Source organism: Pelmatolapia mariae, linkage group LG18 (genome assembly GCF_036321145.2).
Source record: "Pelmatolapia mariae isolate MD_Pm_ZW linkage group LG18, Pm_UMD_F_2, whole genome shotgun sequence".
Classification (NCBI taxonomy): Eukaryota; Metazoa; Chordata; class Actinopteri; order Cichliformes; family Cichlidae; genus Pelmatolapia; species Pelmatolapia mariae.
Window position 1 is genome coordinate 27,379,596 of NC_086243.1, and position 125,158 is coordinate 27,504,753.

The 125,158-nt window shown below is 40.3% G+C and overlaps 5 protein-coding genes and 1 pseudogene across 11 annotated transcripts; all 6 read left to right on the forward strand.

Annotated features, from left to right (window-relative positions):
* Positions 1–10,769: 10,769 nt before the first annotated feature.
* On the forward strand, positions 10,770–25,128 carry LOC134616795 (junctional cadherin 5-associated protein). Its single transcript, XM_063461803.1, has 4 exons — positions 10,770–10,871; positions 17,329–17,761; positions 19,781–23,667; positions 23,881–25,128. Exons 2-4 carry the CDS (start codon positions 17,436–17,438, stop codon positions 23,889–23,891), a joined length of 4,224 nt encoding a protein of 1,407 aa, XP_063317873.1. The 5' UTR covers positions 10,770–10,871; positions 17,329–17,435; the 3' UTR covers positions 23,892–25,128.
* Positions 25,129–39,727: 14,599 nt separating this feature from the next.
* Positions 39,728–86,436, forward strand: LOC134617529 (supervillin-like). Of its 6 annotated transcripts, none has more exons than XM_063462803.1 (38): positions 39,728–40,068; positions 42,339–42,402; positions 43,451–43,542; positions 43,645–43,702; positions 43,795–43,943; positions 46,512–47,343; positions 52,429–52,599; positions 52,784–52,821; positions 52,938–52,999; positions 53,162–53,298; positions 53,513–53,608; positions 55,281–55,572; positions 56,508–56,573; positions 58,026–58,737; positions 61,506–62,022; positions 65,308–65,440; positions 66,790–66,846; positions 69,212–69,356; positions 69,650–69,745; positions 70,431–70,511; positions 70,682–70,859; positions 70,948–71,126; positions 71,431–71,586; positions 72,719–72,855; positions 73,859–74,006; positions 74,100–74,245; positions 75,902–76,077; positions 76,239–76,386; positions 76,701–76,980; positions 77,199–77,350; positions 77,624–77,729; positions 78,191–78,398; positions 78,482–78,615; positions 79,770–79,925; positions 81,035–81,178; positions 81,315–81,436; positions 81,815–81,970; positions 85,623–86,436. In XM_063462803.1, exons 1-38 carry the CDS (start codon positions 40,008–40,010, stop codon positions 85,707–85,709), a joined length of 6,672 nt encoding a protein of 2,223 aa, XP_063318873.1. In that variant the 5' UTR covers positions 39,728–40,007; the 3' UTR covers positions 85,710–86,436. The 6 variants fall into 6 exon arrangements, with proteins under 6 accessions (XP_063318873.1, XP_063318872.1, XP_063318874.1 ...); XM_063462802.1 differs by having other exon boundaries at positions 39,729–40,068; positions 69,209–69,356; XM_063462804.1 differs by lacking the exon at positions 66,790–66,846 and having other exon boundaries at positions 39,729–40,068; positions 69,209–69,356.
* LOC135932201 (GATA zinc finger domain-containing protein 10-like) lies at positions 48,329–52,104 on the forward strand. Its single transcript, XM_065469568.1, has 2 exons — positions 48,329–48,429; positions 50,711–52,104. Exons 1-2 carry the CDS (start codon positions 48,329–48,331, stop codon positions 52,005–52,007), a joined length of 1,398 nt encoding a protein of 465 aa, XP_065325640.1. The 3' UTR covers positions 52,008–52,104.
* Positions 86,437–87,798: 1,362 nt separating the features above from the next.
* LOC134616823 (acyl-coenzyme A thioesterase 1-like) lies at positions 87,799–93,942 on the forward strand. Of its 2 annotated transcripts, none has more exons than XM_063461837.1 (4): positions 87,799–87,902; positions 90,253–90,714; positions 91,570–91,754; positions 92,138–93,942. In XM_063461837.1, the coding sequence occupies exons 2-4, from the start codon at positions 90,258–90,260 to the stop codon at positions 92,744–92,746; spliced, it is 1,251 nt and encodes a 416-aa protein (XP_063317907.1). In that variant the 5' UTR covers positions 87,799–87,902; positions 90,253–90,257; the 3' UTR covers positions 92,747–93,942. The 2 variants fall into 2 exon arrangements, with proteins under 2 accessions (XP_063317907.1, XP_063317908.1); XM_063461838.1 differs by having other exon boundaries at positions 87,800–87,902; positions 90,238–90,714.
* Positions 93,943–94,828: 886 nt separating this feature from the next.
* Positions 94,829–98,010, forward strand: LOC134616173 (peroxisomal succinyl-coenzyme A thioesterase-like). The gene is made up of 3 exons (XM_065469525.1): positions 94,829–94,912; positions 96,275–96,394; positions 97,756–98,010. Exons 1-3 carry the CDS (start codon positions 94,829–94,831, stop codon positions 98,008–98,010), a joined length of 459 nt encoding a protein of 152 aa, XP_065325597.1.
* A 5,480-nt stretch (positions 98,011–103,490) lies between these two features.
* LOC134616174 (acyl-coenzyme A thioesterase 2, mitochondrial-like) lies at positions 103,491–115,753 on the forward strand (annotated as a pseudogene).
* Positions 115,754–125,158: the final 9,405 nt, after the last annotated feature.

Genomic DNA, 125,158 nt, shown 5'->3' on the forward strand with positions numbered 1-125,158 from the left:
TAAGATGCTATGTTTTCCTGCTCGAAAAGCCTTTAGAGGTTGGATACACTGTGGTCATAAAGGAACAGACATGCTCAGCAAAAACAGTCAGGTAGGCCGTGGCATTTACTCCCGTACACCATTACACCACCAGAAGCCTGAACTGTGACACAAGGCAGGATCAATCCATGCTTTCATGTTCTCTACATCAAATTCTGACCCTACCATCTGAATGTCACAGCAGAAACTCATCCGACCAGGCAACATTTTTCCAGTCTTCTGTTATCCAATTTTATTTTGGTGATCCGGTGTCAACTGAAGCCTCAGTTACCTGTTCTAAGCTGACAGGACTTGTACTGTTGCTTTCTTAAGCAGTCTTTCTATTCTCCTCCAACCTCTCGCATCAACGAGACATTTTAACCCAGAGAACTGCCGCCAACTGGATATTTTCTCTTTCCTGACCTTTCTCTGTAAACCCTAGAGATAGTTGTGTGGGAAAATACCAGTAGATCAGCAGTTTTTGAAACACTCGGAACAGCCTGTCTGACACTAACAACCATGCCATGTTAAAAGTCATTTAAAGCACCTTTCTTCCCCATTCTGATGCTCAGTTTGAACTTCAGCAGGCCATTTTGACCAGGTCTACATGTCTAAATGCACTAAGCTGCTGCCATGTGATTGGCTGTCTATTACCTAATTTCCTTTACCAAGAAATCAAAGATTAAAAAACCTAATATAATTACACCTAAAAGTTGGTCTTCTGGATCCTTGTCAGATTTGTTTTGTTATTTTGGGAGTGAGAGAACCACAATAGGCAAGGTGCAGTTGTAATAGCATTTACCTTGGGTGGAAATCACAGAGTAAGTCAAAATACAATACTATCAAGACGCATTCTCCATGATAACAATGGTTTCACAATACGGTAAGTCTGTAATGCTAAGTACATTAAAACACAATCGCCTACCGTAGGATATCTGTGTTCATGAAAAACGTGTCTGAGAAGCCAAAAAAGAGCATTATGTATTTAATAATTGTACTGTTGTGCTAGTGTGAGTTATTCTTTAACTTTAATTAACAGTTATCCCTGATTTTCTTTTCTATCCATTGTCCACCGTCTCTCCCTTTTTAAGGCTGTTATTCTTCTCTGTAAATAAGTTAACTTTAGTTTACCATCCGTCACCACTCGGGGTCAGAGAGTCGTGAGTCGTGACTCTGGTCAAACAGGTAGGGAATACATTTAGAGTTCCTTTATGTGAAACATCTGAGCTTTTATTTTTTAATTTTTATGAGTATGACTAAAAGGCAGTCAATGTTGGCCTGCTTTTAACTTTTTCTATTAAAAACAAACATAAAAAATGGCCTGAAATCATCTGAATCTATAAACATCATGTCCCTGACTAAAACGTTTAGAGACATACAGACCCTGTGACCAAATTAAAAAATAAAATTGCAGGTAATTTAGATAATTAATTTAGATAATGCCTTAAAACAATCCCCTGAATAAGTGCTCAGATTACATTCAAGTAGTGCGACCTACTTCTAAAAAAAACCTAATTTTTGTTCTCATTATGTACATTCAGCTGCTGATTAGCTTCTAATTAACTAATGGTCCATATTAAACTTCATCAGTGTCTCCAGTAGCAGACTCACTGTACTGTACATCTCATTAGAAATTCAAGGGGTGGCTGTCAGCAGCCAGAGAAGTCAGCATATTGGGTTACTAGGCAGAATCTAGGCTTTAAGAAAAAAGACATGCCTTCTCTGTTTTGGCTGCTAGATGGCGGTAAAGATCCCCACACATGCTCCTCCCGCCAGTCACACAGCCCTGTTGGCATATAATGAGATGGGGTCCCCATTTCAGCTGTCTCCTAGGCAACCAGGGCTGGGGACAAGGAGAGGGCAGGGTGTGCATCTGCGTGTGTGTTTATACATACATAGATGTGAGTGTGTGTTGTTGTCATTTTGAAGGGGACCCTCAGAAGTGAGAGTTTATGAAGAAAGTCAATGTCAGAGCTGATGTGACATTTGCAGTTTAATATTTGTGTAAGAACAGATGATGATGATGATGATGCTCAGCAATGACCTTCAGCTGCAAAGAACAAATGCCCTTGACTGTGAACACTAAGACATGCAGGATATTGACTGATTTCTGTGTTGTTTTTATATGTCACAATAAAATCATACAAATATCACACAGAAATACAGGTTTTGTCATCTAAATGTGTCATTTTGAAACAGAAAGAGCCTGAACCATCAAACTCAACAAAGAAACAGCAAACTTACAGATAAGAGCCAGCTTTTACTTTCACCTCACGTTCTGTGACATATCAAAGCTGGGATCAGACACGATTTGCTTTTTGAATAAAAGGCTAAGTGCAAGTTTAATAGTTTCTAGTGATTTTGAGTTCGCCCCTCAGCCGAACCCCAAGTGCACATGTTTCCGAGTTCTAATTATGATTTTAATGAGAGGCTGTTTTGCATGATCCCTGCTGAGCTGAAATCAATGTTTTTCTTGATGGAAGGAAGTCATGACGGTCTTGTTTCAGTCTAAGCATTCAGAGGAAGCAGGTGAGGAACATTTAGAAAATTAGTAGATATAAAATATCCGTTATACATTCCACCAGTTTCTGCAAGTCAAATAAAAAACTTTTTCTAAAAACTTTTTGGAGTCCTTGAAACTCCACACTGACCAGAGGCAAAACTACTCAGCTTATTGAATCTGATCTTAAGGCATTGTGTGTGTGGTCTACAACTACTATAGCAGCAGTTTTCACACATTTCGTGCAAAAAAGGAAAAGTCAAAATTACAAAGCATACCTGATTTATATTTGTGCTAAAATACACAGATAATCTATGTCATGGGTGTCAAACTCATTTTACTTCTTGTGCAACATACAGCCCAACTGGATCTCAAGAGGGCCACACCAGTGAAAAACATTTCTTTTCTATAATAAGATACCAACCTCTGTATATTTTATATATCTTATTTTATTGTTTACTTTATTTCATTTGTAAAACATGTATATACATACTATATACACACTCAAACACACACACGTAGAAAAACATATTTAGTATACACATTCAGTAATGTATATACCTTTACATATTGTACATATATTTATTACTTTTTAGATTAGCCATTTTTATATTTTGCTTGTTTTACATTATTGTATTTTGCACAACTCTGTTGCTTGTGAAGCTCGCACACAAGAATTTCACTCACATGTACTGTACCAGTGTACCTGCACATGTGATGTGACAATAAAAGTGATTTGATTTGATTTGATTTGATAAGTGTAAAGGAACAGGAGCATATTCTGAAATAGTTCACATTTTAATGAGACTCGCATTTACAGAATGGCTGAGATGTCTTAAGAAAAACAAATGCATTTACAAGAAAATGTCTGAATGTTGTATGTTAATGCCACACAACATTGAGTGAGTCTACTGTCACTGAACAGAGATCACAAATAAAAAATACAACATTATTTTATGTGAATTTTACCATTAAATTTGTCTAGCTCTAAAAATATGTTTAATTGTCCATGTATTTCACTTCTGTGTAACATATGGGGATACAAAAAACACATGATTAAAAAAAGTATAAGTAATGGCTTTGCTTTAGGTGCCATCATGTGGGATAATTTGGACCCTCTGGCAGGTCACTTCTGGCCTCATGTTTGATATTCTGGCTCTGCCTTTTTTGCACGACAGCAGTTCTTCTTTTGATTGTATACTCAGGTGACAGCACCTGGGCATGACGCCTGCAATACTTTTTGTTTCTGTGCAATAACCTTAATTTAACTTTTTTTCCCATTAGACAGTATCATTTTGCTGCCTCTGGCTCTGGTTCGGCACTCTTTTGAAGGCTTACTTTATTTTCCAAGTGCCTCTTCACATTGCTTGGCTCAGTGTTAGAATAATTGAGGTTTTCCCAGCAGATTGTGGACTGAGGGCTTCTGACCAGTTGAAGCACTGGTGGTTTCTTTTAAGAAATTTCATTCCCCCACCTCCCAAATTGTATGTCCTTCTCACTGATAATTAGCCTTTGATGCATCACAGTGTAATATGCCATTCATCCTGCAAGTGTCCGAACAGATTTGGATTCTCATTAACACAAGTTTTTTTCCAACAATATAGGGCATAAATTTAACTTTGTAGTTTTAAAGCAAAATTAAAATGTATCCTTTACTTTATGCATCCATGTACATAACAATATAAAGTGCACATGGCACATCATCTGGGAACCTGTGTCCTAGAATTGACAGTTTCAGAATTACTCATAACCAATTGTAAGCCATCACTGTACTGTGACTTTACAGTCTACAGTGTGTAAATGTTGGAGCATCTACAAGTGATATATTTAACAAAAGAGCATGTTAGTGTTTTATAAGAGTCTCCTAATGTGGTAGCACTTAAAAATGCCAGATCAAAATGATTAGTGAGACCCGTTTCATATTCAGGTATGGAAATGATCTCCTTCCATACTAGCAAAAATAATTTGAAGTTCATATTACTGCACTGATTGTTTTTCCCACTTCTTCCAATTCTCCATATTCTGTTTTCATACTGCATGAACCACAAGGTTCCACTGTAACACTCTGAAGTCACTAACCTTCATCAAGCCATAAAAAAACCTCAGTCAGATCCTTCTTCCTGCTGTTCTGCTGATGAGAAAAACAGGCAGCAACACCTCTTGTATGTGTAATGACTTCAATCTAAAGTGAGATCACATCCTGGTAACAGCTGCTCTCAGAATACGGGAAATTAAAGCACAACATTTAGGCAATGTATGGAATTAAGTGAAGCCTAAAATATCCAACTTTATGTCCCATAGCTCCAAACAAAAGTACATCTAAAAAAAAAAAAAAATCAGAATTCACCTTCTGATACCAAAAGAAGATGCCTCATTTCCAGAGTGGTCTCCTCACTTCCATAGTGGATGTATCTCTGAGACCTCTAGTTGATTACCTTAAAAGCATTAAATTAGATGTAAAAGCAAAGGCTTGCACCCAGTTAAAGCAAACCTGCCATGTGAAGTAGAGCAGCGCTGATACAAGAGTTAGACCACCCACTGTAGCATACAGCAGGCTCTGAGGCAGGCTATGGAAATGGCAAAGTCATTTTCCATCTGCTAAATGACATGATTTCACATCACTTACACAGTACAGACTGTTTTCACATAAATCTCCCGACCATATCCAGACAAGTCTGGATATAAAGGAGGTCTAAAAGTAATCAAAATCAAGATGCATGATTAACTGCAAAGCATGCAATTAAAATCAAGCTCTTGACAAAAAGAGCCATTCAAACAGAAATGCAAATAAGAGCATCTAGGGATGATCATGTGCTGGTGAAAGCTATAATATGCGGGGCTTAAAAGAACTACTAAAAGAATCTCGAGGTGTGTTTGTTTTGTTAACTACCAATTCCAAGTTCAAGATGTAATTTGCAGCACAAATTAGATATGCATTTGTACTACAACAGGGGTTAATTTGAGTTAATTTTAGTGACAACTGAACATATGAATGTGTACAATCTGTAGTCAAGAAGTCAGATGTTTGTTTTATGGTATTCTTGTTGTTTGAATGCTTGTGACCAATCAGGTTGCATGCAGGTGAAATGTCTGTGTCGAGACTGCTGAAATGCAACTGATTGATTTAGTTTTTATAAGCATTTTAAAAAATGTGTCTGGATTTCTAAGCAAAGACTGAAATCATGGTCCCCCAATATCTGGCTGGCTCTACCTGAAGTCCCAATAAATTGGCTGCTTACCCCAGAGGCTGATTTATTTTACTATAACACTGTAGAAAACGACTGCACAGGAGTCCCATCGTGTAAAAACCCAGCATTTTTTCAATAGGAAAGGCAGAAAAATATGCCATGTACAGAAACCGTCCAGATCTAAACTGCATTTAATAACTTTAGGAATAATATTTTTTTTAAATGAATTCAATATCTCTAAAATATTTTGCCACTAGTTCAGATTAGTGCTAAACCTTTACTTCACTTTGGCAATCGTTTTAAAAAGAGAAACATGTACGACTACTATAAGGCACATGCTTCTGCCAAATGGCATATGTTACCATAAAGCTAACAGCCTTGACAGTGTGACAGGGAGCAGCAAAAGAGCTGATGCAGGGGTCTGTGTTCAGCTGGTGTTCCAGCATTTTTAAAGGAGACCTATTGTGCTCATTTCCAGCACCATATGTTTATTCTTACACTCTCCTAGAGCAGGTTTTCCTAATTGACTTTTCAAAATAATCCTTGGTGCAGCAGCTGAGTTCATCATCTGTCTGATTCAGGACATTTTAAGACATCCTCCCCCTTTAAGGTCATCATCTCTTTAAGCCATCTTTCTTCTGATTGGCTGCCTCTCCCACCTGTGGATGGGGGTCATTGTGCTCTGGGTCAGAGTTAGAGTTAGTTAGTCAGAGCCTGAGATGAGAATATTAGGGATATTTGAATTCACTGATATCATGCAGAGCTGAAAAATGACGAAAACACAGAAAACTGCTGAATTTCTTGATCAGCTGTGGATTTTCTAAAGTTCTGAATTGCAAACATTGTCATTATTTGAGGTGTATATTCTAAACGTTGTGACATGAATGCATAAAATCATGTTGTGATATTATATCTGCAATTGTACAGTGTAGGAATAAAACATAATAACCACTTAGGTTTTAAATATGAAGTAAAAAAAGAAATTATTTCAACATATATTTTGTTACATGAAGTATTTTGATATAAGTGAATGAGAAGCATGTACACTGTCTATGATTTGCTTTTGGACATATGGATGAATTTTAGCCAGCATGCAAAGGATGAACATAGCTTTTAGTTTTGAAAAGTGGAAGTCTTAATCCTGTGAAGACCTTAAAAAATATTTAAAAGAAACCTAAGTAAACCTATGTACTAAGCACTTTGTCCACATGAGATTAAGTGTATCTAAGTGATGCAGACTGGGCTAAAAGATGAACTTCCCAGTGCTCTAGTGAGAATTTGCAGACAGAGAGCTGTTGGAATACTCTCAACACGAGGCGAACTAACTAGATTTTCATTAGCTTGCAATAGTATTCAAGTTTATTATCAAAATTTAGCTAAAAATGCTATAAACAAATAGAAACAGCAACTCCTAACTACTATCCCAAGTTCACGGATGTGAAGAACATGATTATTATTCATTTTTAAACTACAGAAGAGCACTTTCAGGCTGAAAATTGTTAGCTTCAGGCTATGGATGATATTACACTCATTATCAAGGATTTCCAAGTTGCCAAAATGCGTTACAATTTCTGCAGTGTGTTATTTTATACACACACAACTACAATGTGTATGTTCACAGGTGCATTGTTCAGTAACATATTTATGTCTTAGTCGTATTACAGATCTATCACTCATTGCTTGGACAACCTAAAAATAAAGAGGGCTCTGCACTCACACAAAGAACGTAGCTAACTGAGAGTTTGCTGCTTGAATGCAGTGTGAAATATCTTCCAGCACAGTGTCTGGTTTTTAGCAGGGTGTTGGCACTTGGGGAACAAATATAAACTGGCACAGGACCATGTATGGCTTCTATAGTCAACTGTATCTTTAACATGTGGCCTTGGATAAGTATGGGATAGAAATCGGTTTTAGTTAGTAGCATTAAGTTTAGCTTTGAGCCAGTGTCAGCTAGGTGCATCATTTATCATCAGCCTGACATCCGAGTGTCCTAGAACACGGCCTGCATTGGGTCAAGGCATTTTGGCCATTTGGGATCATTTAAACTGCACTGCCACCCTCCATTTTGAACAGATTTTATTTATATTATGAACCAGGGCAGAAACAAGTGAATATGCTGCCATCATTTCCCAATAACGGTATGAATTGTCAATAAATAGTCAAATTTTCAGGTTTTTTTGTGTGTGAATGTTTTATATTTCATCTCACAGATGTAGACTAAATTTTATAATAGTAAATTAGTTATGAATCCATCTTTAAATTATATATTAACATGTTGTACATAAATATAGCAGAAAACAATCATTTGCTTTGTGAAGACATGGCGTTAATAGAGATTAGACACCCATTCTGTATTTGTTGTAATCTAAGCTTTAGTGTTGCATGTTTTAGGTTTTAGTGTACCAAAAGACAGTCATGTGTTTACCATGAAAGTACATGGCAGCGCCTTCTCTTGAGACTGCCGGCACTCCTCACATTCATGATGTGAATAAATCAATTTTATTTTCACTGCACTGCAGCTCTGAAAGTTTGCAGACATTATCAGACATTCACGGCGCAGAGCTATATGTAAGAACGCAAATGTCCAATTTAGATGGATGGAACATTAAATGGACCTTACTCTGCATAGGCAGGATAGAATAGAAAGCACAAGTTGCTACAAGAAGACTAACTAGTAGAAATCTTATAAGAGGATGGGGCTGGGCATGGAGGACCGATGGGGTAGTGGGTAGTCAGTTTGGGAAGGCTGGGGAGGGATTCTGGGTGGAAGTTAAAGCGGCACCTCCCTTTGGCAGTGGAGCAGCACTCTTACTAGTCCATGCAACCCTGAGGGTGAGGATGTACACAATGCTTTTGTCGGACAAGAAAGCAATTTCACTTCATGCCGCCACTCCTCACATCCATGAAGTGAATAAATCAATTTTATTTTCACTGCACTGCAGCTCTGAAAGTTTGCAGACATTATCAAACATTCACGGGGCAGATCACAAATATCCAATTTAGATCTATGTCCATCTACCATTAAATGGATGTTACTCTGCATGGTCACTTTTACAGTGTCTGTGCAGTGTCTGATTTATCTCATGTGACAAAAATAGTAGAATCCTATGTTTAGTGTTTAGTCTACCCATCGCATAAACCAAACTGGAGTATTTCCACTGGTGAGAAAGTGTTTCACAATGACAATCTCCAGGTATTCAAATTGGATTTGCCAAATTTTGGGTGAGGTTCATGAGAGAAAACAACTAAATAGTGACACCCCGTGAAGCCAAAACAAAAATAAGAGCAGTCAAAATTAGTGCGTTTTTTCAGAGATGAAGCTGCAACACTCTCAGACAGAAATAGTACAAAAAAAATAAAATTTTAAAACATACAGTTACAAAGGGTTTCACAATCTGGATAAAATACACACATCTAGTGCACACACACACAAAAGCATTTATTCTTACATGCATGCCTAAATGCAAACAAACGTGCAGGGCTAAAACACAAAACCCAGAGGTGCTAAAATCTCCAAATTGTGTGCTCGATTTAAAATAAGTGCATGAAACACTTCAAAGGTGAATCAACAAGGCCGACTGCTGTAATATTTAAGCAGGGGCCAGCACACGCAATGCTCTGAATGTGATTAATGCAATTTGTAGACAGTTTATTGTAGACTTTAATGTACAATATCAATATACTGGCTGTGCTCAGAAATTAGGTCAAATATTAACTGTACTCTTAGTTATTAACTGTTTATTTAAGTTAAAGAAAATACATTTAATACATTTGGAACAGTCTCATTCTGAGACTTTCTTGTATGTCATAGGCAGGCTGGTGCAGAGGTTAAAACTGTTGCCTGCCATTGAAGTTTTGAAACATCTGGGGTGTGGTTTTCTCCCACAGCGTAAAGACTCATATTTTAGGTTAAGTGGCGATTAGAAATTATCCAATACATGCAGATGTGAGACAGATGAAGCTTTGACTGGTCAGTATGACTAGAAAAGTGCAATACAAATGCTACTCCGTCTCCAAAATGTATGAACGAATAATAATAAAACAATATTTTAAAAAGTTATTGACTATCCCTGTACCCAAGGGTTACATCTTACACCTTTTATTGAAAGGACACTATTTGTACAGTTCCATTGAGTTATAAAAATATCACCAGTGTTACCACAGACCACAAGGGTGAGCCCATCAATGCTACAATGTCAGTATATTGTCACAGACGTGACACGATGATGTACTGCTAAACCTTTGCTGTTTTGGTTTTTGAGATGCTGGTGCTCTAGTGTAGTGTCCAGCAGTTATAAATTTTGTATATAGTACGTTTCATTTGTTCCAGTGCTCAGTAACTGGGAACCACTGGGCACCCAGTGCTGGTTCTGCTGCTGTAAATGAGTACAAACAAAACTGTGAATGGCTTTGAGCAGGTTACAACACCTCCTCATCAGTGAGTGGATCTCTGGGATGGCACGATGTCCCGTCACTCCTCCGAATGAGGGATCCCTCAGAGTGCAGCATGCCACAGTTGGCACAGGAAGGCCTGAGCCCAGCACATTTAATTAGCCAAGCTGTCTTGGCATTGGATGGGAGGGGGACACACACACAGTGACGAGTCATCAACATCACCAAGGGTGCGGTACTGCTCGCTGCCATACTGCACATCCAAAACTTAATGGCAAAGGGACGCATGGGTATCAATACAAACAAAAGATAGAGCGGTAATTGCAAATTGGTTTAGCAATGCAGCAAACTTCAGCACAAGCAGTGTCTGACCTTTCCTGCAGAAACATAAAAGGTGTGGCTCCTTCAACATTTAGTGCATTAAACACTTGTGGCAGTGGGAGACCTCACACTCCTTATGTCTGTACTTATCATTCAAGCCTATAAGCAGCACTGAATGAAAAAAAAAGAGTGTTGCTATGAAAAAAAAGGAAAGTTAGGAGAAACAGTTTGGAAGAAACCATTCTGACATCCCTTTTCTCTAGCTCCCTGCATGTGAGGAGCCCACCCCACCTCAGCTGTAGTGAGGAGAGCCCAGTCCAGGCAGCCAGCAACCAGCGCGTCTCTGCCTACCAATAGGCATGCTCGGCTCAGGCTCTGTGCAGTGCTCTCAGTCTCAGCAGCTGAAGCTGGGCGCAGGGGAACTGCAACGGCGGCGCCAAGCATCTTCCCAGGTATGCGTCTCTCTGTTGCTACGCCCTTATTCTGTTTTTGCAATGTTATGGCATCCTTGCAGCACGCTGGTTCCCGCTTTGCCGACACTGGTAGATTTCTAGGGAGGGGTTGCTTATCCTTTTTTTTTTCTTTTCCTATTTTTTGTGTGTGTGGCTCACGTAGCCTTCGTGGTAGCGCAGGGCAGCGGGTTTTGGTAAACACTCGCATCTGCAAAACCTCCTCGTTAACCGCGCGTCAACTTGCACACACCTCAAAATGTTCGCCCTTCGACAGAACAGCGCCGAGCCGCCGCTGCTGCTGGCAGCGAGGCGGGGATGTGCGCTCACTGCTTTACTGCGTGCATTTCTCGGGGAAATTTTTGCAATGGGGTTATAATTTGGCCAAGCGGCTTTTGTCAAAACATGACCGCTGACTATATATTGAACTCAAGGTGCGTGCAGGTGGAGGATTTTTACCCCCCCCCCCCCCCCCCCCCTCCCTCTTCCTCTCTCTGGAAGGCGCTGGACTTGCGGCACTGGGTGAAGCAGGTAGCCTACTGGGAGCTGATTTGAAAAATCATTTCATAGCAGTCAATTTTATGTAGGCTGTGCCATATAACGCTGCAGTAGGCTATAGCAAGGCTATAATAGGTCATGCTGTATGCATAATGCACAATGCATCCGTCTATCTATCACAACCTTGATATTTTATTGATAACTGTGTGTTATGATAAAACGGCTCTATTTTAATCATGATTCATTCATACAGTGAGTTATCCAGGGAGAATGATGGTGAGGGAGATGTTTTTTTTTCCCGGAGAATCTGATGGATATAGTTATCACAGGGTCCTCTTAATTGCAAACGTGCTGAACTTGTGTTTTGAATGAGTTTGCATAGGCTAAGCAGTTTTTTTTAATGATTAGGCTGATCTGTGGCGCTGTGTTTTCCCTGTCACTAGGTAAGATGTAGGTACACTCCCTTAGCAGTTAGGGTGGTGCTGCCTGCTAGTGCTGATGTGTTACAGTAACCACTACCTGTGCATGCAGTCTTCCAGGCCTGGCTGCACACCGAGGGGTGGTGGTGGCGGATGGAGGGGTGTTCCTGGAGGATTCTTAGGTGGGAGGGTGGTCAGTGAGATTGGATTTAGTAAGTTAGAAGTGAATTCATGCACCAGCCTCCAAGTTAAAGTTGTATTTTTCAGGCTGGGCAGTGAAGTTATCAACAGACAGTCCTCACATAAAAATTGTTCAATGTTTCCAAAAGCAGAAAAAGGACTTCTCTTGTTATCAGCTAACGAATGACCCTCAGCAGCAACTTTTACATTAGCTGACCTTACTTTTTCATCTTCCTGGCACAAACCTCTCACACCCATTGGTGTATCAGTGATGTTTATGTTAAAAAATATATCTTTGTTGCGATTATTAATCATAGTTTTGTTGTTGCTATGCAAAAAAAGTCTGGCGTGCCATATTTCCACTGCAATCATTTGGAGCTGTGACCTTGTCAAAAAAGAGCCACCATGTGTCTAGCTCGTTCTGGTTCTCTCTGATAAAACTCTGTGTTAAAGGAACCTACTTTTCTATATGAGTCCGTCCTCACGGATCTGGATTTGGCTGATTCAAGAAGCTCTCGAGTTGATTTTTGCTGCATTAACCAGACTACCTATTCGCTCCACTTGAAGAGCCAGTAATAGTTGGAGGACTTTTACATCAGAATAGATTTCAGCATGCTGATTTTGAATGTTATTTTGGGCTCTGTTTAGCCTTGTTTAGTCAGTGAAGTTTCAATGACATTAATAAATTGGCTAATCAATTTTCACTCGTGTTGTCCTTGAAAATATGGTCCCATACAGTGTGGTTTTAAAGTGGGGATTTCCTGCTGGGCTCTTTGCATCTGGACAGCATTAATTATCCCCAGGATTTGGGCTGATATGAAGCATTACACTGAATAGTACAGTATATAATAAGCTCCCACACCAGAGGTAACTCCTAACTGCAAAGTGGACAAAGTTATGGAGGGAAAATGTTAAGGTCACATTAAGGTCAAGAGGAAAAAAGAGGAAAAGAAGAATTTTCCAAATGATTTGAATGCAGTGATTCTTTATGGAATGCGTGCTGGGTGTCCTACAGTAACATTGAACTAATAAAGTAATTACAATTCAAAATATTGTTAGAGCGTACTTGTTTATGTAACCATAGTCTAGTTTGGAGCTAAACAAATTATTTTATCATTTAAATTAATGAAAGAAAAAGTAATAGAATAAATACAGGGCTGATACTGACACAATTTCAAAAAACAAAAAAACAATTTGGCATCGTAAACAAGATTTTGTTGTAATAAATGAAACTTACTTTTAGCTGTCACTGACGCTATTTTTTAATATTTAATATAAAATGAATGTTACACAACAGATAATACATCAAGTTGACCTTGTTAAATGCCATCTTACTTGTCAGCAAACCAAAACCAATATTAAGCTGATATATCAATCAAGTATATTTAGAATGAATGAAGTAATTTTAATGAAAAAAGGCAGAGATTTGCAGGTTTTAACTTCCCAGATGGATTTTCTGATAGTCTTGGAACAACATGTTTTGGTATTGATAGATGGGGGGGGGGGGGGGGGGGGTCAATGAAATAATCAAACTGATTACTTGAGAATGAAATAATATGATACAATTTTCTCTGTTAAACTGTCTTTAACACCCTTTGATGTAAAAAAAAAAAAACCCTGTACAAAGCTGTAGTGTTTATATGTGGACTTAAATTGATTATCAGCTGATATTAGCTATTTCATGATTTATCAATATCAGCCAATAAATTTAAATTTAAAAAGTAAAGAGGAGATGAGAGAAGCTACCTTCAACCATGTTAAAAGGGTTGTTCAGCAGAGGGCACTCTAAAGCTTCCCTGTGGCAAAAAATATTTCAAACACCAAAAACACAACAGCCAGCTGACCCAAGCAAAGTGTAAACAAGTGAATAAACAACTACAAATAAGAAATATTAGGGAAATCTCTGTAGGTTTTGTGTGTCTGAAGAAAAAAAAATGCATCAGCTGATTGGAATATACGATTTTTTAATTGCAAAAAATATTGGTGCCAGTATTGGTCTTAAAAAGCCTTTGTTGACTGAGCTCTAATATTTATTGAGAATACTGAGTTGCTTCCAAAAAACAAGAAAGAAAAAAATCTTGGATTGTAACATTAAAACATATGTGATGCCCTTTTATGACATAGTCATAATGTTTTGGATAGAAGAAAAGCAGCAATTGTCCATTTTCTGAGATGAGCCAAGATGCATCACTAATATAAAGAAGTTTATTTTCATCTTATTTAAATATATCGTTTTATTAAAAGTTATAAAAAAAAGTGCATTTTTCTCTCGCACACCGCACAATTTTCTGATAATGTCCACAGAGACCCTGTAAATGCAGTGTTTGTTACTCTGTCTGCACATCTTTGATTTAGATTAATTCTTTTTTTTTTTTTTACTTTGTCACATGACCTCCACTCTTAATCTATGTTAATATAAACATTAATGGAGCTGCAATTCAGCAGTTTCCAGCACAGAAATAAGTAAAAGTGTTTGGCTATGATCAATTCCTAGATGAGTTGTGTATATAAGTCTATTTTAGCACCAACATCTTTGATCCAACAGCGCACTTGTCCTTTAACTGACACCTTCATAATGGAAAGTGAGCCACTATTCAAGTCTATGATTTGCCAAAATGCTACTGTGTGCAAAGCCTTTGATCACTCTGTTAATGTTTTATAAGCCATCCGCTGTCATCTGCAGGCAGGACTGTGGAAGCCCGTTTCCACCACTAAAAAAAAAAAAAGGATCCATAACTCGAAATTTCGACTTATTTTCTCAAAATTTCGACTTATTAACTCAAAATTTTGACTTATTAACTCAAAATTTTGAGAAAAGTAACTCGAAATTTCGAGTTAGCACTGCCAATCAGTAATATACGTGAATGACGTCATTTCCTTGTTACCCGGAGCTGAAGCCCTCAGGTACAAATGCTACAGCTAAGCTACTGGTATTAAATCCAGTCATGAATGCACAGATTGCTGAGTATTTTCAGCGTGGCTTCAAAAATGATAAAATCCTTGTGTTATTAGCTGAATCACATGGCGTTACTATCAGCAAACGTACTTGCGAAAGCACCAATTTGTTGCAATCCGGTTTTGAGTGCACGTTACTTTGCGCCATATGCTTCCGGGTAACAAGAAAGTGACCTCATTCACGTAGATTACTGATTGGCAGAGCTAACTCGAAATTTCGAGTTATTAACTCGAAATTTTGAGAAAAGTAACTCCAAATTTCGAGTTATTAACTCGAAATTTTGAGAAAAGTAACTCCAAATTTCGAGTTATATTTCTCCAAATTTTGAGTTAATAAGTCGAAATTTCAAGAAAATAACTCGAAATTTCGAGTTATGGATACCTGTTTTTTTTTTTTTTTTAGTGGCGGAAATGGGCTTCCATACAGGACAGACTGTTATAGCCACTAATTAATATATCAGACAGGCAGGCGTGGTTGTGCATTCACATGTACACACAAACAAATGAACAAACTAACAGACAGTGAAATTTACACTGCATTCAAGCACCAATACAAAAGCAGTCTTATTTTTTCCTACTTGCTGCTGTTTGTTTTGAGCTAAAAATAAATAACTGGTTTTGTACTGAAGTACTGTCATGTTAGAATAAGTTTTTAAGACATTTTTAAGACTAAACTCCCCAGTTTCTGCTTTTTTTTCTCTTTTGTTTATTAGTCTCGAGTTTTCTAACAGAACAAGCAAGTCAAAGACTCACCTTTGTGATTTAGTGAGTGATAATCTAAACACGCCGTGTGAAAAATAGTGTCTATATAGTAAAAATCATTTATATGTCATACTTATCATTACACAGAATATCATGGGAATTTAAATGTTATTCAGACTCTATACTACGACACCAGGCTTGAGCCTAACGGGCATTTCTGGCCATTTTCTGACATTTTTCACACGTAAATTGTTGATTTACTTAGATGGTAATCATCATTTTACTTGTTAATGAAAATAATCGCCTTTTTATGCTTTATAAAACACATCAAAGTATTCTGCTTTATAGAAAATAATTAATTAACCACCACAACATTATGAGAGAGTTTTGGAAAACCGAGAAATGGTTTGTTTGCTTTTTTTGCTGATTTGTGACGATGGCTATACCTCTGCATGGTGACCTAGAAAGTTTGGGGCTTGGATGATTTTTAAGCCAGCAACATCTTTGTGAGAGAATATATATGAAAAAAGACAACATGATGTGCCCATTGGGGCCTTTTTCTAGGGAAGAGAAATCTAAGAGAAATTAAAGAACATACATGATAATAAGAGAGTGGAATCAGAGCAGTATAAGTTAAAACGTTAAAATACTGTTAGTATTTTAACAATTTTTTTATTTAATTTTTTTTTAACTTTCACATCTTTATTTAAAGTTCACATAATTTTTTATTGTTGACGCTGCAACTCAGACTTCATCTTTGAACTATAGTTTAAGAGTCAAGACCTAAATCAATTTAATCAAACGTCATTAATGCATCAAATTTTTTTCTGATGCCATTAGGATGTAAGAAATTTGGCAACCTTCACACTGTGTGTGCTCACACACAGCACAGGCATGCGGGAAAGTATATATTGTGTAGATTATTTTATACTGGGTATATAATACCCAGTATTTTCCTTTTTCTGATGGCATATGGGAGTGGTGTGCAGCACTAATAAGTTAGCAAGAAGGCAGATATATGATGCAACAACACTGGTAGTGATTACTTAAGCATATTTGAAACTGACTGATTGTATGGTGAGGTATTTAATCTCTTATAACTTAATATATAAAAATATGTTGCAGTTTCTTTTAAGATAACTGCTCGCTCTGAGTCTCTGGAGAACAATAAGTGCTTGTCATGACTGATGACGAATATTCCACCTAAAACCTGCTTGCTTTGCGGTTATCAAATTTTCCACTGCACTGCTGTCTGACAAAGGGTAGAGAAATCATTATGTAAACAGTGGTTTAATAGGATGAGAACAATTCTCAATTTGGCAATTGTTACATTAGATAATGGTTTCAGGCACTTTGGGAAAGTTGATAAAATGTCATTGGAAAGAACAAAGGGTGTGGCTCATAACACACACTTTCTGGTTTATAGACTTTTTCAGTGTTCAGATAGTGAGCTTTAAATTCACCTTTAAAACTGTGGCTGTACATCCGGGGTTGCCGACAGAAACAAGATTATGTCTGGGGGAAAAATTCATGTTTAGCTCATGTTAGTGTTTAATTTTAAGAAAAGACTTGTGGAGCTGTCAATATAGCATGTGCTGAAGTAGTTTAAACACATTTTGACAAGGAATGCCACCCTTTTTCTCCTCTCAGATATAGTTGCATGCAGAAATAATCCTCTTCTACCTCTTCCCTTGTTCTCTCTTTAGTGATGGCCTCTGCTGAGCAGCCGTGCTCCAGCTTCCACCAGCAGCACTGCGCATAAGGCAACACACCCACCTTTGCCCTCCTGCCCAGAAGTGAGAGAGACACCACCATGTACAGCGTGGAGGACCTTCTCATTTCGCACGGATATAAATTGCCGAAGAGCGACCCTCCGTCTGCCACGCCTTATGACAAGCGCCCTGCTGATTGCCAGCGTGAACTTGTGGACAACAGGGCTGGCCGGGGAACGCTGAACGGGTATGAGGCAGACCGGGGGGCATCTATCACTGGCATCTATGGCAGCAGGCAGGCATTGGTGAAGGGCTACCCCAGCATAGACATTGAGATTGGGGATAGGAACCAAAGGAGAAAAGAAATCGGCATCGGTATCCTAGGTGACACTCAGCCCTTGGGTGATTCTCTTGCTACAGATAGTGGGTGAGTGTTTTTTCCCTCTCTTTTGCAATCCCCCACGCCCTGCACCTTCCCTTTCCCTCTCTTTCCTCCCCCCACTTCTCACTGGGGCCTGTCAGTATTGCATGCAAAACTGAGTCTGCACTGCGCAGGGTTTTTTTTTCTCCTCCTCTTCTCTTCCCTTCCTTCCAGAGCTGCAGAACACTGTGGCTGCAGCAGCAATACTGACATATCTTATGCTGGGATATGAGGAATTATGAAAGGTGCCTTTGCAGTCGTTTGAGCTGTGTACATGCCTGCACAGAGACATGGCTTGCATCTCTGTGGAGCCCACCCAGGCATTGGAATCATCTACACAGCCTCCACCAGGCAGGCAGATGTAAACAGCAGCACTAGACAGAGAGCAAACTGAGGAGGACTGAACATGCCTCAAGACAGGCGCGTAATCACTCCACTGTAAACACTGGCACACTGAATCACGCCCAGCACGTGCTCTGTGATGTAAGCATGTTGCTGGGCAAGTGTGCACAGCGCAGCTCCCCTCAGCCATACAGTAGCATATGCTGCTGAGGATGATCCATTGACTTTGCTGCTTAAATGAATGAGTACTATGACTAACAGGGATTTAGTGCACTGCAGATACTGGACGGAGGCTAATTGTTCATTCAGTCTTCTTTTTGTGATGTTACGTTTTAAAAACTATTACACATATTTATAATCAAGCATACATATATATATGTGTGTATATTAAATTTATATTTTATCATCTGCATTAGCGGCAGATGATTCTTTCCATGAAACAGTTTTATAATTACACTGGGAAAATGTAGTTAATATGTTTTTCTGAAAGAACTGATGGTTACAATTGAATTTCAACAAGCATTTAAGCCTGCAGTCCCTCCCTCATTATGATCAGCTGTCATCAGGGCGTCTAAGAACGTGCATGGATGTGAGTGATGACCTAGGGAATATTTATTGATGACAATTAATTAAAAAAAATCATAAAATTCAGTGTAATGGAAAATCCCTCAGTGTACATAGACTTTTTTTTTAGATGTGTTGTCATTAAATATATATATTTTTAGTAATATATTTTATCTAAAATTATTGTTTTAGCAGTGCAAGCATGCACTACGGCCTTATTCCAAACCCAAGAGGTGATTATGGGACCAGAACTAAATTTATCTCCAGGCAGCAGTGCTTTATCACACTGTACTGGAACCACTGTTGTGAACCTGCCAACAGTAACTCGTCACACAGTTGCCATTTCATATTAGTTTCATCAAGCGTTTTTAAAATTATACAAATGATTTTGGTTGGATGATTGTTGCTCATGCATACTTACATGAGAAACAATTAAAAAAGGCTCTTCTTCTAGTTTACTCCTTCACTTTGGGTGTAACACAGTAATGCAGGTTTAAAGTTTATTGTATTTTTGGTTTAAAGGTTTTTATATGTACTGTAGGCCAAAATGGTTCCTAAAGTATGTGATAAAATAATGAGAGGGACAGAGCCACTTTCTCTTTTGCGTCAGATTTTTTTTTTTAAAGAGTGGTATTTGCCGTCCAGATGACCAGTTTCCAAGATAAGGTCAGCACAATTTAATATGCAGATCATATTGCAGTAGCATTGCAATTTTGTGGTGTCTTCAGGGGACTTTGGAGCTGCTGACTTAAGCATTTCTGGCTCATATGTGCTGGCTCTCTTTGATTAGGTTGTTTTGGAACACCTATACTGGCAAAGCAAAAGCACATGTCTGGGACTGGCATGGGCATGCCTCTTTTAATATTTACCAGTTATCACATTTCAAGTGGATGAAATTGTTTTAATCTATTATCAAATAGACTGAGATAATACAATATTGTGAAATATGTTTTAGGTATTAATTCTTTTCATTCTAGATCATTTTTTGTTTGTCTGTATGTCCCAGCCTGATGGTTCTGATGCTGTTTAGCCGCAACTCATTTAATAACCTCTGTAATGAAAGAAACACTGTTAAAAGATTTGATTGCTTTATTAACACTGAGATTTTTTCTTTTATAGGTTCTACGATGTTCCCAGTTTGACTTATTCAGAGCCACTGAGCCATGACGAGAGGGATGTTTCCTACTGGCGGAGGCGAGGTCAGGACTTCAGCATCCTTCTGGACTATGCTGATGGCAGGGAGCTGAGGGCCTCTGCTGGAGCGTGGAGGCCACAGGCCCTGATCACAGCAGAGGAATACAGGGCAGAGAGGCAAGCGCAGCAGCTATGGGAGGACATTTCCTGGCTAAGGGACCCAGATGCAGGCCCTGGTCAGTTGAGAGTGACTGGGGAGAGGAAGTGCCAGAGCCTTGGAACAGAGGAATGGAGGCCTGCTGTGGGCCTGGGAAGGCAGCTGTCAGATGGGGATGGGGAACGGTGGGCTCAGGACCACTACCGACTGAGGACACCGGAGGGTTTTTTTCACCCTAGAACTAAAGCAAAGTCTCAGTCTCTTCCCAGAGTTTTGTCACCTGATAGAAGTGACAGCAGAGAGCTCATTCCATCAAGGCCTAGTCTACCTGACAGACAGAGGATAAGCAGCACTGTCTTCTCTGGGCCATACAGTAGGTACATCTATGGCGGCGGCCGGGACCGGTGGGGTAGGAGTATTGGGCCAAGCAGCCATGTTGCACTTTTACCAAAGCCCAGGTTCAGCAGGCCTTTAAAGCCTCCATCATACGAGATTCACCAGCAGACTAGGGGTAGCGCAGAAATGCTTGCTATTGACCAGGGTGTCAAACAAAAAGACAGGCCTATCTATTATCCAAGGGGTGGGGACCTAAGACAAGACTATTTCGCACAACACTCTGCCATCACTGGAATGGAGCCTCCTGGCTACATCCCACCCCCATCTTATAGAAGAGCCCTACCCCCAAGAGCAGTTTCAGTTAACCGCAATGAAATGGCAAACTTAAGATGGAGGGCAGAAGCTTTGCAGATGCCGAGCTCAGATCCCGGAAGGTGGTTTTACAGACAGGCAAGTAGTTCCTGGCTGGAACCTTATGGAGAACGTAGTGCGTCCTATCGAAAACAGGTACTTTCTTCTGGACATGAAGAACAACCAGGTCATGCCCGACAGTTACCCACTGAAGACCCAAGAGCAAAACAAATCTCAGGAGGGCCTGGCGGAAATTCTCTAACAGATATAGACAAGATGCGCAACATCAACAAAGAGATTCCGTCCGCTAAGATTTTAGGACAATCTACACATGATAGTGCCTTTCCTCCCCAACAGGGGCCAGCTCTCAATACCGAAACCCGAAAAACAGCTCCCGGTGACAGCGACAGCAGTAATCGATGGCCGAACAGGGGAATAAAAAAAAGTGATAGTGTAGCTTCTGAGCAAACCCGTACTCCATTTTTACCTTCATCTATTCTGGGTAAACCACCGCCACCTCCGTGTAAGCCGGCTGACCAGGGTGTATCTGAAACTGTGACAGAAGTAAAAAAGGCAGAGCAACCTGAACCACCGGAGAAAGACAAAACCAAGAATCTTAAAAAGAGGCTTAGTGAAACCATTTTTTGTTTGGTGTCTGTCCCTGTTACTCCGCAGCTCACTGGGACAATTCGTGATCAGAATAATAACAACGAGAAGTCGCCAGACCCAGCTGACAGTCCCAGTGGCAACAAAACTGGCCATTTAACAAACCAAAGTCTCCAAAGCACATCTTCAGCTGAAGCTGAGCTGCAAGCACTAACTGGTAGCATAGCGAGCAGCAAAACGAGCAGTAGAGCAAGCAGCAAAATGTTTAAAAAACTACCCTGTAGACCCCCTAAAATAAATCATTACAAGGAGCTGAAGCTGTCAGGATCCTGGCCTGCAAACCAGTATCGAGACCAGGAGACACAAACTAGCCCAGAGGCCCGAAAAGCTGCCCCTGAAAACAAGGAAGCACAACAAGATCCTGTTCCTCCTGGCACCGAAGTAACCCCCGATAGCAGCGGAGTAGTGGGCACTGCCTTCAGTTTTCCCATAAAGGGAGTGAAGAGCCTAAAACTTTCAAGCAACAGCGCCTTCTCCCTGACCTCCACCTTCTCCAACCAGCTGAACAAGAGCACAGCTCAGCAGCCAGCAGTACCACCCTCAGGAAATGTGGAGGAGATCAAACCAGCAGCAAACAAAGGACAGGAGAAATTTGAACCGTTCCTTTTGAAACCGGCCACCCAGCGACCATGGGATGCAGTCAAAGAGCTGGAGACCATTAAAAAAGAAGTCCAGGATCAGCAGCAGCAACAGAGCAGCAAACAGCCCAGTGTTGACAAGTGCATTGAGGACCTTAACGAGGCCTACAAAGACATCTTGGAGCTAGGTACTGCCAGCAATAAAGTCCCAAACGGTTCCGTCCAGATCCCTGAGCGTATCAAAATCCGACTGACATCAGAACCTCTCAACAAGCCCAGCAGCCTTAGGCGCAGTGCAGTAAGCTGGTCTGTTGACCCAGAATACAGGGAAGTGAAGAGCGCCTTCTCTAGGCCTGCAACAAAGTCGGTAACCTTCAGCAAGCAGCTTAGGGAGGAGCTCCCGGTGCCACCTCGGGAGACGGGCTTCAGAGAATACAGGGTTGTTGCGCATCTTTCACGCAGAAGGAGCAACGATGGCAGGACAGTAAAATTAGACCTGCCAGATGAACCTATCGAAACACCTCTTTGTGACTTTAGTCCAACAACGCACACCACAGCAGCTGAGGTGCCATGGGCAGACAGACAGCCCATGCAGGATGCCTCTACACTCACTAGTCCTCCAGATTATGAAGACATATGCCAGACTTTGCGTCAGTCTAGAGACCCATCGGATGCCAGTAAAGCATCCGCAGGCCATTCCAGACCTAATGACACAGAGACTCTTCAAGATCTCAGTGCTGAATCAGAGGAGGAGTGTCCTATTTGTAAAAGAGAGCTTGAGAATCAGATGAGACAGGGTCCATTGCCTCCACTTCACGAGGAGAACAGCTCAGACAGCTCGGCCAATCAAAATGGCAGTCCGCCACAATGCACTGCATTAGAAAGTCCAGCAGAAGATACAAAAATAGAGGAGCCAAATGCATCATGTTCAAATCAGTCAGGGTCTGAAGTGTGTGCTGAAAAAACAGAGCAGCATTCACTGACACAGGAGAATGTGGGAGAGGGTGAAAAAACAGACAACGCTCAGGCAGAAAACTTGGACAGTTTATGCATAGTTAATCCTGCTGAGAGCATACCAGTGGATGGAGCTACAGAGGATCTCTCCTCTGCAGCCACAGTATTAGCAGCTGATCAGCCTACAGACCCCCAAGTCACAGAGGAACAGAGTGTTAATGAAACAGCAACTGAGGAAGAAAAATCAGAAGATAAAGAAGCCACTGCAGGAGAAACACCTGAAGGCAGTGCAGGCAAACGGACAGCTGAAGTGAAAACTGAGGAACAAGACAATGCAACCCCAGTTGACAAGCAGGAGCAAGAGAAGAAGCCATTTGCTCTCCCAGAGCATAGACTTGGTCTACGGACTCATCTGGGGCGAGACCTCCCTGGGTTACCAGAGTTTCCGCCTGATAGACTGCCACTTTCCGTTCCCCCGAACCTAGACCGCAGATTATCTCTTAGCTTGGAGGGTGAGCGGAGGAGCAAGGGCCCCTCACAGCGAATTGAAGCATTGCAGAACAAACTGGCTATTTCTCCAGGTCGGGTGGCAGTTGAGCGACTCGCCCGGATGAGAGATGTGGATGTTATGTATCGTGTGAGGCGCTTAAGCATCAGGAGTACTGACTCTGGGGAAGGGGAGACAGAGGCAGAAGGGGAGGGCAAGGAAGAACAAGCAGAGGAGTTCGACCCTGCTCCTCATATGGACAAAGACAACGAGCAAGAGGTCACCAACTCACAGGAGAGCCCCGAGACAGTGTTGCAAGATGAACAGGAGTCACCTCTCTCAGGTAATTATTGCCTATAATGGCATAGAAGTGAAGCCTGGTGGATGTAAAGATGATAAGAGAGTTTACTTTTTTTTATGGGGTTTTGTAATTTTTCCTGATTTTGGACCTTGAAAACCTTTGCCCAATTACACAATTTTGATTCATAAGATAATGGATATTTGCTAAAAAAAAATACTCCTTTGTGAATAAATATCTTTCTTCCTCATGTCCCAGAACCCCAATGATCCCAGCCGAGGGGAGACAGTGTAGAAAGACTGCGTCCACCATCTCCATCTGAGGTTTTTAGCTCCAACACTGTGACCTGGCTGCCTACTAGAATGCCTTCATCTCATCTTGACACTGAAATTGCCTTCTTGTCCGACAAGAGCATTGTGTACACCCTCACCCTCGGCGCTGCGTTGACTACTAAGAGTGCTGTTCCACTGCCAAAGGGAGGTGCCTCTTTAACTTGTGGGGCAACTTCCACCCAGAATCCCACCCCAGCCTTCCCAAACTGACTACCCACTACCCCATCTGTCCTCCATCCCCAACCCCATCCTCTTATAGGGTTTCTACTAGTTAGTCTTGTAGCGGCTTGTCCTTTCTATTCTATCCTCCCTATGCTTTTCTCATTGGCAGACATTATGCAATTCTGTCGTGCATACTAGAATTTCTGAAAATGTCCGCAGCGAAAACATTTTTCGCATACCTGAACGTTTCTGTTTGTTTACGGGCGAGTTGTTGAGGATTATGAATGTAAGTGTTTATGTTTAACCTAATGTAGACATAGAGGGGTTTATTGTCACAAACATGTTCTGTTGCATTTAAACTACACCAAAATAACCTGCGTATTTGATTGTGGTAAGGCGACAGCTGTTTTAGAACTGGACATCACTGTCTTTGGCTAAAGAACTGTTTTGATTTTCAGATGAGATAAATCAGCCTTTCTTTTTAAAAAAAACAAAAAACAACTGAATGACATTGTGCCCTTTCTCATTGCTTTTGTACACACTGCAACCATAACCCACGGAGCTCTTCAGTGAAGAGTGACTCTATACCACATGGCATGACAGATCAGTAAACTATAAGATAACATTGGCCCTACTTTAGAGGGGGAGAGTTGCCTTTCTTAACTAGATGTGCGATTCCTGGTTGGATAAGGTGAAGTCTCTGATTAGTCCCCTGATCAAGTTCAATCTATAGCTCCCATTTCCAGGTAATTTCAGGAAGCAATAAGGGCACAGATTGAGTTTAAATGATGGTTTAAGCAACCTTGATAAACATTAAAGATCGATATAGGGTTTAGAACAACAACAAGAAAAAAAAGATATGTAGAGCAATATTGTAAAAACAGCTCAGTGGTGTAGTGGAGCTACCTGTAGGAACCATTGTCAGGAGTCTTAAGTGTGAACGTGTCATTGAGATCGTATTACAGGGAAATGGATTCGTGTCAGGGTATAGGGGCGCTTAACAGGGGGTGGGTGCTTTACTTCATGATACATATATAGATATAGATATATCTATATATATATCTATGTTCATACATCTGTTTCGCAAAGAGGCGACATTTCACGGAATATTTATTTTTGTTATCATCAAATTGTTAATCAGTTTGCATAATGTACAAAATAAAGTATATTTTAAATATTTTAAGAGAAATTTTGTATTTAACCATGACATTTTATTTCTCCACACCTATAACAAGCTGAAAGTATCATACAAGTGTATAGTATCATATTGAGAGTATACATAATTTTCTAGTGCTTTAAAATCTTAACAGAGCGGTATAAGGAGGGATGGCCCTGTGGTGTGCCTTGATCACACGATTTTGGTTTGAGTGAGCAAAAGGGTTCATCACTGCAGGAGTTAAACCTGATGGAAACTTTTTGATTGTGCCATGATTTCCTGTTTGATAGTGCTCTTTCACATGCTAACAGAGTCAGTGTTGGATGCTCCTTGTGATATTTGACACATCAATCCATCTCAGCTGTACGTTGGTGGTCAGACATGACCTGTGTCTTATTTCTGTCTTTGTATGTCTTCCAGTTTGAATCATGTATCGTTCTGTTGTTGGTTCCACAAAAAAAAAAAAAAACATGTTTAGAAATAAAATTGGGAATTTTTTTCTTTTCCTTCCTTCCTCCCACCCTTCCTTCGTTTCCTCTTCCTTCTAACTGCCTCCTTTCTTCCTCCGTTTCTTTCATCTCACGGCGTGTTCATTTTGTGTAAATTGTTGTGCTGTCACTAACGCTTATTGCACTAAAAGATGCAATGTAGGATGCAATTTTAGGCTAAAAACCACATATCTGCATAATGTTTCTTTAAAATAAATTTTAAATTATGAGTCTAAAGCTAAACGATGATTGAAAAAATTGCCTTTTGGATTAAAACAAGTTTGCAGGTACGTGGGGTTTTTTTTTTTTCATAAAAGGACTGTTTCACTGGTGTAACATATTTAAGAGATCTGTAGGAATCCATCACTGTTTAACCATCAACTTACTGTTATGTAGCATTTTGCAGTTGTAGCATTTTTATCAACTCAGACCTTTGTCTTGGTATTTCAAACATTTCATGTAAATCCGAAATAATCATGTCGCCTTATGATGTGTGCATTACATTACACTCCAGGAAATGCCAAATATTAACGTACTAAGCACTGTTTCATACCTTAGGTTTTTACCAACAACTTACTGTTCTGCCATCCCTCTGGCTGGAGAGGTACAGTAGCATTGCGGATAGTTTCTGCTCTTCATGCTGTTTATCTGTAGGAACATTGAGTCCAAAACTGTGAACTTCAAACAATACAAAAAGCATAATTTATTATAAGTACGAGAGGAGGGTCAGTGTTTCAAGACAAGCTCATAGTCAGCATCACAGGGAGGACAAGCTGGCACGCCCATAATTACTAACACATCTCATTTTCAATTCATTTTGAAGACTAAAGGGCCTCGCCTTAGTCTGGTGTATAAACTGCCCCTGACGACATTTAAATAGCTATTTCAGTACATACGCCCCCCTCCCCCAATAATTGGCATGTCAGGTACACTTGAACATAGTGTCATTTGACTTTTTGTACTGCAGGTTATGTGCAACATGAAGTAATTATGCACACTTGTAATATTTTCTATTTTCATATGAGATTTAAGTGCTTTTTGTACTCACTGACATCTTTTTTTTCTTCCTTGCATGAAATGCAAGAGAGAGAAGGAAAAAAAAATGTTTTTCATAAAGTATATTTGCATTTGGTACTCCAATAGTAAAACCAGTGGGCAAAACATTATGTTTCATAATTTAATTTACAAAACTATGCCAAGTATTTAAAAGCTATTTTTAGAGTAAATCAAAAGAGAACTCATTCATTTTTTTTCTTTTAAGACATGCCTTTATCTTTGTATCTATAAATATGAGCATAATCCATAGTCATATGATTGTGCTACTGTTGTATGATACTGCAGTCTGATTCATAAATAAACTCTTTGCATGAAAATGGTGTTTGTGACAGTTGCTGTTGTCTGTATGTATGCAATATTTTTATTTTTTATTTATTTTTTTTTTTAGAAATGTGCACTTATATCACATATGCGCCAGGACATAAGGAGCAAAGATAATAAGGGGTGCATATGTATGAAATACAATATATGATTTTATATTACAAACAAAACCAGTTATGTATATAAAAGCAGAACCAGTTACAGTTACCATTACTCTGATAACATGTTGGTTTTTGGAAAAAGTTTTTACATTGTTGGCCCCTTTACAGGTTCATCTCTGGAGCTAAATTATACATCTGAAAAGAGATCTGAGAAAATGAAAATTGCTAAATCTGTGTTGGTGATCCTCCCATACAGGCTTTGTATACATTGTTTTAGAGCTTGCACATGAGGCATCTGATCTCAGCTGCTGATACTGTCCCGCAATATGAAAAACGAGAGAAAATCAGCATAAGTAACTGGGCTCCTCGAGTGGGTAAGTCATTATTATGGAGATGTTTAATTTTCAAAGAGCTGACTTTTATTCTTTGAGCAATGCTAAGGCAATGGAAAGCAAGCATACGTGTATAAGCACAAATATGCGAGTGTTTTCACACATGTTCACTTGTGTGCTGGCAATTTCAGCCCAATTACCGTGCCAGACTGTCACACTGAGCTCCACTTGCTGGATCAAAGCGTTGGCAAAGACAATACTTGAGCTGAACCTTGTAAAAACCTCCCAGCATGCTCTCTGGGAGACTTGGAGGGCATCCATCCTCTTCAATTTCCTCTGTGTGCCATCTTTTTTTTCTAAGATGAGAGTGAAAAGTCAGATTACTGCTTCCTCTTATATGATACTTTATTAATCCCAATATAGGTAGGCTGTCTTTTCATTACGCTGTGGGTGTTTTTTGTTCATGGGCACAGCGTACAAAGGCACTGCAGCATTGTTTCTTAAGCTACATGCAGCTTCTGACAGTCCCAGCTACCATATTTGGAGTGCAAGCTAAATTACAAGGATCAGCTGTGACATTAAAAACACTGACAGATGAAAGTGTTTTGACATCAGGGGGGTTACCTCCACTATATTAGCCAGTATAATGGTTACGTACACAGTATAGCTGTATAGTATTTTTATATACTTTACTCTGGATGCAGCCATAAATAATAAACCAGTAAAAGGCTTTATTTCAGTACTGTTTCACACTTTAAAGTTCCCATCTTTAATGGTAAAATGCCATAGTGTTATTTACAGAAAGCTAATTAAGCTTTAGTTAGCTTTCTCTGGACATTTAAACTGGAATTTTGGACTTTTTTCAGAACAGGTTTGTCGTGGTCTTACCTTTGTTTCTTACTATGACTCTGAACATTTTCTCTGGTGCTCGTTTTTAACTGAAAGTTGTCTCAAAAACTGAGGTGGTACTTTTCCCAGTCTTGAACTTTCAAAATGGCCGCCTGTAACCTTGATAAGAGCTAGCTCAGGTAAATAAGTAAAAAAAAATTACACCTGCACGCCTTCAGTTAAACGAAACTGTTGATTGTTGTACATTAGGGGTTAATACACTGCTACTTAATTAAATTATAAAGTCTGTACTACTAGAATAGTGTTTCCTTATATAGTTATATGATGCTAATTCAGTAGCTAAAATATTTTGACTGCTACTGTGCAGTGCTATCTCTACCTTTATTATTAAGAGCCTAGAAAAACAATATGTCACTAATATATACTCTGGGTTGATCTACTGCTACCTATCACTACTCGTAAGTGGTTAGGTTCAGTATAATATATAATCTGTTTAACATTTTAATTATTACCCCCCCCCCCACACACACACGCACACACATCTAGCTTCTGAGTCTTGTATGGATTGACAGCATGTGGAAAAGGAGTTCCCAAGTTTATCGAGGCATCTTGCAGGATAATGTGGTTGGCTGTGTGCCAGCTAAAGCTCAGTATAAGCTAGAAGAAACCGCAGGACAATGAACCTGAATATTAAAGCAAATCTAATTCAGAATGGCTTCAAATAAAGATAATCTGTCTTTTGAAGCGTCCAAAACCTTAATCCAATAGAATGACGTTAAGATGTGCATGTACACTGAATACAGCTGAGATGAAGGATATCTGGAAAGAAGGATGATCTGAAACTTCCCCTGAATACTGTTCACCTTGGATCCAAAGCTACCAGTTGAGATTACTGCTGTCCAGTCAGGTGATGTACAAACTGTTGGTAAATGCTGGGGATTTGTAATGGTTGTAATTATTATTATTTTTGTCTGTAACTCTCACTTAATCACCAAATAATGCAAACAGCAAGGTTATTCCAAATCTTCATACACTTCCCCATTGTATCAAGGAAAGCATCACTTCTCTTTTGTCTTTTTGTGTACTTGGGATTCTTTGAATGAAACAGTCTGCCTTTGTTCTGCAGACCTCCATCTCCAGCTGTCCCTCCATCACAGCTGCCTCAGCCTCTGAGTCAGTCCAGTTCTCAGTAAGTTGCCTACATATCTGTCATTACTGTACACCTGTCAAGCCTGCTTGCCTGTGCTGGATGTGGAATAAGTAAGTCCATTAATGCCACAGTGACAGTTGCCCTCATTTTCTGCCACCCTTCAGCCTGTCCACATAAACTCGTATTCCTGACTGTAAACAGGATTTTTCTGCATGCAAAAACTTTCCCATGAACACAATTGTAATAAAATTATTTCTTAACCAGTTTTGTTAATTTTAGGGTCATTTTCTCAACTGGAAAATATGTTTTGGTTTACCAAGGCCATGAAATAACAGACAAATGGATAGATTTCTGTTAGGTAAGTGGTCATTGCCTTTATTGAATGCACATTAATCCTACTTGTGTGTGTATTTAACCCCAAAGATGCATTTTATATAGGAAAAAAATGAGAGTAAAAGTCATGAATGTGTAGATATACCCAAAACAGATCTGTAAGGGAGCAACATTGTTGACTGAAATTACTGCAGAAATTACTGCAGTCAGTATACATCTGACTGTTACTCATAGATAAAACTACATAAATGTGGCTGTACACGGTCTGTAATATCAAGACAAAAAAAATGACAGAAAAAGGTAAGAACAGAAAAATTACATTTTTCCAATGTGTTGTAGGGAGATAAATTATGAACATAACTATATAAAGTGATTTCTTTATCTTTAATCTTTGTTCTGTAAAATGTTTGAATTGGTGACCCGTCCTGCAGTTACAATGCAACACCACAAGATGGAGACAAACAGCAATTAAACACAAAACCGACTGTAACAAGGAGCAAAACCCTAAATTGACCTGCTCCTCTTTCACCACAGTACTCAAAGACACATATCGGTAGCCAAAACTTAATCACCTGGATGTGCAGATCTTTTTTTATATAGAAAATACAGTGTTAGGACTTATTTAACACAGTTTAATGTCCCTGCTGTTATCAAACATCTTAAAAAGCCCATAATTGCTCTACTGCATTTGCGTTTGTATTTTACTGTTTGATTCCCTTTGTTTAAAACATGGCAAGGAGTCCTTCTAGTAGCAGATGAAGTTAAAGTAGTGATTTGCATTTGTTTTTTTGTCTGTTTTGGACATGAAAACTGCAACTTTTTAAACTGTGTCATACATGTGAGCTTTTGTAAACAGTCGGCTCAAGAGTTCCTGTTTTGAGCATCTCACAGCTGTCCTGTGTAAGCAGTTTGACATGGATCATGTTAGTAATCTGTCAAATTTATGTGAAAATTCTGCACAATGAGGCTGCATATGTAGTGATAGTTGTGCCCCTCAAACTCCAGAGATGAATTAAAATGTCCTAACATGAAATGCAGCATCATCCCAGTGTTTGATGCAATCCTAGTTTCTTTGAACAAACTGGTCAGGTGACTGGTTGAAATGAATGCAAGTGAAACAGTGCGCTGTGTATGACCCTGGTGTCATAGAGCAGGCGTTCCTGCGCAGCCTGGATCACACTGTACTGCTGGATTGTAGTTGTAACAGCTGATTCGATCCTCCTGCTCCGGGAGCCCGACGCTGCCTGGCTATTTATGGCAGATGCCCCTCAATTGAGGCCGCTCTCTTCAGCCCATACATGGTTGCTGTGGGATAAGGTTACTGCAACAATTTTGGCCCGCACTCCCTAAACTCTTTGGAAGTAGCGCGGTGTCGCCTCTGACCCTCAGTTTAAACTCTATTAGACCGGCGATACAAACCTGATTTGCAGAATGGACATTTCAGGAACCACCTATCTTCACTTTTGGAATAGTTTGAAGAATCACTAACTATAGGAGTATCCAGACACCTAGCCTGTGTACCTTTTCTCAGCTTCACCCCTCTTTTCCCCTCAGTTCTTTTCCCTCTGTCCTTCACCCATCTCCTGCATACCCCACTCCCTCTCTTTCTTCTTTCTCCCTCTCCCTTCTTCCCTTTCTTTGCTTGGCTGTTCCAGGACTGATTTATTTATCCCAGAACCGCAGAGCTAGAGGGAAAGCACCGGGATATATTTGTCAGCTGCTGAGGTTGGACCTGCTTCACGGTAGATGACTTAGGCTCTCTGTTTGGGTTTACCTGCTCACACCTGCACCTCCTGCCTCCTCAGCATCATTGTGTGGCGGTTTGATATCTCTCCTTCCAGGATAGATGGACTTCATCTGTGAACCACTTTTCTCGATTCCTTTTTATTGGAGCTAATGTGAGTTGCAAGTATGATTTTATCTCTGCTGGTTTAATCTTATGTCTGCTATCCTAAATTATAAGTCAGCACATCACATATAAACAGATTACATGATTGCAAATTCCTTTATTTTTATGAAACGTCAGTCATTTAGCATAAACATTTAGAGGGCAACAATGCTTAAAGATACCGGTAACTTTCTGCTTGTTTGATTAAGTAAACTTGGCATTGTGTGCAATCAACAAATGATGCGCGGTCAAATTAGATGTCATTTTTAAAATGCTGAACAGATATTTGTAGGCGAAATGCTTTGTAACAAGATCTCTTTAGCTCAATGACCATCTGTATAATGTTTCTAAGACTTTGATTTGATTATATTTTTAGAGAAATCTTTATTTATAGTTTCAGAGTGGTACAAAACACACATACTCATAGATGACTGTTACTCCTGTAGGTGGTTGTGTTTGCAGGTTCACTGACTTTAACAACAGTCCTATAGTTTAAATGTTGTCTTTATGATTGGAAGACGTCCTTCCTTGTCCCTCCTTTTCTGTCATATGCCCACAAATGGAGGCAAACTTTACCTCCAAAACACAAAACTGAACAGTCTTCAGATGGTGTCTAGCTTACATTTTCTTCATAGCCGAGTCCGCTTCTTGTTAGTTTTCACTTATGTCTCAAGTAACCACATGGGTATTAGCATTCCAAGCCCCAGATTATAGCTGTATGGTGGTATGCAAGTGCAGCTGATCTGACGGGTATGTGCTGGGCCAGTGTGTTGTTCCGGCATCGGCCGGCATCATTTCTCCACAGTTTTGTTTTTATAGCATGTGTGCCTCTGTGAGGGGTGGGGTGGTGGGGGGAGCATGTGATGCCGTACGCCAGTTGCTTGGTGCTCTGCACCTGCTGCACTCATCAAAGTGAACAGACAGGTTTACTGGCCGGCCCCAGGCTTGACCCTGTGCCACTGGACTCTGTTCATCCACATATGAGAATTGAGATTGGCTCAAACCTCCAAGTGTTACGAGCTTATCTGTAGGCATTCACCCAGTTAGCAATACATGCATACATACATACTTTGTTCTGTTTTATTGGATGCGTGTTTGATCTACTTTGAAGAACAGCGAGGGTTTATAGTGTGTTTCATCTCTAGAAAACAAATATTCAAATTGGAAGATTGATTTGGTTCTTTCAAGGAAGCAAAAATGTCATGTTTCTAAAAAATTATTTTTCTTTTGAACACCGAGTCAAAATAACACACCAGATAAATATTTGTTAACATGCAGATATTATTCAACAGGACATATATCTGCCGATACACTTGCTCTCTGATGTATCCACCGGTGTGTGAATGGTAGATAGAAAGCAATTCTGCATAAAAAGGGCTCGTGTGATTGGGTAAATGAGACATGCTGTATAAAGCGCTGTGAGTGCTCTGGGAGAGTAGGGAAGTGCTATATAAGAATTGCAGGTTGACTGACTTTAACAACAGATTTCCATCCTTTCAAGCATAACGTTCTCATAACTTTATCAAAGGGAAAGGATTTCTCTGGTGTGCAATATTCTTAGCTGTAGTCTAGGCTAGTTAGAGCCATTTCTACTTCTTTAAAATCCTTTCATCACTCTTCTGCAGCCTGAATGAGAAACTTTCCTGACCCCTGTCTCCTCAGCTCAGCATGATTTGTGATTGTGCTGTCTACTGTCCGCACTGTGTTAGGCAGCTATCCACAGGGTTTTCTGGGTCTTCTAATAATCTGGCTTTACTCTAATTGTATGATTAATGTTTAGGTTAAGGGTGATATAAATCTCTGAAGTTGACCAATGCATGCAAATTAATAAATGAGTTCTTTAACACAAGATCTCTGTAGATACTCAAGTGCCACGAATAATCTATGACCAATTTTTAGCATGTGATTTTTAGTAAAAGGGAATTATTGTGCTCCTTTTCAGCTCTGTATTTTTATTCTTGGCCCCTTCTAAAGTAGTTTTGTGTGATTCACAGTTATAAATAATCCTATTTTTATCTCTTATTCGACCCCAGTGCAGTCTCTCGTTTCTTCAACACTCTGAAACAAGCCCTTTCAGCTCCTTTCCCCCTCCATTTAAGCTAACTTTCTTCTGATTGGCTGTAGTTTGTAAACATAAAGTTTGTACACCATAGAGCTGGGGACGTCAGTGCCAGAACTGTGTGCCTAAGGTGACCATATTAAGGATATCCTCTCTTACTGATATCATGTTCTTGCTTCATAATGTTTTGCAACTCATCACTGAGGGTTTGTCACCTTTGTTTTGGTAATTGTATTGTCTGCAATCACGTTGATTATAGTCAGTCTGAATCTCCAGTAGTGTAACATGGGCTTTAATAAGAGCAGTGGCTAATCATGGAGTCTGTCTCAGCTCAGTTGTCTGGTCTTTATCTGGCAAACAGTAGAGAAGCTGCAGAAATGGATCTGCATTAATGTAAAGTACAAAAGTAACTATGCACTGTATCTAATTGAACTGATGTTTCTCCTTTGTCTGCTCATGAGTTGCCTTAAGCTACCTCGTAATGTTGTATAATGTGAAGACAATGGATAATGTACCCTTAAAGAAAGGATAGCCAAATCATTAAGTAATCATTTCTCGCGTGAAATCGTCCTCCCCCTCCTCTGTTACTGTTTCTCTCTCTGTCTCCATCTCTGTTTTGTTTTCCTCCTTCTCTACTTCTCTGAGAGTTGCTGAACTCTAGTGTCTCTCCTCTGCATCGACCTCTGTGCTCATCAATATCCATATAAGAGCAGAGCGGGCAGATTTCTGTGTTGAGCGTCAGGCAGAGCTGATGCAACTCAGCAGAGAGGAACACAGATCTGAATCTAAAGAGGGAATGCCAGAGTAAATGTTTAAGGAAGGAGGAAGCATGAAAGTTCCAGCTGTGCTCGCTCTGCCTCTCATTTGACCTGTGTGTGCATCTTGTACATGTGTGTACATGTGTCTACATAAGCACATGTATCTCTATGTGATTTAGTGCACAATAGCTAATCAAAAAGGAAGAAATTCTCCTAATAAAGGCAGGCCAACTTTGAGCATATTGTCTGCTGCTGCTGAAAGTGCAAAGTAGCATGTAGATATAATCAACATTTTTCTGCGATGAAATGAAAGCTTTTTGCTGTTCTACAGTAAGCACCAGATGTGCTGTAATCTTTTCTTTTTTTTTTACTACTCTGGGAAAAGTTCTGGGAAAGGTTCTGGGAAAAGAAAATGACAGAATTAATTTATTCATGTGGACTAAAACAAGATGTGAGTAGTTAGCGGGAGCAGAGATTCATACACTGTACAGAGTATTAGAGAACCTGAAAAACAATGCTGAGCAAAGTAACCCATCTGCAGTGTGACATCACAACGACGTTATGGAGAAACATAGAAGAAAAAAAGAGAGCGCCTTAACGTTTAAATTTAAATGCCTGGTTTAGAAAAGAGTCACAAAGGGACACACAGGGACCAAGCTGTGCTTGTGGCCACAAGAGGAGGCTGACTGCTGTTTCTATGTAATTATCTTTTAAATCCAGATTAAAAATAAAGTCTTGTAAATAAAAAGTACAGATTTATGAACCATCCATCCATTTTTTCTCAGATATTGCTTTTGGGTCACAGGGAGGTTGTAGCCCATTCCAGCTCATATTTGACTAGATGCACCCTGGACATGAAGATAATTTAGTACCAACCATTAACCTAACATATATACTGGTGGACTGTGAGGCAGAGCCAGAGGATTTAATTTAAAAAGAATCAAGTTTGTAACCCTGGATCAGTTTTAGCTGCTGGTTGCTGATAGTTGTTTGTTGTTCATCATTTTTTGGCAAAATTAACTCCAGGGTCAAATCAACCAAAGCAACAGACAGTACACAAGAGAGGTAAGGAAGAGGAGTGGACAGAGACGAGTGTCTCATCCCTCAGAGACGAGTGTCAAGGATGAAAGGATAGCACCAATGGCGAAAGGGAAAGTTTCAATAGTGATAGTGAGACCTGCTACGATGACTGGTTTGGAGACGGAGGCACAGGCAATATCAGAGCTTGAGAAGGAGAAGAAGGTGGCACAGCTGAAGATAGTAAGAGGGGCCAGGAGGGTCAGGGATAGAAATGAGTATGTCAGAGGGACAGCTCAGGTTCAGTAGTTTGGAGACAAAGTTAGAGAGTGAAGGGTGAGATGGTTTAGACATTGGCAGAGGAGGAATAGTGGAAACACTAGACAAAAGATGCTGAAGACGGAGCTGCCCGACAGGAGGAAAAGACCACATTCATGGTTGTAGTGAAGGATGACGTGTGGAAGAGAATGCTAAGGGTCGGGTGAGATGGAGGCAGATGATCCACTATGACGACAACAAACTATATAGAGTGTAAAGGAAATTTGGGGAACGATTCCTCTGTTTAGTTAATCAGTGTGTATAGTGATTTTTTATTGTGTCATTATGGTTAATATTTGGAATCATTTAATCATTTTTTTCTTCCTAATGTTGACACATAGCAGTTTAAACTCACCAAATGACTTCATGGAAATTATTTTTCTTTGACTCACTAAAGTGGCTGCAGATTGTCATGCAGTGCAGCAGGAATGGTATGCACAGGAATTAATTGCTTGTTTTTGTGAGTTGAAATATTATCTTTAACTCGGAATGCAAAAGCACAACATTGTACTCGACACAAGCCACCCATAAGTATCATCACAGAAAGTTTTAAGTCCAGTAAAGCTAAGGTTGTCAAAACAAATTCAAACAAAGTATCATATGGTGTTGCTGTCTGTAGGAATACCTCCAAACTTAGCTGAAACTCTTTATGTCCAGCTTGGGCTTCTCAGGTCAAGTGTGACTAGCAGAGAGATGCTTTGATGCTGAGTCATGCAGGGATTTGTTAAGTGGTGTTTACATGATGTTCTGGGTGTTGAGTTTTATTGAAGGTTGCATGACAGCGTTTGTACATCCTGTGCTGAAAAGTGATGAAATTGTAGAGCAAAGTTTCACATTGTGTCTTCCACCTAACAGACCGTGAGACCACCAAGTGGTCTGAATGTGCACATCCATCCCTGTACTGTAGCTGACGGCCTGTTAACATCAGAGTTTTGTAGCTATGATGTATTTACAAATAATGTTTTGGCAGGATATCCTAATTTCAAAAGTGAAGTATTTTTTTTATTTAAAATTTAGATTTACTGATATTGTGCATTAAGAAAGCTTATTTATTGTACAAATGCACGAAAAATTGCACGAAAATTGCGTAAGTGAGATATTTACAGCTGACTTTTTAAATGATATCCCCATATACAATTAAGGAGACACTTCTTTATTGGGTTACTGTAAATTTTGAATGATAGAAGAGGATTGCAAATCAGATCTTCAACCTGTGCACTGGTCGTGATGTCTGACACAAGTTCCCATCTTGTCATCAGCTCGTCCACCCATAGTCCATCTTTATTACTTGGAAAGCTTGAAGTATTACATCCCCTGCCAGTGTGGTTTACTTCTAAGAAAAGCCTTATGAATGACGTCTGGCAGATTTTGAAATGATAAATTTGTATGCAACCAGTGAGACAGAGAGTGAGTGAAAGAGGATGTCTTGTGTTTGTTGCTACTGAAAGTGGTGGAGAAACCGATAAGACAAAGTGAAATAAAATGAATGCAATAAAGAGTAGAAGAGAGAGAAAGACATGAGAAATTAGAAGGAGTTGTTGGGAATGAGTGGGAGAGACAAGAGGAGCGTGTGAGGCAGATGCACGGATGGCAAATCTGGGGAAAGAAAAGAAGGAATGGCAAGGAAAACAAGACACAGCAGTGGGGAGAAGGCGTGGAGACGGTCCCTTGATAAACACTGGCAGGCTGGCTGACGGGGTGACCTCTCTCCGAGGCAGCCACTCACAACACATGTTGCCTTATTAGGGGCGTCTACAGGGTGCAGAGGCAGACTAGAGGAGGTGGGGGTAGTTTGTGTGTGAAAGGGTGAGAAAACGCATCACGCAGAGAAGACGAGTGAGTAAGCAAGTGAGTAAGCAAGTGATTCCAAAACTGTGTAACAAGATTTTGTTTTTAAATCAGGTCACAGATCGTTAAAAACAACTTCATCCTCTGTCATCTACAGGAAACACTACAGGTTGCATACATCCTTGCTCCAGGTGCTCTACACATTGTGTTTTTAGGCCTCCAGGTGCTCTACACATTGTGTTTTTAGGCCTCGTACATTGCATCACATATAAGCATTTATTGTCACAAATAGCAGAGAATGATTGAAACTGTGGCCCACAAACAGCTAAGAAATCTCACATGACTAATTCTGAATTTTGAGGTGTTTTTATTTACCTTGTACTTTTAATGTACTTTGAACTATAAATTTTTTAATTGCCATATATAATTTTTGGCAGTAAGCTACACTACCTAATGTTGTATTTGTGATCCAAACTTTCTGCTACAAACATTACATATACAAGGGCAAAAACAAGAGTGGGAGAAAATGGATGGATGGATATTTCAGAGTTTAAGTTCTTAAAAACAGAGAGCTTTTCATACATTCTCCCAATATATATTTCCATGTGTTATATCACTAAAGGTGGCCAGCTGTTGCACTGCTGGAGGAGATTATGCCACGACTCTCTGAACTCTCACTGTGACCTCCAGGGTGCTGCGTCGTCCTCACTCGTCTCACTGATGTAATGACTGACAGAAGTGGCTTCTGCCATTTCTTCAATAAAACTGCCTCTGCACCAGCACTATGTGATTCTCACCACATTTCAGGCCTGACTCGTTGGCATATTTTTAGCAGCAAACAATGAACATGAAGCAGGTGCTGAAGCAAAAAGCAATGATCTTACAGCACAGTTTTGATGGAGTATGAAGAGAAGGAAACTTAAGGCCCTTTCTTATCAGCCACATCCCTGTATATGAAAGCCTTACTGACTTCAGGGTGAAACTGATAGCCTTGCAACTAGAGTGAATCATTGCTTTGGGAATACACTGAATTTTATTTTCTTGTAAACTGTAATGCTATTAAAAAAATGAATAAAAGCTTCACAGCCAGACCGATTACGTTCACACTGTATGTGGTACTGAATCCGATACATATCTGATGTTTTAGAAAGCGACTGCTGTTTGAATGGTCATGTTGCATTAAATCTGTCTTTTACGTCACTGACACAAGACAGACGCCAATTATCAGCGCCGGAGAAGCTTCCTGGCCATCCCGTGTAGATGTTAGTGAAACTGTTGGGAAGACAAAGTTGGAGAAACGTGAACATTTTATTTGTACTGTATAATCTGCAGATTCTGACAGACATTTCCAACTATCCTTTGAAGCACCGCTCCTCTCTAAAACAGCAATAAGGATAATTATCAGGCCATATGTAAATAACAAAATAACTTTATAACTTAAAGCAAAATTGGGAAACGTAAAGTCCGAAACAAGTCTTTATATTAAGGCCATCAGTCAAACAATACTGTTTGGTCTGGGTCTAAACAGAGCGCATTGTGTGTGGCGTCTTCTTTTGCGTATGCGGGCCGCTTTGATCGCTTACACTAGAGCGCGTTTGCTGTCGCATTTTATTTGTAGTGTGAACAAGCAGACAAAAAAATCGGATTTGATCAAAAAATCGGAATTGAGCAATAAGACCTGCAGTGTAAACGTAGCCTAAGAGCCTAATCATAATATTAATGCAGTGTTTGGCTTCAGTTTATAGAAGTTTGATGGCACTTGGCAATGTTGGCTGAAGCATGCCCTTACTATGCCAGTGTTAAGCTACCATCTGACTTCCAGTAGTCCTGGGCCCCACACCACCACCTGCAGTCCTCCTGGCATCCTCCTCCAATCCTGTTCCAGAGTTTTCATCATCAAGGCTAATTTCTGCCTGTAATCTGATTAGGGTTCTGAGCTGCTTTAGCACCCTGCTGTGCTGTCTCTCTCTCTTTCTCTCGGCTCGCTTGCGTGCACGAACACACACCGACATACACACCGGCATTGCACGACTGCCAGTCTGTGTAGGCTGTAGCTTGCTTTGTGGCCAGTCACTCTGCTCTAACTGTGTGCGTGTCCGTGTGTGTATATATGTGTGTGCGTGTGAGGTCGTGTCACCACCTCCATCCCTCCTTTTCGGCTTGCTGGTAGCAACCTTCATCTTCACTGCTGCCACTCCTGCTGTCCACCACCATTACCACCACTGTGACCAGAGGGGAGTATAGGCGTAGGCTATCCTTCTGTTCTTCTCCCTAAACATGTTTCGAAACCCATGGATCTCTAGTTACCATGTGAACCATGTGCAGCCCTGTGGCACAGGTAAGGCCTGCTGAAGAGGAAGAGGCTTTAGGACGACTTTCTTAACCCACTTGAATACCTTTAACTGTCTAGATTAGCTTGGAAGATCCATGCAATTTAGCTCTTAGCTAAGACAAGTGACAGAGATTGATAGATGAGGTGATTCACCTTGAGACTTCTTATTTGGATCAAACAGTTGTGATATGAGATTTAAACTATGCAATTCTTTTAAAATTAAGATTATGATACTAAAAAGTGTGGTTTAGCTATTCTCATTTAGCACTTTATATTTCAACAGGTAGATGCTCCTGTGGATGCCTTATCTTGTAAATGCACTCTTCATGAAACGCTTTGTAAAAACATTACAAGGTGTATGATGGGAAGAGACTGTGTGGAAAGCAAAGCCCTAGTTCACTCAGGGAGTCTATTTTGCACCTCTGAATATTTATAGAAAATCCCTCTCCTCTCCACGCTCACTTTAGGACCGTCAGCAGCCTAAGCCGCTCTCTGGCAGTGCCAGCTTTGATGCTTGTGCTGCTTGTTTTGTTGACAACCTGCAGGCGTTTCCAAGGAAAGACAAGCTGACATCTGTACAAGGGGCTTTCCACCAGAGGAAGTATGTTAGTGAAATCACAGACTGACAGATACATGCAGCTCTACAAATTCCCACAGGCTGTGAAAACGCTGAATGTTTGTGGATTTGAGAAGAGATAATGCCAAAGGTTATGGCGTTTATTGATCGCACATGTGAAAATAGAGTACAGAAGTTGTCATGGACAGCTTTTCAGCAATCTGTGTTTTGTAAACAGAGAAGAGCATAAATTATAAGATGAAGGAGTCTAACAGGGTTCTGGTTTTTCTGATTTCTCTGAAGTCACCTACATGTTACCGAGAAACCCTTAAACTTGATACTTGTCAGGATTTTGCCTTCTCCAGAACCACATCTTTACACATCCACGCTTCCTTCCTACCCTGCAAAACAAAAGTTGCACAGCATTGCCACACAGTCACTCGGGGGCCAAAATAAGATGTTATGGAGGCGTCTGGAGCAGTAATGTGATCGGTCCCCTATACTGGGATACAACTTTACAACAGACTGCTGTTGCTGTGACATGTGAGCGAGAAGGTCAGATATCAGTTGGGAACTGGATGTGAACTCAGAGTTTTCTTTTTTTGAAGTGAGCTCATTGTGGGGTTGGAAATTTCCTGTGAGAAATGAACCAAGTGTTTAGTTTGAGAAGAGCACAGCAGCAACTCTTGGTTAATCGCTCTATACTATCAACCTTTTTTATATCGGTCTTGTGTTTTCCCATCAAAATAATCCTGTGAATTATTTCAAAATGTCTCTGTCTGTCTGTTTCCAGCTTGGTAGGTGTTTTGTCCAAAGCTGGACATGGTTTCATTTAATATTAATTAAGTGATTTATTGATTGATTTTTGTTTCCTGCATTAAATGTCATTGTTTACTTTAACTTAAATTCTTGTGCCCATGTAAAGAGAGTTTCTAATGTTGGTAAAAGGTTGTTGTTTCCTCATAAAAAATTAGATTGTGAATGGGTTGAAGTTTTGATTTGCCTCATCTTTAAATGTCAAAAGAAAAATAATATAAGGCTATATGTCTTGTACTGATTGTTGAATTGGTAGGTGTTATAGTACCAATCGAACACTATAATAAAAAAAACTCCACGGAGCAACACTGGTGGATATGTATGTTGTTTGAAGTACTTTTGAAATCAAATATGGATAAGGACCGAGCAATTCAGTCGTGGATTTATACAAGTGTCAAACACAAAAACACATATTTAAAGTGCAGCTAGACAGGATTTAACACCTCTGGAAAGTGATCGAAGCAACAAGGCTTTTCCATTCTTTCTTGATTGTCTCTAAACAGTACAATTATAGCATAGTTATACCATGTATGCTACAGCCATGCTACCAGAATTGTATGCTTGTAAATACAATAGAGCAAAGATTGTGCCACTCTTTTGTTTTATTGTAAAGTTGTAGTTGTTTTTTTACATTTACATGTAATTTTAAAGTTCAAAATAGCTCTATCAGCTGTTCAGAAGGTTTTAAAAAACTTCCTTTATGATGCATATTGAGCTGTTTCTTGTTCTTTTTCTTAAATTTTGTTTCAGGTTTTGTCTTTGATTAATGGATAAAGAATTCTGTAATACATTATAGTGAAACATACAGTTTATTTTGATACAGATGCTTCGGTACTTGCAATGCCAGCATATATATGTATATATTTATTATTCAAGTTTAACTGTGTCTTGTTTCTCTTCTCAGGATTTGGATCTAAAGCGTCTACCAAACTTTGTACCTCCACCTCGCTGCCAACAGACACCTTAAGGTCAGTAAAGAATAAACTCTCTTTATGTGAAATCATGATGGGATACCAATATTAAAACAATTTAAAAATGGGTTTATAGCAGGTGGATTTATTTATATAGCTACCTATAATGTAGCTACTTAAAGTAAATGATATGCAGCATTTACTGTCATTTTATGTTTTGTTATCTAGGCACGCATTGAACCGATCTATATGATGTACTTACTCGAGTGCTTTAGCTTATCATGCTTAGTAACCATTAAAAGCTGCGATGCCTGGAACAGCTTATGCTAAGAAACCTTTTAGTTCACATGGAATTAGAGCTATAATACCTCCTTCAGGACCACTGTGCACCAAGCTCCATTTTGCATTAGTTTACAGGACAGCATTTACCATTTACAGCGTTAGTGCTCTGGGGCTACAAGCTAAATAGCTTCACTTCTATATAAATTATAAGACAAAATTAAAGGTATCTGGTCCCAAAAATAAAGAGTAGAACCCTAAAATCTTATTTAAAAGATGACAAGAACAGCTCAATGAGATTTAATTCTGGATATGTAAGCATGAACAATGTAGTTCAGTTTTAGCTTTATGTTTACTCTTACATCACCTTAGCTCAGCATCACTTCCAGAACTTTAACGCACACAACTGATGTTAAGATTTATGTTTAAGTGATGAATAAAATAGTTGGAGAAGCTACTGGAAACAAAAGAAGGGTGAGATTAATTATCCTGGCTTGTGTGATCTGTTCATGCTGCCAAATAAAATCATTAAGAGAAGACCTTAATTGGCAGTTTCTAATTGAGGATTTGATGACCTCTTTCTTAAGTTGGATCTTAATAGAAGCTACACCAGCTGAGCTTCAGCGTTACCTGCTTTTACCTCTTTAGGACAGGTCAGCTAAGGAAGAGTTGTTGTGAAGGCTAAAGAGGAATCTAGTTTGCTATGTGAGGTTTAGAGCATCATTAGTTTTCTTTGGGTTGACTTTGGACTTCCTGATTAAAAGAATAGAAGTTTATTGCGTCATAAGTTTCATATTGGTTTGTGTCTTCTTCTCTTCTTTTTCAGTTTTCAGAGTGACTTCTCCTTGAATGACAAGACCGCTTTGGTCAAGAGTGTTTCAGATACAGATGCCAAACTTCTGGTTGTCCTTCCCAAAGGTGGGCTTCACTTCTAAACACTTACAAAAAACAACCCAGAATAAGGTAATGTTTAGTTAGTCATGCCATTTCTTTGACTCAAATTTCTGGTCCTACTTTTAGTTTCAGAGTTGAAGAAATATTTTGAGGGAGCTGTCACAAAGGATTTGGGAATGAACAGGTATTTTCAAGAATGACAACGTATTTTGATGTAAACATGTCACAGACTTCTTTCACTTCTAACCTTCACCTGTTGTATGTTGTCTCCAACAGGAAGGAGAGGATAGCCCGGCGCCTGGAGGGCATTGAAAGTGATGCACCACCTGCACTGGTGCCTGGTGGATTGGTTGCCAACAGGATGCTTGAGGAGGATCCCCCACGATACACCCGCGCCTCAGACCCCTGTGAGCCTTGCGTGATGGGTAAGCATGGGATGATGCATTGCTGAAATGTGCTGCTTTAATTGGACTACTGAAATATGTCTCAACAATTGAAGAGGACCTCATTTCTAACTCTATATATGCTTTAATAGACTCTATTAGAGTAGGTTGGCATACTTGGGTTTTGTGCAGACCCACAGCTCATTGTCTGTCTGAAACAAGGGGAAACCTCCCTCTTTAAGACATCCTATCCTCAGAATAACAGAATTTTTTTTATGCAAGGTGTGTCAGCATGCACACATCAGATGGAAAGTACAGGAAGTCAGCCTCAGGAACAACAAAGGGAATCCTGTCAGCTTTTAAAATACAAAAACTCAACATGACACTTCTGAAACAATTTGGAGCTCTTGAAATAATGGAATGAAACCACATTGGGGATGCAATGTCAGTCTGTGTATTCCCAGAATTGGTGTTATCTCAACATACCTTTGAGCAATTAACCACCCCTGAAACTGCTTGTAATTGCATGCTGCCACAGTTTGCAAGATGGGCAGCAAAAAACTGATACGAATGTCTGAGAATGTTCTGTTTCACCACATCAGAAAAATGTCACACTTGTGTAAACTGCATCTGTGTTTTTTTAAAAATGTATTTTGTACAATCATGTGAAAAGGAACGTTTTCTCAGGACTACACAATCACTCTATGATTCAGCAGTAGTGGTTTTCTGTATGACTTTATCAGTCTCTCACATAACTGTGGAGGAGTTTTGGCCAACTGCTCTTTACAGCATTGATTCAGCTCATTGAGGTTTGTGGGCATCTGTTTATGGACAGCTCTCTTGAGGTCCCACCACAGCATTTCAATCAGGTTGAGGTCTGGACTTTGACTGGGTCGCTGTAACACCTTGACCATTTTTGTTTTCAGCTACTCTAAGCTGTTGTAGATTTACTTCTGTGCTTGGGATCATTGTCCTGTTCCATGACACAATTTTGGCCAAGCTTTAGCTATCAGACTAATGGGCTCTTTGACGCTACAATACATTGGTAAACTTTTGGTGAACTGAATTATGGTCGACTGCCCAGACCCTGTAGCAAAACAAACCCAAATCATCAACCCTCAACCATCGTGTTTGACAGCTGGTCTGAAGTGTTTATTTTGTTATACGACTCTTGTTTTTCTTCAAACATGGTGCTGCACGTTCTGGTCAAACTTCGCTTTGGTCTTGTCCATCCAAAGAGCATTGTTCCAGAAGTCTTGTGGTTTGTTCAGATGCAGCATAACAAACCTATGCCATGCTGTCATGTTCTTCTTAGAGAAATTGGGCTTTCTCCTGGCAGTGCTTCCAAATAAGCCATACCATGCTAACTGAGGCCTGTAGACTTTAAGATGAAAGCTGGAAAGAAAGCTGGAAAACCTGTCAAAATACAGGTAAAAGTCCAAAATTTATGCCATCCTTCCCAAAAAGTTGAATCTGTTTATCTGGAGGTCGCGTTTTCAGTGGGAGAAACGTTTCATCACTCATCCAAGTGACTTCTTCAGTCTCAGCTGCCTGTTAGTTTCCCCAACCTTATAAAGCACAATTGCACAATGACTGGAAGTAGCCCACTGAATGAACAATGGGCTGTGAGGTCAGTTCCTTGATCATTAATAAGCAAATTCTCATGACCATTGATCAACAACCACTGATCAAAGACCACTGATCAATGGCCATGAGTACCATTCACAGAGAGTTGGGGAATGGCTGCAATCACAGCATTGTAAGATGGTGACAGATGTACCCTTAGGCCCCCTCCTCGATTCAGCGATGGTCTTTCCCTTTTTACATAATTGGCCTCCTTGACTCCCCGCTCAAACCTGTAGGTGTAAGTAGACTACGGAGTCCTGGCCTGACGAGGTAGCTCTTCTGTGTTGTGCCATCCATTTCACCAGAGGTTGTTTGGTTTCCCCAATGTATAAGTCCTGGCAATCCTCCTGGCACTTAACAGCGTACACTACATTACTCTGTTTGTCGGGGGACCCGATCCTTGGGGCAGACCAATTTTTGGCGCAGCGTGTTTTAGGGTTAAAAAGCCACGGAGATTCGGTGTTTACAAAAAAATGCGTCTCAACTGTTCCAATACTCCTGAGACATATGGGATCACTAAGGGTTTTCGCTTATCCTTCACATTTTCCAAAGCCATTCAGCAGACTGGATTGGGGTCTTTGCCGGGATGATTCTGGCCTGGGATTATGTCATTGTGTTATCACACACCTGAATGCTCCAGACCAGCAACCTGCCAAAATATTGGCTATTATAGTCCTGCTCACACTCGCTGGTGGTCAGTTAATAAAATGCATTTGATTAGCAGCACCTGGCATCTACTTATCCCCTTAATTCTTAAAGAAGTGTTAGGGATATGCTAGTTTTTCACAGGCCTGCACTGAGTTCTGTGAAGAACGTTCTTTTTCACATGAATATATACTTGATCTCTTGAGCATTGTTCTGGTGTAAGTGTGACTCAACTTCAACATTTACAGTTTACATCCGTGTGGCATGATTTTGGTATCATTTTTAGTTCTCCAGGGTTATTGCTGATAATTAATGAAGTATTTTTACTATTTACCACAGTGAAACGCTACAGCCGAGAGGAGACGGTGGCTCCACAGAAGCAGGTGTCATCTCCTGACAGGTCACCTCAGGTCAAAGGTGGTGCTGGCAGCAGCCGCCCAGAGCCAGTGTTGGTTTATGTTGACCCAGTAACACTATCCACCTCTTCTACACCCACATCTGGCCCCACAGAATCCACCAACCTCAGTTCTAAGGCTGAGCGCATCGCCCGCTACAAAGCTGAGCGCCGTCGCCAGCTCTCAGAGCGTTATGGCATCCTCCTGGATCAGGAAGCGGACAGCGATTATATACCACGCTACCGTTCCAGGCGTGATCCAGACTCCGCTGACAGACAAACTACTGCCAGGCGAGACAGAGACAGACCAGAAGTAGAGCCAGAAGGACGCGACCCTAGGGTGCCGTACCGCTCTGGAGTGGGCAGGGTTTCCATGAGGACTCACCCAGATCCTGCGCCTGTTAGCACATCGAGCCCCTCCGAGTCAAACCAAGCCCCTCCCCCCTCTCAAGAAAGACCAAGCCGATTTTCAGAACGAGAAAGGGTGATGAATATGGAGAACTATCGGCGTGGTGGAGCTCAGGAGCGCTCAGTCTCTTCTAGAACAAGGACTCAGGAGCAGCATCCAGCCCAGCCCCAACAACAACAGCAACCCCACCAGCAAGATGCTGCCCAGCAGGAGCCAAGTCCAGCCGCCACCCGGGACTACAGCATTGCAGCAGTGCCCAGCTCCCCTCGCACTGCCCGACGGGCATCCCTGCCCTCCACTCGCTACGGCATCTCACCTGGGGATTTATTCATTGAGCAGCAGGCCCAGAGCATCCTCAACAGGCAGGGGTAAGATGACAAAATAAAACAAAATGCATGCAGTCAGGTTAAACTTTGTTATCTTTTACACTAATATTAAAATACAGCACAAGTATATGTCAATATAACTCCAAAAAATTAGATTAGAGTAATGAAATACTGCATAAATACTAACACCTCACATAAATTATTGTTAGCTAAACTTCTGTTATTGTATTCCTACTTTAGCATAACATTATTGATTCTCCTATTTTGACTGGTTTTACTCCATGCACCTGCAAATACTTTAAGATTTTACTGCTGTCAGTAGTTCATCAGGTGATCATACCATAACATTTCTGATGCTTCTCTTTAAGTTAATATTTCTTAATAACCCTTTTCATATGCTAATTTTTAATTACTTTTTTATCATTACAAATTCAAATTATTATAAAATATTTATTTGCAATCTTGTTAGAATTTGGTGTTTGTAAAAAAAAGCTTGAAAGAAGTATTTTATCTTTTCAAAATCTATAATCTGTGGAGTTTGTGGCTCCCATTATCTGCTGAGCTTCTTAGCTTGTGGCTTTTACCACTGTGTCAGTGCTAGGATCTTTCTGGACTGTGGGCCCAGCTCAGTCACACTTGCCCTGCTCTAGTTTCACATAGAAAGAGGCTCTGGGGAGCTCATCAAGGAAAGGTTGTACGTGAGAGGGATGATTACAGGGCTGGATTTTGCTTGCCTTTAGAGGCGAACCTCACTTAACAGCAGCCTGGTTCATTAAGCTAAGAGTTTGTCAGTTTCTATTATAAACCTGAAGACGCCACCACAAAAGGAACGAGAAGCTTAATGGATGTGAACGAATTCAGGGTGATGACACTGTGGCAAATCTTATATGAAGCCTATAAATAATGTTCTTACTTATTAAACTTGACTCTTGTTGTAGTTGTAGTTGTCGCACAGTCCAGCTGCTTAGTGCACATTTGGTCTCTAAGAACTTGAGCAGAAGTTTCTCTCAGGGTTTGATACTGATGCATGAAATCATCCTGTAGCCTGGCCGCCCTGTCAAAGAGCGACTGGTCTCTCAACACAGACTCAGAGAGTGATGCTCAGACAGACTTCATCTGGCCCTCAAGGTACAGTCCACTTGGGATGCCGTTAGCGTGAAAACCCACCAATTGCCCACTGTCCACTGGGTACATATGGTTTTATAACACAGCACTGAGGCACTAAATAAAGTCCAGGTTATGATTGCTCATGTGATATTTTCAGATGAAAACCAGACTGTGCTTTTCTTTTAATGCACTCCTTTTCTGGGAATAATGGTGTGCAGAAGGAGTTTGAAATGTCTTAAGTGCAATTTTCCTAAAAGCCTTGAATAAAGCCTTGAACAATTTTGAAACCTGCTTACTTTATATAATATAATACTCCTAACAATATTGTGACAAGTAAATGTAATAACATAATAAACTTGAAAGAAAAATGTTTCCAGTGGACAATCAGCTAAATCTTTTCCATACATCAAAAGCATAACTATTCACAATTATTTTTAATTCATTAATAATTCCCACTATAATTGACATCATAGTCTCTCATTTAACAGTTGTTTGGTGTTCTGAGGGTTTTTCCTCTTTCAACTGACAAACTTTAATTTCTAACATTTTTTAATTCAAAGATTTACCTAAAACTGCATCTCACACAATCAGTTTGAAATTTTCAGTTTGAAATAGTCACTAGATTTTGGCGAGCAGTTGACAAGTGTTAGTGAAATGGAGTTGATGGGGTGACAACATTTGAAAGCTCCAGACCCTGACCTGAGTCGGCCGCAGACCTACTGACTTGGCACTTGTCAGCAAGGCTGTACTCACATGCCCCCTCCTCAGGTTCTGGCCTGTTAGCATCTATGAAACTATATCTCAGTCTTACACTGAATCACTTACTTATAATGCTGTGGCATAAGGAGCTTACATTAATGATTTTAAAATGTTCTAAAATGGTTTTGTGAGGTAAACTGGTAGAAAACTGAAGTTTTATCTGAGTTTTGCTGTTAAAAAAAGTGTGAAAACTTTGGCTATATGTGGATTTCTGGAGAGGACAGTGGCATAGATAAGAAATACAGCCAGTTTGCAAATAGCTGGTGAAATGATGAACACTAAAAGTCAAATTAACAAGGTGTGGTATGACTTAGTCAGACCTTTCATTAGACTATTATGCATGTATGGTTGAATTGGTACACAACACAGCAACATCAAAAATAATGGTGCTTATTTGTAAAGTTTATTGGTTCTTCTAGGGCGGTTATTTTAATCACTTTTTCTTGAATGTACCCAAATGACTGTGACTTCTGTTTGTCCTTGTCAGCTGCTTATTCTAGCTAGTATTAGAGTACAAGAAGGACTCTTTTAGGTCTTTCATGCCACGTCAGATAAAGCAGAGGCACATCAATTATGTGTGGCTTAGTGGTGTACAATGAGATTAGTGCAACCTTTAGCTACCAAGGGTTATAAAGTTGTAGATAAAAATAGTTTGACTGACTTTTTTGGCATCGGAGAGAGAGAGAGGGACACTTGGATTCAAATTTAAACCTAGGACATGCTATACCTGACCTTTTTGTGTAGGATTTGAGAGCTGGAATTGGTCTCGTGATAGCCTCATGTTTGTTTCTTTATGTCTGACATTGTCTAGTTGGAATTAATGACACTGAAATTAGGTTTGGATGGTTTTTTTCTTCAGACAATACAACTGTTGTCAGTTTATGTAATTATTTACCAAACTTTGTGTAATTCAGCTTTACTGGATGTGATTAAATAGTGCCGAATTTGGCGAGTATCCCCTTTGCACCTTTATATTGCACTGTTTCTGATTCAGATTTGTAATTTCACCATATATTACAAACTTACACAGAAAGAATTTTCTGTCAGTCTGACACAGCCTTTTTGATGTTAGATGTCCAGCTATGACCTTAAGGCCAAAGTGCATCAAGCCAGCCGCATGACCAGGAACAAGTTTATTTTATTGTTGACACTTTTGCATTCCCTTGGGTCAGACTGTCAACACAAGGTCTAGGAAGAACCCCTTTAAAAAAGTGCCATCGTGTGGCAGATTTGGAAACATGCAGCTTCCCAAAAATTAAAATAAAGTTGAAGAGTTGCCAATTTTGATGGTGAAAGTGAAGGCGATCATCGCAAACTGTTAATATGCATATGAAAGAGGGCCGAACAGGTAGAGACAAACTTCAGAATAAATTTGGTAAGGGCTTTAATTTCTATTTCTATTTATTTATTATTTATTTTTTAGTGGAACTCTGGATTACAACTTATATCCCCTTGTGTTTGAGTTGAGTTTTGGGCTTAGAGGAAATGGTAGTTTCTAATTGAACTGGAAGCTCAGTTTCCCTTGTGCGTTCCTTTTTCCAAGAATCCGAGTAAGGGAACGATTTTCCAGGGATGAAACTGTCAAGAGGCCTCCTGACTGCAGTCCTGATAGGCACCAGGATAACAGACACCGTATTCAAGGGAGCACAGCTCAATATACGCGACAGCATTCAGAACCCACCCAGCAAAGGACAGTTCCCCAGCCTCAGCACAGCCCAGGCCACCATCCGATCCATGGGCAAACACCCTACCCTACTTCGAACTCCGACTACCAACACTCTGGCCCTGCTATGGACTCTCAGCCCTATTTGGCCATGATTCCATTAGAGCCAAGTGCCAAACCTTCTGAACCCCCTGAAGTACAACCACGAAGAAGAGTTAGTTCTGACCAAATCTATGCTGCCCACAGGGAGGCACGATTGGAAGTGAGGCAAGCCCTAAAGGAAGAAGCCCAAACAGAGGGCCTGTTAAAGAGCAGGAAAGCTGTGTTGCCCTCAGAGATACGGCGAAGGGAAAGGAGTGTGGATGACACACATAGGGGACGACATGAAGATGCAGACTGGCAGAACAAAAGTCCAGAACGAAGGAGGGCAAGTCGAGGTGAGGAAGACTGGGATCGGGAGAGACCAAGGGAGAGAAATGTTGAAAGGATCAGAGAATGGAGGAGAGAGCTTGGTCATGACGGCCTAGAGGAAAGAGCATTTAGATCATCGCAGCCTAGACAGCATCAATCCTCTGACCCTTTATGCTATCAAGAGCCCCAAATTCAGCAAGCAGGGCCTCTAATGCATCAGCAGCACAACAGACAACATGCTGCACAACTTCAACAACAAGACCCGCAACTGCAACATCAGTATGACCATGCGAGACAGCCAGCGGAGAGTCAAAGACAACAACAGACTCAAAGAGAGCAGGAGTTGGAGCTACAAAGACATAAGACTGTACGTCAACAGCAAGACTCCCAGGAGAAACAACATCCCCAAATACACCAAGAGTCTGAGCATCACAGGCAGCAGCAGCAGGCTCCATCTGGGCACCAGAGGCTTAACTCAGCCTACCTCCAGAAGGGCTCCTCTTTGCCTCAGGCCAGACACAGAAGCATGGAGATGAGTGGAGGGTCCAAACTCAAGACACGAACCCGCTCCATGTCAGATATAGGTATAAGCCAGCATTCTGTCCTGTATGGTATGGACAGGACAGGCGTCAGCAGAGAGGCATCCAGGACCGGCCATGCACCAGGAATGGCTAACGGGGAGACGGGCACCCTGGACACAAGGGTGTCAGTGGCACAGCTGCGACACTCTTATCTGGAAAATGCAAACCGGAAACCAGAATTGTAGGTCCACTGAGCATGGGCTCTGTGTTGCATCGCTAAATAACTGTCTAACAGTGCATTAATAAGCTGGTGCAGATAAATAATACAGTGGCAATCTGAGAAAATAATGGTGATGCATTTTATGTGGCATGGAAGGTGTGAAATACTGTTGTGTCTCATTACATTTCTGCAAACTAGCATTAGTTACTTTTTTGACAGTTGGGTCACAGCTGCATGTTACCATCAAGTAACTGACCTTTATATTTGTGTTGCAGTTAGGCTGTGTTAAGTGTCTGCTTTTATTTTATTTTTTTAACCCAAGTGCGTCTGAAGGTAATATGTTAAATTAAAAAAACAAGACCAACCATCTTTATTATCGGTTTAAATGTACTTTTCCTTTTTGTTGTCTTCGTCACACTTTCCAAATTCATCCATTCCTCCAAAAGTGAGACTACTAAAGTAGAACTCTCAGCTGTGGAAGTAGATCCATCTAGCAGCAGTGATCGGGACAGGGGTGTTCGCAGACCTCGGCGCTACATCACTCCAGGAGACAGTCGAATGTCGGAGAGGTTTAGGACCCAGCCCATCACATCTGCAGAGCGTTTGGAGTCTGATAGGTACAAGAGGAGGTTTCTGTACTAGGAACTCCTTATAACAAGTCTATTGACAAAGGAAAAAACACAGAATGGCATGAAAGAGCATGACTCTACACCGGCCATAAGGTTATGGTCCTGTGGTCAAAAGATTAAATGAAATATGGTATAAATTCAGAGGAATGATGCATTTTTATCTCTTCTACAGGTCTCGTCTGAGCCCTTCACAACTACAGGATGCTGAAGGCGAGTACAGTCTATCAAAGAAAATGTATTTAGTTTAAAAACAGTTTAAGGAAATTTTCATAACTTTTGCAATATATAATTATGCATATAGCATAATTCTTTCTTTTTAAAAGCAGATGAAGAAAAATTGGATGAGAGAGCCAAGATGAGTGTGGCTGCAAAGAGGTCTCTCTTCAGGGTAAATCATTCATAACACACGATTAATGCTGTTAAACCGTTTTAAAATCATAGTTTCAAAAGCTGAAATTTGGCTTAGATCACCTTTTGGTGTTTTATTTTATCCTGAGTTATCTGAGTATACACGGAGGTTGAAACAGGTATACGTTTTGTTTTGATACAGGAACTTGAAAAAACATTGGAGGGTGGTGTTCCCAAACCACGCTCACGAAATGCCGCTGTAGAAAGACGTCTGAGAAGAGTTCAGGACCGCTCACACACACAGCCTGTCACCAACAAGGAGGTGGTCAATGCTTCAAGGTAGATGGGGATTTTGAAGCTTTTCTTTTCCCTTACTCCTTCCCTTCATTTTTTAAAGTCATTTCTCTGCTCCTATCTGTAATTTTCTGTGCCTCTCTTGTCTTTTTCTTCCTTTCTCCTTGACACATCTCAAGACACTTCTATTTCTGCCTTCCATCAATTTAATTTCACTGTTTTTTTCTGTATATATATATGTCCTTTTCTCCACTTTAAGTGATCCTGCCACATCTTCACAACCTCCGGTTTTCCACAGTAATCTAGATAATGTGTCCGGATCCAGAGTAGGCACCACCAGTGTGACTAGCATCAGGTGGGCTCGGATGTTTTCCTGAGTGTACATGTGATATTAATGTACTTAGTCAAACAACTCTCCTCAGACAAGTATATAAAGACTGGTGATGTGTAAAATATCTCCCTGGACCCAAAAGGGTGGATGCCGGGGTTGTGGATGGGTTGAAACAGAAGATGGTAATGCAGGGCAGCAGCATTGACATAAGGGAGAAATGGGAGGTTTTCCAGCATAAAAATAAATTTATGAATTTTATAGAGAAGAGGGTGCGTTACAATGTATAGTAAAAAATGATATTTAGTACTGAAGGCATCTAGCCAGTATGCTTGATTAAGAATAATAATAAAAAAAATACTCTTTAATAATGCACTTAGAGAATTGGGGTATTTTATAAACTGGAATAATTTATGTTATCCAAGAATTTACTGATATATTGGGGGTTCTTTTAGGTGGCGTTCATTCATAAAACAGTCCAAAAGCAGGAAAAGTCAGACGCAGGTAGTAAAATACAAATTGTCTTTAATAAGACATTAAGAGAGAAATGGCAATAAAACGTGCTACTGAGCTTTTCTGGATAAGTCCCAAATTAGGTTAGGAGGAGAAGGTCAACTGAAGGTCCAAGAAGTAAACAAGAATAAAGAACAAAAGAGAGAAAAAAGATAGCCTGAAAAGCTGCACATGAACAACCCTTACATTTGCTTCAAGCAAATCCCTCCATTGAATGACATCCACACATGTGAATTAGAGAGATCTGCATGATGTTTGCGCTCTAAATAAAGCTAAAACCCACAACCACACCTAGTTTTTAACTACCCTTTCCTATTTAATTTGCCATGTTGTTTGCGGTTAATAAATCTCCGTCTCCCTCTCCTGGTTGCAGTGCTGATGTGCTCATCCAGCTCACCTTACCTTGTTATTTCTGCCCCCCTCATGTCCCACTTCTTTGCTGTGTGCACCTTATAGGAGATAGAAGACACTGCTTACACAATAACTCATTCAGAACTTTAAATGTTCAGTTTCCAAGCATCACTGCTTCTTGCAGTGATTTTCACATGTAGGTCACAAACCTCGGTGAAGGAAAAGGTTGCATATCATCAGAAAGGTCAGAAGTTGCGTCAGTTAAAGCGTGAGCTCGCGTGTCTTGCAGTTTGTTTACCAGGCCAGGTTTAACTCAGCACACTCCTGCAAACATTCAGCTGCATTATATGATTATCAGTCATCTGTGGGCTGATCTGCTTATGCCTGTGTTGCTGTGACTATAATCTGACACAGCTGCCACAGCCATTTACGCATCAGGTATTTGCATGTTCTTTTCTTTTATAATCTTTTAAGGTGAGACTTAAGTGAGGTTTTACTACCTTAACACTTCATGACTAGTAAAAACTTATAAAGTATAAAAAGCAGATTTTGAAAATGCTGGTCTGCAGTTGGTTAAAGTATCAAAAAAGACAAATTTGAAACTCTGTAATAATGTTTTTTGAGTAATTTTAGTCATTATTACTCTATGAACTCAAAAGAATCTTTTTTTTATGCTTTCAGTGGCACAATTTGCCATTTAATTCCACTGTATTCAAGTTGAAGGCAGATATCACTGTAGTATAAAAATGTCCCAGCTTAAAGTAAACATTTATTTATTTTTAAAATCAAAGACACCGGTTGCTCGGTCACTGACATCCCTTTGTCTCTACCCCAGCATTCAGGGTTCCTCTCAGCCAGGCTCAACAGTCCAGGAGCAGGACAAGGAAAGCCAGGAGCACCAGAAACCAGCTCAGGCTTCCACTGGAGGGGTGGAGGTAAATGGCCAGGAAGGTGTCCCAGAGGAGCCAGACCTTTCCACGCTCAGTTTGTCTGAGAAAATGGCCCTGTTCAACCGCCTCGCCCATTCTACAGGCAAGACTGGTGAGGGGACTCGAGGGGACACCCGCCAGCGCAGAGCTAATGCTCGTTTTCAGACTCAACCCATCACCCAGGGAGAGGTGAAGAAGGTACAATAATTTCACCTTTTACAATGTCAATATACAAAGACCCCTAATGACCACTACTAGTTCTTCTACTTTTCTTCTAACATATATGAGCAAAGTTCTGTGCAATACATATATTATAATTAGATTTGTTTTATTCAAAACTGACATGGGATTAGACATAAAATAAGGCACAAAAATTGGTAGAAGTATATAGAAAAGAGACTGAAAGAAATAACATGAAAGACTGCAATGCTCAACAAAAAGTGCAAAGAAAGCAGAGAAAATTGGCTGAAAACAAACAAAGGGAACGATTACAACTAACAACAATGAAATTGTGTAAGTAGTGATAAAATGAAATGAATGATATTCTTGTTTATCACAAAAGCTCTAGTGTAAAACCAAATTTCTGCAGGAGGTTAACAATTTTCTGGCAGAACTGATGTGCAGACAAAAGTGTAATTTAATTAGAATGAACAATAGATCATCTAGAGTTTCTTTGCTGAAAGATTTGTGAAAAACCTGCAAACAGTTTACTTTCAGGTTACTTCCATTGACTGCAGTGAGCACCACGAACAGTTTGCCTCAGTGCTTTAGGGACAGCTGACGTGGTTCTCTGTGCAGAGGGATGACTTTTACATAGCACAAAAAAGGACACAGAGTTTATTTTGCACTTGTTTTTTTTTTAACTTTACTAGCCTCCATATGTCACTAATGACTAGAAGTCCACAAATGGGAGGCCTGACACAATTTTCGTTTATCACATTAATTTTGTTGTTTCCAGAGCTACCCTGAATTTTATAATACTGTATATATTAGTAAGGGTGAAAAATGAAAACGTTCCAGCATCTTCTGACAAAGATAACCTGACATCACGCTGAGATACTTTATAAAAGATCGACTTTATCTCCACCATGTTCTCAGCAGTGAGTCATAGTCAATACCTGGTTTCCACACAGGAAGATGAGCTGGCAGTAACCTCTGCGGTGTGCAATGGTGACTTAGAGACCAGTCAGGAGGAACATGTAAGACCCCTGCTGCATTTGTGGAGCTTATGATTGATTGCATTGAAAAATCCCGCCAGGACTGATCTGATCAGGTCCTGCTAGAAGCCAGTGTTTGTGTCTAGTGGCTTTTGGTGTCGGTTAAAAATGAATTTTATTTTGCCTCAGTGTTAGATGTGTGTACTCTTTGCAAAACAGCATGTAATTAAAAGTTCCGGTTGATTTTTTCATTATCTGTGGCTATTTTTTTAATGGTTGCTGCTTCTGGGACATGCTTGTTCCCTGCATAACAAGCATGGGATATTCAAATGCAAGCAAATACAGCTCTTTAGTTTGTTTAGTCCTGAAGTAACTTCTGTTGCAAAAGAAATGCTTACCTGTGGATTTAGTATGTGGATAGATGTGATACTGAATGTGTGCAAAATTTGGTGAGACCTTGAATTGCAAACAAAATCAGTGTGTGGTAGTCTGGTGTGGAGCTTTAGCATGTTATTGATGACTGGTTATTTCCGTAAATGTATAAGCCACCAGTGCTGGAGCACCTTGAGGAAGAGACATAAACTACACAATGTAGGAGATAACATCAATACAGCTTTGATGCACTTTTCTGGCTTTTAAAGTTTAATTCCTAACCACAGATGACATATAAAAGAGTAACTGCAGAGTGTAGTGCTTTACACTTTGGCCTAACAAGCGAAAGAGCCTCAGGTTGTTTCCAGGAGGAGACAAAAACTCTTGGCTGTTGTGTCGGGAAGTCATCGGGAAAGTGTGTACTTAGGGTTGGCTGTCTTGTATATACAGTGTGTGTTTCTAACTAATCCTTTGACTGACTCTTGTTTGAAGGATTCAAATCAAGTGTCAAATTTTAAATCCAGCTTTATTTCTTAGCTCATCATGCTCCTGTAGTTTAAAGTATTAGGGTGTCTGTATTCATTAACTTCTTGTTGCTCAAGAATTTCAGATGCATTTTAATTCAATTCAATTTTATTTACACAACTCCAAATCACAACAATGGGTGAGGTGCTTTAAATTGTGAGGTAAAGACCCTATACTGCACTGATAACTCCATGATGCCACACTGGTTAACAAAAATGGAAGTATGAACCTAATTAAAAGGAAATTACTGAGCCGTGTTTAAGTATGACGACGTGGCTAAGATGTATATTATCAGGTAATTGTGTGAATGACAGGTACTGCTGTGGCTTCAGTTGTGCTGTGATTGCTGCTTTCCTTCCTCTCAACAGTCCACATGTTTCTTCTCCACCTTTTGGCCTCTTTGCCATACTGCTTTACTCAACCTATCATCGTCTGTCTGTTCACCATCACATCCACATAGGCCTACTTTCTGCAACCTATCCCTCCATTGAGTTCTAATTTATCTGCTTTAATTGTATTAAAGCAGATAAACAACCTCTTCTGTTGTTCTATCTTTTGTGTCCCGACTTTCTCACACGACTCCTGCTGTTCTTGCAGCTGAAAAATAGTGGCGAGATCAAACTGGAGCCCCTGTCAGCCTCCCTGGTTCGATCGGTGGCAGCTGTCACCTCCCAGGCCTCCGTCGCCATGGTAACCAAGGCGTCAGGCAGCAGTGCCGGTGATGATGATGGTCTCCGTTTAGAGAAGTCCACTGCCGTCACCTACATCCCTGCCCAACAACAGGCTTCCAGTAGCACCAGCATTCACCAGGAGAGGGCGCCGAAGTACTTTTCCATGACCCAGAGTGGGGACCCAGGCCACCCAGAGTCTGAGCTCAACTCCTCCCCTCATCCCTTCCCTGAGAGCCGGGAGAAATTTGGGGCCCCTCCTGCTCCCACCTCCTCAACTGATCACAGGCAGGAGGAGGAGAGCCGGAGAGCACCGAAAGAGGAGGAGGTGAGGCAAAGACAGCAGGGAGGAGCCAGAGAAGCCGGCCAAGGCAGCAGCATTAAGGGTAAGCGGCACTCCCCCGACAGGGACAGAGGCGACAGGCAGCAGCATCCCCGGCTTCAGCACTTTGCCGAGCCCTCTTTGTGGGGGGGCGAGTCAGAGTCTCTGCCCAGCTGGAGAGCCGCAGACGGAGACTCCCACAAGGACAGAGACAGAGCGGAGGGAGGAGGACGAGGAAAAGGAGGCTACCTGAGGGAGGCTGCAGCAGCTCACAGTTCCTCCACACATGAGCAGGAGAGAGGCAGTGGCCCGGTCTCAGGTAGGAAGCTTCTCTGTTGATTATAACATAAAGAGATGGAGATAATTGGGGTGATGGGGGGGGGGGGGGGGGGGGGTTTGAGAGAAGGATGGACAAAGAGAAATAAAAACAGAAGGGGCAAAAAGAAAAGACAGAACGGAAGTGACAAAAAGACAGAAGAAGAAATGTCTGGGGAAGGGGCTGCTCTCATTATCCTCATTGTCTCATGCAGCATGCTCCCACGCATGATTGGTTTTTGCCGGCTGCACACACACTTGTCCCAGCTGGGGGTGTTTGATTTGGCTGATACAGAAAGAGAGAGAGAGAGGAGAGGGAGAGGCGTCTGAGACTGCATCTAATTAGCATATTTTTCCATGAATTTACCTCGTGGCTTCTTTGTCTGGAAAGAGGAAGCCCTTTCCTGACATGCTGTTGATCAGCTAAGATTTTTATATAGAACTGTCTCTCCTCACTGCTGTGGCCTATACAGGGGCTGTCATCCCTTTTGCACCACATTACGCCTGTGGCTTAGCTGTGCACATGCTACAGTAAAATAGGCCTGACCTGTTTTTATGTACTAATGCACAGAGTGTCCAGGGCTGGTCCTTTCCCATGCATGCACACAAACAGTACATGCAGAGATGAAAGCACTCATTGAGAGAGTGCAGAGCAATTGTTGGGCACTTAAATAAAGCAGGTAGAGAACAAGAGGGACACAATGGAAGGCTTGTCTGCAGGCTATAGCCTTATTTACTTCTGCATGAGTAAATCTTCACTATAGTAAGATCCTTTATACGAGCTTATCATGATTCACTGGGGAATTACCACAACATGCCTAAAAGCCTTAATAAGACACATGTTAAGCCTACTGTGTAGTTGTCCTTCTGGCTGTGGCCAGAGTTTTTCACCATACTGTGAGGTATCTCCACAGTATATTTAATACACATTAAGCTGGGATAGTCTGGAATTCCTCCCTGCAGGAAATCTTTACTCACACTTTACTTTCTATGCAGCATTTTCATTTTCTGTATCAGTATAGTGGACATTTTTTAAAAGAAACACAGAAAACTTCACTGTAATGCAGCGAGGCTCTCTGGTATTCTGTACTGCTTTCAAAAAAATTTCCAATCTAATATTATTCCTGCTATCCCTGCTGAGTCAACATACATATAAATTTACTTTTCTGTCCTCTTAACTTTGCCTTGCTCCAGAGAGAGTGTAATGAACTAACAGTCTCATATGAGGCTTTTCTGTTTTTGTTTTGTTTGCCCAAAGGGCCATTTGTCACCTGCTCACATTAATAATTAAGCTTCTTTTAATAGCTCAGATACCCATGTTCAAAACTTTGTGCACACTTTAAAGTATGTCACACATATCTGTGCTTTCAGGTGATTCAGAGGATATTCGTGTGCATCTCAGATATGTTTCTGAGGGTGAAAACACAGACAGGCAACAAGATAAGATAGCACACTAGCAACAAAACATATTCAAAAAGTTCACAGCTTCATCTTCTTACATATAACTTGCAGAGTAACAATACAGTGTTTTTTCAAAGCGATTCCTGTGCCTCTTTAATGGTTTCACTGGTGGGAAAAATGCTTTTGCTCCAAATATTGAGGTGAACGTGTCTTCTAACATCTGCAACTATGTGGCTCGAACTTAAATCCAACAAAATTGTTTCCCTGTGTGCATGCATGCATTTCACGGAGTTGGTGCACAAACAGATATATGGTAACCTCATCTTCGTCTTTAGTAACACGTGAATCCATTTCCAGATAATTATTTACTCTGTGATTGCTTGCAAAAAAGGGTTCTTTCAAAAAATGCTTCAGGAATGTTTTGATATATTCAAATTTATAAGAGACAAACAAAATTATAATCAAGTCAGTAAAAAGGAACAATGTGGTCATTTCCAATAAACCCAGCACTAAAATATCAGATGGCGCTTCTCTAAATTCATCAGCAAGCAAACAAAAAGTGAAATGTAGATTTTAAAGAGCCTTTAAACTAACGCTACACCCACACAGTGCGTTTTAAAAGTTGACTGTCTTTGACTTTCCTGTTAGTTTAGTTTAGTTTTGCCTTTTAGGGCTTACAAATGATCCTGCATCCATGCTAATATGTTTTTATTTCAAAACACTGCTAATATCTACACTGTTTCACCGCATTAACACAAATAAAGGTGGGACTATTGAAAATACTACATAACCAGACGTAGTTTGAAAAGTCTTAGTTCAAGATATAGACTTTATATAAAAGTTGAACATAGAAACGCTTTAATTCTTTGCTTTGGTTGGAAAACAAAATCTGAGAACGTAGTCTGAAAAGATGAAAGGTGTAATGTTGTTTTTCAGGCTGTTGAAAAGATTTGAATTTAACCCAATTCCCAAACAGATCCATGTTTACTCCCACTCAGCAATTTTCTGTTGAATAGAGTTCCAAAGAACGTCTAAATGGTAACCATTGTATATATAAAGTATATAAAATTTGTATGCCGTTCATTGTAAAACCAAAAATTGTTTGCATGCACAGGGATGAAGTGGTAAACAGTGTCATCTCACAGCAAGCTCATCTGAGAAATTTACAGAGGTATCATAAAGGACGAGGTTTCCTCTCAGATTTCGAACAAGTGTAATCACAGTGGGACATATTTTCACATCTGGAAAAGTTAGCTTTTTAATATTTTTTCAACAGGTTTTGATGGAAGGCCTGTGGCACATAATCTTTTATGTAAATATCTGTCATTTTGACCAGTTAATATACACTATTGCATTCTATTTTTCTCCCAGATGTGCCGGATCATCACGCGCCACTGAGGCCGCTGATAGCTAAAGTGTCATCCAGGACTGTGTCTCACGTTTCAAGCAGCCAGCAGCAGCAGAAGACCATCATTCAGCCTCCCCAGACCCTCCCTAAACCTTTCACACAGCAGCCTCCTCCAAACCAACCCAAACCTCCATCATACATCGAGCCCCAGCCATACTCCCAGGCCCCACCAACATATCCCAAACCTTTCAATCACTCGCCACAAACCCAGCCCAAACCTCAGGGATTCGTCCAACCTCTCCCTAAGCCTTACCAGCAGACAGCACCGCATACTCAGCTCAAACCCCAGGTGCCTCCGCAGACCCCCCCCAAACCTCAGTCCTTGCCCCAGGCGCTCGTCAAGTCCCAGTCCCTGCCCCTGGAACACATCGAGGACTTGGGCAGACACAGTGATCATTCTGGGGACCTGCTGTCCCCCACAGAGTCCGGAGACCAGCTGTCTGACAGCATGTCCAGCAAACAGATGTCCATAAAGGAGAGGTGAGTGACAGCTAAAGGTTTAATCTAGTGCAAATTTACTTACAGATTTATTTATTTGCTGTAGATGTAAAAGCAGAGGGGAAAAAAAAAGATGTAGAGGATACGATTAAAATGTCCAAAACAACGCCTAAATGCAAATTAGTATTCATTTCCAAAATTCCGATTTGTGGTCTCTGGAAGGTGCTGCTCCTCATAAGGACAAAACTCTATGGTGGTAATCCTTCGGAGCGCTTATTTGGACAGCTATTTTGGAGATAAAAAACATGCTCAGGTTTGAGAAACAATATCTGGTATAAAAGGCTTTTTTTCCAGACAATTTACACTTCAACTACTTACCTCCAAAGTTACACAACATCATTAAATGTCAGCACGATTGTCCTCTCTGACTCATCTCGGCAGAGAAGAGAACAAGTTCCATGGTAATACCCCCCGGATACAGAAAAATGATATTTACACTTACCTACATCGTTACGAAATTAAAGAGTTGATATGTCTGCCACCACACAGCTGAAACTGTTGCAACGTCTATTTCTGCCGTCTTTGTCGTTATGCCTCATTATGTCTTTGTCTGTTCATGAAGAAAAATTAAATTACAGCTAATAATGATTAGCTCAAAATGATAAAAATAGAGAAAAAGGCCTGACCTCTGAAAAGGTCCTTAGAACATACTGCCAAACAAATCTGGCTTTTACTTAATTCACAAAATTGGATCTCATCCATTTATAAGGTAAGAACTGCAAAAGCTCTCACGGTGACATTAATCAGAACACAGACTCAACTTTACTTCAGCATTACAGAAATCAGTCAGAGGTGGACAGTGCACAGCCTCGCATTAGGCGTGGGTTTAGTGAAATTGGTTCAGTAATCATACAAAAACATTTTTTCACATAAATGAAATAAGTGCAGTGTAACCAAAAGACCTGACACTTCTTTTTTTTCTGAATATAAATACCTTCAAAGGCTTTGCTGCCAAACATGGAATACAAACAATGGCACGCATGACCGTGACTGGGATCCTTTAGGTGAATGAAAATTCACAAAGAAAATAATTCTTTAAAACTTGTAGCCTAGCAACACTGGCTAGGCTACAAAGTGGATTCACAAGTTCTGGATCCAATCAGAGTTCGGCTCTTTACAAGGTGTAAAATTAAATGCCAGCAAAGATCAGATTTTGATTATTTTCTGCTGGCTGAGTCAAAAAAGCCAAAGCTTGCTAACATTGTAGTGTTGCACCTGATAAGGCTGTGTGTCCCTCACTGCCGTATATAGGTTTGTTTAACTCTTTCACATCTATGGAGGTGGGAGAGATTCATTATTAGCATCACTGTGTTTCACAGCTGGCAGAGAGCTGAGTGGACTGCTAGAGTCCTCTGAGAGTTTGCACATTCCTCCTAATGCCCTCGTTTCTGCCCTGTCCAGACAAGGAGAGGAGATGATGACATACTTTCCTTTACCTCTTGGCCATTCGTTATCGGGGCTCCTCATGCAGTCTTTGGAGGCCTTTGTTACAGTTTTTCTCGATTGCTTAAACACATTTCTTGAAACTATGCCTCGTATTATCAAAACAGTAAACACAAATCCATAACTTCTCACCCAATTTCCCAAACATCGTATTGTCAGGTCAAAATGAAGCTCTACACTCAAAACCATTTGCTCTTGCTGAAAAACCAAACTACAGACATCACACACACGGCCTCAAAAACACATGCACGACAACATAGTCGTACACATTGGTGCAATAAATGTAAAACAGTATTTCCAAAACTGGCAAGTTATCTTGCTTGTGGTTCTTCCCCTCAAAAACCTTTTCACATGATGAACACAAAAGACGCAACCAATGCACATACAGTGGGACATTTTTATTCATGTACCATACAGTACAATACACACCAAAAACATCATTCCACCTCAGCATCCTGTTTTTGGTTTGAGTCAGGCCAGAGAATCTCATCGACATCACAAGCTATATTGACCCTAGCTAGGCAGCAGGGGTAAAATCCTCTTGCATGCCTGATCCACCCCTGGCATGCATCTACTGATATGTCTGGGCAGGCGTCTTCCACGGCCTGGAGGAGGTGCACACGGACATAAGGTTCTCTGTTGTACACCTTCCACCACCATGCCGAAAATACCTCCTCTATCGGGTTTAGAAAGGGAGAGTATGCAGGCAGAAAGATGTTAGAAAACCTTGGGTTATTGGTAAACCAGTCATGAACCATAGCAGCGTGATGGAAGCTGACGTTATCCCAAACAACAACATAGTGAGGCTACTCTGGCTGTGCTGGTTACCTGTAGTCCCGCTGAAACATATGTTGTCTCAGACCATCAAGAAAAGCAAGGAGAAGCATAGTGTTGGATGGCAGTGGAGTATCCCTCGTTGGCTGATAGCTGCGCACATAGTGACATTCCCTCCACGCTTACCAGGGACATTTACAATAGCCCGATGACCAATTATGTTCCTCCACCTCCTCCACCTCCTCCTCCCTGGTGTCCTAGACCTCCTTCTCCTCCTGCTCCTGGACCTCTTCCTTTGCATGTCTTTGGATCCATTGTTTCAAACCTGAATGAGCTGACTTTGGCCCTTTTGTCTATCCATTAAAGTTTCTGATTGGTGTGTGATACATTTTGACTCCTAGTGTTTCCACTTCGTTAACTGTGTGCTATTTGAGCTAAAGCTGTGCTGATGTGAGTTAACATTATTGACTGCTAGTGCTTTCTAAGTGACCACATGGTGTAAGCACTGACAAATGTAGGGATTTGTGTGTAGAGTTTTACAGTTCACCACATCTGACTCATGTGGTAAAGCAGGGGCATAGTGTTTATAGTTCAGGGAAATGGGTGTGCTTTTTGGAAAGTGGCATTATGGTTTTGAAATTTGGGTTCACAAGATTGGTTATAGTTTTTAAGCAATCGAGAAAAACTGTAATAGTTGTGTTTGCAGCAAAAGGTCTCTGGTCTGGTTTTTCACCCTTGAAAGGATTTCTTTCCTATGATTTTATATTAAAAGCATGAATATGTAAAACATATTTATATATAAATTTGAAAAGCACCATTATCTCAATATTTTTTATTTCCATTTATTTTTATATTGTCATTTTGTACATATATATGGATTTAGCCATCGTAAATGTGGAGGTTACCTATTGGCTTCAGGACTTTGGCTCTAAAAATTTTACAAGGCATTGTCCAATGACAGAACACAGATTTTTTAAACAAATAAGTATAGGATATTAATTAAAAGCCTAATTTTTGCCTGTTAAAAGATGATCTCTTGTCTTATGTCAGAGTGGCACTGCTGAAGAAGAGTGGTGAGGAGGACTGGAGGAACAGGATCAATAAGAAACAGGAAGTGGTTAAAGTGGCATCCACTGAGCAGCCGGCTCAGCCATGGGAAACGGATCAGACCGGCCAGAAGAAGGTTAGTCTTTACTGTGTATACAGTATAACAACTGCGAAGCCTCACTGTGGTCACATTTAGAGTGAGTCATGTTTGATTTTGCAAATTTAAACCTAAGCTAAAGAAGAAAGTACCAAAAAAATGTAGCTTTTTAAAAAATGTTTTTATAGTGATAACTTTTAGCATGAAAATTAAATCTCTCTTTCCAGTATCCAGCATTAAAATAAATTATCATTTATGCAGTTGACACTTTTGTGATTATATTTATTAATTTATTTGATTAAGTCAGACCCATTAACTAACTGTGTGGCTGACTTGCAGTTTTGTCGTGCTTCCCAGATACATTGGGCTGGTTCTTGCGCACTGTATGTAGAGAAACTGCACTAAAACCTGTCTCCTCGCATAAATGTTTGTGGTTTCTACATCACTGTGAATAAAACTGTGTGTGCTCAAATATGACTGGCAGGTCATTCTCCACTTGGATTAAACTTCCTGGAGATTTAAGTAAAGTGGGCACAGGTTTCTAGCTTGGGTTCCAGCAGGTTGTGGTTGTAAAACAACATTTGTCTTAAATGTTTGCAGAAAATGTCATGACATGACCAATATAAATGAAACCAAATTAATAGGAATAAATTTAATCCACTGTTTCAGAAAAGTGTTATATTTCCATTTTGCTTCAGGTATATTTTTACAGAGCCTTTGCTCTAACAGTTTTGGTTAAACATAGTAAACACCAGTGCCTCATTTCCCTCCCTATCCTTCGTCGTTACCATGCCAGCTTCTGCCCCCCCTCTCTTTCAGTTAAGTGCTCCTTTTCATTTCATTCCCTTTAGCCCATCTGTTGTTTGAGCGCAGTGGTGTCCGACCAGCGTGGCATCCAGCCCTCAGACAGCAAACACTAAATCATCCGCCTCGTTCTGCTTGTAGAATTAGCAGTCTGGGGTATTACAAATGAATTTTAACACAATCGGGGAAGCTTCCGGCTAAGTTTGACTTAAACCTCGAGAGATAATACTTGAAAGCTTATTTGACAGAACGAGTTATTTCGGGAATCTCTTATAAGTATTTATGCATCTCTGTTGGCTTAAACAGCAGCTAGAAAGACATTTATAAGCTCAAAGAAGTTCTAATTTTGGGATTTGGGACTAGGACACTTTAAAGGACTCCTTTCTTGCAGCTCGTACACTCAACATTAGTATTCTGTGAGGTGAAGCCGCCTGCTTAAACGCTGGATGCTAATCCTCAAGGCGATCTCGCCCCTAAAACCCATTAGCAACAATAGCAGTAGCCCCCCCCCCCCCCCCCCCCCCCACACACACACACACACACACGCACTCTGACGTGTACTTCCCCTGTGTTTAACCCCTCAGGAGGAAGGGGTGGTTGTTCAGGACTCCTCCTCTCTGTCTGTGTCTGAACAGCTGTGGGTAAGACCTGTTGGTGATTAGCTTGGCGTGGGATCTCTGTTTTCCTGTCACAGTTTTGTTTGGATGTTATGTGAGGCTGCTTGTTGCTTTTCCTGAATCTGCTGGTCTGTCGATGCTCCTTACTGAGATGGTCGTAAGAAAAACAACATCTAATATTTAACGTTTAACACATGGTCTTAATACTAGATTGTATAAACTCATTAGGGCTCTAAATATTTTAATAAACCGCTTCTTAAGTAAAGTGCTCATGCTCAGAAATACTGTAGCATTTGATGAGCAATCACAAGTTCACTTTGCAAAAGTCACATCCCCACAGGTTGGCTAAGAAACTGCTTTAAATGCCAATATATTATATTTAACGAACCCTGGTATGAAGATATGTTGCTTATTATATTTTTGAGTCTGAAATAAAATACACTGTGAATGTCTTTTTATAGTTTTGTATTTTGTTGTAAAATTTAAAAATAATTCCCGCAACTCGTAGGCCACCATTGTTGTTAACATTGTAGTGTTTGGTTGCAATTTTTGGTTCCTTCTATGACGTGGACATGTTTGATATTCAACCTTTTTTAGAACCTTTTTTATTTAAACCTGAAAATAGTTTAACAAGGAAAGCAAAGAAGAAAACATAATGGGCAATAGTCAAACTGTATATCACAATGATGATGTTCACAGAGGCACTACGAAGAGAATACAGAAATATCTGTTTGTGCAGCATAGCTCCTCTTTGCTGATCTAGTAGACGGCAGTTTTATATATTCTGATTTTCTCGATCGATTCCATTAGCAATAATTTGTATTTAATGTTTGTTGCCCTTTTGGAAATTCTATTTGTGTCTTGTGGCAACTGTCAAACAAGTATAACAACATTTAACAATAAAGAAATCACTGTTACACACATTAAAAACCTTAGACAAACAAAAGAAAGTGCTGCAGTACAAATCCAGCAGCAGCAGCAGCAAGACAGCATCTATTTTTGGTCGTTATCCGAGGCCAGTTAGACTCCTTGTGCAAGAAAAATGTAGACACAGTGTTCGTTTTTATGATCAGCAGATCTTTTAGTTGACTAAATGCATCAAATGCTTCGTCTTTGTGCACAAGCACTTTCCTCCCTCTTTCTCCTCTTCCTAGCAACAGGAAGGCTTTGAAAACTAATTCTACGTGTTTCCTTTTTACTGGAAATTGCAACCAAAAGCAGCACTTCAACATTTTATGATGCTTCTAATATGGAGTGCAACCAGTTTACATTGCAGATCAAAATATGTGTTAAATATTTTCAACTTTTAACCAGTAAAAATATACCGCACATGTTTGACAGTGTGAACAGACAACAGAGGACATTTTTGGCATGTTAAGACCCACGAGTTTGAAAGAGACGGCTTTCCTTTAAGCTTTACGTTTTCATTGCACAGGTAATGTAATTTTCTCCTGGGCGAAATGGCTTTTGCAATTTGCTGCCTTGTTACTAACAGTAAACATTAACATATTCAGCAACATTTAACAAAAGTAAGTGCATTCTTTATTTTTGAGTGTTTTATTTAGAGACAGTGAAACGTCCTTAATTCTTTTGAAAGGCTTTTGTCATTTCTTAAATGAATAATGAATATTTAAAACCGGCATGTTTTAAAGGTAAAATTAAATTAGCGTCATGTTTACTGTTTAATAGACAAACTGCATTCCCGATTTCTGGCCTTGGTCTTCTTTCCTTTGCGTCCATCGTTTGTCATCCTCTGTGTTCATCGTTTTTCCCTCGTTTCCTTTCCTGTCTTTCAATTTTCCACCCACTACTACATCCTCAGGAGCCTGTCTTCTCCTCTACCTTTTCTCCTCCTATCTCCCTTGGCCAAAAGTGTCAGTATATTGACCTTCATAGTCAGGTAAGGTCATGCGCCTAGCATGCTTGAACAGGCAGCATGTACTGGAGTCTTATCGTTCTTGCTTGGTCTGCAGCTACTCATGTGTTGAGCACTTTCTGCGTTATTGAAATTGATTTGGTTACGCCAACACGAGTGTACAGCCATCACTTCCACTGAGGAATACAGTAGACTGTATATAGCAATGCACCCAGCATGCTCGAATGCATCCAATCTTTTTATAACTGCTTGGTTTAGTACTGTTACTACATGAATAATTGCGCCTTTGGAAACAAAACAGTGAATTGGAGCTACAGAGGTGATGCAGTTCTTCCATGTATTTGTTTTATGTTTTAATCTTATTAAAAACAAGTCCTACATGGCTGGAAATACATTGAATTGAAGACTAACACTTAGCTTCATTGTGTAGAGATGATTGCTTTTCATGCAGGGCTTGACACTTTAACCTAATAATCATTCATAATCTGATAATTTGACATGTCTGTGCAGAAGACGGGGGAGGAAATTGAAGCCCAGATGACCATTGAGGAGAGGAAGCAGATGATTTCAACTCGTGAGGATGCTTGGAAGGCAAAGGGCAAAGGAGCAGCTAATGACTCCACCCAGTACACAGTGGCTGCACGTATGGTCAAGAAAGGTGGGTGCCTGGGGTGGTGTTTAAAAATGCTACAGAACAAGACTTTGAAGCAACAGTATACACCCCAAAAAATGGATGTATTTGGACTCTAGTGCTATTTACAAATCTGCATTGACTTAGTTGGTAACACTGGCTGTCGAAATGTAGAGATGCATTTGGCTTCCGGTGCCAAAAATGCCAAATGCAGAGTCTTTTTTTCATAGGCATTAAAGAAAAATCCAAAGACCTTATTGTGAGCAGGTTCATGTAGTAGTTATGTCGCTTGCTCTAAATTTGTGTCTATGTGTCTGCAGGCCTGGCAGCCTCCTCCTCCGTTATCAGCCCAATACTGTCGCCTGTCTCCACCAAGCTGAAGAGCAGCACACCAGCTGTCAACAAACCACAAGAGGGTGAGATAGATTTGCAAGTCATCACTGTCACCCCAGAGAAATCGCTGTCAGAGCTTTTAAAAAACTAGTTTGCAGTTTACAGAAGCTGATGGATTTAAAAATAATTCATAAAGTTCATAAAAAAATAACAGCTAATAACTTAAAAACTGTAATAACGGCACAAAACACAAAAAAGCTGGATGAACTTGTGTGTTTAATTTAATTACTTTAAGAAAATTTTAAGGGGTCCTGATATGTTTTTCTTTGTTTTCTGTCAACTATAACTTTAAAACAACCTGGTGGATCCTCATATTGAATATGGCCAAAGTTTCAAATAAGTAGGACAGTTTATGTACAAGTATGAGACAGAAGCTTTAGACTATTTTAGGTCTGCTATTTGTCCAGAATATCAGTGAGAGCAGGTAATCCTGTGAACACAACAGCCTTACCTACCTACTGTTCACAATTTTTGTATGCAAATAGGAGAAGAGCATTGGCTTAAAGGTAGAGACACTAAAACAGCTTGAAAACAGAGGAAGAACTAAGAGACTATGCCATGGCCCAGTACATGATAAATAAGGATCATTTTGAACTGTGAATAATGTAAAAGCAGTCCAGAAAAAATACAGGGATAGAAACGAACGTACTGAGAGCACCTCAATCTTAATCACAGCTGTTGTTTTAAAACTTGAATTATATCTTCCAGAAATTGAGGCGAGGCCGGACATGGAGTCAGATAAGAAGCTTGACAAGTTGGAGAGCTTCTTGGGGCGCTTGAATAGCAAAGGTATGTACATCCGCAGTGACTTTGACCTCAGCTTAGGAATATATTTCATTTTAAAAGCATTTTTAGTGTCAGTCCCCCAAAAATATCAACACCTTACTCTGCAGTGTTACCTTCAAAGAATCTGTATAGATTGCATTCCTTATTATTTTAAACTGGGTTTTTTTTTTCAGTGGCAGGTTTGCAGGAAACCACTATAACAGTGACTGAGAAGGCCGTGAAGGAAGTGATGAAGCTGGATGATGAGATCTTTTCTAAGTTTTACAGGCGTGTCGCTGAATTTCCACGCATGCCCACCAGGATTGACATCAGCGAGGATTTTGACAGCATATTTGGCTCCCAGGCTCCCAAGTAAGAAAAAAAGCTTCTAATTATACATCATCGGCCTCTTGGTAATTATTTTCCATTGTACTCATACTCATTTTTTCTTCCTGACTAGGCTGACTTCAGCCATGGTGCAGCACAAGCGCTCAGTTCGTCCTTCTAGAAATGTTCAGTCATCTAAAAACCCTCTGAAGACGCTGGCAGCTCGAGAGGACATCCGACATGAGTACACAGAGCAGAGACTTAACGTGGCACAGTTGGAAAGCAAGAGAATGAAATCCGAGAAGACGCAGAGTAAGAACACTACTCTGTGTTTAGGAGTTTGTAGTACAGAAGACTTAATAGAGCCCCTCTGTTATTGTTTGTAATAAAAAAAGGCAACAACAGCAAAATTGGAAACATTATTGTTGTTTGGAGCCAACAAAACTACATCCATTTTTAACCTCTGCAAATTAGCGTGACCCACTTATACAGAAGCTTTTTCTGCAGGGATTTTGTTACTTTAATGTTTAATGAAGCAGTTATGTTATTTATTTATAAATTTTTAGCCCAGTAGGCCTGTATTGTTTTTATAAAGTGTGTATTTTTCTCATTTCAGTGAATAAAACCTCAGAATACTCCGATGCTGCTCTGGCAGGTCTGGCCAGTAAAGAAAACTTCAGCAATGTGAGCCTGCGCAGTGTCAACGTCTCAGAGCAGATGTCTAACAACAGCGCTGTGCCGTACAAGAACATCATGCTGATGCAGGTCAAAGGTGAAAACTCGCTTATATTGTGTGTTTGTCTTAACTTGTCTACCATTGTTTAATGCTGTGTCATTTCCAGCTCCCAGACATGGAATAATAGTAATCTTGGACTAGGACCTTTTAAATGAAAGCTTCATTCATTCTTCCTTTAGTCTAAAACTAGGTCTAGTGGCACCGTGGTGTAGTGGTTAACACATTTGCTTTACACAGTTTAAGATCAGGGGAGACACAAACCCAGCCTTGTGCTGATCCCAAATCTGAATACATGGGAGAGATGAATCTGGTGTAACAGCTGTGCCATATCAAATATGGGAAGCCCTCTCCTTGGGGAAAAAATGAGCAGCCAAAACTACCTTTAGTTTTCAGAAACTGACTGTTAATGTTTAGGTTCATACTGCAGTTAGTGTTCTATATGAAAGTCATATTGTTGCATCATAAACTGCATCCATAAACTGTGTAGGTGCATGTCACAAACATGAAATCTGCTAATAAATCCTAGACTTTCCTTGAAAACTCTGCAATTTCAGCAATTGAATGTAATTGCATTAATAAGGCTTCAAAAGGCACTGAGAGGGTTAAATTAGCAGATAGCTCTCAGCTGTGTCAGCACCACCACCTGCTGTGGCAACCACACCCCTAATTTTAATGTTTCACAGTATCCAGTTCAGTGATTTGAACATGAAGTGATTGAGGTGAAGCAGACATCTTGCTGTAGGCGCCTAGGTTGGTAGCCTCAAGAAAGTCAAAAGTAGTCATGCCCCGAATAATGAAGAAATATAACAATTATTATAAAATATTGAGTTCTGTATGTACAGCAACAAACAAAAGGGGAAATTGCCATATAAAAAACAGAATCTTTTTTTAAAGGCTGTAATCTGCATTTTAATGATGATACATCAACAGAGCTATCTGTGAATAATAAGTCTGTTTTTCATATGTTGATTTGGTCATCTCAACGTGTAGTCAGGCTTTTGCTTCTGTGATAATCCACCAATAAGAAAACAAGGGTCACACAAATTGTCATTTTATCCATCTGTCCTTGTAAAATACTTAAAGGCGCTACACAAGTTTTGCCTCAAGCAGAACATCTATGATAAATCTATGGAGAAAATGAATTAAAGTGGCTTCATATTTCTTGCAGGTCGTCGTCATGTTCAGACCAGACTAGTGGAGCCCAGAGCGTCGTCTCTGAACAGCGGGGATTGTTTCCTGTTGGTCACTCCAGAGCACTGCTTTGTTTGGATGGGAGAGTTCTCAAACGTTATTGAGAAGGCGAAGGTGAGTGTTACTACTCTGTCTGGTGTGGTCAGAGCTACAGTAGCCATACTGGTGTTTGAAAAAGATGATTAATTGATTATTTAACCTCTGACTTTCATTCTCTGCGCACACACCCACTGGCACATATGCCCATCTGTGCTCCTCGTCAAACACGTTTTCAGCCTCTCCGTTTTCCCAAAGGATGTCTGTCTAGACAGTTTTTAATAAACATTTGTTTTCTTTCTCTGTGATCTTTACACACTTTATTGTGATTTTATGCACGAAGAGCCTAGAAACAGTTGGCCAAATCTCTGTAGTATGACTTTTTTTGTTGTTGTCTTTAATATTTGACATTCTTATGAAGTTTCACCTCTTACTTCTGAGGGGTATTAATGGATTAATTAAGAAGCTAAATTTATTTGTTGCCCACATCAACATCATGGTGAGGATATGGCTATATTTACTCTTTATTTTTCTTTATATGCGACTCAGATCTACTTTGTTCTTGTCAGTTTAAACAGCAAATCACATGTCTAGTCTTTTTTTTTTAATTATCATTGACACAGCTTCTGTATGTGTTACTAAGTTAGATACAGGTCTGATTTTTTTCCACTTAATTTTACCTCAGTTTGAACAGTAACCCAAAATTTACACCACTCCAGTCGTCACCAAGATAACTCAACTCCATCTCGGGGAGATGAGCGAGCTGAACTTTGTGTCTCTCTACTAGAGCCTTGTTAAGTTAAGAGATGCTGACAGTAGTGGTTAAAAGTGAGCCTCCACATCTTAAAAGTTTGGAAAACTCTTTCAGGGAAACCATTCATGTCACATCCATACCGCTCCAGGCTCAGATTCCACATCCACACACAGAATTAAAAAGTTTCCTCTTTGTCATCTGCTTACACTTCATTGGCCTCCATGTTTACTTCTATGCATGCAGATTCAAACAGAATCTAGCCCATGAAACTGAAATCTATCATATTTAATGGCTGATAAGATGATTATTTTTATTTCGTGAATGCAGGCAAACGATTTGGCCACGTTCATCCAGACAAATAAGGACATGGGCTGCAGGGCGAACCAGGTGCAGGCCATCGAAGAAGGGGTGAACCCACAGAGTCCAGATACTCAGGAGTTCTGGACAGTCCTCGGTGGACAGATGGCATATCAGTGTAAGACATAAGCTTTTGTCTGTGCGTTTGAACCACTGCACACACTTGTGCTGATAATATCTTAACATTTTTGGTTACTATGTTTAATTGTAGCGGCGGGTCCACCAGAGGAGGACGAGCAGTTTGAGAATGCCATCGTGGAAACCAACTGTATTTTCAGACTGCAGGATGATAAGCTGGTTCCTGATGATGATGAGTGGGGGAAGGTCCCATGCAGCTCCCTCCTGACATCCAAGGAGGTGATCTATAAAAGCCTCATTATAATTTTGATAGCTGCTTTTCATTTTTCAGCAGAATTTCACGTTTCCGCTTTCTGAACTTGGAAAGATTTCATGAACGGAGAGGAAATAGGATTTCATCACTGGTGCAGTTGAGCTTTATTTTTGGTCTGCATTTGAATGGGACACTTTTCAGCATTTCTGTCACATGTGTCACACGAGAATGCAAACCACTGTATTTCAGAAGAGAAATATTACATGGAAGAAATAAAAGTTTATTCTAAAAAAATGAGAAGCAGACCTATAGATGAAGGTCAAAGATAATGAATGAACTCTCTGGAGTCTAGATGGTGGTGGTGGTGGATCAGAGAAAGAATGTCTGATGCAAACTTTATATGAGATGCAAAATAAAAAGAAGCTGGAGATTCACTGTCCTGAATTGAAAGAACAGGGACTGAACCTATGCTAACTTTCTAGAGCTAGAAAGGACTATTTTTGGAGACCGTCAAGCTGTCAGCTTACGCTTAGTTGGCAAGCTGCATGCATCGACTGTATATTGCACAGACACCTGCAAATTTGCACTAAGTAACATACAAAGGGGCTAGAGTTTCAGTCACTAAAGTGATGCACACACTTCTTGGATTGTCTCTTGCAAGAGTGTCAAACATAATGTCAAAGACTCAAAGACAGCTTACTGGGCAGCTTTGGGAAATGTGAAGGAGACCATCATTTTTTTTAGACTTTTAATTGTATTTTCAGCATAGTTAGCATATTTTTCTACTGATAAATACCTCCACCACATCTATTCATACTGCGCCAAAGTAAATATGTAAAAAATAAACAATTAAATTGCAGAAAAGGTTTTTTTTACTCTATACTAGAAAAATTTCTTCTTCTTTTTGTTTTTTTTTTGTAGACTAGGTCCACGGTTAAACAAACTTCATTCTATGAATTTACAAATCTTTACAAATCTTTCTGCATTATAATTACAGGATAATCTGGTCAATGAGCTACCAGAACTTTTCCCATAATTTTACATATTAATTTATTTATTTTGTTGACAGACATGTAATACAACAGCATTTCTTTATCACAAAGAACAATCGAGTAATACTGTTGAAATTGCACTTCTCATATTAACAGATCTCAGAGATTAAATGTGTAGTTAAACATCTTTACATTGACATAAAGAGGAGTTTCACTGATCTGGTCAAGTTCAAAGTGGGCTGTATAGGGCCCTCGATATAAAATGAGTTTGATGTTCTTGGTCTATAGCAAACAGCAGACCATATAATCTGCTAGATTTTTTCCATTAAAATGCTTAAAAAAGGGAATAAAGCTGCAAATTCATATGAGAAATCCAGTTCAGTGACTGTCAGTCAAAGCAGTCGTGCTCCTCAAAAAGCAAACTTTAAGCTTTAGTAAAATTTACTGTGGTGAGTTATATATAGCTCACCACAGTACACAGGTTGTGTACAGGTTAAAATATGTTTGCAGTGATTGCTTTTTGAGTTTTTTGTATTTTACTTCTTATTTTCTGGGATTTATGTAACAACACTACATGTGTTATTGCGTATAATATAGATGATTTTCTCCATATGTAACTTAAAAGGGGTTTATTAAGTTTGAAGCACTGCTAACTGGGTGTCTGTGGTTGTTGTGCTTTCTGTGCTGCAGGTTTTGGTGTTTGATTTTGGCAGTGAGGTGTATGTGTGGCACGGTAAAGAGGTGACTCTGGCCCAAAGGAAGGTGGCCTTCCAGCTGGCTAAACACCTGTGGAACGGGACGTTTGACTACACGTGCTGTGACGTGAACCCTCTGGACCCCGGAGGCTGCAACAAACTCATACCCAGGTGAGAATACACATGCCTGCTTCACATTTTTACTTCTGGCCTCAATCGAACAACAAAACAGCTTAGTGTTTCAAAATGATCAACTTTATTTCTTAGTTTTTAAAAGGCTTTTGATTTCAACATCCTTTTACTCTTTTTTTTAACCACGCTCTTCTCCACAGGAAGGGCCAGGGCCGTCCTGACTGGGCAATATTCGGCAGGCTGACAGAGCACAATGAGACAATCTTATTCAAGGAGAAGTTCATGGATTGGACTGACGTAAAGTCCCCAACGCCAAAGGAAGGCTGCGAGCTTGTACCTGAGCAGAAGGTGCAAATCAGGCTCTTGTTGTATGAGGATAAATAGCTTTATTCCACAGATTATCCACATCAGAGAAGCCTCATATATCGACTTTATCTCCCCATCTGTTTATTTGTTGGGCTGCCTCAGTCAGGCTCAGTTCATTTTGTCAGGAACAGTTTATTACACACTGGGACCAGGAATTAGCGCGCATATGCCTTTGGTTAGATGCTGTATGAAGCATTAGTGTGTCGAAGTGCCTTATTTTGCCTGTTGGCTCAGTTTTCACTATCACATCTTAACATTTCATTTGATTCTAATCCTATCTGCAATCTTTCTCCCAGGAGGCTCCAAGGCGAGAGTGCCGGCCTTACGATGCCGCCCTGATGCTGCCTGTCCTTCAGTCATCAGTTTCCATGATTTTGGATGGGGTTAATGTCGGGCGTGGCCACGGTCGAGTGGAATCAGAGGACTCCATGAGGACTCAGGAGATCGTCACAGTTTCTGTGGACGTTTGGCACATCCTGGAGTTTGATTACAGCCGTCTGCCACGCCAGAGCATAGGCCAGTTCCACGAGGGGGACGCATATGTGGTCAAGTGGAAGTACATGGTCAGCACCTCAGGTTGGTCTCTAGTCATATTCTGACGTGGTAAAATGATCTACTTGACATTTTGCATTTCTGTGCTTTATGGCACACAAACAGTTAGGTGAGCTCGGATAATTCATTACAACGCCACGTCACTCAAAAAGATGTAAACGTTTTTTGTTGTGTAGTGAAAAGAGTAGTTTTAGAGTGGTTTATTGATCCTTTTGTTGTCTGTTTCTGTATTTTGGCCCTAGTTGGTCGCAGGCAGAACCCAGAGGCAAGGAGCAGTGGGCCCGGGAAGGAGAAATGCTGCTACTTCTTCTGGCAGGGGCGACACTCCACTGTCAGCGAGAAGGGGACGTCAGCACTGATGACGGTGGAGCTGGATGAGGAGAGAGGGGCACAGGTACAAGAGACAAGGCAGTCAGTGTTTAAAAACATATTATCAGCTCTGCAGTGAAGGCTGATATTATGAAATGCTACTGAAGTAATACACTAGCCCGCTTCCATTGAATCGTTCATCACGGGAGATTACGACGGCATTAAGATGGCTAAGAATGAAAGTTTTGCACAATGTTCTCTTTATGGCGTGCACATGTACACGTGTACAGAAAGATGGACAGTGCATACATTTGTAATCTTGACTTTAATAGAGTAATTTGACCACTGTGTGTTACAGATGCAGGTGCAGCAAGGAAAGGAGCCGGCATGTTTCCTGCAGTGCTTCAATGGAGGAATGATCGTCCATGCTGGCAAAAGGGAGGAGGAGGAGGAGAACACTCAAAGTAAATATTTGGACTTTTCCGTTTTTCATTCTATTTACCTTAAAATATCACAGTTGCAGATTTCCAGTTAAGGGCCCTGACAGTTTTCTGAACCAGACACAGTGACTCCTCAAAGCCGTAATGATGAAGACGTATTTGAAGTATATCTGATTTGTCCTGGATATTTTTTTTAGTTTCCGGCTCAATTTAGAATAAAAGAGTAGAAAAATAAACTAATTTTAAAATATTATCTGCTGAATCTTTCCATGTCTTTTCCAGCCATTTAACATCATTATTACAGTTTTATCTGAAAAGGTTTCTGTTTAAAATCATCAAATAATTTGAATTTTGCTTTTAAAAAAACAACTGGTATTAAATAAAGAAGATAAATTGTTCTTGTTATAATATGATTTATGTTGGATTGCTGATTAAGGATTAAGGATAAAAACTTCCTGTCACTCACGCTTACCTGCTCTAATCAGGTGAGTGGCGTCTTTACTGTGTGCGTGGTGAAGTGCCGGTGGAGGGCCACCTGCTGGAGGTGGCTTGTCACTGCAGCAGCCTTCGCTCTAGAGCCTCCATGATCCTGCTCAACATCAACAAGGCCATCATCTACCTGTGGCACGGCTGCAAAACGCAGCTGCACACCCGCAGTGTTGGAAACACGGCCGCTCTTAAGATAAAGGAGCAGTGAGTGTTTATAAAGACAGTGTTTCCTCATTTTACACTCTCATCTGATAATTGAATATCATTTCTCTCTTTGCTGCTTTCAGATGTCCTCTGGAAGCAGGTCTCCACAGCAGCAGCAAAGTGACCATCCATGAGTGCGATGAGGGGGTGGAGCCTCCAGGCTTCTGGGAGGCTCTGGGGAGAAAAGACAGGAAAGCCTATGACTGCATGCTTCAAGGTACAGGAAACAGTGTTTTTATATGTTGACACCACAGACTCAGCTTGTTTGAAATTTGCTTAACAATGCATTGTTATAACACCATTGTTGTTTCCTAGCATCACTTGTACTACCATTGCCACGCTGCTGCAGGAGTAACTGTAATTATAACTGATATCATTTCTAGTAAAGTTAAAAATATCTCATTTAGCTCACATTATGAATTCAATACATACAATAAAATTCATACAGCATACTTGTTCATACTACCACACAGTAAAATTGCTCTTTTGCATTCTTGTACATTGCACAATAAAGTGCATGAAAATATTATCTGTAGGTCAAATTTTAACCTTTTTAAAAGCCCTTATGATGCCTTAATAACAATTTAGTTCAATTTTATTTTATTTATAACCAACTCAAGCCTCAATGTGATTTTTACTGTAGGGCAGTGATTCCCAAATTGTGGGAATCAGGTGGACCACAATTGCAGGTGGTCCACAGTATTAACAGAAATTCAGTTTGAAATTGCTCACAAGTATGTACAGTTACATATTTATATTTGTTTATATAAAAAGTGAATCAAAACTGGTAATAAAAGACATTTAGTTTGTGTTATTGCAAATATTACTCTGACCTAAATTTTATGCTTATGCATTGAATTTTGTGTCCCAGTGCCAGGTGGGTTACACATTAGTCATAACACAGCTCAGTGTGACTATGCATATGACTGGGTAGCATTAGCAGTTCATAGTCAACAGCTTGTGTTTTTTGTTTTTTAGTATTAAAACATTCAAAGAAATACATCACTTTCTCTTGTGTTTTGAATAGAAGATTTAAGATTGGGTGGGCTTCATGGGATTTTTTGGTTTTTAAAGGGGTCACAGGATTCTTGAATTTGGGAATGACTGTTTTAGTGTAAAGACCTAATGCTCTTTACTCTACAATATAAGATTTTAGAGTATTTCACAAACTGCAGTATTTTTTATTTTTTTAGGAATTAACAATAACAACAATTGTTTATCAAAAATATATAAATGAAATCAGAAATAACAGGTTTGATTTTTTTTTTTCAATGTTTAACAAAATATTAAATCATGAGGTGTAGTCTAAAGCTCTCCACACCTACTCTGGTCGTCATCTGAGGAAGGATGATGTATCTCGTTGTTTGTCAGATCCGGGAAAATTCAATTTCACCCCACGGCTCTTCCAGCTGAGCAGCACATCTGGAGATTTTGTAGCAAATGAGTTTTTCCACCCGTCCAGAGCTCCAGACCTGGTCAGCTCACTGCCCTTCCTGCAGGAAGATCTGTACAATGCACCTCAACCTGGTGAGACTGAAACACAAACGTTTGGCGGGTGGGGATTTATATTCTTCTAATTAAGGCTTCCACCCATCCTTGCTCCATGAGCTTTGAGTGAGGAAACAGGAGTGTTTTAGATAGACGTGCCATCCACCTCATTTAAAATCTATAGCAACTGTGTGATGCTGTCATTATCAATATGGACCAAAATGTCTGAATGTTTTCAGCATCTTGTTTAACCCACTACTAGCTGAGTATACCTAATAAAGTATCCAGTGATTGGATATAGGGAACCTTCCTAGAGGTAGAAAAAGTGGTGAAGCATATCTGTCTGATGTATGTGCATTTATGTTTTGTAAAACAGCCATGCTTTAATTCTTTATTCATTTCCACAATTCATTACTGTTCTTTTTTTGGACGATTAGGGTTTGTGCGTCATCCTGCACAGTTAAGAACAGATTTGTGAGAACACACTGTTTGTGAATGAAGACCAATGTTTTTATTGACTGCTGGGGAATAAAATGAGCAGCTGAGCTGTTATGAAAACAGTTTTATTTTAATTATGTTGAATTATTTGTGGACAAAATACATGCATAAACTGTACTGTGGGAGCTCTAATGTGCAAGAGTATTCATATTCATCATCTCAGCTCAAAGGTTGTTTTTCTTTTCATTTAGTTTAATCTTGTGTCATTTGAGTAAAATATACACCTATGTACATTTCTACAACCTGAACCTGTAGAACACGTCAGAATGATTCAATCGCTGCTCTTTAATACATTATTTATTTACATCAGTTAGAGGTGTTTTAGAATGAGATCAGTTGTATCTGTCCAAGATTGTGCCAGAGAGAGTGAGGATATAAAAATAGCTTCATCCCATCATCTCTTTCTCACATCCTTGCAAAAACAAGATGAAGAGATGTTATTTAGGAACTGATTTTTTGCAAAATGAAAGACACACTTTCAAATCTCATTGTCTTTTTTATCCTCACACTGATGCTCGCACAGACTTAAAGGATCATTTGGGGGAGAAAAAAACCCACTTTAAAATGTAGATGCGTAACTACAAATCCAGAACATACAGTATGCAGATTACACCGCATATTTCTTACTGTATCTTATGTCTCTGGCACAGCTTTGTTCCTGGTGGATAACTTCCACGAGGTTTACCTGTGGCAGGGCTGGTGGCCTCAGGACAGCGAGAGAACTGGCTCTGCTCATATCCGCTGGGATGCAGACAGGAAGTGTGCGATGGAGACTGTGCTGCAGTACTGCAAACGTGAGGCAAACATCCAACTATTTATAATAGTTCTGAGGATTTTTTTTTCCAGAAACTTTAAAAGCAGAAAAGAAAAACATTAGGAAAAGGTTAATGTGTGATTTAATGAGAACCTTGTGCTGATTTTCTCCTGCAGAGAGGAATGAGAAGAAGCCTCAGAAGTCATACCTGATCCACGCCGGCCTGGAGCCGCTCACCTTCACCAACATGTTTCCCAGCTGGGAGCACAGAGAGGACGTGGCTGAGATTACAGAGAAAGTGAGCAAGACATATTGTTATCCTATACTTTTTCTCTTGGACTTCACTGCAATAGCTTTCCATATTCATGTTCAAAGTAATTCATATTTAGTTTATACTCAGCCTTGCACCCCCTCAGGTCAGTTTCATGTCCGAAACAAGCTATTCTGACTCCCTTCATCCTTCTTTTAAAACATCTTTTTCCGTCCCAAATAAAAAAAAATTAAAAATTAAATAAAACTTCGTTTCTTCCCGCACCTCCTTTTTTATATACCCTCATCCAAAGTGGAAAATGTGATTAACATTTAGATTATGCTATGTTTTTCCTTCCTCGCTGATACAAAGCGGTTTCTCACAATTACTACAAAGGAGTCTGTGCATGCTCTGTTGTGGCTGCAGGAGGCGGAGGTGTGTAACCAGATCATCCTGGTGGAGGACGTGTTGGCCCGGCTCTGTCAGAACACCTTCCCTCTGGCTCAGCTGCAGGCCCGGCCGCTGCCAGAGGGAGTTGACCCACTCTGCCTGGAGCTATACCTGTCTGACCAGGACTTTGAGGTCAGTAAAGTGAAGAAAAACTATTTTACTTTTGCTTTGAAGTTTTTGTTGGCAGCGTTTTAGTCAAAAAAAAAAATCACCATGTTTCTTTCCTTTTACCAGATTTTTTTTTATAACTTTTAAATCTGATTGCAATGACAGCTCAGTTGAAATCAAATTAGTCACGTGACTTACCTGGGACCTAATTAAAGTAGAAGTGTAATATCTATAGGGCAGCTTTTTGACACAGGGAGGCATTTTTTCTGAAGTGAAATTTTCACTTGGTTATCTTTTATTGATGAGAAGGAAATTGTAGCTGATGACATTTTAACACTGTGACAAACATAGGAAAATGTTGCCTGACTGTACCTATAAAAAGCAAAAACTGTATCTGTTTGGTTTGTTCCCTGGAAGTTCCCTGGCCGTTTACAAGTGCGCATTTGCAATTTCACCATCAGCCTCAGACTTACATAGACAGCAGACAACTTCTTTGTCAATCTGTCCTGTCTTACAAGTTTTGAGTTTCGGCCTGTAACCTGGAGGCTACACAGGACGATCGTCCCCAGGATGAGAGTGGCAGTGCACAGTTTAGGTGTAAAGTCCTGAGGCCTCTGAGAGAGGACTTTCAGTGCAAAAAGCCTGAATGTGAGGCCACAGACAGACAATTGAAAGGAGCCACACCAGCAAAATCACCTGCTAATCTCTCCAGTTTTGCCTCTTTGCATCTTTGTCCTCTTCCATCATTTTGAGACAGTGCAGAAGCATACATGCAGATATACTTACAGAATGAAGCTTCCAGAAAGCAAAGAGAAAACAGCAGCAACACTGGAAGTGCTGCAAAGATGCACAAACAGACAATTCTGAAATAGATCTCAGCCAATTGTATCTGGTGCATATTTTTTCTTTTTGTTTTTCATTGGCACAATCAGATCAAGGTGAAGCAAAAATAACCTCAGTGATTCACATCAGTGATTTAAGCAGTTATGTAGCAGGTACATCAACAAGTATAAATGGTGGAAAACCAGAACTGTACACAGTAACTAACCCTCAGTCATTAAAATCCATCTAACACCATCTAACTCTCACTTTACAGACCAGTTTGTAGGTGGATTCAGGTAAGAAGAGATGCTCGTGTGACTCATCCGCACTGATGACCCATCCTTCTCTCGAGCACATCAGCACTGTGTTTTTCTTCTTTATGCTGAAAGAAAAAAAAAATCACTCCTGTCTCTTGAGTGTGGTGCTGGTCGAGGAGGAAAGGTTGTGCTTGGCTGCACAATTATGTCTGAAAAGATCATCCAGAAACACCATTACGCTGTTAGACAGTACTTTATATAAGCTGCAGTCACAAAGGACTTGGCACTTCAACTCCTTCACACAGGAGACAACAAATACAAAATGACACATGATCCAAAATTAGCTTCCATCTCTGCAGGGAGAAAAGATGAAAAGTTACAACTGACCACTTGAATCAGTCAGAGAATTCAGGATTTGATTGGTATATGCTGTAAGTGTGTACTTTTATACACTTCAGTTAATACCTCAGAGTTGAAGCTATAACTCTAATGTGCTCTGCAGCTTTTCTAAGTCCTTCTTATTATAAATGACATAAAATTTTATGGTTTACAACTCCTTAAATATCCTAGATACAGGACTTAAAAATTATTACATTATTTTCTTTTTCCTAAATGATCTTATGTAGGACGTGATTTATAGATAGGCTAAATTTTTCATGTTCATTCAGGGTGTGCCCATAATGGTAAATCCAAACTGTAGGCTACCTTTAACTCATGCCTGCACATCTTAAAAATACAAAATTCTTAGACCAAGTGAGGTGCCGTTTTTACAGCAGTGAAAACCCTAAAGATGATGATGACGATGACCTGTCAATAGCTTGACAAGGATGGTTACTCATCGATGTTGAAGCTAGTGGCCGGAAAGAAATCTAAACTGTGCATTTAGTTTGCTTCAGACAGAGGAGAATGGGATTTCATTTTTGGAAAAACATGAGATTTTCATGTTATTTTAATATTAATAAACACATCTAGCTAGCGTTCTTAAACTCAGCCTGGATAAACATATATTTTCATTGTATGTTTGGTCTCAAATTGTATATAAAGTAGTAAAAAGTATTAAAAGCCTTAAGTATATATTCTCTGTACCTGTAAACACCCAGTATTGCTCAGAATCACATCAGGCTTATTTGTCACTATTTACTAATATTGTATAGAAAAAAGCCATCAGGAACTTATGGATTTTATGTAATGTTATAATTATTAATAATTAGTTACATCCTAGTGAGTTAAGAGGTCACTTATCTCATGATGTTTTCCTTGGTGGGAACGGGTTTAGACTTGTAAATGATGTGTTTATGCTCTTGTGATAATTGACAGGTTTTATCTGCGCAGCTGCAGTTTATCTCTCCGACCACACCGCACTCCTTCCACACTTCTCTGCTCCTGCAGCTTTTCTCTTTGCACGCACGCACACAACTTCTACCTTTCCTCTCAGTGCAAATAAATGCTCTTTAGTGATTCACTGTTAGCTGCACTGCAGTCTGACTCACTATCTGTCCGTGGAGCACAACATGGAGGCATGAAAAAACACCATCACTGGATGGAGTTGATTTGTTTCCCCACAGGGCACAAGATATCACGTCATGTTAGAGAATCAGTGAATTAGCAGATGTGATTGTACAAGAAAATATTTGAAAATATTGTTTTCCTATTTATATTAAATTGAACTTTTCTGAAAATTGTGCGCTCTGAAACATCTCACTGTGAAAGTACCAAAAAATGTATAATCACTAAGAACCTACTCATCTGTTTATTCATGAAATGATCCAGTGCAAAGTGCAAAGGACAACATCCTGCAGATATGGCGCTGGAGCTTCACTCAATCAAACATGATTGATCAGGTGATTTGAGCACTTCCAAAGACGCTGATCTCCTGAATTTTCATTGCAAAGGTGAAGATAGATAGATAGCCAGCCAAAAAGGTGTTTGGTCTATCATCTGGATACAGGAAAGAGAACAAGGATACAGGAAACAGAGAAAAGTATTCCAAGGAAGAGGTTTGCAAAGAAGAAGTGGGATGTGAGGCTGAATAACAAGGAAGGAGAAAGGATTTGCATCCACAGAGACCGACGTAGGGCACACCGGACATCTGAAGAAGCTTTTATGCAAACATGAAGCTGTGGATGCTTAAAACAGCTTAATCTAATTAGGGTTGGGCAGATAGGCACAAAGGATAGAAGGGCACAAGAATTAGGAAGCAAAATCAGTACAAGCCATATGAATAAACTAACCTTCAGAGTAAAACAGGAAGTAGGAGAAAGGCATACCTACACAAGAAGACTGAAACTAAACATGATAAGAGAGACATTTAAATGTTTCCTGCCTTAGACTTTTATCAAATTATATTTTTTGGTGCTTTGACAGTCAGTGTTTCATCAAATGCACCTGCTAATAAAACTTAACACATTCCGAGTGTGTTAGTATAAAACAAAGGCTGAATTTTGTCACCGAACAACAATATTGAACATGTTGAACCATTATTAGTTAGAGTTAAATTGCCATCTCTCCTCTCTGAGGCTGTGCTTGGCATTCAGTGATGATCCTATCACACTGCCTGTGTTCTCTTCTGAAACGTTTGTCTCTTTTTCTGACCCCAGAAAGCTTTGGAGGTGAAGAGAGAGGAATATGAACGTCTGCCAGGGTGGAAGCAAGTCAACTTAAAGAAGGCCAAAGGACTGTTTTAATCGTGTTTTTAACAGGAGTTGGTACGTGAAGAGGTACAAGAGAGGAAAGTCGAGAGGGAGATGCGAGAAGAAGCCGCAGAGAGATGAACCTGCTTTTGATCTGATACGAGGAGAATGAAACTGGAGATGCACTCGCCTCGCTTATAGTGATGTTTTACTTCTCAACTTTGTCGTTACTTAACAAAATGAAATTCAAGCGGTATAACAAGCAGGTTAAAAAAAAAGACACCTGGCTTTGTTGCATACATGGCTTTTGTGTGTGTCATAGCACTAAAATCACCGCTTATGGACTCGTCAAAGAAAAAGACTTGGACGCTTGTTGTCAGAGTGCCATGCTGTGGTTGTGTATGTGTGCGACTGTATATAATGTTTGTGTGCAACGTTAATTTGTGTAAAACTGTGTGTAGGTGCGCCTGTGACTTTGTATCTATGTAAAAACGAGTCCTGTCGTGTCAGATGTTGTAAGGAAAGTCGTCACTTCTTCTGTCCACACTGTCTGGATGCTGCCAGGCCTCATAGGTAACTCATATTGCTCAAAACTGCTGAAGTGACCCTGGCTTATTGGGCGCCTGAGAGTTTCATTAGGAGAGAAACAGCAGCTTGAAGAATCTGATTGTATAGTGCCTTGCTTTTTGTGTACAGTTTATATACAGAAATTCTAGTCTGCATTTTTAAAGACTTTCTTTGTGATATAAGACATAGTGAATTAAATCACAATAATGCTCAACTCAGAAGTGGAGTCATTTGTGTCCTGCATACACTTTCATTTCATTGCATCATATCTCCAAAATACAGATTCAATCATGCTGTCAGGAAAGAGTGAAGAGGGAAATTATAGCAACTATTCCAAGTATTTTTACATAACTCGGTTTTTCCTTTTTCACTTTTTTTCACAACATTTTTTTTTTTCATAAAGGAGCTGGTTCTTTTGTGGTTGTAATGAACTACTGGGCTACGATTTTGTCTAGTCCATTAGGCGCTTAAAGGTTTAGAATAGGTTAGAAATGCCCTCTTCTTTTGATCTAACTTTAAGATTAAAATTAAAAAGTTCTCATAAAATGTTGTCCTAATTCCAAAGACGCTGTGATGCAGAGTAGAATATAAATAGGAGCTGAATGCAATGATTCTATATTTTTTTCACAGCACAGCACAAAAAACATCAAATGTTTGAACTTGAATGCACCACTATGAGGGGGGGAAAATGTCAGTTTAAATTTCCTGGCAGCAACATGTCTCAGAACACTTGGGCCAGTGTAGCATCCCCACTTCTTTTGGAAACTACTGTTAAATGTTTGGGAACAGACAAGACCCGTTGCTGTGCTTCTGGGAGAGGAATATTGTTGGGACAGTGTAGTTTTTGTGTATTTTTTGTTTGATGGTGCAATAAGTCTTTTCACTTGGTGAAAGGTCTGCAAGTGCTCCTGGGCACATGCAGTGATTTCCATGACAGAATCACTCATGGAAATCACTGCATGTGCCGCTTGTGGCAGCCTCTCTGAATCTTTTCATGGTATTAAGCACTGCAAATAATGAGATAAGCACAGAAATGCCAGTTGTAAGTTTAATGCAAGTTTATTTTGTGAAAAATCTAACTGGTCATATCAGGACAGCTGAAAAATCTTCTGTTGATTAAAGAAAATGAAAAAAAAAATGTAGTTGCCCAATGTCCGAAGTCTCTGTGGATTAACTATCATCTCAAAATTCTTTTGCTATTCTGTTTGAGTATCAACTTTTAATTGCAGTGGGGAGAACTTATAGATGTTTTTCTAAGGTTTACTTTGAGATTTGTGTGTTGTGCTGAATAGTGTAAACTAAAGACAATTAAAATGTGTGGTATTATGTCAAAATCCGGACATGGGTGTAAAAAATCTGTACTATCCCACACCTGGACATTTGTTTACCCTAACGCGCCTGCTTAGCCCGTGTCAGCCTGTTAGACTGTTTCTGCGCCCTCTGCCGGACACCGTTTAGCATTACATTAGCTGGATTCAACAGTTTTACTACTGCAGTCACTCTGTAACATTGGCGCTTATTTACCAAATATTTTCCAGCAGAGAGCTGAACAGAACAGAGTCTGCGCAGACTTCGTCATGACGCGCATCGATCGGGAAGGGGTCTGTAGTCTGTGAGAGCGAACACCGTGCTTTAGATTAACCAGATTTAGTAAAACAGTAGTTGGATCCACCCGCCTCGGTGAGTTTTGTTTTTAAGACAGAGAAGAAAATCTGAAGACATGTAGGCCACTCCCAGTTATGCTCCTGTGCTCAGATGTTTTGAAAGTGTATACAAAATACGCTTCTTGTTCTTTTGCACAGCGAATACCTTCGTCAGAGCTGACGTGGAGATCTCTGCAGAAGTTTAGCACTATTTAAAGTATAGTTTATTTTCTGGAAGATTCACACAGATTCTGCAGTATAGTTTCAGACTTAAACTAATTAAAAGTGCGATTTTTTTTAAAAAGGGAGCAAGCTTCGACTTTACTGTTTTCCTGCAGAGGTTTGTTTTAGCTTTACTGCGTTTGCGTTACACCGCGCTTAAATTTTGTTGCGCGTCTACCCTACATTTTATGGTAGTCTTTCTCCGTTGGTGAATTTCGACCTTTACTACAAGCATAATTTCACTAGACTGTAAATTTACTTTGAATATCATCTTGCTGAAGAAAGTCAATCGAATATGATGGCGTCATATGGAAAATTTGCGCTTCCCTCTGTTTGTTTCTGTATTAAAATGCACGATACAATCTAATAGTGATAGATTATAGTGTTTTAAAAATATCAAAAATAAATTTATGGCAGGTTGTTTCTTGTCTGTTTAACAGTAATCACCAACGAAGAAGACGCACTACCACAAAACCTAGGGTAGAAGCGCAAAGATATTTAAACGACCTTTAGCCTAAAAAGAAACTTGATCTGTCCGCCTGTGTGATTGTGCGCTTTCCCAGAATTTATTTGAGAGGAGATTGGTTGTTGTATGGACATGATCCAAGGGCATGTCGGAGCACTGGGCTTAGGTTCAACACTGAAAGATCTGCGTCGCCTGACACTTTATTTACACCCGTTTAACTGATTGTTAATACTGTTAATGCAACTCAGTGCATTTAGACATATAGCCATGGTCAAGACGACCTGCTGAGTTTAAATTGAGCATCAGAATGTAGAAGAGATTTTAATTTGCATTTGCGAAGAGGTCAAAGAACAATGCAGAGCGCAACAACCGTCTGCATGGCTTTTAACAGAAAAATAATAATAGCAAACACAGAATCATGTATAGAAACAAGGTCTGTACCCGCCGTGATCACAGAGTACAATCAGACAAAACAATCTGTACAGTCGAGTATATCTTGTAATAGAGGATTATATAAAGACATGATGTTATGGAGCCTTCCATTCACCCATATCAAATTGAAACAGACAGAATATTCCATCACAACATATTAAGGACATCCGCACTCTTTGACATCATCAGGATCCAAGAACAAACTGCCATCAGTGAGAAAACGATGCTTTAGAACAGCCACTCCCAAAGTCGAGAGTGCTGCAGCTCATTTAAAAAACAGAAAACCTAGCAGGGCCCACCCAATCTGAAATCCTCCCTCTAATTAAAATACAAAAGAAATTTATGTATTTCCTTGAAAAACAAACAAACACAAACAACTCAGGCTGTTGGCTATAATTTACTAATGTTACCCAATCATATGCATAATGTTAAGGCCAGTGTGTGACCCCGCCTGCCACAGGGATTCAAATTTCAATACATGAGCAGAAAATTAAGGTCAGAGTAATGAATAATATCACAAACTAACCCCCTCGTACTACCAGTTCAAATTCACTTTTTATATAAGTAAATTAACTTGTATGAACATGTAACTACACATACTTCTGAGTAATTCCAAACCGAATTTCTGTTAATACTGTGGCCCACCCGCAGTACCTTTACAGCCCACCAGAGGGCCCCAGCCCACACTTTGGGAATCCCTGCTTTAGAAAATTACTTTGGACGCTAGAATGTAGGGAAAAAAATGACCTTTCACATCCTGTAACTATGTGAAAGGTCATCAAAATGCACCTGTGAGAGTTTTCTCCAGTGACTGATCAGAGCAGGAAAAATACCCAGTGTATTAATGCTTGTTCCTTTTTCTCTGCATCATTGGCATTAAATTTATGAAGTTTTACTACTGAAAATTTTGATATATCCCAGTAGACAGCTGAAGTAAAATTAATTAGGTTGCTGTTTGTAACAAAGCTTAACTGTAATTTTCAGCCTTTAAAATTTCATGTGGTTAAAAAGTTGTGAGGTTTAAAAAATGCTGGGACATTAAAAAGTGCCACATTTTGACCTAACACTGTATTCTGGTCTGTAACTCCAGTAATCTACATATTATGTAGCATCCCATCCTTAAATATACTGAAGTTAAAAAAAATGTATCTGATTCTGATGGTGTCGAGTGGGAAGCATTCCAAGAATGTTTCTTTTTTATTTTCCTTGCAATGACCCATTTGTCCAAATATTGGACATTCATGGGGTTCAGTCTTTGATCTTTCAGAAAAGATGTCCTCCCAAGTCAGGCTGAGGCTGCTGCCGAGCACCAGGTGTCTGTTTGATGAATCCGTTCAGCTGAAAGTGGCCGGGCTGCGGTCAAGGCAGGTGGTCACTATCAGAGCCACATCGACCGACGAGAGAGAAGTGGTGTTCGGCTCTTCAGCCACTTACAGGGCAGATGATGGCGGCGAGGTCGACCTGAACAGAGACCCCTCACTCAACGGGAGCTACGTTGGAGTGCAGCCCATGGGTCTGCTGCAGTCACTGAAGGCAGACACTTTGCACAAGTACTTCTTCAAGAACAAAGCTCTGAACCCTCACGTGGTGAAGTTTTCTGTGCATGAGCAGGAGGGGGACGGCAGGATGCTGGCAGAAGAGACAAACGAGAGGTTTTTGATGGGAGACGGGGTCAGTCGGGACCCAATCAAAGAGGGGAGCATACGAGGAGTCTTGTTTACACCCCCAGGTACTGTATGTGGTTTTCCACTTAGAAGTAGTCACTATCATTACAGCGGGCCCCTTTTTTTTCTTTTTACAGGTGGCGAAGGTAGATAAATAAAGACTTTTTCAGCAAAGGATACATCACTTTTCTTGATTCAGTTTCAATTCAATTTTATTTATATAGCGCCAAATCCCAACAACAGTCGCCTCAAGGTGGTTTATATTGTAAGGCAGACCCTACAATAATACATACAGAGAAAAACCCAACAATCAAATGACCCCCTATGAGCAAGCACTTTGGTGAAAGTGGGAAGGAAAAACTCCCTTTTAACAGGAAGAAACCTTCGGCAGAACCAGGCTCAGGGAGGGGCGGCCATCTGCTGCGACCGGTTGGGGTGAGAGAAGGAAGACAGGATAGAAGACATGTTGTGGAAGAGAGACAGAGATTAATAACAGATGTCTTGAAAGATGTCTCAGTTCCTAAAATGCATCTGGAGGACAGAGGAGGGGGTGGCTTGCCAGATTAGGTGGCTTGTCAAATTAGCTGTAATCATATTTGCACAGCTGTGTCCTTTGTAGAAGTACTTATTGTACTACTTTGTGAAGTTATTTAAAAGTATCCTTAAATATAAAAAAATGTCTTGAACACCTCTGAGATCATAAAATACAGCACTAATTGGGCTGTAATGAAACTATACGATGAAACTTACACCAAAATCATGATACATGAGTGAAAAACATTTTAAGCCATATTTAAACTGGAAAACATAGATGAAGTGTTGAATATGGATCTTTTATTGTAGGGCTTTAGGTTAGATATGCACATTATGCATGATTATAACCTCCTACTTACATGAAACTTTTGTTGTCTGTGTTCTAGGAGAAGGTCCGTTTCCTGCTGTATTGGATCTGGGCACCTTCATGTCTGAGAAAAGAGCCTGTTTGCTGGCCAACAAAGGGTTTCTGGTCCTCACGATAGCTGTGTTCAATGACAGACAAAATATGAAAGAGATACATCTGGACCCCTTTAAAGAAGCTGTGGATTTCTTACGCCACCACCCCAAGGTGGGTCCAGTGGGTGACATTTAAGCCAGCAGCATAACATTACAAGAACCCATGTAACTGTGTGTTCAGACCGAATGTGAAGCAAATTTTTTTTTGGGGGGGGGGGGGGGGGGGGGGGGGGGGAATGATTGCATGCATAGTCTGTGAAATGCAGTGAACTGGTTAAAAATCAGTCAGGTTTGAAGAATTGCTTGGCAAAAAGTGAGATACTGCTTTAGGGAGTCCTAGTTATGTGTAGTTATGAGTTATGTGGCAGAACACTCATTTTTTCTTTACTGTTCCAGTTTAAATGCCCAGTAGGTCACAACTTTTAATACTTTGGAAATGCCAGTTTCTGAGCTCTGTGTGTGTTTATCACCTTTAGTCTGTGTGTTATTTCACAGGCGGGCAGTAAAGGAGTCGGCATAATATCAAGATCAAAGGGAACGGATATCGCACTCTCTCTTGCTGCGTTCGTGCCCGGTGTCCAGGCCTTAGTTTGGATCAATGGCACCAGTGCCAGTGTGGGCACTCCCCTCTACTACAAGAAACAGCAGATCCTGTCACCCTTAATGTTTGACTTCAGCAAGGTGATTACCACTAAGTCTGGAGCAAACCTTATCAAGTATGCTATTGAAGATCCCCTGGAAGAGAAGAACAAAGGAAGCCTCGTCCCCATTGAACGAGCCAAGAGCCAGTTCCTCTTTGTGGCTGCAGAGGACGACCTCAACTGGGACAGCAAGGCCTACATGGACGAGATGGTGGAGAGACTGAAGCGTCATGGGAAGGAGAACTTTGAGACTGTTTTTTATCCTGGAGCTGGACATTTGCTGGAGCCACCCTATGGACCCTTCTGCTCCTCTGCTTTACATGGGATGCTTAGCTTCTCAGTGGTGTGGGGAGGGGAGCCCAGGGCCCACGCAGCAGCAGAGATCCACCTGTGGAAGAAGATCCAGGAGTTCTTCAGAACTCACCTGAGTTGTGATGCTGCACAGACTAAAGCCAATTTATAAACAGGATTAGAAAGGAAAGAAAACAAAACAACAACAACTATTGAATATATTATTTTATTTGCTTGTGAATATTTTCCGTTCCTGTCTTTGAATGCATTTCATGTTTGATTTTAATATCAGAATACTTTAATAATCCCTAAGGAAATTATGGTAAATGGCCTGTATTTATATAGCGCTTTACTAGTCCCTAAGGACCCCAAAGCGCTTTACATATCCAGTCATCCACCCATTCACACACACATTCACACACTGGTGATGGCAAGCTACATTGTAGCCACAGCCACCCTGGGGCGCACTGACAGAGGCGAGGCTGCCGGACACTGGCGCCACCGGTCCCTCTGACCACCACCAGTAGGCAACGGGTGAAGTGTCTTGCCCAAGGACACAACGACCGAGACTATCCAAGCCAGGGCTCGAACCGGCAACCTTCCGATTACAAGGCGAACTCTTAACTCTTGAGCCACGTGGGTTAAAGTTACTCCAGGACAACAGTAACTTCTTCCTCACCTCATCCAGCTCTTTTGACTGCTGCTGAGCTCCAAAGCTTTTTACCTGTTTGGAATTTGTGTTGACTGAATACATAAATACATAAATCAAGTTTAATACAACGGCAGCTATCTTTAAAAGAAAGAATGGAAATAAATGAAATTTTTGTTCATCCTGTGAGTGACCATCCTACAGCTATCTGGGTAAGGTCACTACCAGAAAACAGCAAGGAAGGAGACCAAAGATGCCACCTAGGAGATATCGCTACAGAATACATGTTACAATACAAATGCGTACACACACACACACAGGAACAAAAGGTTAAACCATACAAGACCAACTTCAAGTTAAAGAACTGCATTATTATAGCACATTTCTAAAACATATTTCACTACCACAGTAGTACAAGGATGAAAATGGCAGCACAGAAAACTAGCACATTAATCATCAATGCTGCTCTTTTTTATGATAATAACAATGTATTTTAAAATAATGATGTATTGAAAAACAAGACAAATTAAGTGTAAAAACCTGTGACTTGTAGTTGTGAAAGTATTCGCACCACTGTCAACTACAGCAGACTCCAAATGCGATTTTGTCATCCTTTAATAGATAGAAAATGGATAAATTAAACTAGAAATGACTAAGTCCTACATTTGTGAGTGTTAAACAAATGTATTCCTGCTTCAGACTGTAACTGTAATGACAGATTAACTGCTAACAGATGTTATCTGTTTATTAAACTCAAAAATTAAACATTATAATTGAATTTATGACTGTTTTATAGGTTCACCTAATTTGTTTACCAATCTGATGTCAGTCATCTCAACTCTGTATCCGGTCTTTAAGTCTGACGTCACTAGCCGTGTCTGGGCTCAAACTCCGCTGCAGGTCCATAAATCAAACGATCACTGTGGCATCACTGAGAGTTGAAAAACTATCTAAAGTCTTTCATCTGTAATAAAATGATCAGCGTTCTGCTCTACCAGGTGTAACAATTGAGTTTATCATCCAGGCATCCATGAAAACGAAACGGAATTTATGACATTTAACGGAGTTAGAAATTAGCAGCAAGTTAGCTCGCTAGCTCCCATCTAAATACAATATAGCATGTCCTGACTGAGGGATTTTGGAAACAAATTCAAACGTACAGCTCTGCTATCACTTCCAACATAAATGAAGACAAAAAACTAAACAGCAGTGACGTTTGTAGGGTTACTGAAGTTTGGCTAGCTGATATATAACGATGTGCTACGTGACCGCTAGCGACACAGCTATGTGAGCATAATATAAACAAGCTAACTTTTTTCCACTTGATAAAAGTTAACGTATGGTAGGATGCGGTAAACGGACCAAACTTCAGCCAGGAGAACAACTGAGATAATTCATCCACAAGGATGAATAGGGTTAGTCATTCATAGACTGCTGCATGGGCTGGGCTGTAGCTACATCATAAGGTTTTAAAAACTGAGCTTTAAAATGATTAGTAATAAAAGCCGAGGGAGGCCAACAGTGATCACTGACTGTTTTTAGGAGATTTTTGAGATTAAATAGAAGAAAATACAAAACAGTAAACATGTTAACAACACAAAACCCATGGTCGTGTCCAAATTCATGGGCTGCATCCTCCTGAGGACCAGGCCTTTGCGGTCTACGTGGGCCGGGTCCTCAGAAGGTCAGGTAGGCCGGAAGTAAACGGCTGGGGAAATTGGACGGTCTTTACTAGCCCAATGACTGTAGAAAACATACTGGACACTGATGTGTCACTCCATACTCTGCCGCCCACAGGTCATTTAATGTTACTATAGATGTATGACGTGTTTCATTGTTATTATTGTTATTCAACCCTGTCATGCATGAATTATAACAACCTCAATCAGGATTTTTTTCCAAGTATTTTTATTCATTTTTTTCATGCCCAAAGATGAATAAAAACACTCAAGAAAAAAATCCTAATTGAGGTTGTCATAATTCATGCATGAAAGGGTTAATTTTGCCATCAAAGGTTTGTCTTCACTAGAAATAATGCCTTATCCATTTAATTTGCAGGGATGATGAATGGTCACACTCTCAAAGTGCATAAAAGGTGTAACAAATGACGTCAGTCCTGAGTAGGGATGGGTACCGGCACCGGTTCTGACATAAACGGTAGTAACCAGACCGAAAAGTAGCGCACATTTCGGTGCTTTATTTCGGTGCTTTTTTTCCTGAGCTGTGATGACTTTAGATTCTAGCCAATCATTTTACGTTTCCGAGGATAGTGGGCGGGTCCAGGTACGTACGTTCTTTTAGAGCATAGCTACACATTAAAAATGCCCAAGGCCAAGCGGTCAAAAGTCTGGCTGTACTTCACAGCAAAAGATGTAAACTCAGCAGCCTGCAACAAGTGCTTTAAGCTGATACTGTGATACTGTCAAAGGAGGTAACACCTCAAATCTGATGAAACACCTGGCGACGCATAGCGTGTTTTTTTAAAAGCCGAGAAATGCGCCGTATTTCATAGCTTGCTGCGAGACCTCACACCGTGCACATCTACTGCGGGTGTGGTGCCTTTTATTGGACCCGGAGTTAGCAACATCCCCCAAAAACCCGAAGAGTAGAGTCCAGAAATGATGACGGATGATGATGGCAGCAGCAGCCGTTCTTCTCTGCGTGAGTAGCTTAATGTTGTTCGTGTGTAATTCACGTTGAGTAGGCTAACCATGTTATTACATTAATGCATGTAAGGTGAACTAGCAAACACCGTCGTAGTTACATGCGGCTGTCTTCTTGTTTGATGGCAGATACTCCCTTCACCCTGGCCAAAAAGGCTAAAATGACCAAAGAAAAATTGAAAAACAGCTGAACATGAGAGGTTTTTGGACCAATTTTGTGTTCTCCATTCTTTAAGCACCGGTTTGAGCACCGTTTAAGCACCGGCACCCTTTCAAAAGTACCGGTTTGGTACCGGTATTGGATAAAACCTAAACGATACCCATCCCTAGTCCTGAGCTCGAAGTGTTTCTATACATTTTATCAGCTTTAGTTTGTGTTATTTCACAGGTGGGCAGTAAAGGAGTTGGCATAGTAGCAAGATCAAAGGGAGCAGACCTTGCACTCTCACTTGCTACTTTTGTGCCAGGTGTCGAGGCTGCAGTATGCATCAACGGCAACAGTGCCAATGTGGGGATTCCTCTCTATCACAAGAAACAGAAGATTCTCTCACCATTATGACTACAGTAAGTTGATTCCCACTGAGTCAGGTGCCAGCATTGGAAAGCATATTTATGAAGATCCCCTAACAGAGAAGAACAAGGGCAGCCTGATCCCATTGAATGAGCAATGGCTAATTTCCTCTTTGTAGATGGAGAGGATGACCTGTGTTGGGACAGCAAGGCATACATCAGGGGTCTCAAACTCAAATGAGCCACTTCTGGCACCGTCATCTCATTGGAGGGCCACTTTAGTGTCCAAGTAGTACAAAAAAACAAACATGAAAACACCCACTAATATTTCCTAGAATGTAGTGTTTTGTTTGTTTTATTTAATTCCAAATATTGTGTAACAAGACAAAATTGCAAACATGAACACAATTTTTTTTTCACTCTCAACTATCTGAAGCCTTTCAGTTTCATTTGTCATATGCAAGTTAGCACAGGGTCAGCATTGCAATGAAATGTATTTGACGAGCAGAAGACAGTCACTCAGCAGTATAGTACAGTATAGTACAGTAGTTTCATTGAACTACCAAATAAACAGCTCTTTCTGGTACGCTCTTTCTGGCCAGACACGTGGCAGCACTTTTGCTACAATTTTGTTTGTATTTAACAAAATAAAAATGCAGGCATAAGCGTACACATTAGTTTTCGACTGCAAGTGAAAATTGTTTTCTCTTTCCAAATAAATCTCTCTCTGAACTAACACAGCCAATCCCTCAACATGTTTGCACTCTCTTGTTACCTCGGCCAGGTCAGCGGCTCCGAACCGTGGTAAGGAGACCTCTGGCTAATACTTTGGGTTCCGTGTCGGGCTCGTAGCTGGGAACTAGCTTTACTGTCTGGGTCAACTTTGCTAGCGAGAGACAGAAAGAGGCGTTGAAAGGCTGCTCCAGCAGAACTTTATTGTTTCGGAGGAAAACACGAACACAGTGTAAAGTCGAGTCTTAATAGCTTACTGGGCTCGTCAGGCACTCTTTTTGGCTGCAGTGGTTATTTTTATATTTACATGCTTCCATCTCCCATTTCTGCTCGGTAGCACCTCGTACTTTTCGACTTTCCTTTTTCTCCGTCCCTCACGCTCACACACACACAGTGGGAGGGGCGGTCCCACACGTTCTCCCTGCAGCAAGGACTACACCGCCCATGAGGCTACAGTCTTAAAGGGCCATGCCTGTAACACTCTGCCGTCGTATTAAATCATTTTTCGTATAATAATTAAAAAAAATATATATCTTCACATCAATATGCGGGCCGCAAGTAGAGGTGATGTGGGCCGCAAATGGCCCGCGGGCCGCGAGTTTGAGACCCCTGGCATACATGGACCAGATGGTGGAAAGACTGAAGCGTCATGGAAAGGAGAACTTTGAGAGTGTGTCTTACCCTGGAGCTGGACACTTGCTGGAGCCACCTTATGAACCCTTCTGCCCTTCATCTGCACATGGAGTTCTTAGCTATATAGCCTCATGGGGAGGTGAACCCAAGGCACACGCAGCAGCTGAGGTCCACCTGTGGAAGAAGATCCAGGAGTTCTTCAGAACTCACCTGAGTTGTGATGCTGCACAGACAAAAGCCAAGTTATAAAAGAAAAAGATAATTATAAAGACTGAGTAACAGAAAAATAAATAACATCAAATTAATTTACGACAATTTGTTAAAAATGTGTGATTTGCAGAAGATCCATGATTTGTATGAGTATCTTCCACTTATCTTTCAAGTTTCACTGTTTCTCTGTTTGCCTCAGTTTGTCCCTCCTTCAGCTGTCAATTTGTTTGTTCCTTCACTAAGTATCCTCACATCTCTTCCTGTTATTGTTGTAAACGGTTTTAATTCTTCACAGACTTTTGTTTGGACTTCTCTGGAGCATCATTTGTAGATTCGTCTGCTTTCCCTGTGCACTATTCTTGAAAGCAGGTTCAACAAGCTCCGAGTCCAACAATAAACTCTAAGTTACTTAATTCAGCACTAATTCTGTTTACTCTGTATCTGAGTATAAGCAGTAGACTTTGATGTAAAACATGCAAATATTGCTCTAAATGAATCAGAAAGGGGGCGAGGAGGGGATAAAATTCCTATAAGGTGAGATGTTATTTCAAAGAAAATGGTGCCCTCCCTGTACAACTGTTATTTTTAGTTGTGATTCTTTCAGCAGGTTTTGTATTTGTTATAATGTTACAAATGGCTCTGGCTTGAAAAAAGTAAGATCTAGATCAACTTTTTTACTTCCAGGATGTGGAAACAGAAAAAAGATCAGTAAATTATTGGCAAGGTGTATCCTTGGTTGAGTCATCAGAAGGTTTGAAGTCCATCAGCTAGGGAACCTACTTACCATGTGGAGACAGAAGCCAGGTCAGGTCTTTAGATACACTGGGCATGTATAATAAACATACTAGTTGTATCCAGATAATAATTAAATACTTTCTGCAATATGATTTTTTTTTAAATCCTTTGCATCAAAAATGTTAAAACATTAACATGTTTGATTTGCAGAAATGGATAAAAGGAATCAGCTTTCCTGACCTACAGTGTAACGGTTAAAATCATGAAGGCCAAAATAGGTAAATATTCAGCATTTAAGAAGTTTGCCTTCATTCTTCCCATCATTTTGCTCGCTTTCCTTGCTTCCATCATCATCAACTCTAACAACTTCTTGACTATCTTCATCACAGACCATATACAAGAATGAAGAATATTGGACTGATCTTAACCTGTTTATAGCTTCTTTCCACCATTTGTAGCACATCAGATGTCAAACCACGTCAGGGTGGGAGGTGTGGGGTTTCTAGGCTAAAAAGGAACTTAGGGACAGTCTCAGTCAGTGACAGAGCTGTCATTTGGCAGTGTGACATGGAATGATAGGATGTCCCTGGCACAGCAACTTTTGTCATGTTGACCTGGCTGCACTTACCCTCTTTCTAATGGTGTGAAGAATATCACTTACAGGTATTTCTTAACCTCACGTATTCAAAAGTCTTTATAGTATTCTAAGTGCTCATGTTATACTGTTGCTTATTCAGTTCACTGGCTGCCCATCAAGTTCAGAGTGCACTTAAAGACCCTGGTTTTAACTTTTAAAGCTCTGCATGGACAAGTGTTACACACCAGACAGTCTGCAGTCTCATTTCCTCTCATTTCTCTAAACTGAATTTTCCATCATCCATTTCTGCTCATTTCTGCTCTTTTGTCTATTTCTCTGCATATTTCTTCTATAACAAACACCACAATATTAACTCAGGTTCACAATTTTCATTTTAAACCCACTTAGTCACCTTGTTTTCCACTTGTGGCGAAGATATGCCATTACATTTCCTATAATTTAATCACAAATAAGTGAAATCACTGAATTTTCATCCGTCCATTTTCCATCAATAAATTCTCCAAAGAAATTCAAATTTTGGCCATAAGTTTGTAGGCATCACACAAGCAGCAGAGTATATCAGAATTGTTATAGGCATAGGTATAGGTGCTTCCCTTTTTCTGTGTTTATTAGTGTTTTGCACCTTCGTGGTTTTGCTACCTAACTTTGCTGTGCAGGCAACTGTACAATGACAATAAGTAAAGTTCTAACTTCAGTCACTTTGGCAACAGTTAAATCTGTCAGGGGCACACACAAGAGTTCCCTAGAAACATGTTCGATTTGCAGAAACAGATAAAAACAATCAGCTTTCCTGAACTTCAGTGTAACAGTTAAATCATGAAGGCAAAATAGGTAAATATTCAGAATTGAAGACATTTGTCCTCATTGTTACTATCACACTTCCTTATCATTTTCTTGCTTTCCTTGCTTCCATCATCATCATCTCTAACAACTTCTTGCTCACTATCTGCATCACAAACAGACCATCTATAAGAATGAAGAATATTGGACTGATCTTTACCTGCTTACAGTCTCATACCACTTTCCACCTTCAATGGCACAAACCACATCAGGGTGGGAGGTGTGGGGATGTGGGGTTTCTAGGCTAAAAGGGAGCTGATGGACAGTCTCAGTCAGTGACAGAGCTGTCATTTGGCAGTGTGACATGGAATCACAGGATGTCCCTGGCACAGCAACTTTTGTCATGTTGACCTGGCTGCACTCACCCTCTTTCTAATGGTGTGAAGAATATCACTTACTGGTATCTCTCAACCTCACGTACTAACGCAGGCTCATTTCAAAAACAATGAAAAAAACAAAAACCTGAGTGTTTCTTCTTCACGCTACGTTTTTATTTTTTAAGTGTATCTTTGCCCTTAAAACTTCCTTCTGAGCTGCACGCTCTCCCTCTGCAACCATCACTTGTGCAGTTGACTAACAAGCGTTCATTCATCTCCACTGCTAGAATGAATCTTTACATTTTTGAGATTTTATTCTTACACTGTGAGGTCAACATAACAATAGGACATGGACCCCAGGTAGGCTTGTTTGGCCCACCAATCTACCAGATGGGCAAAATAGGATCTGGAGTTGACAATGCTCTACAGTATTTCTGCTCTCTAATTGCATGGTTAACTGTATCTACATAGTTAATTTGCTATACTCTCTCAGAGGCTGGTGTGGTGTGTGGAATTTCATTCATACAGCCACAATTACTCCTAAACCACCTGTTTTACTTCTCACGTTTCCTAACCTTCAGCATTTTCATAAAATCAGCCTTGAAACCCAGTTATATTCATGAAGTGTAGCATCTGAAGCATTTTTACAAATAGTAGTACTGTGAACTCTAAAAAGATTGATTCTGTTCATCTGAACGTAGCCTTTTCGGTGGAAGAAACATTTCGTCACTCATCCAAGTGACTTCTTCAGTCTCAGCTGACTGCAGGTTTCCCCAAACTAATAAAGAGTACATTTGGATAATGACTGAAAGCAAAAGTACTGTGAACTATAAATGATGGGCATAGCCATCTAACATTATATAGGTGAAAATCTGCAGATCTTGATGCATGTTTCAGAATTTAAGGAGCTTTCAAAATCAACACCTACTATAAGCTCTTAATCTTTACTTGTCCTTCCAGTCACATTGCTGGCTTGATTTCATCCATGATTTATTAATTGATCTTACTCTTGACCATTCCTATTTCATTGCTTTGCACGTTGAAGTTGGTGCCATTTTAGTTTTCATTAGTTCACTTTCACTGTGTGTAAACTTCACCTTTCACTCTTGCTGCTATCCTTTGCCCACAAATCACACCTATTAGTGAGTTAATCAATAACAGGTGCTGTTGTCGAGTGATGCTGATTTTGTTTTGTAACCATGGTTAGAACTTGTTATTAACTTGGTTATTATTATGTCCTTGAAATACAAAATTTTGGACACGGACATGAAAAATATAAATAGATGATCCAAAATGCTTTACAGGCTTACTTACAGGCATTCAATTTCAAAGCGTGGCAAGTAGTAATATCGATACACTATTCCCTCTGCCACCTCACCCACCCCACCCCTTATCCCCTCAACCCCATTTGATAGACAGCACTTCAACTGTAAGAGTGATCCGGTGAAGCTAAAAATCCCTCTCAATAAATAAGAGAGCTACTGAGGGCAGTTATGTGTCTCAGACTTTGACTGTGATCAAGTTTGTTTCATGACTTAACCCCCGAGGAAGCTTTCTGGCTATTTTTCTATCTTTTTTTTTTTTTTCAACTTTAACTTAACTTTTAATTTTTCTGCAATTTGAATCTGCATTTCCAGTGGTCTTTTATATATTATTTGAATAAGAGTGGTAACACTTTACTGTAACAGTTTAGAGATTCAAAATTGTTTAGCTCCAGTTTTTTGACACAGCTCTTTCCTTTGTTGATTTTTGACTTTTTCAATTTTGGCATTTCTGTGGATCATCTTCTGAACTTGTCTCCTTTTCCAGGACTCCACAGCCCTCTATCACTTATTTTCAGTCAGCTCCTGCTAACACTTCTGTTTTTGTAAGTTTTATTAACATTACTTTTAATTCATTTTGACTGTGCATTGATGTCCTTGGATTGGCTCTTCTCTCCTGTGCCTTTTGCCATTCCACTGGCATGTGTTTAGGTTTAATGAGGATAATTAAAATGTTTTAAGTGTGAACCAGAAAGTGTAAAAGAGAACACTGAAATGAATGTTCAGACACTAGTATAGCTGAATAAAGGAATTAAACTGAGTAAAATAGGTAATTCCTCAGCTGACTGTATATTTGTACTGAATATAGAAAATTATATTAATTGATATTATATTAAAATAGAAAATCTATTTTATTAACTGTACGAAAATTGTTTTAGAATCATGGGAGGGTTTGTGATGTAAAGTTCTCATACTGATATGGGTTAAACGACAGTTGCTCAAAATTAACCAACAGGTAGCACATTGAGACTTCCCCTGTCATTCAAGTAAATCCTGTTAAACACATTTACTACCCCATGCAATATATTACATACGCAAATTTACAGCGTCTTGACAATTTTTTTTTTTTTTATCAAATTTGTCCCACTGTTTGAATATGTTATATGGGTGTGGAGTGAGACCACTTTATGCTGCAAGATTACCCAATACACACTGAATTTATCTCAAGGATTTTGTAGATATTTCCATACTGAATTCTATAACTGAATACTGAATGAAGATCACTTCATGTTCTATTTCAGTCAACCAAAGAGTTGAGTTCAGTTTGTTCCTCTAAGTTCAGTCCACTGCTCCCATTTATCTGAAAGTTGACAAGTCTGTGAAAACACCACTCCTCTAATGCTGTTTTTTTTTCTGGAACAAGCAGCAGAAGAAAGAAGTGGAGGAAGGAAATCTCTCAGACAGACCCCCAGCACAGAGATAGAGATCACTGTCACAGTCCTTCCAGAGAGCCAAAGATCTCCAGGTAGCTTATATAGTGGTGAAAGTAATGTTTCTGTCATGAATGATGTCGGTTCTTCAGCATTACTTCATGATAAAGTTTTGTATTGGTTATCATAGCTGTTAAATAAGCACACTGATTACTAGAGATGGGAACTGAGAACTGGGTTTTGTAGCAAACCGGTTCCCAGTAGTCCAGTTCATTGTGATTGTTAGTCTGCCTGTCTATCAATACTTATTGGTTCCAGTTTCACTCTTTCAGAAAATATGTCCTCTCAAGTAAGATTGAGGCTGTTGCCAAGAGCCAGGTGTCTGTTTGACGAACCCATTAAGGTGAAGGTGGAAGGGTTGAGGTCCAGACAGGCGGTCACCATGAGAGCCAGATTAACTGATGAGAAAGGAGTGGTGTTTAGCTCCTCGGCCACCTACAGGGCTGATGTTAGTGGGGAAGTCGACCTGAAGAGAGATCCCCCACTTGGTGGGACCTACATTGGAGTAGAACCTATGGGTCTGCTGTGGTCCATGAGGCTAGACACCATGCACAAAAGGTTTCAAAAGACAAGATCCCTGGAGCCCCAGGTGGTGAATTTTTCTGTGCACGAGGAGGAAGGCATGATGCTGGCAGAAGAGACAAATGAGAGGCTTATGATGGCAGATGGATTCAACCGTCCTTGTCAAAGAGGGGAACATTAGTGGAGTCCTTTTTACTCCTCCAGGTACTGTAGGTGATTCCTATCTTACTGTCTTCAGATTTGTTAAATTATAGCCTCAAGTAGGGATGGGAATCGAGAACTGGATCTTGTAGACATCCAGTTCCTGGTAGTCCAATTCCTTGAAATTGTTAGTCTGCCTGTCTATCAATCCTGCTTATTAGTTCTTGTCCTAATGCTACAATCAGCTGGTTTTAATTTTATGTGTGTTTGTGTGGAGGATTCAAATAGCAGCACAGTCTACAGCAGGGGTGGGCAATTCCAGGCCCCGAGGGCCGGTGTCCCTGCAGGTTTTAGATGTGTCCTTGAACTACCACAGCTGATTTAAATGTCTAAATTAGCTCCTCAACATGTCTTGAAGTTCTCTAGAGGCCTGGTAACGAACTAATCATGTGATTTAGGTGTGTTGACCCAAGGTGAGATCTAAAACCTGCAGGACACCGGCCCTCAGGGCCTGGAATTGCCCACCCCTGGTCTACAGCGTGGATATTATTTTTATACTACAAAAGGACAAGGGCACAATGGTGATGTGCCAAATGCATTCAGGACAGAAACAACCACATGCTGCTAACACAACTTTGCCATTTGCAAGTACCTGCACAGATAGCATGGTACCACTAAGCTAGCCAAGAATCCGGGGTGACATTGAATGTAATCGAATATTGAACCCCAGCTGGCACCCAGACCCCCAACTGATGAGCAGTCAAGGTGGAGCCTCCGTTCCTACCTGTTCAAGTTTCTAAAGCAGAATCACTGTGGCAATCTCTTTAGACTCTGTCTTTGCTAGCTCTCATCGTTGCTTTGTACTGCAACTTTGTGTTCTATTAAGAGCAGCTTTGGGTAATGCTAAGAGAAAGATGAAATGTGTGTCCTTATTAGGATAGGGATTTGTGTTTGTGTGTAGGACTGTAGCTTAAAGGTTTAAATTAATAAAAGGTAATTATGCGACCCTGGCTTCAGGTCATTTTACAGAGTAACCTGAAAGTAATGCAATGAGAAGTATAACAAATTACTTTCTCCTGGGAGTAACCAAGTAATGCATTGCATCGATTGTAAGAAATGTATTCTATGTAATTTGTGTAATTTTTACTTTGAGTAATGACCAGTGTTGGGCAAGTTACTTTGAAATAGTAATTCAATTATAGTTACTAGTTACTTCTTCAAAAAAGTAACTGAGTTAGTAACTCAGTTACAATATTCTAAAAGTAATTAATTACTTGGAAAAGTAACTATTGCGTTACTTTTAAAAAAAAACAAAGAACGTTTAACCCTCTGGCGTCCAGAGTATAATTGGCCATTTTTTTACTACTCTTGATTTTCCCTCCACATTTTACCTTTAAAAACATTTACTTTGCCTTGTTTGGTATCATTCTTTTTAGCACAACATCACGTGCCTGAATTTACAGTTATGTTCTCATTTTGTCATACTGTATAGCCAGAATTGATCTAAAATCAGACAAAAAACATAAAATCAGAGTAAAAAAAGTTATATTTTTACTGTAACAACCATAAACATCTTTAATGAATCATATTTCATAACTTCAAATGCAAATATTAATTGTCAATTTTAAAATCCTATGCACAAGTTTTGCAAACAACAAAGTTATTTGCATCCATTTACCTTTTACCCTTTTTTAAAATAACCATTTCAAACTATTTACAGAACAATCAGCTGTTCTTCAATAAGATGCCACACAAATTATTTGTGCCACTCCAAAAACACTATAAAGGAGAACATCACAGCCTGATACCTGCAGGTCTGACAGCAGCAGGTGTATCACTCCTGTTTCTACCTGGAGACAGCAGTCGCCTCATTGTTCTGACACACAACACAAAACTATCCACAACACTACACACTAACTACACAAGACAACACATTAACTACACACTCCAAACACGCTAAACGTCACAAATCTCACATCTCAAAACTCGCGCTCTCTCTTTTCCTGCTCTCTCTCTCTCTCTCTCTCTTTCTCTCTCTCTCTCTCTCGCCGTCCCTCCTAAAACTTCCCGTTTTGTTTTGGTTTGGTAACGCCGTTACTTGTAACACCGTTATTCCCATCACTGGTAATGACCCCAACACTGTTCACAACAAAGAGGGGAAATACTTTCAATTTGCACAAACATTTGACCATTGTCCCGATTCAAAATATTGAGGCAAGGAACAAAACCAACACTGGCCCAGAAGAGTTCAGTCAAATGATGATTTATTGAGCACACGCGTGGGAAGATGTACACTGCAGAATATCAGTGTAGATCTTCGCCGAACAACTCAATTCAGACTGGTTTTAATTATGTCAGGGTTCAGCCCCTTCAGCGTCACAAATGAACATAATATGCATCAGTTACAGTAAATGATCAATTAAAATCTAAAAACAGACAGAGACGTTCCTCTTTCTAGCACATTCTTCCATACATGGTAACTTAATTCTCTCTTCAAATAGTCCCTGGGGACTTTACACTTTCTTGACTCTTCTTCTGTCTCTTGTTACTAGGTAAGCTCAAATGCAGTTAGAAACTAAATGAATTCCAGGCCTTCGGCCTGGCCTATCCTTAAATCATATGTGTTTGTAAGCGTGTAGCTGTTTTAACCTTCTGTTGCTCCAAGTCACTTACACAATAGATCGTGTGGGACATCGCGCCCACCGAAGCTTAAGACCTTAAATAGACTGAGCATCAACTCTTTTAATGAGCACAACATGCAATGTGTGTATACAATGATTATGACTGCACCTGTAATAAAAAGGTTAATATGATGCCAGTAGCTTTAATAAACATTTCAATGCAATGTTAATGATGAAGGCTAGATTGTAGCAGTAAAATAATTTCTTTATTCTCACACCATGCAGCATGCAATTAATTTGCACATATGAAATGTCTTTGATTCTTTCATATGCTGCTTAATGGTGGAGCTTTTAGTGTCATTTTAAACAAATATAAATAAATTATTTTTTTGCATCAAGGAAACATCTTTTTGTCATGTCGGGATGGCCGATGTGTTTGAGGTTTGGACCCAAAATCAGGCACGGAAGAAAAAACGAAGTACAACAAAAAGCAAGTTGTTTATTTAAGGCTTGTATCCAAACAGAAAACAAGGCAAGGGGAACTGGGGAAAATCTCAACTAAAACCTAAACTGGGATAAACTAAAACTAACATGAAAACGTCAACATTGGACGCGTTCAAAGATTCAAAGTGTTTATTGTCATGTGTACAGAAGAAATAGCATTTTTCCGTGCAATGAAATTCTTCCTTTGCTGTCCATACACAAATGCGAAGTTCGGTAGGGTTGAAGGAACAAGATAAATAAGGATAAAAATAAGAAAATATATTAAGATAAATAAGATAAAATTAAGGATAAAAATAGTGAAAGATAAAAAAATAAGTAGAAAAATAAGTAAATGAAGACAAGTGAGGTATGCAGATGTCAATGTAAATGGATGTACAAAGGAGCTTAATGTGCAAAATGAACTTAGAGTGCAAGGTGTCCTTATGTGCAGATTGCAGCTGAGGTAGGTCAGCTGTTCAGGAGTCTGAGGCTACGTCCACACTAATGCGGTTTTGCTTGAAAACTCATCGTTTTCTCTCTGTTTTGGCCTCCCGTCCACACTGAGATGGTGTTTTCGCTGATGGAAAAAGCAGTGATTTGAAAACACGCTCGAAAACGCATACATTTAAAAACGGTGCTTTCTCGTTGCAGTGTGGACAGCGAAAATGCAGACTTTCTAAAACGATGACACATGTTAGTCATATGATGCAGTCATGTGACCAATTTAACTAAGATAGCGGAGAGCAGTTGTTTTGTTTGCTCTCAATTTTGACAGCCGTATTAAAGATTAATATCAGTTTGTACATGCTCCAAATAGCTTTTCTTCAAATTCTTTAATTCTCACTCGCTTTTGCAACTTTGTACTTTTGTGTTACTCACAGCAACAACTCCACATCATTGTTAGTCCATTTAAGAAACTTGGTGCTTTTCCTCGACATTCTGCCGCGACGTTTCAAAGAGCTGGAAAGTAAATAAACGGCAGACAGAAATGAGGCAGGCCGAATCATCTTGCGTTTCACACACGCACAGTACTGGAACGTAAGCGTTTTTGTCCGTTTCAATGTGCACACGCAACTCTGTGAAAACGATTGAAAATACTAGTGTGGACGCGGAGCATTTTCAGATGAAAACGCAGTTTTCAGATCTATCCGGGCTAATGTGGACATAGCCTGATAGCAGTGGGGAAGAAGGAGTTGTTGAGTCGGGACATTCTGGATTTCACACTTTCTGAGTACAGAAGTGTGAACAGTCTGTGTTGGGTGTGTGTGGGGTCTTTGAGGATGGAGGCAGCTCTCCTCTGGACTCTGCGATAGTAGATCCTCTGCAAAGAGGGCAGCGGAGTCCTCATGATCTTCTCCGCAGTTGTTATAACTCTCTGCAGACGTTCGCGGTCCATAGTAGTAGTGCTGCCGCACCATGCAGTGATGCAGCTGGTCAGTGTGCTCTCCACAGTGCAGCTGTAGAAGCTGCTGAGGATCTTGGCCGGCATCCCAAATTTCCTCAGCCTCCTCAGGAAATACAGCCGCTGCTGAGCCTTCTTGACCAGCTGTGTGGTGTTCAGCAATGTTCCTTCTAATTTGTGTCTGAGCAAACACACAAACTCCCTGAGCGGTCGCTTGGACCATCGAATCCATCCAAGTTACATGTTTTTTTTTTTTTTGAAATAATCAAATTTTACTTTTAATTAACTGCTTTAGCCCACTTACAATGAAAATTTAAAAAAAAATCTTGTTCATGACCTGTGTAGTATGTTAACACTATTGGAAGTAAAAATAACTTGAACTCCAATTTTGAAAACACAACTTTATTTTTTTTTCTTTTCTTTTTTTTGTTTTAATACAAAACTCTGACTTGTGTTATGAGTATGAGTCTGTGGTCTGGGAGAGAGTCCTGTAACTCTCTGTCTGCAAAATACAGTATATAATGACCAATGTTGGGCAATTAATTATATAGTTACTTCTTCAAAAAAGTAACTGAGTTATGCAAACAACAATGTTTTTTGCAGCTGTTTACCTAAAAATGCAGCCAAGGCGTTTTTTTAAATAAACATTTCAAACTATTTACAGAACAATCAGGTGTTTTGCATCAAATCTGATGCCACACAAATTATTTGTGCCACTCCAAAAAATAATTTCTGTCCACTATGAGATAAAGGAGAACATCAAAAGCCTGATACCTGCAGGCCTGACAACAGCAGATGTATCACTCCTGTAACACCTGTAACATTCAGCAGTCGCCTCCTTGCTCTGACACACACAACAAAACTATTGACTACACTACACACTAACTACACAAGATTTGCGCTAAACGTCGCAAATCTCTCACATCTCAAAACACTACCGTCACTCCTAAAACTTCCCCCTTCCTAAACACTAAATGCCATGTTGCCATATCATTTTTTGATTGGTCGACATGGTACATTTTTCCACCAATAGGAAAGGGTGAGGTTTTTTTGGTTTTGTTTTTGCTCACAGGCGGAGAGTGCTTTAGAGCGTTTTCCTTATAAAACGCAGTTTTTACCGTTTCTTCCTGCAGTAAATATGAACAACGATAGTATTCAGGAAGAAAACCAAACATTGCTTATTTTTATCATAACTCTGGTTTTACGTGGCCTAGCAACACAATTTAAAAACTGGTATAAAGTCCACACTTTTTCTGTCAATTGTTCCGTCTGTCCTGCTCACATCTCCAATGGTTCAAGGTTCTTTATTTGTCACATGCATAGTTATACAAGTATAACACACAGTGAAATGTAGCCTGACACGCTCCTCGACATGTGCAAAAATTGGGGGGGGGGGGGGGGTAGAGGAAGAACATTATATATATAATATATATATATAGTATATACATTAGGTGGGGGTTGGTTTAGGGCCCAGATGGCTTGGGGATAGAAGCTCCTCTTGAGTCTCTCTGTCCTTGCCCGGATGATGCGGAACCTTCTACTGGATTGTAGAAGTTGGAACAGTTTGTTGCCAGGATGGGACGGGTCCTTCAGTATCTGCGCTGCTCCAGTCTGGCATCTCCTGGTATACAGTCAGGTCCATAAATATTGGGACATCGACACAATTCTAACATTTTTGGCTCCATACACCACCACAATGGATTCCAAATGAAACGAACAAGACATGCTTTAACTGCAGAGTGTCAGCTTTTATTTCAGGGTATTTACATCCAAATCAGGTGAACGGTGTAGGAATTACAACAGTTTGCAAATGTGCCTCCCACTTCTTGAGGGACCAAAAGTAATGGGACAGAATAAGAACCATAAATCAAACATTCATTTTTTAATACTTGGTTGCAAATCCTTTACAGTCAATCACAGCCTGAAGTCTGGAACACATAGACATCACCAGACGCCGGGTTTCATCCCTGGTGATGCTCTGCCAGGCCTCTACTGCAACAGTCTTCAGTTCCTGCTTGTTCTTGGGGCATTTTCCCTTCAGTTTTGTCTTCAGCAAGTGAAATACATGCTCAATCGGATTCAGGTCAGGTGATTGACTTGGCCATTGCAAAACAGTCCACTTCTTTCCCTTCAAAAACTCTTTGGTTGCTTTTGCAGTATGCTTTGGGTTGTTGTCCACCTGCACTGTGAAGCGCCGTCCAATGAGTTTTGAAGCATTTGTCTGAATATGAGCAGATAATATTGCCCGAAACACTTCAGAATTCATTGTGCTGCTTTTGTCAGCAGTCACATCATCAATAAATACAAGAGAACAAGTTCCACTGGCAGCCATACATGCCCACGCCATGACACTTCCACCCCAATGCTTCACTAATGAGGTGGTATGCTTAGGATCATGAGCAGTTCCTTTCCTTCTCCATACTCTTCTCTTCCCATCACTCTGGTACAAGTTGATGTTGGTCTCATCTGTCCATAGGATGTTGTTCCAGAACTGCGACGGCTTTTTCAGATGTCGTTTGGCAAACTCTAATCTGGCCTGCCTGTTTTTGGGGCTCACCAAAGGTTTACATCTTGTGGTGAACCCTCTGTATTCACACTGGTGGAGTCTTCTCTTGATTGTTGACTCTGACGCACATACACCTACCTCCTAGAGAGTGTTCTTGATCTGGCCAACTGTTGTGAAGGGTGTTTTCTTCACCAGGGAAAGGATTCTTTGGTCATCCACCACAGTTGTGTTCTGTGGTCTTCCGGGTCTTTTGGTGTTGCTGAGCTCACCAGTGCGTTCCTTCTTTTTGGGAATGTTCTAAACAGTTGTTTTGGCCACGCCTGATGTTTTTGCAATCTCTCTGATGGGTTTGTTTTGTTTTTTCAGCCTAATGATGGCTTGCTTCACTGGTAGTGACAGCTCTTTGGATCTCATCCTGGCAGTTGACAGCAACAGGTTCAAAAAGCAAACAGCACACTTGAAATGAACTCTGGACCTTTTATTTGTTCATTGTAATTGGGGTAATGAGGGAATAACACACACCTGGCCATGGAACAGCTGAGAAGCCAATTGTCCCATTACTTTTGGTCCCTTAAGAAGTGGGAGGCACATATACAAACTGTCATAATTCCTATACTGTTCACCTGATTTGGATGTAAATACCCTCAAATAAAAGCTGGCAGTCTGCAGTTAAAGCACATCTTGTTCGTTTCATTTGGAATCCATTGTGGTTGTGTATAGAGTCAAAAATGTTAGAATTGTGTCGATGTCCCAATATTTATGGACCTGACTGTAGGTGTCCTGAAGCGGGGGGAGAGCAATCCTGCAGCAGCGTTCTGCTGTACGGATCACTCTCTGGAGAGCTTTTTGGTCCTTAACACAGCTGTTCCCAAACCACGATGTGATGTTCTGTGTGAGGATGCTCTCCACAGCGCCTGTATAGAAAATCCGGAGGATCTTTGGAGAGACCCTGAACTTCCTCAGTTGTCTTAGGTCATACAGGCGCTGCCTAGCCTTTTTGGTCTGGACCTGAATGTGGGCAGACCATGTCAGGTCTGAGGAGATGTGGACACCAAGATACTTGAAGGACTGCACCCTCTCCACTAGAGCTCCATTAATGATAATGGGCTTGTAGTCTCTGTGCTGACTCCTTCTGAAGTCCACTACCAGCTCCTTGGTCTTGCCGATGTTCAGCTGGAGGTGGTTGTCCTGGCACCATTATGCCAGATTCTTCACTTCGTCCATGTAGGCCGCCTCATCGTCGTTGGAGATGGCACCCAACACCACTGTGTCATCAGCAAACTTCACAATGGTGTTGGAGCCGTGGGTGGCCACACAGTCTGAAGTGTAGAGGGAGTAGAGCAGTGGCGAGAGGACACATCCCTGTGGTTCTCCTGTGTTGATGGTGATGCTGTTAGAGACGCATCTAGCCACCCTCACCACCTGAGTTCTGCCAGTGAGGAAGTCCAACACCCATGCACACAGACGGCTGTTGAGTCCCAGATCCCTGAGCTTTGTGAACAGTCTGCTGGGCACTATTGTGTTAAACGCTGAACTGTAATCAACAAACAGCATTCTCACATAGTTACCCTGTTTCTTGTCCACGTGGCTGAGGGTGGTGTGCAGGACGTGGGCGATGGCGTCCTCAGTGGATCTGTTGGGTCGGTAGGCGAACTGGAGCGGATCTGTGGTGTGTGGGATGAAGGAGGAGATGATGTTCTTCAGCAGCCTCTCAAACACCTTCATTACTACCGAGGTCAGTGCAACTGGCCGGTAATCGTTCAGGGATGAGGGTTTGCTGTTCTTGGGCACAGGGATGATGGTGGATCTTTTGAAGCATGTGGGGACCACAGACTTCGCCAGGGACTCGTTGAAGATGGAAGTGAACACACCTGCTAGCTGGTCAGCACAGCAGCGCAGCAGACGGCCGGTGATGCCGTCTGGCCCCGCCGGTTTCCTTGTGTACACTCTCCTCAATGCCGCTCGGACGTCATGCTCCGCGATGCTGGTCACCGGTTGTTGGTCAATGGTTGTTCACGTTGTCATTAACGTGGCTTCACTCCACATCAGGCACGCCGCTTTGCTAGCTAAAACATCGGTGTCCTCTACAGTAGAGGATGGGGCTGAGGACACAACCCTGTGGGACGCCAGTGTGGAAACACAGCTGACACGAATGAACACGACGCCACAGGAGTAGCAAAATTAAATACACGGAACATGGAAACACAAGACTTTCAAAATAAAACAGGAAACATGGAGAGACATCATGCACAATCATGCCAGCTTGAAATGAGAGAGACAGAGGGAGACTGAAACAGAACCACAGGGGACATGAGAGAGAGGGAATGAGACATGACGGACTAAAGAAACATACATGGTTACACATGACAGACAGCAGACATGGAATGAACACGAGCTGGGGTAATGTGGGAACAGAAAAGAGGACACAAGGGGAACCTACCTAAACGAGGAGATAACACATGACAAACAGGAGGTGCCTGATATTGAATTTTCGTATTTTAGATTCTTGCGTTTGTCGTATATTGAGTATTGCATTTGTCATGATTGTATACACTTATTTTGTTTTATTCCAGCCCCCGCTATATTCGCCATGTCTCTGTCTTTGGTTATTCCTGTTTAATTTGGTAGCTTATATCTCTAGAGTTGTTATATTTATTATTAATTCATTATGTTTGAAATGACATTTTACTGATTATTGTTTAATTACACTTGACTTCAACAATTTAGATCAACTGAACTAAATAGTTCTTGGCATGACAGACTCAAAACTAACTATTTAATAGTTAATGAAAAGTCAAATTGGTCAATAAAAACTTAATTCTATAGTGGGGAAAAAGCGTTGAGAATATACGAGTGTCAAGGCTTTTATTCAGTAATGGCTATGACCACTGATCTCAGTAGATGTTAAGAATAGAATTTGAAATATTACCTACTACTCTAAGGAAACCTTTTGTCTTTGTTCCAGGAGACGGTCCTTTTCCTGCTGTGTTCGATATATCCACCTTGAGATCTGAGCTAAGAGCCAGTCTACTGGCTAACAAAAGCTTTGTGGTCCTCACAGTAGCTGTTCCCACAGATAAGGCTGGAAAGATCCAAGAGATACATCTGGACATGTATGAAGAAGCAATGGATTTCTTGAAACAGCAACCGAAGGTAAGGTATTTTAGTGAGTACTTGTAAGGACTGCAGAAAGGAGGACTAGGTGTTGTAGTGCTGTAGCTAATGGTGAATATAATTCATCATCCTTAGCATCCCCATGAAATTCTGTGCCAAGGTGCTGATTGAGAGTCCATTAGCGGAACTTCCAGTTAGGAAAAACTGGATCAGCTCTTTACCCTCTCGAGGATATTTGAGGGTGTGTTATAAGATCTTAATGACTTGTAGTATCATATCACTTCATTAGAGCACTTAAGCGCTCAGGTGTGCTTGCTTGTTTTGTTGTTTTCCAGAATATTTAAAAGTTGAATGGGAGGCAGAGCCTTTAGTTTTCAGGCCACTCTTCTGTGGAACTAACGTAATTTGGATTCAGGAGACAGACCCTATCACTACTTTTAAATTTAGGCTTAAAGCATTCCTTTTTTGCTAAAGCCTATAGGTGGGGCTGGATCAAGTGACCCTGAATCCTCCCTGTATTTACACTGCAGTAAGTGAAGAAAAGGCATTTGACTGCATCCCTCAGAGTATTCTGTGGGAGGTGTTTCGGGAGTATGGGGAGTCTTGCCCATTACTACGAACCATTCGTTTCAAGACCTTGGTCCATATTGCAATAACCTTCTCTCCAAGGAAGACAGAGTTGGGAGTTCAGCCATCCAGGAGGGCCTCAGAGTAGAGTCATTATTCCTCCACAACGAAAAGGAGCCACTTGAGGTGGTTTGAACATCTGATAGGGATGCCTTTTGGGCTCCTCCTGGGTGAGATGTCCTGGACATGTCCCACTGGGAGGAGTTCCTGGGGCAGACCCAGGACACACTGGAGAGATTGTGTCTATCGGCTGGCCTTGGAACATCTTGGTTTTCTCCTGTAAGAGGTTTAGAAGTTGGCTAGTGAGAGGGAGGTGTGGGCCTCTCTGCTTAGGCTGGTGCCCCCAACCTGATCCCAGCATAAAAAAATGGATCGATGAATGATGTATAGATGGATGGATCCACTTAATTTGTTGGGATGGTTACAGTTCTTCCAAAATGCAAATTACATTTGTGTTGTTATTTATAAATCATGTTGATAATTTGTGTGTTATTTCGCAGGTGGGCGTTAAAGGAATTGGTATAATATCAAGATCAAAGGGAGCAGATATTGCACTCTCACTTGCTACTTTTGTGCCAGGTGTTGATGCTGTAGTTTGGGTGAATGGCTGTAATGCCAATGTAGCGACTCCCCTGTACTACAAGAAACAGCAGATCCTGTCACCCTTATTGTTTGATGTAAGCAAGTGTATTCCTACTGAGTCAGGTGCAGTCATTGCAAAGCATGCTCTTGACGATCCCCGGGCAGAGATGAACAAAGGCAGCCTTATCCCCATTGAACAAGCCAAGAGTCATTTTCTATTTGCAGCTGGAGAGAATGACCTCAACTGGGACAGCAAGGCTTACCTGGACCAGATGGTGGAGAGACTGAAGTGTCATGGGAAGGAAAACTTAGAGAGTATGTCTTACCCTGGGGCTGGACACTTGCTGGAGCCACCCTATGGACCCTTCTGTTCCTCTTGTTTGCATGTTGAAAGTAAAGGCTTAAGTATTTTATGGGGAGGTGAGCCCAAGACCCATGCAGCAGCTGAGGTTCACCTGTGGAACAAGATCCAGAAGTTCTTCAAAACTCACTTGATCTGCGATAAACCAAAGACTAAAGCCAAGTTATGTTATAAATTTTAAAAAGGATGATCAGAAAGCTGGAGTAACAGAAAAATCACGATTGTTTAATATCTTGTAATTAACCCAATATTTTAATGATATTTCTTCAATTTCTTTTTGTGCTCACATATATAACAAGACCCATTCAACAATATAATAAAACATATAAAACAAAAAACAGATCACATCTTTAGAAATGCAATGTGTCAGATGGTATACATGTCTTTAAACTAAATTTTAGAGCATGGAGGTACAGTTCAGTTCATACTGCATTTAGTGTGTTCAGTTTACTGTAAGTGCATGATGCATACAAGTTTCAGTGACCGATACATTTTATAATCACAACCTGTTGTAGGTAAGCTGAATTTAAAAAGGTCCAGTTTTTATTATCCTGCATCTCTCCATGTACTCTGTGTCCTGTTTTTGTTTTGTTTTTTTCATTTTTGAATAAAAATGGTTTTCGTGTCCTCTTGATTTTTGCCTCTATACTCTGGACTAAACAGCCCTCTATTACTTATTTCCAGTCAGCCTCTGATACCAATTTTAGTAAATTTCATTTACATTGCTTTTGATTCATTTTTACTGAATTGTGACAGTGGAGGAGCAGTTGCAATGCTCTCCATTTGTCCCATATGTGTTTACCTTTTTTTTGCACATTATACACATTATTCTGTTTCTATATATTTGCTATGATTTGCTATTTGTCAAGTAACATTGCTGCACTCACTATCCCGGGTTTGTTTGTGTAAGCTTTTTGTTGCCGGTAAATCAAACATTCTGCAAATTAAGGCAAATACTCAGTTACGTTTCTTTATATCTTTTTATGTTACAGATTAAATCATTTGTTCATACTTACTTTGTTTGTCTTTTCAGTCTTCATGTGGGTCAGGTGTGGGGAAACGCCAGCTAGCATTTCCTCATTTTAAAGTCCTGATGATGTCACACATGACATCAGCAGGTCAAACCAAGTGTCAATAGAAATGCTTCCTTTTGTTTGTGTTAAGGTTTCAAGGGATTTGTTGAATGTTTTTCTTTTCATTAATATTGCCATTTAGTTGTGTAAATGTGCATATTAGAAGTGTGAAGAGGTTTTGTGTCTTTTAGATCATCTGTGTAGAGTTTTAGATCCCTCAGTTTGTGTGAGTGGTACTGGCTGGGCTAATTGGAGAGAAATTGATGACCCTATTTAAAGCCAGTCTCTACCAGATGCAAGAGAGAGGAGAGGTGAGCTGTGTTACCAGATCCATGTTCTGTTGAGTTTTGTTAATTAAGTTAATTTGGTGGGAAGTTTTGTTAAGTTACACATTAAATTAAGTTCACTGTAAATCGCTCACCTCAGGAAATCTGAAATGTCTGCGTAGTCTGCTTCCCTACCACTTTCCTTGACGTTCGAGTCTGACTACTTTACATGAACGGTCATGTCATCCCTCCTGATGTGACATTCCATGGGCATGTATTCAGACTTAATTAGGGTAAAGAATATTTAAGCATAAACATGAAAATGAAAACTAGAACATTTCAATATTTGCTCTTTTAGGTTGATTTGGTGATTTTAAATTCGCCGTAGCTGTGAACATGAACGTGAATAGTTGCCTGTCTCTTCATGTTTTAGCCCTGTGATAGACCAGAAACCTCTCCAGGATATACGTCTAGGTTTGCTTATCCTGGATTCTAAAGCCATCCACTGTTTTCCCTGCCAGCCTATGTTACTACTCTTTGTAAGTTTTATTGAAATTACTTTATATTCATTTTGACTCGGCATTCATGTCCTGCATTTGGGTTTTCTCTCTTGAGTTTGTCACACACTGCACATGCATTCAGCTTTAATGAGGACAACTAAATATAAAAGTGTAAAATGGAAATCTGGAATAGAAAATAAAATTGTGTTACAGTTGGAGAAAGACAAATAAAAATGACAAAAAATGCCTTAAAATGAACTTTAAAACAAAACTTTAAATTGATGCATGGCTTGAAAGAGTGTCAATGTTAACATACCTCATTTATCTGTACTGGAGATGCAAACATTTAACAGAAAGCCAAAGGCACATTCTGTTCTTCCATCTATTGTTGCCAAATCCTGGAATCCTTATTTGCCACCATGTGTACAATATCTGCTTCTGAGTCATCCCCCGGAGTCATCCTAGACCTGTGGGTAGTACTCTAAGCTTTTCTTCTTCTTCTTCTTCTTCTTCTTCTTCTTCTTTTTATTATTATTATTATTATTATTATTATTATTATTATTATTATTATTATTATTATTATTATTATTGTTCTGCCATAGAGAAGGCAGATTAACCTTAACCTCGAGTCTGATTTCTTAGACTTTTCTATCTGATTTGTGCTCAGTTCAAATGAAATAATCATAGTGGATGATTTTAACATCCATGTAGATGCTGAAAATGACAACATCAGTAGTGAACACTGCTCTAACCACACTTCAATTGGTCCACAATACTGTCATAGATATAGTACATGTGCATTTGAATTCCCTCCTTCACTACATCCATGACTTTACAAGCATGTTGAGTGATTGACTGTGTAAGTTCAGTAAGAGAGTTATTTGTGAAAACAATTTTCAATAGCAGTCAAAAACTAATGTGAAACTTATGTCTGCATTTTTATTTTGTTAAATAAGAACATAATTATAGAAGTGCTACCACGTGTCTGGCCCGAAAGAGAGTATTAATTTGTTTATTTGGTAGTTCAATGAAAGGCTTCTCAAGAGTGAGAAAAAAAACCTTGCGTTCACATTTGCAGTTTTGTCTTGTTATACAATATTTGAAATTTAAAAGGAACAAACAAAACACTACATTTTCAGAAATATTCATGGGTGTTTTTGTGTTTATTTGTTTTTTTGTACCACTTAAACAATAAAGTGGGTCTCCAATGAAGTGACAGTGGCAGCAGTGGCCCACTCATTTAAGTTTGAGACCCCTGTTTTGGATGGTTGACTCCAGCAATTTAAACTCATCTACCTTTGTCTTTGTTCACCTTTCCACCTGCCTCCCTCTTATTCACACACATGTATTCTGTCCTGCTTCTACTGACATTCAATCCTTTTCTCTCCAACGCATACCTCCACTTCTCAATTCTCTTCTAAATGCTTCCTACTCTCAGTACAGACCACAATATTGTCTGCAAACATCATAGTCCATGGAGACTCCAGCCTGACATCATTTGTCAGTCTCTCCATCACCACTGCAAACAAAAAAAAGCTCAGCGCGGATCCTTGATGTAATTCTATCCCCACCTTGAGTCCACCTGTCACTCCTAAGCACACCTCCTACTGTCTCACTGGTCTCATCCATGTCCTGCATTACCCTCATATATTTTCATATCCTTCACTCCCGAATTCCTCATGCAGCAACACAGTTCCTTTCATGGGATCCTATCAAATGCTTTTTCTAGATCCACAAAAACAAAGTGCAACTCCTTCTGATCTTCTCTATACTTCTCCATTAACACTCAAACATCACATCTGTAGTGCCCTTTCTTGGCATAAAGTCATGCTGCTTATTGACTGTCACCTCTCTTCTTAGCCTAGCTGCAACAACTCTTTTCCATAGCTTTACGGTGTGGGTAATCAACTTTATTCCTCTGTGTTTGGTGCATATTTGGTAGAGATTTGTTTTGGGTTTTTTTTGGTTTTAAATCAGTGCCAGTACACTTTCTCTCCAATACTCAGACATCCTCTCACTCTTCACAATCAGGTTAAAAAGTCCACTGCCTATTCCCCTAAACATTATTAAATACCCCAATTCTTTGATCTTTGGGCTGAATGCAGAGCAACACTTGGTGTTTAATGCTCAATCAACAATCACTTTAAGCAATACAATTCTCTTTAATCCATGCAACACTTTGAGCATTACAAACGCCTGGACGAGAGATTTGCACAGGAGGGTGTCCGGCAAAATCTCGAAGTGTCTGACCGTTTGGAACTGTGAATTGCCAGCCATGCAGGATCTCTATAGACAGCGCTGCACGAAAACGCAGCGGATCCTTTCTGATCCCAGCCACACCAGCCACAAACTTATCACACTCCTGCCATCGGGCAGGCGGTTCAGGAGTATTCAGACCTGCACCAGCAGACACAGAGACAGTTTCTACCCACAAGCCATCAGGCTTTTGAACTGTTGACATTCTGCACACACCATTACACACTCACTACAACTACTGGACTCTACAAACTGTCACTTTAAATCCTCACTGCACGGTTTTGCACAAACTGTAAATACCAAAAATCCTTTAAATTCTCTTAATATTTAATACTTGGTACTTTATTATTTTTTATTTTATTATTATTGTTATTGTTATTTTCTTTCTTAATATACCTGTACACCTTCTGTTGTGTTGATGTAATGTGTTCATGTAAAGCCGAGGAACACAAGCCTAAGAATTTTTACAGGCAAATGGTGCTACACTGTTTATCTGTATATGACAATAAAACTTAAAACTCGAAACTAAAACTGGGTATTACACAGTGTGCGACAAAAAGATCAGGAGTGTAAACCCAAAGGTAGGACACCAACTAACTCAAAGGTATCAGAGGTTGTAGAGCTGGGGAAACCTGCAGCTGTGAAGGGAATAAATGTTTTCATGTACTACTATATAAAATCCTGTACATTACTACAAAAAATCTGCATTGAACATTACCATGAGAGCTGTCTGGTGGTGAGATCTGCTTCTTGAGAGACTTTGCCACTTATAACGTGCTCTAATCAGATCTCTAATAAGTCAAATGTCAGTCACATTCTCCTTTGAACTTTTGTCTGTTTATCCCAGTAACTTTTAAAAAATATTTTTTTACCCATCAGCCTGTGTTACCACCTTGTAAGGTTTGTTACTATACTTACTAATTCACTTTGACTGTGCATTCGTCAGGGTCCCTCTGTCTGAGTTCAAGCATGAGTTCATGTCAAGTTCTAAGCGATGTGTCCACGTGTCCCTGGCATGAGCACCCCATGCCATTTGTGCTGGCTGTCATCCCAAATGTTCTTGGAAAGAAACTTAATGTAGAGGGGGAATGTCAGTGTGACATAGTTTTGGAAAAACGTATTACGTACACCCTCTGGACCCACCCCTGTACTTGAATGAAAGCAGTCACTCTCCTTTCCTCTCAAACAACATTCTGTGATTAAAAATTTCTGGACTGTTGAGCTTGACTAACATGTGTTGAAGAATTTTTAGATATTATCTTTAACATAAGCAATGAAAGCCTTAGTGATAGAGAGGGGAAAGTAAATCCTACCATGTCCGGTTAAATGAAATGGGCAACTTGAAAGAACAGGTGCAGGCTATGTGAGCACTGAAACTACTAACATGAGTTCATGCCAAGTTCTGTGCGATGTATCCACTTGTTCTGGACATGAGCACCCCATGCCATTTGTGCTGGCTGTCATCCCAAAGGTTCTCAGAAAGAAGCTTTATATCAAGGGTAAACATAAATGCAATATGGTTTTGTGAGAATGTATTACAAGAAAAAAGTTAGTAAGCCACCAAATGTACCCCTTTCTGGACCCACCCCTGTACTAAACTGAAAGCAGTCTCTTTCTTTTCCTCTCAGACAATATTCTGGGATTTAAAAAAAAACTGCCTATTGTACTTGGCTAATGTTTGATATAGAACAGTGTTTCCCAACCACTGTGCCAAAACAGAAGAAATTACATCATGTGAGTTGGACAACACATTGGACAGCATTCTTCATGTGTCCAACTCTGCTATGGCTGGATTATATTGCTTAATGTAGTCCAGCCAGAGATGAGTCAGATACTGTTGATCATGATATTTTATTACACCGATTAGCGCATGCTGTAGGTATTACAGGTACTGTGCTGCAGTGGTTTGTATCATATCTATCTAAAAGACTCCAATTTGTTCATGTAAATGGAGAGTCCTCATCACACACTAAGGTTAGTTATGGAATTCCACAGGGTTCCATGCTAGGACTAATTCTGTTTATGCATTATACATGTTTCCCTTGGCAGTATCATTAGAAGGCATAGCATATGTTGTGACTGCTATGCAGATGACACCCCACTTTATCCGTCCATGAAGGCAGATAACACACACCAATTAGTTAAACTGTAAGAATGTATTCAAGACATAAAGGCCTCAAACTTTCTGATTCTAATTCAAATAAAACTGAGGTTCTTATACTCGGCCCTTAAAATTTTAGAAATATGGTATCTAACCAAGTGCTTACTCTGGATTGCATTCACCTTGCCCCCCAGTAACACTGTGAGAAATCTTGGAGTCATGTGTCCTTCAATTTGCATACAGTCAGGTCCATAAATATTGGGACATCGACACAATTCTAACATTTTTGGCTCTATACACAACCACAATGGATTCCAAATGAAACGAACAAGATGTGCTTTAACTGCAGACTGCCAGCTTTTATTTGAGGGTATTTACATCCAAATCAGGTGAACAGTATAGGAATTATGACAGTTTGTATATGTGCCTCCCACTTCTTAAGGGACCAAAAGTAATGGGACAATTGGCTTCTCAGCTGTTCCATGGCCAGGTGTGTGTTATTCCCTCATTACCCCAATTACAATGAACAAATAAAAGGTCCAGAGTTCATTTCAAGTGTGCTGTTTGCTTTTTGAACCTGTTGCTGTCAACTGCCAGGATGAGATCCAAAGAGCTGTCACTACCAGTGAAGCAAGCCATCATTAGGCTGAAAAAACAAAACAAACCCATCAGAGAGATTGCAAAAACATCAGGCGTGGCCAAAACAACTCTTTAGAACATTCCCAAAAAGAAGGAATGCACTGGTGAGCTCAGCAACACCAAAAGACCCGGAAGACCACAGAACACAACTGTGGTGGATGACCAAAGAATCCTTTCCCTGGTGAAGAAAACACCCTTCACAACAGTTGGCCAGATCAAGAACACTCTCTAGGAGGCAGGTGTATGTGCGTCAGAGTCAACAATCAAGAGAAGACTCCACCAGTGTGAATACAGAGGGTTCACCACAAGATGTAAACCTTTGGTGAGCCCCAAAAACAGGCAGGCCAGATTAGAGTTTGCCAAACGACATCTGAAAAAGCCGTCGCAGTTCTGGAACAACATCCTATGGACAGATGAGACCAACATCAACTTGTACCAGAGTGATGGGAAGAGAAGAGTATGGAGAAGGAAAGGAACTGCTCATGATCCTAAGCATACCACCTCATTAGTGAAGCACTGGGGTGGAAGTGTCATGGCGTGGGCATGTATGGCTGCCAGTGGAACTGGTTCTCTTGTATTTATTGATGATGTGACTGCTGACAAAAGCAGCACAATGAATTCTGAAGTGTTTCGGGCAATATTATCTGCTCATATTCAGACAAATGCTTCAAAACTCATTGGACGGCGCTTCACAGTGCAGGTGGACAACAACCCAAAGCATACTGCAAAAGCAACCAAAGAGTTTTTGAAGGGAAAGAAGTGGACTGTTTTGCAATGGCCAAGTCAATCACCTGACCTGTATCCGTTTGAGCATGTATTTCACTTGCTGAAGACAAAACTGAAGGGAAAATGCCCCAAGAACAAGCAGGAACTGAAGACTGTTGCAGTAGAGGCCTGGCAGAGCATCACCAGGGATGAAACCCGGCGTCTGGTGATGTCTATGTGTTCCAGACTTAAGGCTGTGATTGACTGTAAAGGATTTGCAACCAAGTATTAAAAAATGAATGTTTGATTTATGGTTCTTATTCTGTCCCATTACTTTTGGTCCCTCAAGAAGTGGGAGGCACATTTGCAAACTGTTGTAATTCCTACACCGTTCACCTGATTTGGATGTAAATACCCTCAAATAAAAGCTGACACTCTGCAGTTAAAGCATGTCTTGTTCGTTTCATTTGGAATCCATTGTGGTGGTGTATAGAGCCAAAAATGTTAGAATTGTGTCGATGTCCCAATATTTATGGACCTGACTGTATGTAACAAATATGTAGGACTGCTTTTTCCCCCCATTTGCGTAAAATCACCGAAATTAGAAACATCCTCTCTCAGAGTGACACTGAAAAACGACTTCACACATTTATTACTTCTAGGGTGGACTACTGTAATTTGTCATTATTAAGTTGTCCAAAATACACCATGAAAAGCCTTCAGGTGATCCAAAATGCTACAGCAAGAGTACAGACAGGGACTTGAAAGAGAGAGCATATTTGTCCTGTTTTGGCTTCTCTTTATTGACTCCCAGTAAAATCCAGAATTAAATTTAAAATCCTGCTCACATACAAGGTATTGAATAATCAGACCCCATCTTAATGACCTTATATCGCTCTCTTCCACATCATATCTTTATCCTGTCTTCCTCCCCTCATTCTCAACCAGTCACAGCAGATGGCTGCCCCTCCCTGTGCCTGGTTATGCTGGATGCTAGCTTGCCTAGATATACAAAGTCACTTTGACAACTCACCCACCTTGGCTTGAGTGCATTAGGTAGGGGGTCGTCCCACCCAACACCATGCTGACACATTTCTTGCAAGATTCTCTTTCCATTTAGTACTTAAGGCACTAAAAATCCAAGTGGGTTGTAGATTGACGCAACAGTGGATAGAATACCTCTGTGTGGCTGGCTGGACTTTCAGTGTGTTGTCAAATTTGAAACAGTCTCTTTCAATGTTCTACTGGATGCCTAGTGCTCTTTCTTGTGGCATGTCTTTGAATGTCAAGTCTCTTACGTTAATGTTTACAGCACACTGCACAGTGTGCTACCTCAAACTACCTCAAAGCACACTGTGCGCTGTCGATCTTACGTGCTGCACAATAATATTTAATATTTAGTATTTACTGTTATATTCACATAGATCATCATGATGATGTTGTTTTTTATATTGCTCTGTTTTTCTTTGCTGCCCCCTAGGGGGCGGGCCCCACACTTTGGGAAGGTCTGGGTTAGGCGGAGGTTTACCCTGGTGCAAGTGTGCTGCAGCGGTCAGTTGAAGAATCCGCGAGTTTCTCTGTGAATTTCCCATTACGTCGTAGCGCACTCCCGGTGCTTGCTTGGAAGTTTAGGGGGTTTTTTTCGCTGTAAAAAGAAGTTTTCTTCCCACGCACAACGGACACTAATGTTTTTGTCACTTTTTATGGAATCAAACTCAAGGTAAGGTCAGTACTTCCACGCTTTAAACGCTGCATGCTCATACTCTCTCCCGCACTCGACATATTATCCATTGTTGATCTGCACACAGCTGTTGTCACGAACGTCGCACTCGCTTACGTCACTGTCATGAGACATTCTGGCAAAAAAATCACGGTTTTAGTAACGCAGTAACGCAGCGTTCCTACGGGAAAGTAACGGTAATCTAATTACCGTTTTTGCAATAGTAATCCCTTACTTTACTCTTTACTTGAAAAAAGTAATCGGAAAGTAATCGGAAAGTAATCTGATTACAGTAACGCCCATCTCTGTCCGTGAGTCTTGAGTTT

Coding starts and splice junctions, on each gene's coding strand:
- LOC134616795 (XM_063461803.1), top strand. CDS start 17,436: ATGTACAGCGTGGAGGACCTTCTCATTTCGCACGGATATAAATTGCCG. Junction 17,762..19,780: donor TCTCTTGCTACAGATAGTGG/GTGAGTGTTTTT, acceptor TTTCTTTTATAG/GTTCTACGATGTTCCCAGTT.
- LOC135932201 (XM_065469568.1), top strand. CDS start 48,329: ATGAAATCATCCTGTAGCCTGGCCGCCCTGTCAAAGAGCGACTGGTCT. Junction 48,430..50,710: donor GACTTCATCTGGCCCTCAAG/GTACAGTCCACT, acceptor CCTTTTTCCAAG/AATCCGAGTAAGGGAACGAT.
- LOC134616173 (XM_065469525.1), top strand. CDS start 94,829: ATGGTCGTGTCCAAATTCATGGGCTGCATCCTCCTGAGGACCAGGCCT. Junction 94,913..96,274: donor CCGGGTCCTCAGAAGGTCAG/GTAGGCCGGAAG, acceptor GTTATTTCACAG/GTGGGCAGTAAAGGAGTTGG. Junction 96,395..97,755: donor TCAACGGCAACAGTGCCAAT/GTGGGGATTCCT, acceptor TACATGGACCAG/ATGGTGGAAAGACTGAAGCG.
- LOC134617529 (XM_063462802.1), top strand. CDS start 40,008: ATGTTTCGAAACCCATGGATCTCTAGTTACCATGTGAACCATGTGCAG. Junction 42,403..43,450: donor CTGCCAACAGACACCTTAAG/GTCAGTAAAGAA, acceptor CTTCTTTTTCAG/TTTTCAGAGTGACTTCTCCT. Junction 78,399..78,481: donor GCTCTTAAGATAAAGGAGCA/GTGAGTGTTTAT, acceptor TGCTGCTTTCAG/ATGTCCTCTGGAAGCAGGTC.
- LOC134616823 (XM_063461837.1), top strand. CDS start 90,258: ATGTCCTCCCAAGTCAGGCTGAGGCTGCTGCCGAGCACCAGGTGTCTG. Junction 90,715..91,569: donor AGTCTTGTTTACACCCCCAG/GTACTGTATGTG, acceptor TCTGTGTTCTAG/GAGAAGGTCCGTTTCCTGCT. Junction 91,755..92,137: donor TCTTACGCCACCACCCCAAG/GTGGGTCCAGTG, acceptor GTTATTTCACAG/GCGGGCAGTAAAGGAGTCGG.